Source organism: Bufo gargarizans, chromosome 2, assembly GCF_014858855.1.
Source record: "Bufo gargarizans isolate SCDJY-AF-19 chromosome 2, ASM1485885v1, whole genome shotgun sequence".
Taxonomy (NCBI): domain Eukaryota; kingdom Metazoa; phylum Chordata; class Amphibia; order Anura; family Bufonidae; genus Bufo; species Bufo gargarizans.
Window position 1 is genome coordinate 62,495,760 of NC_058081.1, and position 144,179 is coordinate 62,639,938.

At 44.6% G+C, this 144,179-nt stretch overlaps 1 protein-coding gene across 2 annotated transcripts; it reads right to left on the reverse strand.

Moving 5' to 3' along the window:
- Window positions 1-585: 585 nt before the first annotated feature.
- PLEKHA2 (pleckstrin homology domain containing A2) lies at window positions 586-92,820 on the reverse strand. Of its 2 annotated transcripts, none has more exons than XM_044279047.1 (12): window positions 92,453-92,820; window positions 82,972-83,132; window positions 73,666-73,722; window positions 62,770-62,818; window positions 61,258-61,355; window positions 33,834-33,965; window positions 33,227-33,379; window positions 25,699-25,767; window positions 25,238-25,308; window positions 10,001-10,064; window positions 4,845-4,922; window positions 586-1,330 (listed from the first exon to the last, which is right to left on the reverse strand). In XM_044279047.1, exons 2-12 carry the CDS (start codon window positions 83,107-83,109, stop codon window positions 1,025-1,027), a joined length of 1,215 nt encoding a protein of 404 aa, XP_044134982.1. In that variant the 5' UTR covers window positions 83,110-83,132; window positions 92,453-92,820; the 3' UTR covers window positions 586-1,024. The 2 variants fall into 2 exon arrangements, with proteins under 2 accessions (XP_044134982.1, XP_044134983.1); XM_044279048.1 differs by lacking the exon at window positions 92,453-92,820 and adding an exon at window positions 85,465-85,583.
- Between the last annotated feature and the right edge of the window lie 51,359 nt (window positions 92,821-144,179).

Genomic DNA, 144,179 nt, shown 5'->3' on the forward strand with positions numbered 1-144,179 from the left:
TATTCTCCATTCTCACACTGGACACTAGGGATTTGTCACCGCCAGATCTCTGAGAAGCTCTGACAGACGTTCGTTTCCCTCTCTCAGCTGTCATCTAGTTGCACTGATTGCATCCCTTTATATCCCCTCCCATACTGCATCACTTTTCGGTTTATACAACTTCCTGGATTGTGCTCACTGCTAGATGCTGCAACTGCTGGTTCCTCAGTAAGTCTGTTCCTTTATTTGTGTTTTCCTGTTGGCTTGATCCTAGGTGACCCTGACTCCCTCCGTATTAAGTGTAGGGAGCCGGTGGTCGTGTCCCCTCACTGTTATAGGGTTTGCAGGTGTCACACAGTCTAGGTACGAGGGCATGCGATTATCTATCATAAAGCTCTTTGCATGGGCTGAGCAGTCAGGGAGAGCTCTAGGGCTTTTATAGGGCTCATCCTTATGTTCCTTAGTCGGGGATCAAGTCTAGTCGGATCTAGTATTTAGTAGATTCCTCCTACAGGACCACGAATGATTATAACACTCCTCCCAACACTGGACCACCAGGTATCAGGCCCTAAGTATACAGGTGTATAATGAAAAATCACAAATATATATGAGCATTTCATATTTTTATTTGGATTCACATTTTTTGTGCTGCAACATTAACGTCAAGGCAGAAAAGCCCTACCTCCAGTCAGCCTGACACGACACACACATACTACACACACCAGTCTGCTTCACGTCAACCAGGAGTATAATACAAAGATGGCCTCTCTTGATATAAGCCATTCTGTGCATGGTTTGAACATGGGCTAGATTAAATGGCTGCTAGTTATGATATTGAGCTGAAACTAGAAGGTCAGAAAAGTTCACAGTCAAGTGCCAAGACCATGGCAGTAACAAAGCATCGAAGCATTTCAGGTAGAATCTCATCAATTAACAAAAAGACAATACTGTATGCTGGTTCATCCTGCAGGTAATATACATGAGTCTGTAAACGTGGCAGCCATCTTGTCTCTCTTGTAGGCTAGCCATGTAAGTGGAGATTTGGTTATACATCGGAAGTACGGATGTTATCTAGATTAGGTAGAAATGGATCATCTTTTAACCGCTGAGGTTCAGACATTTGCCTGGCTCGTACTCCAAATTCACCCTCCAGAGAACCAGCCAACGTAATTTCTCCAGCTGACTCTTTTTCACATTTGGGCACTGGAGTCCAGGGTTGCCATGATGATTTAATTGACACTGATTTTCCAAGGGGCCGTTTGACATCACTTGGTGGTAGAGAGTGGGTGGAGGTGGAGGAAGAGGCTGGAACAGAAGCACGGTTTAATGACATAGTACGTGCAAAAGACTCCTGTGGAGGGAAAAGAAGATGGACATCAAACATTGTGGTTCAGTGAAGAAGTTAACATAAGTAACTGCTAAAATGATCCCTTTCACTGAAATTTCTCGCACAGGAACTTGTGTCCATGTGGGCATCACACTTGGGTGTATGGACTATAATGTCTATTAAACAGGTCTATACAATGTGGAGGATGATAATAAGGGCAAAACTATAAATTGTACATTAATGAGATCAGTAAGACTTGGCTCTATCACATTTTCTATATTGTGGTCAACCTCTATAGAGACATACGTGCCTATAGTATCAAGTTGGGTCTCCACTGACTGTTGATTTCCAGTTTTGAAACCACAACTTGATGAAGGTGTTGCTTTCTCTATAGTCTCTTAGCATATCTCAGGCATTTGAGGAGATAGGTGGCCATATGTTTGGACTCTATAGCATATACATATGATCATACCAAAGCTGCTCGACAACATTAAATTAACGTTGGCCAACCCACTGATTTCAGGGGGTCCATCTTATGTGTATGGGGGTTTCCCAACTTGCCCCACATTGCAGAAGTTGGGGGAGAGAAGAATCGGGCTGTTAGATTTTACTGTGCCTGATCCTTTTGTTCTCCTTATGTACTTCTATTTAAGCCACTCCAGATGTCAAGCTGCTAAGCACAGTCGGACATAGTGTAACCAATAAAAAGGAAATGTGCTATTTCTTACAAGATTAAAAACTTTACAAGTATATAAATAAAAACATGTGGCATGCCAAGTTCCAGCTCAACCCCAGGTTTCATCCTCTTAGCTTCTCCTGGGCATACCCGAGTATGCGGCACAACAACTTCCACCCTTCACTGGGTTTGGCCCCCTTGGCTTCTTTCAGTTCAAACACAGGGTCAGGCTGGACTTTGCCACATACTCAGTGAAGGCCTACAAGAGGGATGCCCAACCTGCGGCTGTCTGTGCATGGTTGCAAAACTACAACTACCAGCATGCACAGACAGCCTACAGCTATCAGCCTACAGCAGGGCATGATGGAAGTTGTAGTTTTACTACAGCCAGAGGGCCGCAGGTTGAGCATCCGTGCCCTAGAAGAAGCCAAGAAGGTAAAACCCAGGGTTAAGCTGGAAATTGGTGTGCCACATAGTAGGGTATGCCCTGAAAGAAGTCAAGAGTATAAAGCCCAGGGTGAGGCTGGAACGTGCTGTGCACCAAAAGACATCAAAACCAGCAAAGACAGCAAAACCCTATGTATTAGTGGAGGAAGAGAGCAAATGAGACATTGTTGAACTGTACATTACATTCTCTGATACAACATTTTGTGTATAGATCAGAAGCCATTCATGTGACCAATAAACACTAAGAAGAAACACTGGTTACCACTTTAAATAATTCACTAACTATAGTGGAAAATATCTATATAATACTAAATGTAGACAATTTTAATATGAGCTAATTTCACATTTTAAAGGGATATGTTGAAAGTTTCCTCAGGCATCAAGGCTGTGCCACCCGTTAGAAGGGCAGATTTATTACCACTTCATATGATGACGCGATCGTAATTTGTTTTACATTCCAAAACATGAAATTGCAAAATGTTGTTTGCCTGCATGAAGAGGCCAAATATAATCTCTTATGAAATCTCAGTCTGAAGGAGTGTGAAGGAAGAATGTTCTATGACCTCAAATATCCATGCCAATAGAAGAAAAAGTTTTGAAGTCTATTGGAAATTAAAACTTAACGTTTTTGATGTGTTTGTGATATCAGAGCTGTAAATCTACAATGTTCTCATCCTATAGAACTGCAGGTGGTCCCAGTATTCTGGCCCTTTACAGGTGATACAATGCATCTGATGGTGGCTTAAATTTGTCAAAATGGTCAACCAGCTAATATGTTTGGTGGCAGCCTTACTGTCCTGTGATATCAGCCACCAGGGAACTCCTAGATAGAGTATCTTCTTGTAACCAGAGTAGGTAGAAATACACAGACAGTGAGCCATACCTGGAACCCCGCCCGCTTTACCTTAGGGCAGTGCAAGCCCTAAACAGCAAGTCTGCAACTAGTCGATGTTCCCTACTCTACTAAAGTGCAAGACATACACAGACAGAGACAGAAGAACACAGAGACTGAGTCGTACAGAAATGGGTCGGGGCCAAACGGACAACACAGTACCAAATCGCAAGACAGGGTATAGTCAAATAGCCAAGCCAAAGTCAGAACCAGACGAGAAAAACAGTACCAAAACACAAGACAGAGAGCGGTCAAAGGCAAGTCAAGGTCAATAATAGAAGCGATCCAAATGCACACAGGACCAGAACCAGGAGCACAGCTAGTAGTCAATGACTATCACTGGCACAGGTATAAGGCCTGGGAGGGCTTTAAACGGAGCACCAAGTCCCAGGATTAGAACCTGATAGGTCCATGACTCAGCGCTCCATCAGTCAGAACACAAGCACAGAGGAATAGAGCAGCTGAGCAATCAGTCCACTGCTAATCTCCAGCACACGCCCGCTGTGGGGAGAAAGAGCATTGCATCCTGTAGCTAAGGATGCGGTCACATCATCAGGGGGCATGGCTTAGCAGTGCATGGAGATCTCGCTGCTGGAGCACCCGGCAGGTAAGTTCATGACAGTTCTATTTCAACATGCATGATCCTTTGTTCCCCCAGGAGATAAGCGCTAGACAGTGGGGTCTGACAATACTTTATCTTTCTCTCCCTACTGAAATTAAAATACCAACTTGGCAGATTGAAGCATGTATGTTTAAGGAGAACTCACAGGAAAGACTGGCATATTGAAGAGCTGGTGGAGACAGTCTAGGTCAAGTCAACCTTACTTATCATATTGAACCCGTCTGGCCATTTTCTTTCCATAAAAAAAACAAAAACTGGTCCCAGCTGGGTGATTTTCCATTTTGCCCACTTCTCCTCCAGTGCTTTCTTACTTTCCAGTAACCACTCCAATGGAGTCTTGTGGTAGGGCTGGCAGGAATACTGGGCCACGCACACCAATCAAAGAAACCTGAACCTGACCCCCATTGCCACAGGGCTGTCATCTAGTTTCATTGTTTCTGGTTTAACACCCACTAGAGAAATGATCCAGGAAATCAATCATTGGAACAATTAGTTGCACCTAAGTCTTGGGTTTAGATGTGTACCCTGGCCCTAACCAACATAATAGGAAAGGGTGCTATAAGTAAATTGTGCCCACTTGATGATTCTTTACCGGATATTGCAGGACCAGATCATTAAAGCCGTTGTGTGTGAATATCCCAGGAGATTAGCAGTTATTGAGATGCTCAAACCCGATGTCTGGTTCCATCAATTACAGGATGTCACCAACTAAAGAATCTTTGTCATTTGTACTTGATAATTTTGAAAGGTAGGTGAAAGGTGACTTGTTAGGTAAGATATTAAAGACTAGACAGAGTTTGAAACACTTTATGCTTCTCATTACTCATTGTGGTGACAACTTGCCCCATCTTAGAACCAGTGTGATGGTGATACATACAGTATATGTTAGACCTTTACATACCCGACAACGGGTCCTTAAGGTTTGAATGGCAGCATTGATTGCCTTTATCCAACTGTGCATTTCCTGCGGGCTGTCAGTCTGTAAAGAAGAAGAACATGCGGTAGACATAAAATATCTTGAGTATGATCCAGAACTCAGTAATCACCACCATGATCTAGATTAACACCGTTATGTCATACAATGGAGTCATGGACCTGATTGGGCCCTTCATACAGCTAATTAGTGAGGTTGCCCCACCAGTCTGCAACCTCACTAATTAGCTTCCTGCTTTTTAATACCACGCTAAATTGTAGTTGATATTGATGACCTACCCTAAGGATGTTTAAGTCCTGGAAGGCCTGCTAAAGTCATGAAAGTATTCTTCACATTCTTCTAAGACCTGTTTATGTGCTCACTCTCGCCACAACCTCCTCCTTCACTCTCAGTCACTGTGTGGCTGGGGGTGCAATACAGACTACCATAACAACTGGCTGAACAGACTCCATGACATATAATGCCAGCTACCAACACCATCCCAAGCTAAGGTTTTTGTGGAACCTGGCACTTCACAGGAGTGAAGCAATGCACCCAACAAGCCTTACCAAGCTGAAAGTATGCCCCCTTTAATCATTTAGCCAAAGGACAACCAATGATAGCATACACCAGAACCATATTTCTAAAGTCAAGGCCAATATTATGTGCTTAAAGGCATGTCTTATGTCTACATAATGCTAACACTATATAGCACATTAACAACTGGTTCTTAGCTCTGGACCTGTAAGGGTACGACCACACGGTCACATTTCTTGCTGCAGTTTTGAAAGTCAAAATCAGGAGTGCATCTTAAAAGGAGAGAAAAAATAAAGGCTAGATATGATGTCTTCTCTTTTTAGAAAACAGCAAGTGTAGGGCAGCACTCACGGACCTCATGACCACACTGCAATGCAACAACCAAGCCATAACCGTAGAGCAGTCTAACAAATAGTGAACGAAAAGAGGCAACGGCAGAATCTTCAGTGCATTCTTTATTGGACGAGCTTCACGGAAAGTGTACCATAAAAACCAGACAGCAACGTTTCGGCTACATGGTAGCCTTTATCAAGCCTAGTCACTCCTGGTTTGAGCTTTGAAAACTGCATGCAAAAAGCTGATCGTGTGGCCGTGCCCTAGGACCAAAAAAACGCACCAAAACAATTTACACGAGCATATTACAGAGTAACAAATGACAGCTCTAGAACAGCCGCAGCAGTGTCCAGTATGCCAATTCTTACAGGATCAGACTACGCATAGGGTATGTTTGTAGTCTGTAACCATAGAGACAAATACATCTGTGTAGGAGATGCACATACAAAAATGGTTTGAGACAATTTGCAAAGTTGTTTCATTTATTTTATTTATTTATTTATTATTGTTTTTTTGGGGGGAAGGGGGTTGAATGCTCCTCATCAGTACGGAGTGGGCAAGCTCCCCAAAACAGCTACGGGTGAATATTTGGCTTGGCTATCTTCCCTTGTCATGTGCCAAGGTTTGTTGGATTTTGATGCATAGGGAGCCACTTTCAAGGGGTGGCGCTAGCGAGATCGTTTTCTTTCACTGGGAGATACCGCTTTGCATATTATTTTCCCATGAAGCATTGCCACTAAGTCTCCATGAACAGCTGGTCTCCTAAGGAGAGCCAGTATCCCGCCTAAGTAGCGGGATACTGGACATTGAGGTCAGGAGGAGCATAACTGGCTGACTTGATACTTAACGCCATGCATGATTAATTTTCACAAGCTAGTCATGCTTCTGTTTATAATCTATCATCCATGCCTGGCCTCCAGTCACAAATGGCATCTCCGCAGGCCTTCCAGTCATCCAACAAAGAAGGAGGAGGAAACCAGGACAAAGTTCATCATTCATAAAGCAGGTATTTGTGAGAGCAGTGAGCCAGGGCTGATGTCATCCTGATCTACAGAACGGTCTCCTTACAACTATCATATTCTGTCATCACAGTCTTCATGAAGTTTCCGAAAATAATTAAGCAATGTGTCAAAATGAAGCTAAATAATCCCTGTTTCCATTGAAGAGTTTCATTTTTGGGTATAGCATCTTGTCCAATAACATCTGAGGTGTCGCCAACATAAATGGTCAGTGTTGCTTGTGAAAACTCCCTTGCCTAGCTGGGTTTAATGTGGGAGTTATTTCTGGACGTCTTACTGCATTTTATAATTTCATGGACTCTGCCAGGTCAGATAGAAACCATCAACTCTATGTCTGGAGGAAAAAGAACACTGCACGCCAACACCAAACCCTCATCCCAACTGTGAAGGATGGTGGGACTATCATGGTTTGGGGCTGCTTTGCTGCCTCCGGGCCTAGACACCTAATGCGGAACGTACATGGCCCGTGTCCGTGTTGCGGACATGTGAATGGACCTTTATGGGAATAATACATTCTAAGGTGTATGAAAACATTTTATAAGACAATGTAAGGACAGAAGTCCATGACCTCAAGCTGAAGAGACATTGGGTGGTGCAATAGAACAATAGACCTAATCATACAAGTAAATCAACTGAAATGGTCCTGACCTTAACCCTATGTAGATGCTGTGACAAAACATGGAGGGCTCTACATGGAAGACATCTCAGAAATACTGATGAACTGAAATACATTTGCAGGGAGGAATGGTCTGATATTCCTCGTCAACACTGTGAAACTCTTATTGCAGCTGCAGGAAACATTTGGTGGAGGTGACTGATGCTAAACAGGGATCTATCAGTCATTAAATTGTTCCCTTTCTGTATTCCTTCACTTTCCATGTCTTCTCTGTGTGCTCGATAAAGACATGGATGGTACAAATGATTGCGTGGTATTAGTTTAGCTTGTGTTTGTGAACTAAATTGCATTAGTAATCAATGTAGATATCCAGGTAACTCCAAAGGCTTCACCTACATTTTCTTGGGTTGTATTCATGCCATATAGCAGGCATGCTCAACCTGCGGCCCTCCAGCTGTTGCAAAACTGCAACTCCCAGCATGCCCGAACAGCTTTCAGCTATCAGCCTACAGCAGGGCAGGGTGGGAGTTGTAGTTTTACAACAGCTGGAGGGCCGCAGGTTGAGCATCCCTGCCCCATAGGGTTAAACTTCTTGGCTCTAATCCTGCTTGATAACAATCTTGCACAATCCTGACTGTCAGCTGGGGATGAAGTATGAGGTATCCCAACAGGATGTCTGCTCTCAACAAATCAATAAAGATCTGATTTTTCGGTTTTGATGTTGGAGTAGGACCAGGGGCGGACTGACTATAGACCCTACAGGGAGATTTTTCATTGCTCCAATGCCCAGGTGGCCAACCGAGCCCTCCTCTCAGCCACCAGCTGGATACATAATGATCCCATGCTCTCAGTAGTAATTAATGCTAGGGGCTTCAGGTACTTAAAGGGGTTCTCCAGAAATTAATACAATAACAGGACTGAAATTACTTAAAGGGGTTCTGCAGTTTTTTTAAACTGATGATCTATCCTCTGGATAGATCATCTGATCGGCGGGGGTCTGACACCCGGGACCCCCGCCGATCAGCTGTTTGAGAAGGCAGCGGCACTGGCAGTAGTGCCGCGGCCTTCTCGCTGTTTACCGCAGGCCCAGTGACATCACGACTAGTATCAATGGCCTGGGTGGAGCTAAGCTCTGCCCCGCCCAGGCCATTGATACTAGTCGTGACGTCACCGGGCCTGCGGTAAACAGCGAGAAGGCCGCGGCACTACTGCCAGCGCCGCTGCCTTCTCAAACAGCTGATCGGCAGGGGTCCCGGGTGTCAGACCCCTGCCGATCAGATGCAGGTGATCTATCCAGAGGATAGATCATCATTTAAAAAAAACTGCAGAACCCCTTTAAATATTACTTTATTATAAATATATTCCCAAATACCTATTATTAGTTATAATGGCTCGTTTTGAACTCCATTACTACAGAGATTCAGCTAAAGTGCTATCACCTGTATTCAGGATCATAACCCCTGACAAGTAGAGCAGAGAGGAGGATGAGGCAGCACTATAGCTCAGTGTTGTGAAGTAACTTGTCCTCCTGTGTGATTAGGGCAGGTTTTGTGTGCACTAATAGGACGGCGGCAGTTTTAATTCTCCTAATGATTGCTCCGTGGACAAAATGAGCCGTTATACTTAATGAAAGGTATTTGGAAATATATTTATAATAAAGTAATATTTAAAAGTATTTTCATTTTTTTAAAATTCCCAGAGAACCCCCTCGTAATGCCCTCGTATCGCTGTCCTCAGGATGGTGATACAGTTGAATATTGCAGACAGAGTGGCAGTGTTTTCTGCTGCACTGTGGTATTTGGCTCTAATGAAGCAGTATTTTGTGCTGCACTGTGGTATTTGGTTCTGCTGGGGCGGTATTTTGTGCTGCACTGTGGTATTTGGCTCTGCTGGGGCGGTATTTTGTGCTGCACTGTGGTATTTGGTTCTGCTGGGGCGGTATTTTGTGCTGCACTATGGTATTTGGTTCTGCTGGGGCGGTATTTTGTGCTGCACTGTGGCATTTGGTTCTGCTGGGGCGGTATTTTGTGCTGCACTATAGTATTTGGTTCTGCTGGGGCGGTATTTTGTGCTGCACTGTGGCATTTGGTTCTGCTGGGGCGGTATTTTGTGCAGCACTACGGTACTGTTGCTCCTATCAACTTGTGTTGTCCTAGCCTTCTATCAATTTGGATCTGCCTACAGCATGGGGCGTCTTTTAGTTTTTTTCCGGGGCTACTTTAAGTTCTCTGTCCACCCGCGAGTAGCACCAGCACCCCATGTGTATTGTAAAGCTCCTGAAACACAACCTTCCTTTGTTGCATCAGGACCCAGGTATAGCTGCTGTTTGATACCCCCCTGGCCACCTGTCCAGGCTGTATACTGGTGTCCCACAATGATATCTGATGTTCTAGATCCAAATGTCATGTTATCTATAGTTTCCATTACTTCTCTTTGCGATCATACTGACTTTACTGTATATAGAGATATTTACCAAGCAAAATGCACCAAAAATGTATTTTTTGCACCTTCATTTACAGTTTTTAAAAGCGAATACAAAAAGTAATTAATGCCATGCAAATCATTTGAATAAGTCTTTATGGCATATAAAATTTTATGATAGATGCTGAATAAATGAAAAAAAAAAGAAAAACATTTACCTGGATGTAGAAAGTTCTGGGGGAAGTAATAACTTCAAACAAATTGTCCCTCATAAGCAAATCCCTGCAATAATACCGTTATAACATGTAAGTATTACAAATAGTAATAACACATAGCTCATTTATAATCTTACTTTACCATCAGGTCAGTACAGGTGGTTCTATATTCACGGGCCCAGCCAAATCACCAATATACGGTAAATAAATAGCAATATTCTGACTGCCAATAGTCACCACTAGGGGGAGCTTAGAAGCTTACTAAAGACAAATCTGTGATGGAGAGCTATGCGAGCTTTATACATTTGTATGCACTGAGCTCCTCCTAGTGGTGACTACAGGAAGCCAAAATTGTATGACAATGTGGTTTTCCAGTCCCATTATATTGAAAGCCTAAATGAGAGCAGTGCTGCAGTAACAGTTGAGCGACTTCCAGAGCTACTACAGAACAGGCGTTCTAGGTGTTGGACCCTTATTGATCAGATATTGATGGCCTATCCTGATGGAGTATGCAAAGGAAGGGGCAATGCAGGGTAAAATCTACTTCCCTTCTGCACACCGGTTATTGCTGATCTCAGATACAGCCTGCCACCAGAGGGATTTCCTCACATAGGTATTAACACAGCTGCCGTTGAATTCAATGCTAGCTCTAAAAATCTGTATGCAGTGAGCTCCCCCTAGTGGTGGCTTTTGGCAGCTAGAATTTTACACTGTAGCAACGCCTATGTGAACCCACTATAGACATGAATGAATTAATAGGCAGGGTTCAAACCGATTTAAGGGGAATCTGTCACCCCAATTTTCAAACACATACCTAATACTGCAGATAAGGAGTCCTGATCACTATATTTTTTATTTTTCTGCGGTTACCCCGCTGTCAGCGCTCAAAGCTGTGCTGAAATACACAGTCTGGAATGCTGTGCTGTTCTAACATAATGGAGAGGACTCATGTACGCATGTACAGAAGTTCTAACAATGTACTTCAATGCAGCTCTGAGCGGGGGAGTGGGGGGCAGCAGGAAAATAGAAAATAGAGATCCAGACTCCATATCTGCAGTACTACTCATGTATCACCATAAATAATGACAGAGGAGGGTAACAGATTCCCTTTAAATAAAAAACATCAGGACATTGACATTTTACCCCTTTACTACCATAGATTTCCAGAGGTAACCACTAAAAGGATCATGCGGTTTGGACACTCACTATCATGAAGTGTCACATTTCTGTAACTTCATTAGTGAAGGGAAACAAGTGTCAATTTCTCTGCAGCGCCACCACAGGGGAAATGAAGCATTACACGGCGTCCATTCACATCAATGGGTTCTGTGTAACCACTCCCTACTCTGCAGAAGAGATGAAGATCCCAAAAAGAGCCCCCCCCCCCCACTCCACCCCATTCCCTATTAGGGTACTTGACACTAAACTGGGCAGACCCTTTAACCCCTTTGCTGTCCTAAATCATGATAAGTAACATTACTACAGTCTGCTGCTACAATTTCTGAGGGGCACACTCAGTGGCGTAACTAAAATGACCGGGCCTCACAGCAAATTTTTTGAATGGGGCCCCCCTTCCCCAGTAAGTTCTTCACAACCCGCTCCTTTCATGGAACCCCCACTTCTGTGGCTAGTAAAAGATCGCTCTCTCAGACCAGGCCGGCAGCTGCTCCATCCGTTTCCTACACTTTATGTACTGTCACTGTATATAATGTCATTGTATAATACTGTTAAACCCCTTTAGTCCTCCTCCTGGGCGGGCCCCGTCTGAGTCCCCTGCTTCCCCTATAGCTACGCCCCTGGGCACACTATTATTGGAGGCACTCTGATGGTGATGGTAATAGGGTACTTTACTTACAGTTATATGGTAGTATTATTTATGTAGCTATATAACGGCGTCATTTATTTTTACCCTATGGAAGAATTATTTATGTGTCCTGTATAGTAACACAGTTTGCAAGGCTGAAAAAAAGACATACGTTCATCCAGTTCAGCTTATTATCCTGCCATGTTAACCCACAGGAAGGCAGAAAACCCTTGTGGCACAAAAGTAAAAAAAAATAAAAAAATAAGGAAAATCTAGTAACATTAGTAATCCAGTAACTATACCGTATGATAATCTAACACAATGATATGGTGGCATTAATTATGTGTATGGTATGGCGGTATGCTTCTTTGTTTGTGCACTGCACTCAGTATGTATACCCGAACCCGTGAATTTACCCATTGACCACATTCTGCATGGTGTACAATCCTAATAAACATGTGCCTATAGATACTATAGCCTCACTATACGGTACAACCTGCTTATAACCTATACACATAAATACATGACTGCTCTCCGCGCCAGCCTTCCTCTGTGCGCTCTGCTAGACGTGACCTCATTAAGATGGGAAGCAATTATGATGTTCCAGTAATTAGCTTTACCAGCTGATACATGATGGCTGTCCAAATGTTGGGTCGAGTTGAATAAGTCGGCAGGGCTGTACGTGCCATGCACACATTTCCACCGCCCACATCCACACCTTGTGTCAGACTGGTAGGGACTGGGCAGCTCTGCGCAGACACGGCTCTGCTGTCTTCTAACTGAAGTGACTTTCTATGCAGCAGATTTCATCACTACCCTGTAGAGATCTTAAGAAAGTCATATACAGAGGTGGCGTGGGCATCACATCACTGCACCTTATCCCCCCCCCTGACGCATTTCATGCTCCCTGGTTATATGGAGACCTGTATAAAGCATGCAGTTAGGTCTTCTGGTCAATGCCACCATACCCATGGTCCAGAAAACATAATCCTTGTATAAACCGGATCTTTCTACTACACTTTCCAGAACCTCACCACGGCCAGCGGGTGGAAACATCCAGAGACTGAGAATCTGGATGGACTGAGAGTTTACTACGTTATAGTGAATTCTCTATATATATCAGCAGCACAAATCTCTCTCCTGTTCAAATGGTTTGTTACAATGTATCAGTGCAGGTAACATGTATGTATCTTCCCAAATAACCCATTAGGGTGGTTTAATACATAGATTTTTCTTTTCTTTTTCTTCTTTGTGGTCTTTTTCACTGCACTTTTTTAGGTTTTTCTGCTGGTTACTTTACGGTCCACTGTCTCATGTTGGGCAGGGGTGCACCTAGCCTTTCTGCTGTCTGAGGCGAGAACTGAAATGGCGCACCTCCCTCCCCAATGCCAATTTCTTTACCTAACCCCTTCCCTTCAGCCCATGGCCCTTTGGCTGCCCCTCTCTTGCACCTACCTGGTGCTGCCTGAGGCGATCGCCTCACCTGGCCTCATTGGTGGTGCACCCCTGGATGCTGGGACTTTTTGAAGTCAGTTTTGCTTTGACTTTGAGCTAGGGTGGCCACTTTCTTCACCCCAAAAAGACCTGAAGGTGAGCTACATGGGGCCTGGAGTGCTTCTCTCACCCTCAGTCAGTCACAGTGACATGCCCGCTGTCTTTAGTGAGTGACTGGGGGTGAGAGAAGCCTCTGTCAGTCAATTTGTTGCTGCTGCTCCCAATGCTCTGAGCGGGATTGTCCAGGCCTTGCACCAGATGGAGGGCGGACTAAAGCCGGACGTATGGCCACCCTACTTTGAGCTGGCATTCTTTGCACTAAATTTATTAGAAGTCATGATGTTTGTTAAATCTGGCTCATCCTTAACCCCTTTAGGACACAGCCTTATTTCACCTTAAGGACTTGGCCATTTTTTGCAAATCTGACATGTGTCACTTTAAGTGGTGATAACTTTAAAACGCTTTGACTTATCCAGGCCATTCTGAGATTGGTTTTTTTCGCCACATATTGTACTTCATGACACTGGTAAAATGAAGTAAAATAAATAAATTTTTATTTATAAAAAAATACTAAATTTACCAAAATATGTAAACCAGTTCAGGTCTGAAGTCACTTTGCAAGGCTTACATAATAGAAACCACCCAAAAATGACCCCATTCTAGAAACTACACCCCTCAAGGTATTCAAAACTGATTTTACAAACTTTGTTAACCCTTTAGGTGTTCCACAAGAGTTAATGGAAAATAGAGATACAATTTCAAAATTTCACTTTTTTGGCAGATTTTCCATATTATTATTTTTTTTCCAGTTTCAAAGCAAGGGTTAACAACCAAACAAAACTCAATATTTATGGCTCTGATTCTGTAGTTTACAGAAACACCTCATATGTGGTTGTAAACCGATGTACGGGCACATGGCAGGGCGCAGAAGGAAAGGAATGCCATACGGTTTTTGGAAGGCAAATTTTGCTGGACTGTTTTTTTTTTACACCATGTCCTATTTGAAGCCCCCTGATGCAACCCTAGAGTAAAAACTCCATAAAAGTGACCCATCTAATAAACTACACCCCTCAAGGTATTCAAAACTGATTTTACAAACGTTGTTAACCCTTTAAGTGTTCCACAAGAGTTATTGGCAAATGGAGATGAAATTTCAGAATTTCAATTTTTTGTAAAATTTTCCATTTTAATCCATTTTTTCCAGTAACGAAGCAAGGGTTAACAGAAAAACAAAACTCAATATTTATGGCCCTGATTCTGTAGTTTACAGAGACACCCCATATGTAGTCGTAAACTGCTGTACGGGCACACGGCAGGGCGCAGAAGGAAAGGAATGCCATACGGTTTTTGGAAGGCAGGTTTTGCTGGACTGTTTTTTTTTACACCATGTCCCATTTAAAGCCCCCCTGATGCACCCCTAGAGTAGAAACTCCAAAAAAGTGACCCCATTTTAGAAACTATGGGATAGGGTGGAAGTTTTGTTGGTACTAGTTTAGGGTACATATGATTTTTGGTTGCTCTATATTACACTTTTTGTGAGGCAAGGTAACAAGTAATAGCTGTTTTGGCACCGTTTTTATTTTTTGTTATTTACAACATTCATCTGACAGGTTTGATCATGTATTATTTCTATAGATCAGGTTGTCCCGGACGCGGCGATACCTAATATGTACACTTTTTTTTATTTATGTAAGTTTTACACAATGATTTCTTTTTTGAAACAAAAAAAATCATCTTTTAGTGTTTCCATAGTCTGAGAGCCATAATTTTTTCAGTTTTTGGGCGATTACCTTGGGTAGGGTATGATTTTTGCAGGATGAGATGACGGTTTTATTGGCACTATTTTGGGGTGCGTGTGACTTTTTGATCGCTTGCTATTACACTTTTTGTGATGTAAGGTGACAAAAAATGGTTTATTTAGCACAGTTTTTATTTTTTTACGGTATTAACCAGAAGGGTTAGGTAATGTGATATTTTTATAGAACAAGTTTTTACGGATGCTGCGATACCTAATATGTATACTTTTTTTTATTTATGTAAGTTTTACACAATGATTTAATTTTTGAAAGCAAAAAAAATCATGTTTTAGTCTTTAGTCTGAGAGCCATAATTTTTTCAGTTTTTGGGCGATTATCTTAGGTAGGGTATGATTTTTGCGGGATGAGATAACGGTTTGATTGGAACTATTTTGGGGTGTGTGTGACTTTTTGATAGCTTGCTATTACACTTTTTGTGATGTAAGGTGACAAAAAATGGTTTATTTAGCACAGTTTTTATAAAAAAAAAATTATGGTTTTCATCTGAGGGGTTAGGTCATGTGATATTTTTATAGAGCCGGTCGATACGGACGCGGCGATACCTAATATTTTTTTCATTTATGTAAGTTTTACACAATAATATCATTTTTGAAACAAAAATAAATTCATGTTTTAGTGTCTCCATATTCTAAGAGCCATAGTTTTTTCAGTTTTTGGGCGATTATCTTAGACCAGGTCTCATTTTTTGCGGGATGAGATGACGGTTTGATTAGCACTATTTTGGAGTGCATATGACTTTTTGATTGCTTGCTATTACACTTTTTGTGATGTAAGGTGACAAAAAATGGTTTATTTAGCACAGTTTTTATTTTTTACGGTGTTCATCTGAGGGGTTAGGTCATGTGATATTTTTATAGAGCCAGTCAATACGGATGCAGCGATGCCTAATATGTATACTTTTTTGTTATTTGTGTAAGTTTTACACAATAACAGCTTTTTTAAAACAAAGAAAATTATGTTTTAGTGTCTCCATATTCTGAGCCATAGTATTTTTATTTTTTGGGCGATTGTCTCAGGTAGGGGCTCATTTTTTGCGGGATGAGGTGACAGTTAGATTGGTACTATTTTTGTGATGTAAGGTGACAAAAATTTTTTTATTTATCACTATTTTTATTTTTTACGGTGTTCATCTGAGGGGTTAGGTCATGTGATATGTTTATAGAGCTGGGCAATACCTAATATGTATACTTTTTTCCCCCTATTTTTTACCATTTTTTTTTACTTTATTTGGGGAAAATGACATTTTTGTTTATTTTTACTTGAAACTTTAAATTTTTGGGGGGGAAAACCTTATTTTTTATACTTTTTTTCACTTTATTTTTTGTCCCACTTTGGGACTTGAACTTTTGGGGGTCTAATCCCTTTACAATGCATTCCAATACTTCTGCATGGAATGCATTGGCTGTATGAGTAATACAGTGAGTATTACTCATACAGCTTCCGGCCTGTGAGATCCAGGGGGCTGGATCTCACAGGCTCGTCACCGGAAGGCAGCGCGATGCCTTCCTTAGGCATCGTGCTGCCTTCCATGCCATCGGATCCCCCTACAGCCACATGGGGACCCAATGGCACCTCCGCCAGCTGCCGCAACCGCAGGTAAAAGCCGCAAACCGCAGGTCTGAATTGACCTGCGGTTTGCGGCGATCGCCGACACGGGGGGGTTCACAGGACCCCCCTGCGTATTTAGCCAAGGTGCCTGATCAATGATTTGAGTAGGCACCGGGTTCCGATCACCGCCCGCCGGCGGTGATCGGAACTATACATGACGTACCGGTACGTCATGTGTCCTTAAGTACCAGGACAACATGCCGCACCGGTACGCCATGTGTCCTGAAGAGGTTAAATGGATTCTGTCACCAGTTTTAACCCTATTAAGCTAGCTGACATTAGCGATGTGCTAATGTCAGCTAAACCTACCTAGCCTATTCCTACGTTTATCTATGCCCCCGTTACGCCAGAAATCTAACTTGGATAATATGCTAATTAGCCTCTAGGAGCAGGAGGCTCAGTTCTCTCACCTTTGTCGCCTCCCTCCAAGTCCTGATTGACAGGGCCAGGCAGCGCTCGCATCTGTCTGCCAGCCCTGTGCTCTGGTGAAATCCAGGGCCGGTGCAAGGATTTTTGCCGCCCTAGGCAAAGATCCATTTTGCTGCCCCCTCATGTCACTCACTCACTGACAGAAACACACACACACTGACAGACAGACACGCACTCACTCACTGACAGACAGACACACACTCACTCACTGACAAACACTCACTGACAGACATACACCTACCCACTGAAACACACACACAGAAACTCACTGACAGACACTCACTCACTGGCAGACAAACACACACATATACTCACTGACAAACACACAGACACTTACTGACCGACATATATCCACACTCACTGACATACACTCACTCACTGACACACACACACAGACACTCAATGACAGACACATACACTCACCTAAAGAATTATTAGGAACACCTGTTCTATTTCTCATTAATGCGATTATCTAGTCAACCAATCACATGGCAGTTGCTTCAATGCATGAAGGGTTGTGGTCCTGGTCAAGACAATCTCCTGAACTCCAAACTGAATGTCAGAATGGGAAAGAAAGGTGGGCTACAACAGCAGAAGACCCCACCGGGTACCACTCATCTCTACTACAAATTTGAAAAAGAGGCTACAATTTGCACGAGCTCACCAAAATTGGACTGGTGAAGACTGGAAAAATGTTACCTGGTCTAATGAGTCTCGATTTCTGTTGAGACATTCAAATGGTAGAGTCCAAATTTGGCGTAAACAGAATGAGAACATGTATCCATCATGCCTTGTTACCACTGTGCGGGCTGGTGGTGGTGGTGTAATGGTGTGGGGGATGTTTTCTGGGCACACTTTAGGCCCCTTAGTGCCAATTGGCCATCGTTTAAATGCCACAGGCTACCTGAGCATTGTTTCTGACCATGTCCATCCCTTCATGACCACCATGTACCCATCCTCTGATGGCTACTTCCAGCAGGATAATGCACCATGTCACAAAGCTCGAATCATTTCAAATTGGTTTCTTGAACATGACAATGAGTTCACTGTACTAAAATGGCCCCCACAGTCACCAGATCTCAACCCAATAGAGCATCTTTGGGATGTGGTGGAACGGGAGCTTCGTGCCCTGGATGTGCATCCCTCAAATCTCCATCAACTGCAAGATGCTATCCTATCAATATGGGCCAACATTTCTAAAGAATGCTATCAGCACCTTGTTGAATCAATGCCACGTAGAATTAAGGCAGTTCTGAAGGCAAAAGGGGTCCAACACCGTATTAGTATGGTGTTCCTAATAATTCTTTAGGTGAGTGTACATTTACTGACAGAAGGACAGACATACATACACACACTCACTGACATAAATACACAGGCAGACACTCACTCAGTCAAACACTTAGGAAGCTGGCACCCTGCGAGTGTCTTTCCCTCACCGCGCCTGCGCCGAATACTGAATGGCGTGAGATTTCCCCAGAGCACAGGGCTGGCAGACAGATGCGAGCGCTGCCTGGCCCTGTCAATGAGGACTTGCAGGGAGGCGACAAAGGTGGGAGAACGGAGCCTCTAGGAGCAGGAACAAGCCCCCCCCCCCCCCTCCCCACTCCTAGAGGCTAATTAGCATATTATACAAGTTAGATTTCTGGCGTAACGGGGGGCATAGATAAAAGTAGGAATAGGCTAGTTAGGTTTAGCTGACATTAGCACATTTCTAATGTCAGCTAGCTTAATAGGGTTAAATCTGGTGACAGAATCCCTTTAAACCTTACATTTTAGTTTTTACTAATGTTGCAGTACCCCAGACGTGCAGATGTTTTATCATGTAATGTTATTTAATGTTATGTTCTGCCACGTACTCCAACAAGAGGAGGTATGGTTGGCAGAAACAGGGCTAACCACTCTGTTCCTTCCTTCTTGGTAGAAGTCGGCTGTTCCTGCTTCCTGCCAGGAGGGGGAGTTCCTGGTAAAGTGTGTGGAGGAAGGAAGCACATGTCAGAGCTCCTACCTCATGAGCCTGGCACTATTCTTCTGTAAGATTTTTACTTCAGGAAGATTGCCAGTCAAGATACGTCTTTTCAAAAAGTTGTAGCAGATAAAGTCAGCAGAGTGACCAGCTAGATTCAGCTTCACAGTCCCTGCTGCTGGTGAGGGAAACAGGACAGACACCCAGCACCTAGAATAACTACCATGCAATACGAACTTCAAGCCTGTATCACACAGGGGACACCTATACCTATATCTACAAGTGCCTGCTAGTGCCATTAAATTGCCACACAACCATACCTCCTCATCTGGTGCCAGAAACTGCACTTTGTACTTAAAGGGGTTGTCCCACAAAAAATATTCTACAGTTTCAAACCAGCACCTAAATCCTTTTGTAATTGCATGTACGGTAATTAAAAATTTGTTATTCAGTAAAATTGATTTTTATATTGCCACTTAATTTCTTGTTTCTTTGACCTGCTCACTGAGAAGGCCGCACATGCTCAGTTTCATCCTTCAACTGCCTCCTGAGCTGTGATAGGGAGAGCTGAGACACGCCCCCTGAGCTGCAGCAGATAAGACACTCCCCTTGAGCTAAATCTAGCAGAGCAATGAATGGGGAGATCTCTGGATCCATGTGAGGTACAGGGCTGGTTCTAGCTTTATTAGAAAGGCATTGTCATGTTCTATATGATGTCTGATTTTCATTTTTTACATTATTCTTGTGATATCCCTTTTAATACTGCTGGACATGCGACAAGTTATATTTTGCACTAAGTAAAGAGAGACTGTTATACATTTACTTGTGACCTGATTCTTCAAACTACTTTTCCTCTGCACCGATCCCATGGGAGCAACGACCTGAGGAAGTACACTGTGACACAACAACCCATCAGGGCCACTACCACTCCCATCCTCTGCACCAGCTCTGTAGCGGCTCACTGCAATTTTACTCCCCTTTTCCTATGTCCCTCCCTGCTGGAGTGATTTTGCGCCTTTTTGTAACTTTTTTACAAAATTGCGATGATACTAGTTTATTTACCATTTCTAACCACTCCCACTCTTAAACCACTTTTCATAAGTGGTGAGGGCAACAAAAAAACTGACAAAAGTCATAAATTTGGTGCAAAACGGCACTTGCACTAACATTTCCGACTTTTGGACACGTTCAAATTTGACACATTCGCCCCTTTTTTGTGTTACATTTGGGCATTTTTTACAGTTATTAGCATTTTATTTTAAACTTTTTTGAAACTCATGATCTAGGTTCAGTTTTTTCCAGTGTTTCTCCCATAGTCTTCTCAATAAGAGATGAAAAAGAACAAAATAAAGTTATGTTTTAAAGTGCTACAATTAAAAACACCAAAAATAAGCACTCTGGTTAACTGGTTAAAAAAAAACATGCATTCCATGCAAGAAAACTGTGTGCCTTAACATTCTTTATATAATTAGCGAAATACCTAATTTCCATATTTTTTCCCTTGGAGCATTGCCTGAAAAACAGCATCTATTTTCAGTTTGTTTTTACTACATATATATATATCTAAAAAAAATCTCCTGGAATCACCTGTAAAATATCCACAAGCTGCTTTCCAGGAAGAAGCAGTTTTTGTTTAGCAAAAAAGCACCCAAAAAGGAGGTAAAAACAGCAAAAAAGAATAAGAATAAATAAAAAAGTGTCAGATATTTGATTAGGCCGGATGTAATGTAAGATTTTACAGGCGCTGCCTATAAAGCATTTCTTGAAACTAACATATTGAGATCATTTTGCACATAGGGTCAAAAAAAAAAAAATTCTTGTCAAGGTTCAAGAAGAAATCACGGAAACGTTCCCATTCTCTGGAGATTAGTGAAAATTATTAATTGAAAATATCAGACTTGGGGGTTGGATCTCTATGTGTAATTTGTAAAATTTGCCACCAGGGGGAGCTCCTTATTAAGCAACTGTAAAATATCACACGCCAGATCTTATTTCTGTGAATAAATAGTAGAGAGGAAGTGAAATATGTTATTTATACAATGAGGGTAACCGTGCGGATCACCAGGATGGCACTGTGTGTGTATGTGTGTGCCTGTGTGTATATACTTATAAAAAATATATATATCTATATAATATATATATATATATATATATATATATATATATATTTTACTTGACAACTCTTGGGAACAGTGATTCGGGAGGGTAGCATGCGCCTTCAGAATTTTGTCATGTTGCAGTCACACCCCTTTACACATACCACACCCCTTTTTGCTGGAGACCCCACCCCTTCACTGGTGTCCATCTGCTAACCACACCCCTTTTCCATAAATTCTGTCCCTTTTACTTTTGCAGTCCCGCCCCCTCAGTTTGTGTTGGGGGTGCAAACCTGGAGACAGGGGTGGACTTGGAACTTAAAGTAGCCCTGGAAAAAAAACTAATTGTGACCCCATGTTGTAGGAGGGTCCAAGTTGACGGAAGGCAGGGCCAACACAAGTAGGCGGAGCCAGCAATACCATGTTGCAGCACAAAGTACCACCCCAGCAGAGCCAAATACCTCAGTGCAAAATAATAAACTGCCCTAGCAGCATCAAAAACCACAGTGCAGCACAAAATATGTCCCAGCAGAACAAAATACCTCCAAAGAATCTGCCCCTCTGTGGTGGCCAGTGTCAGCTGCCACATTCTGTCCTCCCACTCCAGTTGCATCAGAATGGCAATACAGTTGAATTCAGGAATCAGAAGGGCACCTGTGGTCACTAGCCAGGTACATAACTACTTGACGCACCCAGTGTTAACATTGGGAGCGACAGATCATTACTTAGCTGGCTGGCAGCCATGAGGAAGGCTCAGGTGGCCCACTGGGAGATTTCCAAGTAGAGTCTATGGCCTGGAGATTTTCTAACTCTTCCGTAAATCCAGGAGGTCTCCCCATTTTCTGGAAGAGTTGGCAGCGATGATATACTGTATAATTCACAGCATCCACTTTCCCACTAAATTCCATGGAGAGGTGGCCTGTTGTACTGGGTTCTCAACTGCTCCTCCCTGCTTCAGTCACGGAAATATGCCACCGTGAGTACACAAAAGGATTAACGAGAGTGAGACCTATACCTATCAGGCATTTATGGCATATTCACAGGATTAATGATGGGAATACCCCAGAGCTGTGATGTCCTGGACATTTAGAAAAGCCATATTTACTATAGAAATGAAGACATAGGACCCATCAACAGCAGAGAACCGATTCTCTACAATACAAACTGCAAAAAGTGAGAACAGCAAAAAATCTAGATATACTACAAAGATACTTGATATTATATTTGTTGACTGAAGAGCCAATGCTAAAGGCTGAGATGAAGATAAATTGACTGAAATATAAAAATATAAAGATGCTAGTATGTAGATGCTGTTGATGTACCCTGCTGTTCTAGAGACTTGGTGACTGATAATGGGGTCACGGTTTGGACATTAGGTGTGGCCAGGCGGTCTAGCACATTGCTGATGGTTTGGAGTGGTACAAAAAGGTGAGGAAACTCAGATAGAGACATCCTGTGTGCTGTGGTTTCCTCTGGTGTCACAGCTGTGCACAGCTCTGGCTGCAGGGGATCGTTACACTGTAATCTTAATGAATCTTTCAACTTTAGTTAATATCTACAATGTGCAACTGGAGATAAGCATGCCAAGCGCACACCAAGGGAGGTGGAGGTGTAACTTGAAAGACCTGGGCTCAAAGCAGTGGCGTACATAGAGAAGTGAGGGCCCCATAGCAAGGATCAAACCAGGACCCCCACACAGGACAGAAGGGTTTCCACCTAAACCCCTTTCAATGACCCTTGGGACATTTTTTTTCCACTGCCTAATTTGCTAAAAGTTGTTCCTTTAGAGGGTAGAGTCCTGACCAGGTTTTCACCCCCAGTAGAAGAGAAGATGATCCCAACTACGACTGGGCCCCCTCTTGCCCTGGGCCCCATAGCAGTTGCATGGTCTGCCACTATGGTAGTAAAATCTATAGCAGCCCTCCACCTACCATTTATATAGATGTTGATAAAATTGACTTGGGTTCCATGAGATACCAGGGTCCGGGTGCGAATACTGCCTCTACACTCCTGTACCAAATGTAAGGGACGGATGCAGGATCTGACTACACAAGGTTTGCTTGTAGTCTGTAAATATGCCCCAGATGCATGGTCACCTCTCCACTCACTGCTATAAGACCGCTGGAAATCTCCGAGCCAGCGCTCAGCTATTTTCGGAAGTCCCACAGTGGTGAATAGAGGGTATTGTCTCCTTCACTTCAGGGCCTTGTTCTGGAAGTAGCAGTGGGTTCCAAAGGTAGCACTTATCTGACATTGATGGTATCGATATGCTATCAATGCACCAGATGGGACAACAAACCTCTTTGACTGGTGACAAGTCCTCTCTAATCACAACGTGATCTGGCACAATTGAAAAATTTGTTTGGTACACTTGTCAAAATCACAGCAAACAACGTAATTTTTTCTGTTGAAAGGATGTCCTGGGGCATCTGATTTGTCTTCTTCTCCTTCTCCCCCTCCAGTGCTAGCCAGTTCTCTAACGCGGGGCAAAATAGGCAGCTGCCCCAGGCCCAGTTGCGCCAGGGGGGCCCAAGGCAACTGCCTCTTGAGCCCCGCTGGCCACTGCCCACAGCCACAATGACATCCTAAAATATCTGCTCTGCTCCACCGGCTCCGTGTCCCGAAAACTACGGTAGCAGGCAGGCCGGCCGGCCGCGTAACGTCACTCACTCTGTCACGCGCCTACTCCGCCTGCTTCATTGATAAAGTTGGAGGAGCAGGCGAGCGCAGCATGACTGAGTGAGTGACGTTACGCTGCTGGGCTACCTGCCTCCTACGGTAGTTTGAATGTTTGATAGTGAGTACTAGCTGTCTAGCTCTAGCCATGACTACACTTTACATACATATAAAGACTGCTGTGAGCGGGGCCCGGTGTAATAGAGTACAGTGACTGCACCGCCCGGGCCCCGCTGCGATTCCAACACCAATTGCCAGCCTCCACCCCCTGTATTGGGGTCAATATTTACACAGGGACACTGTTATCGAGGGAGGAAGGGATCTGTGAATGACACATCCACAGATTCCCCCGCACCCATAACAGTGTCATCCACAGATCCCCCCATAACAGTGTCATCCACAGATCCCCCATAACAGTGTCATCCACAGATCCCCCCATAAGTGTCATCCACAGATCCCCCATAACAGTGTCATAAACACAGATGCCCCTATAACAGTGCGTCATCCACAGATGCCCCATAACACTGTCATCCACAGATGCCCCCATAACAGTGTCATCCACAGATGCCCCCATAACAGTGCATCATCCACAGATCCCCATAACAGTGCCTCATCCGCAGTTCCCCTCCATAACAGTGCATCATCCACAGATCCCCCATAATAGTGTCATCCACAGACCACCATTAGTTCAAAACCCACCAAAAGCACACTTTTTGGTTAAAAAAGTTTTTTCTTGTTTACCTTCTCAAATACCTAAGTGCGTCTTATCAGCAGGTGCGTCTTATAAAGTGAAAAATACGGTACTTGCTTGCTCCTCCTCCCGTCCTCCCCTGCCCTTAGCATAGGCCGCTCGCGTGACGTCACGCTGAGGCACTGCAACGCTAGGATGAGCCCCGGTCTCCTTCCTGAACTGCAGAGCGGTGCCCACTTCCAGCCCTGAGCCCAGCTGCCCAGAGCACTGATCTTGAGCCTGCTTGAGTTTTCAGAACTGTAAGTATTTACAGTAATTCACTGTAAGCTATATTATATATATTACTTGTTTTATGTGAGTAAGGGTGCTGGGTGGTTGGAGAAGGGGGGGTGGAGAAGGGGGAGATAGGGGTGGATGGAGAGGTTAGTAGTACAGTACTATCTGCACATTGTGGTGGAGGGTGTGATTGCATGCTAGGGTGTGGGAAGGTGGGATCCAGGGGGCCCAAGTAAATTCTTGCCCAGGGTCCAATCAATATTAAAGACGGCCCTGGTTCTAGCGCATGTGAAACAGAAGGTTTGGGGAAAAGGCCAGGGCTCTGACCTGTCCTACCCCTGGTAGAAATCTGCTGATATTTAGATGATCAGATAGTCTTTACTTACCCAGATTTAACGAGACATTCATGCGTCTTCAAGATATCCCTAAGGTGTATACAGCGCAGAGGTTCCCGATCCTAAAGAAAACAAAGGAAGATTTTTTTTTAGAGATGGGCGTTGGAGTATAGGTATCTAATTAAAAAAAAACGGGAACTAAGATCACACCTCCCCCAGGACAGCAGCAGAATTGGGGCCGATTGACTAATATGGTGCACCCCTTTCTCATGAAGCTAGGCTCACTTCTCTACCAAGTCCCTTTACAGTGAGTCAAAAAATAAATAAATAAATTGGAGAAACCCTAGTTTTGCCAAACTGCACAATTAGCACCACTTTTTAGACAGACTCTAGGCGCAGACACATTAATAAATCTGGGCCATTGTATTCTAAGATCATGGGGAACATTTATTATCTCCTGTATGACTCTTCTGCCCAAAGTTTTTCTCAACCACAATGAAAAAAGGACGCACCGTTTCACATTTGTAGTAGCTAATATTAAACGCGCTCAAGACAAAGAATCTTCTTTTCCAGTTTTTCCTCTGTAAAACAAAAAGACGAAACAAAGTAGCTATGAAAGCTTTCCATTTTACATCTTCCATCCCAATCTCAAATTTTAGGCTACTTTCACACGAGTGTTCTTACTGGATCCGGCAGGGTTCAGCAAAAAACGCTTCTGTTACTGATAATACAACCAGTCTGCATCCATTATGAACGGATCTGGTTGTATTATCTGTAACATAGCCAAGACGGATCCGTCATGAACTCCATTGAAAGTCATGGGGGACGGATCCGTTTTCTATTGTGGCAGATTGTGGCAGAGAAAACTGATCCGTCCCCATTGACTTGCATTGGGGGTAATGCCGGATCTGTCTTGCTCTGCATGCCAGGACGGAAAGCAAACTACAACATGTTGCGGTTTGTTCTCCGACATAGGAACGCAACTAAACGGAACGGAATGCATTTTAGAGCGATCCGTTCTGTTCAGTTTAGTTTTGTCCCTATTGACAATGAATGGAGACAAAACTGAAGCGTTTTTTTTCCGGTATTGAGCCCCTATGACGGATATCAATACCGGAAAACTTAAACGCTAGTGTGAAAGTAGCCTTAAAGCAAATCTCCATTTAATTTTGCAGGTTAAATGTACAGTACATAAAATAGTAAGTGACTTCTCAAATGCTTTGTGCTATGCTGGTCATATCATTTTCTTCTTCTTTATTCATTTTCAAACCTAAATGTAGAATTCTGCTGTGCCGGTGAAGGGGTAGACTCCAAAGGCCTATTTGGCACTTAAAGGGGTATTCCCACGTGGGACATTTATGGCATATTGATAGGATATGCCATAAATGTCTGATAGGCGCAGGTCCAACCTTTTTTCCCTGCCGTGACCAGAGCAAACCGCGCATGTTCTCCATTCACTGCTTAATAGCCGAGTGAGAGCACTTGGTTATTATTGGTAATCCCGTAGCCATGTATGTACACTGAACAAAAATATAAACGCAACGCTCGGATTAATCTGGCGATGGGGGGGGGTTTGGCTGGCAGCCAATATCAGGTCGCGGTGGGGACAAGCCTCCCTAGCATGGCAGGTGACGCTAGGAGGCTTGTCCCTGTCGTGACCTGCTATTGGCTCCTCCCCTTGTCACCAGATGTTTTGATCCGTGCGATAGGGAGATGCAGCAGCGGCTGTGCGGGGATCAGAAGTGACGCAGGTACCGGGGAGCAGGTAAGTATAACCTATATGAGGGGCCCGGGCATTAGGGGGGTTATTATAGGGGTTGTATAACCCCTTTAAGAAGACACCGGTATTATAAATGGCACATGGTAGGTGGGTTCCTTGTTATGAACTGCATTGGGAGCTTTAAATTAGAGCCTAAAATCTTGCACCTTCCATGTGCCACTTATAGTTATCTTCAAGAGGCGTTACTGTGGCATACACTCTAAACTGAGATAGTTATTACTGAGGTGCCAACGTGCTGTCTGACGCAGGGACAACTCTCCCGTTACTTACGGCACAGTGACACCTCTCCATTTATTTTTGGCACAGTAACGTCTCTCACACCTCTGCCATTTACAGGGCAGGGGATCTCATCTCTTTCCTTTCACAGTACCGGCTTTGTATCGAATTCAGCCCATTAACCACAAAAACCCAAGACAGGAAAGGTGTGACATCAGACGCACCCCGTCAGAGACCACAACTGACACTCGTCCCTGACTCTGATGAGACATATATATCATATATCTACACCCCCACAGAATACAACACTGCCTGCTATATGGGGCTGCACTCCTCGCCTTTGTGTACAGTCGTGGCCAAAAGTTTTGAGAATGACACAAATATTAGTTATCACAAAGTTTGCTGCTAAACTGCTTTTAGATCTTTGTTTCAGTTGTTTCTGTGATGTAGTGAAATATAATTACACGCACTTCATACGTTTCAACGGCTTTTATCGACGATTACATGACATTTATGCAAAGAGTCAGTATTTGCAGTGTTGACCCTTCTTTTTCAGGACCTCTGCAATTCGACTGGGCATGCTCTCAATCAATTTCTGGGACAATTCCTGACTGATAGCGACCCATTCTTTCATAATCACTTCTTGGAGTTTGTCAGAATTAGTGGGTTTTTGTTTGTCCATCCGCCTCTTGAGGATTGACCACACGTTCTCAATGGGATTAAGATCTGGGGAGTTTCCAGGCCATGGACCCAAAATGTCAACGTTTTGGTCCCCGAGCCACTTCGGCACGGTGCTCCATCATGCTGGAAAATGCATTGTTCTTCACCAAACTGTTGTTGGATTGTTGGAAGAAGTTGCTGTTGGAGGGTGTTTTGGTACCATTCTTTATTCATGGCTGTGTTTTGGGGCAAAATTGTGAGTGAGCCCACTCCCTTGGATGAGAAGCAACCCTACACATGAATGGTCTCAGGATGCTTTACTGTTGGCATGACACAGGACTGATGGTAGCGCTCACCTTTTCTTCTCCGGACAAGCCTTTTTCCTGATGCCCCAAACAATCGGAAAGAGGCTTCATCGGAGAATATGACTTTGCCCCAGTCCTCAGCAGTCCATTCACCATATTTTCTGCAGAAGATCAATCTGTCCCTAATGTATTTTTTGGAGAGAAGTGGCTTCTTTGCTGCCCTTCTTGACACCAGGCCATCTTCCAAAAGTCTTCGCCTCACTGTGCGTGCAGATGCGCTCACACCTGCCTGCTGCCATTCCTGACCAAGCTCTGCAATGGTGGCACTCGGATCCCGCAGCTGAATCCTCTTTAGGAGATGATCCTGGCGCTTGCTGGACTTTCTTGGACGCCCTGAAGCCTTCTTAACAAGAATTGAACCTCTTTCCTTGAAGTTCTTGATGATCCTATAAATTGTTGATTGAGGTGCAATCTTAGTAGCCACAATATCCTTGCCTGTGAAGCCATTTTTATGCAATGCAATGATGGCTGCACGTGTTTCTTTGCAGGTCACCATGGTTAACAATGGAAGAACAATGATTTCAAACATCACCCTCCTTTTAACAGGTCAAGTCTGCCATTTTAACCCAATCAGCCTGACATAATGATCTCCAGCCTTGTGCTCGTCAACATTCTCACCTGAGTTAACAAGACAATTGCTGAAATGATCTCAGCAGGTCCTTTAATGACAGCAATGAAATGCAGTGGAAAGTTTTTTTGGGGATTAAGTTAATTTTCATGGCAAAGAAGGACTATGTAATTCATCTGATCACTCTTCATAACATTCTGGAGTATATGCAAATTGCTATTATAAAAACTTAATCAGCAACTTTTCCAATTTCCAATATTTATGTAATTCTCAAAACTTTTGGCCACGACTGTAGTTTCTTCCATTCGAGATGGTCAAGGAGGAGAGATGAAGGGTGAAGCTCAGGTCTCCTCTAGACATGGTGGTACAATGATGTTCTGGTGATCTTTAGTATTGCCGAGGGGATTGGGTTTCTGCCACCAGCTCCACACTAACCAGCTCTAATGACCGTCTTTGGTATTATTCAGACACTAAGATCTGTGATACTTGGGCATCAGTTTGTACTTTTTTGTGTCAGGTACTATGTGGCAGTATTATGTGAGAAGTACGAATTTGTGAAATTTAACACTATAGGGCCGTGATGGCTAACTTCCGGAACGCCAGCTGTGGTATAACTACAACTCCCAAGATGTACACTCACTTGGCTGTTCTGAGAACTCCATAGAAATGAATGGAGCATGCTGAGAGTTGTAGTTTCACCACAGCAGGAGTGCCGGAGGTTAGCCATCACTGCTATAGGGTAAGATTATTTAGACACGGTATGCCACTATAATTTTGCAAGACGGGTTACCCACACATTTCTCCCATAATCCTTGCTTTGGCCCTGAAGCACCCTTAGCTCCTGTAAGCAGGGGTGAATCCAGCCTTATAGGGGTCCTCAAAGAACGTGAACCTCTTTCAATATGGTCAGGTTGGAAGGAGGAATAAAAAAAAAAAAGTCATCTGTCACCAGCCCTCGTCATGCCAAGCTCCTTTTTCCTCTTTCCGGTCAAAGCTGGAATGGAAGTGTGACCTCCAACCACTGGGGCACCCATTAATCATGGGTATTGATATCATTCCGGTATTGATATCATGCTCCCCATTTGAACAATTCATTCAACTCTGTTGGAGATAGCCAAGTACAAGCGCTATCTCCGAAAGTCCCATATAGTTGAATGGAGTGGCAGGAAGAATATGTGAGCGCCACTCCGTTCAGACAGGCGGGCACGGGTCCCAGAGGTTTGACCCCTGACGATCAGACATTTATCTCCTCCCTACCCTGTGGATGGGGAATAAGTTGTAGTAATGGGACAACCCCTTTAAGCCCTCATCACTATGGCTGCTTTAACAGTTCCCATGCGTTGCACTGCCTGACTGCCACCCCCATCTGCAGGTAAGTGGCACCCATGAGCTTTGAAGAGCCACATTGATCCCATGACCGCACACTCACCTGAGCAGCAGGGCGGTGTCACTGAAAATACCTGGCTGCTCGCCCTCAGCACCAGAACTAATGAATGGAATATTTCAGCAGCTATAATCACCCACAGGGTGTCATTAACATTCCAATGTAAATAAGACCTCTTTAATTTTTAATTACAGTGCTCCTTTAATTAGGGCCCGGGTGACGCTGTACATCATGTACAGGTATATATAGTGGAAAAGCGAGGATCAGCGCTTTGCCATAGTCCTGGGAAGTACATGTGAACTGAGGGGGAAAATGGAGCAAGATTTTATACATATGTCGAGAGTGGATCAGACAAAAGTGTATCAATGTCATGAAACATTAAAGGGGATGGCCAAGGTTTGAATATTGATAGCCTATCCTCAGGGGCCGACTCCCGCCCCCCCTAACCGATCAGCTGTGGTCTCCTAACAGCTTACCAAGCACAGTGCCTTACATTGTATAGTAGTGGAGGGGTATGCTCAAGCACTATCAGTATGCCTGGAGATACCCCTGTGTATGTAACTTCAGTCTCTGCCAGGAACTGAACCAACAACCTTCTGCATTGAGGGCAAAGGCTCTAACCATTGAGCTATAGAGCTCAGTACTAGTAAATGGAAGATATTCTATGGCTAAAAACCTCTGGAGTATTTTCCCCATGTATTATGTACTAAGGTGTACAATGTAATGGAATCTACAGAGATCTCTCTCTCTATCTCTCTCTCTATATAAATACATATTCAGTATATATTGCAAAAAATGTATTGGCGCAAAAATAAATCTCATTAATCACAAAACAATCCATTATAGAAGGAGGGCAATTAAAATAATGGAAGTGCCAACGGAAATGACGATCACCTGATGGACCACACTGACTATAAGGCCTCATGCACATGACTGTATCTGTCTTGAAGTCCGCAAACTGGAGATCCGTAAAATATGGATACCGTCCGTGTTCTGTCTGCATCCGTATTTCTGTTCCACAAATTATAGAACATGTCCTATTTTGACCAGTAAAATGCGGTCTATGGGCTCAACAGGTCCGCAATAAAACAAGCATGGCGCACGGACGGTATCCATATCTTGCGGATCCCCGGTTTATGGACTGCAAAACGGATATGGTCGTATGCATGAGGCCTTATAGTCCATGCGGTCCATTTGATGGAGCCCACGCCCCCTTTTATCCGGTATTATTTGTTTGGAAGGGTGGCATACCTAGTAGCTTAGCCTGGCAGCAGGGGGGCTGTACGGCTGCTGAGTTAAAGTTCATCAAAATATAAACTCAGAATTCCATGTTCATTTCATAACATTTAGCATAGCAGCAGAAGATCAACATATAGTAACATAGTTTATAAGGATGATAAAAAGACATCGCCCATCCAGTTCAGCCTGTTATCCTGCAAGTTGATGGGGAGGATCATGAGGACATGCGCTGCAGGTCTTTCTCTCTATGATGTTGGTGTACTTGTGTATGCTGTCAAACACCATGTATTCTCTGCACGTATGTACAGTAATTATATATTCTCCATCTTAATGATAAGTTGCTAAAGGAATGCGGCCTTGGAAACTACAACCGCTATTTAACATTCATTAATTTATATTAACAACATTGCTGAGCTGATTAATCAAGCGGCACAGTACAGTCTTTCAAAACAATAATTGTACCCAGCTCGCTCACTTTCCCTTCCTACGAGCGTGCCGTCCACCGGAATTCGAGGTGTCTCTAGAGGAGAATGACACATCGGCTACAGATTACCGGCCCACACTATACTGCCTTACACTGCCAAATAATACCAATATACAGGACTAAATAGTAATATTATAGACTGGAGTATCCATATTATATTGTCATAGAGTGCGGAAATAATGCCGCCATACTATGCTAAATATAGTACTCGCAAAATAGCTGGCACACAGTACCAGAATACCGTATCATCACCATAAAGTCCAAAAATATTTTAAGTGGTCGCATCATACCGCAATAAAGTGGTAAAATAATACTGCAATATACATTAGTGCTAAATAACAGTACTTGTACATAGTACAAAAATAATAACCCATAGAGTGCTGAAATAATGCCACCATTAATTGCGAAAAATCAGCATCAAACAGTGCTCCCAAAAAAACTGCTCCTGCACAGCCAGCAGTGAGGGGCCACAAAGGTGGCATTACTACTGTGAAGGGGTCACAAGGAGGAGGACATAACTACTTAGACAGAACATAATGTGGGCAAAATTGCAGTGAAAGGGCTCCATTTGGGCATTTCTGCTGGGCACAGTGTGGGCATAACTACAGTGAAGAGGCAGAACATGGACATTAGTATTATGAGGGGCACAATGTGGATATTACTACTGCGAAGTAGACACAATGTGGGCAAAACTACCGTGAGGGGACAAAACATGGGCATTAGTACTGTGAGGGGGACAATGTGGATATTACTACTGTGAGGGTCACAATGTGGGCATTAGTATGGTGTGGTAGCACGAAGGTGAAAGCAATGCCCTACCTAGATTATCTAGTTATACATTGGGATGGCTCTGTCTTCCAGGGCAGCACAGCGCCCCCGGCTCGGGATTTAAAAGGCACATTCACCATCTCCTGTTTATGTGTTTTTTCTTTTTGGTCTGTCACCATAGGGACCTTGTTTCCGGATCCAGCGGACATCACTCCGACACGCCAGTGCAACCCTGGATGAGGTAGGACCAGTTGGTTCTTTCATTTATTGCAAGGTGCATTGGTACCGCAGTGTATCCTATGATACATTTTATTAGGTAAGTGGGACTGAGTGAGGTTACTTATGTATTAGGTTGGAGCTAGAGGAGTGGCTTAGTGTAAAACAAATTTGCCGCGCACGCCGCTTAATTTTGCCCTCTATGTAAATTTGAGTGGCAAGTGCGGGTGACGCCATGCTGAATCCTTGCCCCTGGTGTTGGAAAGCCTAACGACACCTCTGCATCTATAGAACCTAAACAGAGCAGAGTAGGGGGGTAGTCAGTGGCATATACTGTATGATGGCATGAGACGTCTTTACCATATTTCCTTGCTTGACGCAATATCCACTCTTCAAAGCACAAACAGATGATGAAGGTTTGTGAACAAATTGGGGCATGAGGCTATGGCTGCGGCGCAGCATGTTGTGAGGGGGCGCTTCATGCTGGATGACCTCTGGGTATTGGCTTCCATTCTGAGAACACAAGAATGATAAGGTAAATCAATGCTGATAACAGAAGAAATATGGCATCTGTATCATGTACTACAACACTATAAGCAGCCATTGTGATCGGTAGGAGTCCTTGGGAAGTCAGAGCCGGGAGGACCAGCCCCTACTGCGGTGGACTCAACACAACCATACATGACATGGTCACCTATTCATTGGAAAGGCCACCATGTAATACTACCTTTACCCTAAGAAAATTAGCTTTTATCAGCCAAACCAGAGATCCATCTGTAGACAGCACTGTTTCAGGGGATATAATTTGCACACATGGCTCCCATGAAGCATTGCCAAAGAATAGGTCTCCGTACACTGCTGAGTCTCTTCAATGAGCTCCAGAACTACATTTACCCTGCAATGAGTTTAGCGTAACTCTAAAAAGATCTCCTAGCCATTCGATTTTTTTTCTGTCAATAAAAGTCACCTGACTAATGGGAGTCTGGACAACTACTCCACCGATGATCTCCGTCTTGTACGCAGTTTGTGCCTTCTTCTCCTGGGATCCAGATCCAGTGGATCCTATTTCAGGCGTCTGAGCTGAACCTGGCCTGGGTACCTGAAGAACAACACAGTCCTTCTTAGATGAACCGGACAAAAAAAGGATCACTTGAACATTGCCACATTCTGACTACCAGATTTTTTTAGACCGATTTGTGTTAAGACTGGTTGTCACTTTCCTTCAAAATACTTTATTACATAAATAATAGGAAACCTAAATATTATAAAAACACTGGGTCTACAGGTTGGGCTGATTTCAGGGTCAATTGCCCAGGCCCCTAATTTTCTAGGGTTAACCCAAGTACAGAAACTCCAGCATTATTTAGCGGTATAGGGGGGTATTGCAGCGAGGTGTCCACTGTAGTACAGACTCAATGTTAGTCTGGCCTAGGGATGGTTTAGGTACGTGGTGGTGTCTGAGCTGTTGTCCCTCACCTTGCAGCAGTGTATGTAAAGCTGTATTTCACTGATCGCTCTGCTGTCTAGTCTCTCAAGAGTTTTCTTGAGGAAAGAGTGTTGTTCTCACAGGAGAATACTTATATCTGGTTCCTGAGTTTCCCTCAGGAGTGTTGGTCTCACAGGGAAATAAGATACAGTTCCTGGGAGTGGGAGCTCTGATATGTGCTTCCTCACTCCTTCACTTTCTGAACAGGAACTCACTCTCCTCTCTTCCTCACTAGGCTGGAACTCCCCCTTCTGACAGGAAGCTGGATCAGCCCACTCCTACCAAGAGGGAAGGAACAGGATGGTTATCCCTGTTCCTGTCAACCATTACCTCCCCTGCTGGAATAAATGGCATATCATCACATTATATTACCCATAAAACATTAAGCAATTGCAGATACCTCAGGTCTGGGGTACTACAGTATTATTAGAAAATTTCACCGTAGAAGTATATTGACTGTTTATTATTTGGTGGACTGCATATGGCAGTATTATTGTGGCACTATATGGCGGAATAATAATTTTATGTGGGCTGAATTACCAAAAAATAATAATAGCTTAAATGGCAAATAGGCAAACCCTACTTTGCTTGCTGTGTGGTTTACATTTCAGTATTATCTTGGTACTATTAGGCAGCATAGAATTATTTGGTGAGCAAAAATTACAAGAACAATTGTCTAAAATAGCAGCTAGGTTTACCCTACTTTGCTTGCTGCCCATTTTCTATAAGACCGCCACTGTCCAAGGGGCAGTCCTAATTTGAGTACAAGATAGGCCTTCATGTGGACAGATGGAGCAGACCACACATACCTCACTTACTTCCATAGAAGTCACGTGTAGCATTGTCTACAAAACAATTGGCAGGTGAAAAGTCCTTACACAAAGCAATGATCGCATTGTTGGAAACCTATGAGTGACTTTGCCTTTGGCACATTGGCATGCTTCATAAGCTCCATTTAGACAAAGAGGTGTTAATCATGCATGACCGGCTTCCTATTCCAGACAGCAGTTACAAAATCCTGGACCGTGGCCCATTTCTCACAGTATAATTAGCTCTATCATGTGTAGTGTGGAGAGGACCATATGCCCCGCAGCTTGTCTGCCTCCAACGTCCTCATATTAATTAATCTCTGTTTATTCAGATCAAAGCCCCCGTTTTATCTATTACTTTACTTTCTCTTGCATATGTCAGGTGTATGGTTATGGAAGTGGGTGTGGAACCACTGTGTCAACCAAGAGATTTGGCTTTGGGCTAAACCTAAAGGTGTTTTCCTGGTAGTCGCCTAGTATATATCCTTTAACCCAGCGATGCTCAACCTGTGGCCCTCCAGCTGTTGTAAAACTACAACTCCCACCATGCCCTGCTGTAGGCTGATAGCTGTTGGCTGTCTGGGCATGCTGGGAGTTGTAGTTTTGCAACAGCTGGAGGGCCGCTGGTTGGGCATCCCTGCTTTAACCCATATACAGGGATCTGGACTTCATTGCAGGGGAACCACCAGGCTACTACCTTTGAAGTAGTCTCTGTGTGATTGACAGCTGACCCACAGGGGTCAGAGACACCAATGTGGGGCAGGCAAAATCATAGTCAGGTACAAGCCAAGGTTAGAGCAGGCAGGAAAGGGTCAATACGGAGGTCAGGCACAGGTCAGGCAGCGGATGGTCTATAGCCAGAAAGTCGGTACATGGGCTGATAAGAGAATACAGCACACTTTTGCACAGAACTAGCAAGCTATAGAATCTATTGCTCGGGCACCCTCAACACAGGGGAAGGTCCATTAAGCACCCCAGGGTTTCCAGCCATTGGATGGTGAAGATTAGAATGTGCATCCTGAACCTTTAAGAACTGGAGGGAGCATTATGGGCAAAGAAGGCGAGTCCCTGAGGCAAACAGGCTGCGTGGAAGGATAGCAGACGCATAGGCTGGATCGGTTGGGAAAAAGACGTGAGTGGCGCGTCTGGACCACCTGGCAGAGTAAGCAAGACAACAGTGGCTGCTTTAACATTTAAAGGGAACCTGTCATGTGGCTATTTGATTATAATCTAACTAATTATATACAATCATTAACTACTAAAAAGTACCTTAATGAAGGATTATTGGGAACTCAATGAGGGTTCCGCTACCCCGTTAGTGGAGTGGGAAGCCTTTAAAGTCGTAGTGCGGGGCACTCTGATTCAAGCGATAGCTGCGTATAGGAAAGAGATGAGCGCTACTAGGACTAAGTTAGAGGGGGAGGTGGTAGAGAAGGAGCAGGCTTTTATTGCAAACCCAGATAGTGAGGGCCGGAGATTATGGGATGAGGCTCAGAGGAAGCTTAGTCTACACCTAACGGAATATACCCAGAAGAAGTTGTTATATCAACGGCGCTTGGTATTTGCTGATGGGGATAAGAACGGGAGTGCCTTGGCGTTCCTGGCTAGGACTGAGTCGCCACAAACGGTGGTCCCACATATCACCTGTGGGGACGGCTCGAGGGTACATCGGCCGGAGGACATATGTGAACAGTTTGTTCAATTCTATGCAGACCTGTATAGCTCCAAAATTAATTTGACCCCGGGTGAGATCCGATCCTTCCTTCAGACCATCCCCCTTACACCCTTGGCGGGAGCAGACAGTAAATCTTTAGGGGAAGTTATTGACGTGGAGGAGATTAAAGCTGCGATTGGAGATATGGCAGTGGGGAAATCACCTGGTCCGGATGGCTTCCCAGTGGAATGGTATAGATTGGATGTTGACCTACATTCTGCACGTCTACTGAAACTCCTTAACTATGCATATGACTCCGGTGGTTTGCCCGCATCCTTTGGAGAGGCTACCATTGTGGTGATTCATAAAACTGGGAAGTCTCCGGACCACTGTGCGTCGTATAGACCTATTTCCCTACTGAATACCGACGCCAAAATTTTAGCTAAGGTCTTGGCTAAGAGACTTAGTGGGGTAATCTTATCCATTATTGACCCTGACCAATCTGGCTTTATGCCTGGTAAGACAACTGATATTAACCTTAGGAGGCTGTTTACGAACTTGCAGGTCAGGCATGATAATGCGGTGTCAAGAGTCCTGGCTTCTCTCGATAATGAGAAGGCCTTTGACTCGGTAGAGTGGCATTTTATTTGGGAGACGATGTCCTGTCTTAATTTCCCTCCCTCTTTTATTAAATGGGTCCAACTATTGTATCAGGCGCCTACAGCGCGTATTAGAGTGAACGGCTTTCTTTCCCGACCCTTTAAGTTGTACAGAGGTACAAGGCAGGGTTGCCCCCTGTCTCCACTGCTGTTTGCCTTGATAATGGAGCCTCTTACTCAATTAATCAATAATAGCTCCTTGATAGAGGGATGGACGATAGCTGGGATACAAGAGAAGGTGTCGCTCTATGCGGACGACCTGTTGGTGTACCTGGCTGACTCTGGCCCCTCCTTGGAAACTCTGCTTGATGTGGTGAACGGATATGGTAGATTTTCAGGACTGCGAGTGAACTGGGCTAAATCCAGTCTCTGTATAGTGGATGTGGAGGAAGAGATTGATATCTCTCCGGTGTCTCCCCTGAAAGTGGTGGACAGTTTCCTTTATTTGGGGATTCAAATACATAGGGACCCTCGACAGTTTTGTCATCTGAATCTGAGGCCCACTATGGAATATGTCACACGTAAGTTGGAGGCCTGGGAGAATCTTCCCTTGACCTTAATAGGCAGGATCAACATTATTAAAATGGTATTGCTGCCTAAGTTATTGTATGTGTATAGGGCGGCTCCTGTGGGGATCCCCAAGTCCCATTTTGAAGTCTTAGATAAAACCGTGTCCCGATTCCTGTGGTGTCATCAGGCCCCAAGGATAGCAAGGAAAACGTTGAAAGCCTCTTATGTGCAGGGGGGTTTGCAGCTCCCAGACTTGTATATTTACTATATAGCGACACGCCTGATGTACGCTTCCTGGTGGATCAGAGCGGATTCCAATAACCCGGCAGTGGTGCTGGAGGCAGCATTGGTCGGGTCGTATGAAGCCCTAACGAACCTGGTTTATAGGGGAGGCGGGGTTCTGGCCGGGGGGAGATATACGGAGGCTATGGTGACGGTTATAGAGGCCTGGACGAGATTTGTGGATACACATGCGGTTACTCAAGCAGGAGACATCTGGTCTCCGTATGTCCCTCTATGGCGCAATAAACACCTTCCTGAGCTTCTACACTTGCCAGATTTTGAATTTTGGCCTAGGAAAGGGCTTAAAGAGGACCTTTCACTACTCTACAAACGAAAAACTAACTATACCTGTGGGCAGAGCGGCGCCCAGGGGTCCCCCTGCACTTACTAGTAAGTTTGGGCGCCGCTCCGTTCGCCCGGTATAGGCTCTGGTGTCTGCGCTCCCTCTGACTGATTTCTTGTAGGAGGCGTGTCCCTTGCTGCACTGCTGGCCAATCGCAGCGCACAGCTCATAGCCTGGCTATGAGCTGTGCGCTGCGATTGGCCAGCAGTGCAGCAAGGGACACGCCTCCTACAAGAAATCAGTCAGAGGGAGCGCAGACACCGGAGCCTATACCGGGCGAACGGAGCGGCGCCCAGACTTACTAGTAAGTGCAGGGGGACCCCTGGGCGCCGCTCTGCCCACAGGTATAGTTAGTTTTTCGTTTGTAGAGTAGTGAAAGGTCCTCTTTAAGTACTTGACACAGCTGTTCCAGGATGGGGTCTTTCGTTCTTTTGGGAGTCTACAGTCGGACTTCCTGTTACCCCAGACGAGTTTTTATCGTTTCCTCCAACTGAGACACGCTTGTGATAAGCAATTTCACTCTTTGACCCTGAGCTTGAAGTGCGGTCCTTTAGAATCGGTAGCTAGGAGGGAGCAACCGTATAAACCAATTTCCTCCTTTTATGGCGCAATCATAAAGTTGCAGGAGTCCCCTATCCGGCGATCATTTGTCAGGTGGTCGGCGGATATCCCAGAGTTGGAGGATTCTCATTTGGAGGAATGGCGTCTGGGGTGGAGGAAGTCTGTTATAAGCGCCCGCGATCAACTCATTCAGGCCAAATGGATACATAGGGTGTATCTGACCCCGATGCGGCTATACCAGATGAGGCAGATTCCGAGTCCTGGGTGCGACAGGTGTGGGGGGGATAGAGGATCCTTCTTCCACATGGTTTGGCAATGTCCGGCACTACAAATTTACTGGAAGGGAGTGTGCAATTTCATTAATGTTAAGTTGGGATTGCCAGGGATCTGTGACCCGATAGTGTGCGTTATGGGGCTGGTTTCTGATGTGACCCCATCCAAATATAGTAGAATACTGCTGCGACTTTTGATGTTTTATGGTAGGAAGATTATACTTCTAAACTGGAAACCTCCCAAGTGTCCCACGGTGGATCAGTGGGTGCAACTTATTAACAAAGATCTCCTGATGTACAAATTGACGTATGAAGCGAGGGGAGTCCCTGATCGTTTTGACAAAATATGGGGTGTGTGGGTGCAGGCGGAGGGCACGATTTGAGACCCATTACTGGTTGGGACTGCGCCGCCCAATTGTGTGGTTGTGTGTGTGGATGTGGAGTGAGTATGTACAGACCTCTTTTTTCCTTGTTTTTTTTGTATGGCAACAGCGATGCTCTGTAATTGGGATACAATTATGTCTTTTACTGCTGTACACTATATACCTGATGACATTGTCTGGTCGTGCTTACGTGTGTGACTATTATGTGGAGTTGTTTCCCCTTGGGAATGTTGTATAAATTGAAAAGTGTTAAATAAACGCTATTAAAAAAAAAAAAAAAAGTACCTTAGATGTATTCACTTACTGGTGTGACAGATGGTTACCTCATAATATACACACAAAGATGCCACATGCTAATGAGCTGATTTGAGTCCAGCGTGATGTCATTGAGTCCAGCGTTTATTTAATTCAGAGCTATAGCCACTCCCCTGCCCACCTGCTGCTGATTCATATGGAAAATAACTGTCAATCAGCAGCAGGTGGGCGGGGAGAGTCAGAAGCTCATAAATATTCATGACTCATCATTATCAGCTGGAGCTTTTCAAAACAAGATGTTGGCAGATTGACTGGGTCACTTAAAGAAAGTGATCAGTCACTTATTTATGTTGCCCTTAGTTAGGACATCATAAAACTGGTGATGATAAAAGGACACGGTACCTGAGAGCGCAGTATTTATACTGTTGACATTCCTTCTCTTATCTGAATTGGCAAGCCCAAGCCAGAGCCTAAATCCGGTTTGCTAAAATTATAATGCTACTAATATGTGAATAATTATATATTATCATTTAGACTCCATTTTGTATTCAGTATACATTTCATATTAGAATGACCCTTAGTGCACTCACTGCATTCAGTATGTATCATTTTTGTCTCTTGAACAAGGCCGGATTTATCCCCAGGACAGTGACGAGGGGACATCCTCTGCGTCTGGAGGAAAGAAGGTTTGTACACAAACATATAAGAGGATTCTTTACGGTAAGAGCAGTGAGACTATGGAACTCTCTGCCTGAGGAGGTGGTGATGGTGAGTACACTAAAAGAGTCCAAGAGGGGCCTGGATGTATTTCTGGAGCGTAATAATATTACAGATTACAGGCTATAGCTACTAGAGAGGGGTCGTTGGTCCAGGGAGTTATTCTGATGTCTGATTGGATTTGGGAATTTTTTTTTTTTTTGCCTTCCTCTGGATCAACTTGCAGGATAACAGGCCGAACTGGACGGACAGATGTCTTTTTTCAGCCTTATAAACTATGTTACTATGTTACTATGTAATTGTATAGCCAGCATTTTTGTATTCAGTATTCATATCTGACTAACATATAATGATATGTTCCGTAAGTTATATATATATTTTTTTTTTATAAAACATAACCTTGTGTGCTGTGAACAAGAACGGGTATTATCTGGGCGTATACCCATCTGTGTCTTGTGATAGTCTTGTGACTTCAACACATCTTGGGTCCGGGAGATGGCCACTCAAGGATGCGGAAGTGAACAAAATGAACAATACGTAATGATCTGCAGAATATATCTGTGCTAGTTGCAGAATTAGGTTGCTTAGCTCTTTGTTTAATATGGTATAAGAGCTGGGGCTTTTCAAGGTGTGGTCAGAGAAGAAGCTCACCTACAGAGGGACGCCTCATGTAGGATCAAATCGGTGTTCTCCCGACTGAGATGCTGGTCCACTCGGTAAAAAAGATTTCCCCAGCTGATGTGTCGCCAGATGATACCCACTCAATCAGTGATATACAATTGTTATATGTAATAACCTTATATTATTAATCTTCATTAAAGTGAATAATTAATTTTAACCCTTAATGGACTGCTTTTATTACCTTCTTTAAAGTGTAGAAATTGTTTTGTCCTTCACTGAGGTGCAGCTAACACCCTCCATAAAGTGAAGCTTTAACCATTAAATGAAGTGTTGCTATTACCCTAATTAAAGTAGCACTCCCACACAAATGTTTATTCTCTGACCTGTTAGAAAAGTTCCAGATGTAAACTGTAGTGAAGATAATCTTCTTACCAGTGACTGTATTTGTGAGCGATAACCTCCCTTCTAATCCTCAGCTGTGTCATGTGACCATGACTCTGACTTTTCAAATAACCCAGCATCTTATGTGTTGAGAGTAAGTCAGTTTCTCTATGTATTCCTATGGAAGCCTCAATGTCAGTCTCACAGGAGTGAATAGAGAAGTAAGTGACTTCCTGTCCTGGTCAGTTGGAGAGTCAGAGTGTTGGTCACATGACACAGCTAAGGATCAGGAGGGAGGCTATAACTCACAAATACAGTCACTGGTAAGATTACCTTCGCTACAGATTACATAATGTACCTTTCCATCAGGTAAGAGAATAAACATTTTTGTAGGAGTGTAGAAGTTGTTTTGTCCTTCATTGAGGTGTAGCTAACACCCTCATTGAAGTGATTATTTAACCCTTTTGTTATTACCTTCATTAAGATGTAGCTATCACCTTTAAAGAAGTGTGTGACCTAAGAATCTCTCTTTAAAGAGTGTCCAAACCTAAAATTGTGCATTTATCAGCCAAACATCTACCCACCAGCTGTTGTGCTATACATTTTCCCAAAAAAATGTTCCAAATACTTTCTTCCAAAAAGTAAGAAGGACTAGGGAGTAAGTATGGGTATGGAATGGATGTTCCTTGACTTGCTAATAGGGTCAGAGAACCAAAAAATGGAAAAGCTGTAATGGAGGCCTTCAATTTGGTCATAGATCAGTTTCTATACACTTCAAGAAGAGAGCTTCCCACAAGGCTCTACATAAAGCAACATATCCTCTGTGCAAGCCCCATTCTCTGGAACCCACTACCCCAACATAGACTCTCCCCCAACATCTAAACTTTCAAAAACAACCTGGAACATGCCATCCACTATTCCCCACCAACCCACTCCTTCTAAAAGTCAGCATGACTCCCCAATCATATCATGACTATACATAGAGCAGGAGGCCTGAAACGTGCAGCTCACCACTCTCAACCATTCCAGCTCTTTTAACCATTTCTCCACATAGCTCATCGGAAAAGGAGGACGGTAGATCGAGAAGCTTCACCACCTTTCATGTCCTTACATGAGAGTTGTGGTCTACATGTATTTTATGTGCACTCTTGCGCTCCATCTAGCATGACTGCGCTGTGCAATGGGCAGGATAGGTCCACAGTACTTTGTAGCAGGAGGTCCTGCGGCACTAGAGATAAGCCTTGAAGTTCCTGACGCCAGGCATAAAAGTTATAACTGGGGTCATCTCCTTACTGCTATATTGACTTCACATGATATATGGCAGTCTCCATGTACACTACCTAAACATGGCGCCATCCAGCACGATTAGCTGACAAATCATAAGCCCTTACTAGCTTCTCAAGGAGGAGCTCTTGTGGGACCAAAGTACACCACATCTCTACCCTTCCATATAGTAAGAAGTCCTGAGAGACCAGAGAAACTTGAATCTCTAGGTCCAGGTACAAAAGCTATGATCGAGTCCACCCCCTCATCATTGTAATGGATTCACAGGGTATTCACACTACATAATGAAATATTCATTTCAAAGTCATCTCCGTCCATTGTGATAACATCTCGCAACAGGCATGAAATATTCTCCACAGGCATTTTTTTTAATTAAAGGTAAAAACATTTCCATGGGTTATATCATGCCGTTGGCTATCACGTAAAAGATAAGATAATAATACTGCATTGTAATAGACTCTAGGGGTAGTAAACCGTAGGAAACAACAAGTTCGTTACTGGTGTCTGACCATTTATTTTTGGCATGTAGCGAAGCAGAGTATGAACAAGACAAAAACAGCAGCTGGTGCGGGCAGAGCAGACATGTTTATACCCTTATGGGGTTTGCTAGAGGAAATGGTGCTCAGTGGAGCTTTGTAGCTTCCATCGTCATCTGCAGAGCTGTTGGACTTGTCATTTTATTATGACTGCCAGATGGCTGAACAAGTTAAGATCTGTGGCATCAAATGTAAACTGAATCATCTCTTACAATGTCTACTGTAATGATTGCTATCACAGTAATGGTGTGAAAATGGTCCAACGGACAAAAAATGTAGATATTTTTAGCAATGGTTCCAGATAGTGGATCATTTTTTCAATATCTGCCATTCAGGCCAACATAAAGAGACTGTCCCATGAACGCAACTACTGTCTATTTACCCCATTAGGGCATTTTGACATAACAGAGGGGCAAACCTTGCTCTGGACCTCCACATCCTTCTTTGCGCTAAGACTGAGAGCATCTCTGATGAGACAACCCTTCTATATTGGAATTTCAGTAATTTACCAAAATACATTATTTAGCTGAGGAGGTCCAACACCACTGTTAAAGAAACCTCAGAAGTGAGGGATAATTGGCACATGGAGAAAACTGAATTCATCAGATTTCTCCTATCTCACTCAACTCCAACACCAGACCTATCAATCACAGTTATTGGCTCCACGCTTTCTCTGGAGCCTGCTGCCTCAGGGTAACTTCTGATCCCACCCAAGACCGACCACCTCCTGCCACCTCCAACTTTGAATGCACTCATTCCTTAACCTCAAAACTGCCCATAGCAAACATGTCCATCCATAGAAACATGGGAACATAGGCATAACTACCAGGATAGTACGCAAGATGGGGCCCAACAACAAAGGGGGCCCATCTTCACCTTGCTGTGAATGCTCTGTACATGCAGTGAAGCAAGGTGTACTGTGCCCTGGTAAGTTACATCTTCCTTGTAATATGCTCTGATGGTAAAACCATACTTCCCAACCATCCCAGATCTAGTGGTACAGTCCTAGATTTTGGTGGCGTCTTGGGGGGGGGTCAAGGTATGTCCTTAGCACGCAGAGACAGTTGATTACAATGGTAAAGCAGGGAGCGGACCATTCAACTGCTGGTGCTCCCCAGCAGGCACAATGCAGTCACACATCGCGCTGTTGGGCAGTGTAGGAGGATTGTGAAGACCTGGGAGCCTCTGTGCTCCTTCTACACAGCCATGCAGCACGATATGTGACTGCATGATACCTGCTGGGGTGCGCATAATGTGCTCTGATCATCGGGGAACATGTAGGTGAGTATTTAGTTTTTTTTTGTTTGTTTTTATTAATGGAGGTGGCCCTACTGAAAGGGGGTCATAACTACTGTGAAGGGGAACAATGTGGGTATATCTACAGTAAAAGGGGCACAATGTGGGCATAATTATTGTAAAGGGGCCCAATGTAGACATAACTACTGTAAGGGGGCACAATGTGAGCATAACTACTGTGAGGGGGCACAATGTGGGCATAACTACTGTGAGGGGGCACAATGTGGGCATAACTACTGTGAGGGGGCATAATGTGGACATTACTACTGTAAAGAGTGCAAAATGTGGGTATTACTACTGTGAGTGGGCACAATCTGAGCATAACTACTGTGAGGGGCCATAATGTGAGCATAACTACTGTAGAGGGGCACAATGTGGGCATAACTACTGTGAGGGGGCACAATGTGGGCATAACTTCTGTGAGGGGACACAATGTGAGCATAACTACTGTGAGGCGGCATAATGTGGACATTACTACTGTGAAGGAAGCACAATGTGGGCATAACTACTGTGAAGGGGGCACAATGTCAGTATAACTTCTGTGACGGGGCACAGTTGGAGGCGTGGCTTAGTATTGGCTGCTATTGTCCCTACTTGGGATTTTTAAAAGTTGGGATGTATGGATACACCAATGGCATCCAGTATTAAGATATGATATTCTTAAAGAGTAACAGTTTTTAATATGATGTCCCTAATGCCTTAATAAAACTATTTCTAATGTACTTTATTAATCAATTTTGTATTTTTCTTATACTTTTACTTCCCTAAAGCGCACTATTCCCTGTCCTCTTAAAACTCAGTTCTTTGTACACCACTTATAGCTCAGTGGTGTACGGAGTACGGACTGTGAAATTTATGAATGTGGCCGCCTAAACAGGGAGTACGGGCAGGAGCGCACATTGCTGCTCCTGCCTGTGCTCCTCGGAGGATTATCCTGTAACCATGTACTATGCCAGGATTAGCTGAGCGAAGCGGGCTCCTGCCTGTGCCTGCTCCGCTAAGCTAAGAGAACTGCATGTCAGCTCTTAGCTTAGCGGAGCAGGCAGAAGCAGGAGCCGCTCCGCTAATCCTGGCATAGTGTGCAAGGTACCCATGTGCTATGCCAGGAGGTAGTAATCCTCCGGGGGGCAGGGGCAGGAGCAGCAGTGTGTGCTCCCGCCCATACTCACAGCGCTGCTGCTGCCCCATTCATAAAATGTGCGCTCCGTACTCCGTACACCACTGAGCCGTCAGCGGTGTACGGAGTGAATGGTGCGCTTCAGGGAAGTAAACGTATAAGAAAAATACTAAATTAATTAATAAAGTATATTAGAAATAATTTTATTAAGGGGTTAGGGACAACATATAAAAAATCGTTATAAAGGTTTAGTTACTGTACTCTTTAAAGGGTTTGTCTCATTATGGACAATGGTCCATTGTCTTATAGGTGTGGGACCCAGACCTATATCGAGAACGGAGCCCCGCATGCGCAGCCGTCCCTCCATTCATTTTCTATGGGGCCGGCGAAAATAGCCGAGGGCTATTTCCGTCTGCTCCATAGAAATGAATGGGAGCGGGGGCCGTGCATGCGCGGTACACTCGCATTCACTTCAATGGGGAGCAGGCTTGGTGATGGCCAGACCGAAGTCCTCCCTACCACCACCTTGCGAGGCTCCGTTCTCGACCCGCACCTATAAGACGATGGGGGCAGATCCTAGCGATATGCCCCCCCCCATTGTCTATGATGAGACAACCCCTTTAATGATTCTTCATCATAAAACCCTGCTGAACCTTCACCCCTGTACACTTTTCTGCCCTTTATCCAAATACCCTTGCAGGAATGCTGCCCTGGCACCTGGGGTTTTGGGGGGCATTACTGATGTGAGGGCTTATTCCCTTCTAGTATGATACCGGTAGTATTTATGGTATGGATTGTAAGATGTACACACATTGTAAAGAGCGCTCAAGTACGTGCATGTCCTAGGCAGGACAATCCACCTTCTTGAGAAGATTAGGAAGCCAGCGCCGCTCCCAAACACCTTACACCAGAGCACAATGCCGGAGAGGATTTATTGATATCAGGATAATGGAGGCTCATTAGGGTACTAATAATCCGTATAAACTAGTATATAATAACACCACGCAGAGAGATCATCCATCTGTCAGTGCGAGGCCTCTTGTAATTGTATCTTCTGAATCTGCCCTGATGGTAGGCCCGATAATCCTCCTGCAGCAATGAACTTTACCTGCCCTGCCCAAATCTTATGTAATACTGGTAGACTGGATCCAGTAATGGGGGCGTCTCCCTCATGTGTTCGAGCTGTGGCGGCGGCTGCACTCTTGAAAGACAAGGCCACCGACATTGTGTTACAGTAGATCGTGCCCTAGGCACCATTGATTTACATAGTTTTTAGTGACGGATCCGTTTTTTTTCCGTTTCAATGACCGAACACAAAACCGCAGGTTGCAGCAGATTGCGGACCGCAAAAAACGGAACGGTCGTGTGCATGAGGCCTTATGCACATTGTCTGAGATCCGTTTTTTTTACTGAAAAAATTACTAGGCGGGACAGTTTTTTCTGTCTAAAAAAACGGATCTCAGATGGAAATCTCTCAAATAGGGTACTTTCACACTAGTGTTTTTGCTGGATCAGGCAGGGTTCGGTAATACAACCGTCTGCATCCGCTATGAGTGGATCCGGTTGTATTTTCTTTAACATAGCCATGACAGATCTGTCATGAACACGATTGAAAGTCAATGGGGGACGGATCAGTTTTCTATTGTGTCAGATTGTGTCAGAGAAAACGTATCCGTCCCCATTGACTTACATTGTGGGTCATGACGGATCCGTCTTGCTCCGCATCCCAGGACGGAAAGAAAACCGCAGCATGCTGCGGTTTGCTCTCCGGTATGAGAACGGAATGCATTTTGGAGCGCTCCGTTCTGTTCAGTTACGTGTTGTCCCCATTGACAATGAATAGGGACAAGAAGGAAGCGTTTTTTTCCGGTATTGAGCCCCTATGACAGATCTCAATTCCGGAAAATAGAATCCTGAAAAAAGAAATAGATTTCTTTTTTCAGGATCCAGTTTTTTTGTTTTTTTTATGTTCTTCTGACAGATCGGGATGTCAGGCTGAGTTCACACTTCAGTTATTTCCATCAGTAAGGGTCCAATCAAACGTCCGTAAGTGTTTTGCAGTCGGCAAATTGCAGATCCGCAAAACACGGGTACTGGCACATTTTGTGGAACGCACACGGCCAACCCTATGATAGAAATGCCTATTTTTTGTCCACGAGTGCAGACAAGAGGAGGACATGCTCTATCTTTTTTGCAGGGCCGCGGAACGGCCACCGCGTGCTGTCCGCATCTTTTGCGGCCCCATTGAATTGAATGAAGACACAGAACAGGTGAAAATCTTTCATTTAGAACTGATCTCTGTGGAGGCTTCACTCCTGGTTTTGGCTCACAATAACTAACGGAAATAACTGACCAAATAACTGTAGTGTGAACTCTCACACCGAACATACGTCCACCTCCAGACCGGTCTCCTCACTCCTAACCTCGCTGTAAGGGTAAATGCACACATTCAGGATTTATGTGCGGAGAATCTGCACTGAAATCTTCAGGCGTTCACAAAGAAATCTGTGCAGACAATCCGCATCGATTGGTGCGGATATACATGCGGATTTGGTGTGGATTTTCCTCATGCGGATTTTACTCTCCCCATTGAAGTGAATGGAGAAAATCCGGTCAGGAGAAATTAAATAAATTGACGTGCTGCGGATTTTAAAATCCGCTCCGCATGTCAAAATCCGTACGGAAAATAATCTGCATCGTGTCCATGAGAATTTCGAATTCTCATAGAATACAATGTGCATGACCTACAGTGTGGATTTTCCGCACGCAATCCTGATCGTGTGCATTTAGCCTAAAACGTGCACTGTGTTGAATCCCCAACAAAGGAGGAGGAGAGGTGGTATGAGCAGTGGGAACATATTTTTGGAAAAGAGTGTTTAAAAGATGACATAAAATAAAGAATGTTATCTGAATAATTGTATTATATTGGAACTTACACTGGCGATCAAAATTAGAGAACAATTTTTGTTTAATTTAGGATTTTTTGTAAGGGGAACACCATGCCATTAGAACAGTGTTTTCCAAAATAACCAAAGTATATCAACATAAAACCTTTATTTTTCAAAAAACCTGCTGATCAGAATTAGAGAACAGCAATTACTGTAGCACAGAGAAAGATTCTAAGGCTAAGGCTTTCACACTCCGTCGTCGTAACTGCCTGCCGGCAATCTGCATGCAAACGGACAGCATTTGTAGACTGATCCGGATGCAGATCCATCTCACAAATGCATTGCAAGAACGGATCCGTTTCTATTTTTTTTCCCACATTTTTACCGGTCTGCGGAAGGACAGATCCGGCATTGCGGTATTTTTACACTAATACATTTCAATGTAAATTAATGCCGGATCCGGCATTCCGGCAACTGATCCGGAGTTTTGGACAGAGATAATACCGCAGCAAGCTGCAGCATTTCCTCCATCCAAAACACCGTTCAGTTTCTCTCCATTCAGAAAGCCTGGGGAATTAAACTGATCAGTTCTTTTCCGGTATTGAACCCCAAGGACGAAACTCGGTGCCGGAAAAGAAAAACGCTAGTGTGAAAGCGCCCTAACTAAATTTTCTGAAGGTTACAACGGTCACCAATCAGTAGAAGTGTACAGGCCCTTGCTTTGAATGACTTCAGGACATCTGCGGCCACAGGACATCACTCGTCTCTCACACTGCTCTGGTGGGATTTTGGTCCACTCTTCTTCCAGTCTCCATTTCTGTGACTGTTGTGGGTTTCTTGACCATAACTTTGTCACCAAGGATTTTCCAGAGGTTTTCTATTGGGTTTAGATCAGGACTCTGGGCCGGCCATTTCATTGTTTCAATGTTTTCAGTTTCAAGGAACTTCTTTACCCGTTTTGTTGTGTGACAGGGGGCATTGTCCTGCATGGAAATTGCTGGTGATGAACGCAAGGAAGGAACCATGTGTGGTTGAAGAAGGTTCTGATACACACTTGCATTCACTCTGCCATGTAGCTGTATGAGAGGTCCAACTCCTGCTGCAGAAAACATTCCCCAAACCATGACACTTCCTTCTCCACCTTTCACTGACTTCTTTATACACTTTGGGTTCAGTCTTTCCTCAGTTTGTCCACGAACATAATGTTTCCCATCAGACCCAAATAAATTAAACTTGCTTTCATCACTAAAATGAACTCTGGAGCACTTCTCCTCTGTCCACACAACATGCTCCTCAGCAAAGGCGAGTCTAGCCTTTTGATTCTTTCTGCTAATGAGGTTTGGTCACTGCAGAGTGGGCTTTTAGTCCAAATGCTCCTAAACGTTGAGACCCTGTATGACGAGACAGATCCTTACCCTGTTCAGTGCTGAACTGGCGAGCAATTCCAACGATTACCCATGGAGGTTCTCCGCATTATCCTGTCCTCTCTTGCATTTGTCTTTCGAGTGCGACCAGCCTTCTTGGGGAACTTGAATGAGTTTGTGATGTTGTAAAGATGCAATATTCTAATAATCACAGACTTGGAACGACCAACTTCTCTTGCTATGGCTGATAGGGTCACCCCTTTGGCCTTCATCTGGACAAGCTGCTGTCGGAGGGTTTCAGTTACTTTGGAACAACACACCATTTTGGCAAAGTCTGTGAAAACTGGAAAGTTAGGCTGCCAGGTAAATAGGGTTTTTCAGATCATTAGGTAAATTAGCACCAGTTGCCAGATTAACACCAAAATCCTGCAGGTATCTGAACGTGTTCTCTAATTTTGATCAGTGTTCTTTTTTAATTATCCCATTTACATTTTTATTTTGTGCTTCAGAATAAATACAATTTATGAAATAAGCTTAAAATACTGCAATTTTACTCATGTTAGGATGTATTCACATAGGACTACACTATGACCTTAACATTTTGGAAATTGCGTGTTGTTCCCTAATTTTGTATATTCTCCTTTGACCACCTGATTATAATGGTATTCTGCTTGACACTGTAACAAATCAAACTGTAATGTACTTTCTTTAATCATTTGAAATAAAAAACTCAATAAAAAAACAATTGAAGCAGAAAGACGAGCGGTCCAGGAATACCAGGTTTGTGATAAAACGTATATGTGACATGCAGTGATCCTGTGTCCTAGTTACATGTCTCTTCAAGCTTGACTTTATAAGGAGAGTCCGCCTTAATATTTCGGAATATATTGGGTTGTGTAAGATTATATACAATATTCCACTTTCCTATGTTTCCTCATTACGTGATGGCAGAGTCCCTGTCACATGCAGGACTGCGCTCCCTAACATAATCACATGAGACGACCGGTCATCACCTCCCACACGATCAGCAGCAGTATTTCCTGAAATTCCCTGTGCTGCGGGGAACCCTGCATCCTTCCCCTATAGAAGTGAGTGTGCAACCCCTTTAAAGAAGACAGAAGACCCAACACCTCTTCTGACGGTCCTCCATGTCATAATAATTCTGGAGCCTCTATTCTTATGATTCCTATGTTATTCCTACTAGCAGTTGGCAGTGAAGGTCCAAGTGGGTGTTACCAGTTGGGTGGGTCCATGCAATGTCTAACCTTGGCAGCATGGATTTAATCGTGTAAGACAGGGTGCAGGGAAACACCCAACTGGTAACACTTAGGTGGATCTTTATTGCGGACTGTTGACAATTTATCAGGAATAATAGAGGAATAGCACATCATAGAATTGTTATTACATGGTGAATGCGAGGAGTTACTAAAACAAACATGTCAGGAGACGGCACAGGGGGTCTTTAATGTCTCCATTCCCCTACCTATATGACATTCTTCACATCCAGGACATAGTCACATGGGTGTGTAAGAGTGTGACTTTGTCATGTTAATACGGTAACTGTTCTGCGGTTATTTTGCTGCACTAGGTGTGAGTGTTGCTCTGCAGTAATACAGCTGACTATACCCCAATCCAGTGTAATGGTTGGAGCAGTGAGAGGGCAGGAAAATCCCAAGTGGTCCAGCAGCAGGAATTATGGTCCTGGCTGCCATTCTGAGAGAGGCTGGTCATATACAGCATCTTCTTCAGAACCTTGTAATGGTGTCAGGGACTGCAGAGGTGCATGGACGCTGCAATGTAGCATTCAACAGGTAGGGAGAATGCCCTAGTAAATATGGCAGCTAGGATGTTGGTTGGGCGAACGCTTGTATTCTGAGCAACACTCCCTCCAGAAAGAGTTTGGGTCCCTGGGTCAGACACTGAGAGAGAAACATGGACTGGACTCTTCGGTATGACCGACATAGGACTACCCAGAGTAAGCGCCCAAAAGGGGTAGGCAGAGTTAAAGGGAACCTGTCACCTCCAAAAACCGTCAGCAGTACTTGAGAGTACCCCTTCAGTGTGTTTCTAATGATCATTTTCTTTCAGCAGTCAGATGCGACAAAAGCTCTGAAAACGTTCTTTTATACCCTGCCCGCGCTATTTTCTAGTCACGCTTCAAGTCAAGGTAACCGCGCCTCCTTCCCTGCCCCTTCGCTGTGACTGACGGCGCTTATGCACGAGATTTCGGCTGGCTTTGCCGAACTTCCGGCTGTCAGTCACGGGCGAAGGGGCAGGGAAGGAGGAGCGGTTACCTTGACTTGAAGCGTGACTAGAAAATAGCGCGGGCAGGGTATAAAAGAACTTTTTCAGAGCTTTTGCCGCATCTGACTGCTGAAATAAAATGATTAGAAACACACTGCGGGCTACTCTCAGGTACTGCTGGCGGTTTGGGACGGTTTTTGGAGGTGACAGGTTCCTTTTAAGGTAGCACTCTCACAAAAAAAAATTATTCTCTAACTTGTTAGAAAGATACATGATATAATCTGTGGTGAAGGTAATTTTCTTACCAGTGACTGTATTTGTGAGTTATAACCTCCCTTCTGATCCTCAACTGTGTCATGTGACCAGCACTCTCGTTTCCAACTGACACAGAACAGGAAGTCAGTTACTTCTCTATTCATTCCTGTGAGACTGACATTAAGGCTCCCATAGGAATACACAGAGAAACGCGCCTCCTGTCCACACATAAGATGCTGTGTATTTTGGAGAGTCAGAGTGCTGGTCACATGACACAGCTGAGGATCAGAAGGGAGGTTATAACTCACAAATACAGTCACCTGTAAGAAAATTACCTTCTCTACAGATTACATTGTGTACCTTTCTAACAGGTCAGAGAATAAAAAAATTTGTGGGAGTGCTACTTTAAGGAAATGGTCAATCTGGCTGCGCGTCTGCTGTTTCCATACCAATGAATAGAGGTATGCACACTCCCGAGTTACCAGAAACAATATAGTGTGCTCTGCTATGCAGTTTGCATAGCTCTCATTCACTGCTGTGGAGCGCAGCAGGCTCAGATGTTTTCTTAACTCCGGCCACCCCCAGCTGGTGCTTACTCAGGTTAGGCTGCATTCACACGAACATGGTTTTTTTTAGATCCGCAAATTGTGGATCCACAAAACATGGATACCGGCCCATGTACGTTCCGCAATTTGCAGACCACACATGCCAGCGCTATCATATAAAAATGCTTATTCTTGTCCGCAAATGCGGAGGGGGAATCCAGTAGAGCTTTGCAAGATTGTAAGCTGTTGTGCTGCACCGCAGGCTAGCCCCTACCACACACCCATACAGTTATTCTTGTTTTTTTATGGTAATAACAGGTAAGGTGTGGCAGTTTAGTCATGCCTGCCAGTAGGTAAATTACCACGCTTTCCTCCTGCATCCATCGGAGTGCGCCGCGCTGTGCAGCACAAGGGTCTCAGCCTTTGGGCTGGGTGTATGTAAATTTATTGTATGTTTCCAGCATTTGTGGTTGTGTTAATTACCACGTTTAAGTAAAATTCTGTTATGACAAAAGTTGGTGGTGGAGTTGTTTTCCTTGTTTGTGACTGTATCCTGGGGAGCCCACCCCGGTACATGGCTTACAGCTTCAAGTGAGAGAGCCATTAATATTGCGCCTCTTCGGAGTAAGATATTTCCTCTGCAAAACATCTGGTGCTTGTGATGTTCCTTATTGAGGAAATCCCCACACTCCATATCAAAAGTGGACTGGTTAACACCTCCCACATGATCAACAAGGGCATTTCCGGAAATTCTCTGTGCTGCTGAGAACCTTGATCCTTTAATATATAAGTCATCAACTTCCTATTCTCCCTATTTCTTCTTCTTATATTGCATTTCTTCTGTCCTGTCACATGCAGGACTAGCTGCCCTGTGTATCATGACCAAGCATCTTTACAGGAGGGTTCATCCTAGGATTGGGCACATTGAAGGGATCGTAGTTGTGGTTCAAAACCTGGACAGCTACAGGTTGGAGAATGTGGGATAGACACTGAAACCGTACAATACGTTTGGAGATCCGGCAGGCTGTTTTGGCACAGAGCAGCCTGCCGGATCTCGCTAGATCTGGTTTTGCTGGATCCTCTACTTCACCGCCAGATCCTCATTGATTGCAATGAGGTCCAGCGGTGGTCCAGCCGATTTCCACCATAAATCCCAGGTTTCAGCCATGCAATGTTTTTTTGTCCAGCCGACAGTCGGCATTTGCGCCAGCACAGGCAGCCGGATCTCCGAAATGGAGATGGGAAGCAGCCTTAGAAATTTAAACTTTGATGAATTATACCCTTTGAGGTATAAAGTAGGAACAGTGCAGGGGCGGACATACCGCATGTGCAGCCGGTGCGGCTGCACAGGGGCCCAGAGCAGGAGGGGGCCCCTTCCTACCGGCAGCAGGGGGACATGAGCGCTTCCATTGTGGAAGCGCTCATCTCTATTCATCTGTATCGCTGTCCTTAGGACAGCGATACTGATGGATGCTGTGACGGGGCAGGGGAGAGGCATCTCCCTTCCCCTTTCTCTGATAGGTTGCAGGCCTAGTGCCTGCAGCCTATCAGAGGACGGAACAGGCGGCGTGATGACGTCATCACGCCGCCTGAGCCATACAGCGTGGGACACAGGCCAGAAGAGGCCTGCATCGCATCGCTGAAAGCGGCAAGGAGGTAAGTATGTGAGTTTATATTTTTATTTATTTACACTTTACTAGGGGCCCTATCTGGCACTCATGGGGGCATCTACTGGGGGCCCTATCTTATGGGCACTATGGAGGAGGAGGAGGAGCACTATGGGGGCCCTATTTTAAATACTAACACACATGGGGCACTGTGGAGGGGGGGAGTACGATTGGGGTCCTATTTTATATATTGGCACACATGGGGGGCACTATGGAGGGCTCTATTTTATATATTGGCACACATGGGGGGCACTATGGAGGGCCCTATTTTAAATACTGACACACATGGGGGCACTATAGAGGGGGGGGGAGTACTATTGGGGCCCTATTTTCTATACTGGCACACAAGGGAGCACTATGGAGGGGGGAGCACTATGGGTGGCCCTATTTTAAATACTGACACACATGCTGGCACTATGGAGGGGGGAGTACAATTGGGGCCCTATTTTATATACTGGCACACATGGGGGGCACTAAGGAGGGAGAGGAGCACTATGGGGGCCATATGTTAGTTACTGGCACACATGGGGGGTACTATGGAGGGGGAGAAGCACTATGGGGACCTTATGTTATATACTGGCACACATGGGGGGCACTATGGAGAAGGGGGGAGAGGAGCACTATGGGGGCATCTTCTGGGGCTCTATCTTATATATTGGCAGACATGGGGGGCACTAAGAAGGGGGGAGCAGTATGGGGGCATCTACTGGTGACCCTATTTGATATACTGGCGCACATTATGGGGGCATTTTTTACTGGCACATTGTCAGGCACCATGGGAACAAGGGGAGGCACACGATATAGGAGTATTTCATACTGGCACAAATTACAGGGCACTATGGGGACCTTGGCTTAACTGGGGGCACTAAGAGGGTTTTTTGGGCAAACAGTAAAGGGCATTGGCACACATTATGAGGGTACTATGGGGACATTGACTCTACAGAGGGCACTAAGAGGAGATATTTTTTTATACTGCCACACAACAGGGCACTTTTATGTACTGGCGCACATTATAAAGAGAATTATTACCACTGGGGACATTATGGTGGACTTTATTACAGTTCAGGGACCATGAGGAACTTGAATACTAGTATGAACACTATGGGAGCATTATTACTTCTGGGACACAGTGGGGTCATTATTACTGTAGGGGCACTATTACTACTACGTGTTGTCTGGTAGATAATTATTTCTTTTGGTGGGGTTTTAGGGAGCACTGTTACTTTGGTGGGCACCCTGGCACGGTATCAGCTTAGCACACTTATTTTTGGGGAACATTATATTTACACTATTAGTGTCAGGGACACTGTTTCCTGGGCGCAGTTATTTTTTAGGACACTGTGTGCCAGTAATTATTTAAGGGGAACTATCTGTGTGTAACTTGTATAGGGAGCACAGAGGGCACAGTATTAGTGGGAGGGTGATGGAAAACTAGGAAACTAAGATGTCTGTCTGTCAAACCCTGCAGAAAGAAGAGATGACAGAAAGAAATCATCATGGCGGTGTGGTCTGAAACAAGAAGATGAAGACAGAGAACATCTACATCAACAAAGACGTCCCTGGATGTACGAGGTATGTGGACCTGTATTAGGCTACCTTCCCATCTGAGTTAGTGATTCTGGCAGGCTCTTCTTGCAGAGAACAGCCTTCCGGAATGCTCCAGCACTGCTGGATGCAGACAGAATGTCCGCTGGCCACATTAACTATAATGGGGTCTGGCAGAGATCGGCCACAATCTGGCAAAAATACAGAGAATCAGCGGGACACAAACCGCTGCATGCCTGAGTTTGTGTCCGGCCAATTCCATGCATTCTCTGCCGGATCAGGTGGCCGGAGTGTAGTGCTGCAGGTGTGAAAGTAGCCTTAATCTGTATGTTTTGTATTGCTATAAGTAATGCTAGGACGGAATAGGTTATGTTGAGAATTTGGCTTGAGAGGAGGGGGGGGCCCAGGCACATTATTTGCACAGGGGCCCTCTGCTGTCTGTGTCTGCCCCTGGAACAGTGGATGATTATAGCAGACACAGAGACAGATCAGAAGTTGTGGTCAGTGGGGGTCAAGCAATGAGACCCCATCTATGTGAATTATGAAAGGATTGCAGGGCTTTTCTTTGCAGGTAGATATATGGTATATTACCTTAATTCAGCTCCTCAAAAGGATCCAAGCAAAAGAGCCAAAGGGGCACAACGCTCCACCCGTTCATAATTGCTATAGATGGAGTCTCATCATTTGACCCCACACTGATCTGTCTCTATGTCTACTATAATCATATGCGGCTTATTTTTTTTGCCTCCGCATTGGCTAATTGGTATTAGCCAAAGATGAGGTTGGATGAGCGAAGATCTGTGTGCCTAGTGTCTGCTTTTAAGACTCTATGGCCAACATAAATTAGTTTTAGTCCCATGAGGTCAACCCCAAAGCCCCCCGAGGTAATCAGATGATTAAGGGCTGTTTCACACGAGCGGATGCCGTGCGTGGCATCCGCTCCGTGAAAGAGTGCCAAGACCCGAAGCAGACTGCAGAGGCACGGAGCATTAACATGACTGATAATGCTCCGTGCCTCTCTGTGACCTCTTTACTACGAAATCACGGTGACAACTTTATCTCACTGTGATTTCGTAGTAAAGAGATCACAGAGAGGCACGGAGCATTATCAGTCATGTTACTGCTCCGTGCCTCTGCAGTCTGCATTGGGTCTTGGCTGTCATTCACGGAGCGAATGTCACGCCCGGCATCCGCTCGTGTGAAACAGCCCTAAAACTGGCTGTTAAAGTAGCTGCCAGACATGCGTTTTCCTTGGAGCAACACTTTAAATAAATGGAGATGCCTGCAGCAGGCCCATTTTTTCTAGTACAGGGGTTGTTCTATCAGTTTTTAGGATGGGATTGGTTTCGTAGGTGTAAAGATTATGCAAGAAAGTAAAATAATACAGATCATTTCCAAGTTCACATCTAATTTGGGGTGGGCTCCATATGTTATAAGAGGGTTTACTCCCTGTATGGTGGTGGCATACGGTACTGTTATTTTGAACTGATCTGAACTTTTAGAGCCTCCAAAATGAGCCGAGACGTTGCAGGTGGTGACTCAGTGAAAACATCTGGTCAGGGGCAGACTGGGAACTTAAAATGGCCCTGGAAAAATACTAAAAGGGGCCCGTTTTGTAGTCGGGTCCAAATTGATGGAAGGCAGGGCCAGCAATACCATATTGTGGCACATAATACCACCCCAAAAGAGCTAAATACGACAGTGCATCACAAAATACTGCCAGCGCACAAAATACATCCCCCAAAAACTTCCACTGTCCACCCATGAGGAGGGCCCAGGTGACATGGACATGATGTGGTTCTTCTGAAATGGACTGGATACCAAGTAACTCTAAGGTGTTCTAGGTTCGGTTTTGTAAACTGTACGGGCGTTGAATGTTGTGGCTATTGCCTTGATCTATGACCTATGGATTCTTGGTCTTCCATGTGTTTCCTGGTTTTGACTCCTGGCCTGAACGTTAGGATCTTTACACCTGTTTGTTCTTGTAAAACTGACCCAGTTAAGTAAAAACTTATTTTGCAGAGGTCCATGGTGGAGAACGGGAGGATCCTGTAGACTCCACACCTCACTTGCAGACAGATTCTCCCAATAATTATAGGGAAGTCTAAACAATGTGATTCTTTGAGATCAGCTTATTTTTGGGGAGACCCAACAGGGTATTCTCCAAAGCAAAAAAAAAAAGAAACTCTTTTGTTGTAGGTTTTTATGTAGCAAACTTATTACTGAATCCATGAAGTATAGAAAGGTCAAGTTTGTTGAGTAAATCTATAGTCATGTTCAGTTCGATTTCAGCAAGGACCATGTACTGTATACTAACCATCCCATAATAGATTATACAGACATATAAAGTAGTAAGCCAAGGTAAAGAATGGTAATGCACAAAGTATGAAAATTCTAAAATGTGTTTTGTCTTGAGGCATCTTGCTTTGATGCAATCTTGAGGAATGCAGTTTAAAGTTTTTTATATACATATCTCTGAGATACAACTATACCAAGGGAAAAAGAAAAAAGATCACCTAGAGGGAATTAAGATAAAAAGCCTGTTTTACAATATAGCAGTGCTGGCGGGTGTTACATGTAGTGACCAAAGTTCCAAGGTTCTTACTTTACATACAGATGCTCCACAGACGTTTTTTTGGTCTGGCATCACTGTTGTTTTTGTCTGACAGCACAGTTTTTCTTCTCTCTACTGTTGAATTGTTGGCTACACTTGATAGAAGAAGGTGTGAACCATTTGTGCAATGAATAAACATTCAAAAAGGGCCAAATAGTGGGACATCAAGAAGCTGAATGGTCCATCAGTCAAATCTCGTAAAGCGTTAGACTAGAGGCTTCTGTAGGGCACCGTTGGTGTTGACAGTGGTCACAGGAGTGAACTTATAAGCATAGAGAGGGCTCTGGATGATCAATCCCTGAAAGTCACGAAGGCAAAAATTGATTCTGCTATGACCTCACAGACTGTAAGAAACCATCTACTTGAAGCAGGACTGCATTCACGCACTCCACTAGCTTGTTCGCCACTGACCTCTCCAACAGCGCCTGCACCAGTGTCGCAAGAGATCCCATTGGAGGCAAAAAACTGTTTAGTGTTGAAGGCAGGTTCTACTAATGATGGCAGCATCAGAGTTCACAGCAGGGCTGGAGAGTGCCTACTGTCATCATGCATAGTGTGGAGACACACAGGACCAACACCAGGTGTCATTGTGTGGGGCACCATTAGCTACCATGGCTGGTACAGTCTGGAATTTGTGGAGGGAGCATTGACCAACCTTCTGTATGTCAAGAACATTTGACTCAGTAGACATGGTGTTCCACCAAGATAACACTCGCAATACAGTGTGCTCTTCAGGGTATCCAGAAGCTCCACTGGCCAGCTTGATTGCCAGATCTCCTTGGATGAGGCAATGGACAGCAGCAAACAACCACCTTGGATGAACTGCAGATCAAAGCTGAAAGAGCTCAGAATGACATATAACAGGAGGACATCCAGCATCTGTATGACCGCTACCATGCCAGAGTGGCAGCCTGTATCACAGCAAGGGGAGATGCCACCCAATATTAATGTGACCCTGCCTCAACATTTTCCCTGCTTCAGAAGCCAAAATAAAGGGGGCACCACCTTAGTTGTGTGATCACTGACCAAGCACTACCAGCAGGTTATCCTTAGTCAATCTCAATTCAATAGCAAAAAACTTTCCAGATCTTCTTTTCCGCTACTGTAATAAACCAATAATCAAGAATTCCATGTTATAAGAACCTAATCAAAGTAGCGTAAAACACAAGTAGACTATCTTTGCTTTTTCCTATAGTGTGCAAGCACGACCACCGCTGCTGGATTGCAAGGTGGTCGTTTCCATGGAAATGAGCAGTCTATCACAATAACACTAGGTATTTGTAAGTGCCTTGTATTAACTTTCTCTACATGATAAATGCCATTTGTTGAAGTGAGACAAGCCCTTTAAAGGGGTTGTTCCACGAACAATATTCTACATTTTTCAAACCAGCACCTTGATCTGAATACTTTTGTAATTGCATGTAATTAAAAATTTGGCATAATCACTGAGTTATTCAACATAATGTATCTGTATAGCGCCACCTGCTTTTTCTTTTTTTCTTATTTCTTTGACCTGCTCACTGAGATGGCCGCACATGCTCAGATTCATCCTTCAACTGCCCCCTGAGCTGTGATAGGGAGAGCTGAGACACGCCCCCTGAGCTGTGATAGGGAGAGCTGAGACACGCCCCCTGAGCTGTGATAGGGAGAGCTAAGACACGCCCCTGAGCTGCAGCAGATAAGACACTCCCCTTGAGCTAAATCTAGCAGAGCAATGAATGGGGAGATCTCTGGATCCATGTGAGGTACACGGCTGGTTCTGGCTTAGTTAGAAAGAGGTTGTCATGTACTGTATGATGTCTGATTTTCATTTTTTGCATTAGTCATGGGATAACCCCTTTTCATTCTTAAAATGGTGAAAATATATAAGAAGAACCATGTCTATAGGAAAAACTGTTTTTTTCTTTGAAGAGTTGAAATGAGGAAGGAAGTATCAACTATGAATGGAGGAAATCACTCTATTGAGAAGCCAGGAGCCCAGACTGAAGACTGGAGAAACACTATATGATAGCGATAATGGCGGCCAGAAGTGGGTGAAGGACCGGAGGCTATACACATGGAATACAAACATATGGCTTTTAAGAATCCAATACTGCTACTTACTGTGATTTTACTTGCTGCGTTTAAGGCATCAACCCATCCCTGAAGATCCTTTTGGTCACTGGCTTGAAGAAAATATCTTTGTGATAAAGCATTGATAACTGGTGGAAATAAAGAAAGATCCATGAAAAAAATTGTGCAAGAATAATGATAGATATATATGAGAGATAGATAGACATGAGATAGATAGATAGATAGATAAGCGAAACAAATTTATGCATGAGAAAGGTTCCAGCAAGTGGACCGAAACGTCGCTGCCTGGTAAATAAAAGGAAACTATTCTGATTTTACGCCCTGGATGTGCTGTGGAATTTTTTTTTGTTTATTGATTATTTGGAGGTGGATCGCCCCCACAGCTGCTGGCACTCCATATCTACACATTGAAACTGCGTAGATAGATAGATAGATAGAAGAGAGACAGACAGACAGATATTAGCTAGATAGATAGACAGACAGACATAGATATTAGATAGAGAGACAGACAGACATAGATGATAGATAGATACTAGATAGACATTGAATTATTGAATTGACAATAGATAGACAGATAGATAGATATGAGAGATAGATGGATAGATAGATAGATAGATAGATAGATAGATAGATAGATAGATAGATAGATAGATAGATATGAGAGATAGATAGATCCACAATTCCGATGTAAAATAGAAGAAAGACAGACAGACGATAGATGATAGATAGATAGACATGACATAGATAGATAGATAGATAGATAGATAGATATGAGAGAGAGAGACAGACAGACATAGATATTAGATAGATAGATAGATCCACAATTCCGATGAAAAATTCTGTCTCATAGTAAGCCAACCAATAGCCGGTACAGAGTCAGAGTAAAATGTCTATTCCTGCTCCACATGTATCATCCAGCCTGAGCCCCTGTGATAAATCTGCTGCAGGTCAAGACCATTACTCTAAAGGTTACGCCATCTACAGGATTAGTGATTCTGCCACACTGTGTACCAGACCTGGTATCTCAGGAGTAGACAAGTGCAATGTATATAGGATGATGATGAGGACATCTGGATGGCGGTACTTCTGTTCACCCTCGTTTTTACTGTATGTTTAATATATACATGAAAACTAACATGGAAAAAAAAACGTGCCCAAAACATATGCAATTTTGGGTTATCTTTACTTTCCTTTTAACGTATAATGCTTGACATTTCAATACGCTTGAGTCCCTTTTTTAAGAAAATAAAAAGGTTTACTTTTTTGTGAAACTTTGCTTTTTTTAAATAAAGATTTGAAGGCGTCATCTAAAAAAAACCAGACACGTTTATTGGGTGGAAATGTAACGCCTTACGTTTCCATCCACCTCTCATTGACTGCGATGTAAAAAATAAATATTTCATAACCTTTCACTATGTTTTTACTGTTCAAAAATGTATACGCTTAATGTACCGCAAAAACGAGATGTGAACAGCGCCTTAGAGAAGCAAAGTAACAGGCAGCGATGGGTTAATAATATATAGAAATGGAAGATTTCCTCACCAAAGCAATTTGTCAGCTTTGATTTCTGTTTCGCAGCAGCAATGCTGACCTGTCATAAAGAGATAACCAGAACGGGGTTACTTATGTATTCAATATGGATAATGTAATAAAGAAAATCGGATATGATTATGTGAGAGATACATTTAAAGGGGCATGGTAATCCCTCTGCTTCCCAACACACCGCCATAGTGTGACAACATGGCTGCGTCCCCATGACAACATGATATCCGTGAAAACATACACGTTCTCTACCAGGGGCCACAGACATCTCAAAGCCCATGCACTGCAACATACACAGTTCCTATGGTTCTACAGGGTGTCCACGAAAAAGTAGGCCGCATCCAATAACTCCAAATCATACTTCCTAATAGTAAATCAGTCTTAGTTGCCCATAGCAACCAGAGCTCAGCTTTCAGTTCCTACAGGGCTTTGATTTGGAGATATTGGAGGCGGGATACTTTTCCGTGGGTCACCCTGTATATTACATGTACCCACACATGGTGTCTCCGTTATCATAAGTCCTGGCATAGGGTGACCATATATGTCCCTCTTTAAGGTAGGGGGATGCCACTGGGCAACCACTTTAATCTGCTACATTACAAGAGCTGAAGGACCTGTGAGCATGTCGTCATGTGATCTGTGCAGGAGGGGCCGGAGCTCAGCAGTGGAGAGCAGAAGTGTTAAGGACCTGTGATGATGTCACTGTCATGTGATCTGTGCAGGAGGGGCCGGAGCTCAGCAGTGGAGAGGAGAAGTGTTAAGGACCTGTGATGATGTCACTGTCATGTGATCTGTGCAGGAGGGGCCGGAGCTCAGCAGTGGAGAGGAGAAGTGTTAAGGACCTGTGATGATGTCACTGTCATGTGATCTGTGCAGAAGGGCTGGAGCTCAGCAGTGGAGAGGAGAAGTGTTAAGGACCTGTGATGATGTCACTGTCATGTGATCAGTGCAGGAGGGGCCGGAGTTCAGCAGTGGAGAGGAGAAGTGCTAAAGATGGCGTTTCATTGGTTTGTAGTAAGTGAGATAAATATCTGTACCTGCGGGGTACCTCCCGCTGATGCTGCCACCCTGCCTGTTTTTTTTCTTTTAAATAGCGCTCTTGCGCCCCGTTATGGCCCCCCACTAATTTTGCGCTGAGTATGCTAACACTGAGCATTGGAGCAATGGGGAGGAGACACAGTCTTTCTCTGTGGGAGTCTCCTTCTCCCCTGGCTGTAGCGCTGTCCAAATGCAGCGCAGAGCGTCACAGCCAGGGAGGTCATTCATGACTGGAGAAGTGGGCGAGTCCTACCTCCTGTAGGAAGGGTGGGGCAGAAGTTTCCAGTTTCCAGTTAGAGTCAGTCTAGCTTATCCCCTGCTGGGGGACAGGTGTGCAGGGGACACGTCTCTGCTGGACGTGCCCAAGCCAGTCAGAGCACCCTCAGCTCTGCTGGCCATGGAGGCCATAGCTTGAAGCCTCAGGAGCCAGGAGGAAAGTTCCCTGGCCTAATGTAGAGACAAACTACAGAAGAGAAGTGCATCATACAGAAGAAGCAAAGTTATACAGCCAGCCTGTCAGTACAGCAGGGCCAGAGAGAAACAGATGTAGCAGAGTCGAGTTTGCTTGCCAGTTTTAATGCTAAAGCCTGCTGGGACCAAGACAAAGCTTGAAGATTGTTTCTGATGAACGTTTATTAAAGTAAAGCTGCTGTACTGGACTCAATCTTTCTTAAAAATCCCTCAATTATTCCCCCTATTTATTGCTTCGGAGTCAAAGTCTGGGGTCCAGCCGTATCCAGGTAGGAGCACCGTGACACACATAAAGAGACATTTTAGGCCGCACTATACCACTCGGCATTCCTATACCTGGGTCGCATTACATAGAGGGCTCTAGGGGGAGGCGCCCATTGCAATATCACATAATAACAGCCTGGACATGCTGGGAGTTATAGTCCTTTTCTCTTATACCCCTTCCCTGTAATGTGCTCTGTTATCACATTAAATCACATAAAATCGGACATGCTTGGAGTTGTAGTCCTGTCATACCTCCTTCCTTTAATATGCTCTGATATCCCATAATAATAACCTGGACATGCTGGGAGTTGTAGTCCTCTCCTTATACCTCCTCCCTGTAATGTCTTCAATCACATTATATCAGCTTGGATATGCTGGGAGTTGTAGTCTTCTCATCCTATAACTCCACCCTTAAATATCTTTTGATATTCCATAATAACAAGCTGGACATGCTGGGAGTTATAGTTATCGCCATCTTATACCTCCTCCCTGTAACGCCCTCTGACATGTATATAGATTATGGTTTCCATTCAGTGTGTTGTATCTTCACCCACTGTCCCGCGTCTGGTGTCCTCCTTTTGGGGGTTATGAAAGTGGTCACCCTAATTGAGCCTCTTGTGAATGTAAACACAAGTGCTTTTATTTTCTGACAGCAAGCAAAGATTTGGTAAATGAGAGGGAATTCTGAATAAAAAGAAAGGCCATCTTTGTCATCCATAGCAACCAATCACAGTGCAGGTTTCATTCTGTATTCTGCTTTTGATAGATGAAAGCTGCGCCGTGATTGGTTGCTATGGATGACAAAGACGGCCTTTGTTTTAGACAGCCTCCTAAGTCTTCCCCAGTACTGAGATTCCACAATTGTATAAACCCCTTATATATCATTGACCCCCGAGTCCCTGCATATTAGAAACGCTGTATGAAGGCCGGGATTACAGTGAAAACTCTGGGACTCTCTAAAATACACGGACTGAGTACGTAATGAGTCCCCTTTAAGGAAGCCGTTGGTTGTTAGCGACATCCTCTGCTCCAGCAGGGGACCCCCTTTGTGATTAGGGTGACACGCCCGTCGTCGTGGTGAGGCAGCCCCTTTAATACAGATATGGGCGCCCTACGATGTATAACTGACTGCAGTAAAATGTCATTCTCTCAGACCCAAGGTGATACAAGTACAGGCATGCCCCAGCCCCATTGCCCAATGCAGACGTGCTTGCTCATAAACTCTCACTTCCTCATGTCCGCTTCCCCTTTTTCTTCCAAGTGCAGATGATTTTGCTGATGTGGAAGGCTCAGACGCTGTATGTCACAGTCCAGCACATGGATGTGACTCGCTGCTGTTTCACCCTCAAGCAATTTTTTAGTCAGCTCTGAAGGACTTAATGAAACCTGTAATACGCAGCCGTCGGGGGAGGGGGGGGGCAAAGAAAACCCTCACTTTAGCCATTTTAGACATTTATTTCAATATATAAAAATAGCTATACGTATGCACTTTTTAAGCAAAATCTTATAACAAAACTGCCATACGATACCAAATGTCTGCACAATACCACCATGCAGTGCCCAAATGATACTGCCATGGAATATCGCCATGCAATAGCACCATATAGTATCCAAATAATATAGTGCATACATCACACAAATAGTATGCACTATTTTCGGCCTGGGACAGCCTAAATTTGCTGGGGCTGTCTCTGAAAATTAGAGACGGTCCCTGCAAATTCGGGACAGTTGGCAACCATGCATATATCACATAATCTTGCTGTTTACTACCGAAATAATACCAAAATACAATGCCTAAATAATATCTCAATACAGTATACAAATACTACTACCATATAGTGCCCATCGTATACCGCCATATATTTCCCACAGAATATTGCCAATCTATTACTGGCATCTAATGCCTAAATAGCGGTGTACCTCCGATTATTAATAACTTTCCACAGATTAGTAGTACAGCCAGTGTCGGACTGGGGTACCTAGTAAAATGTATTTTGGGGGCCCACGGTACGGATACATTCAAATATAATAAATAATCTAACAAGTTTTTTATATGAACATAAGCTGGTTGAGGGTCTGTACATTGAATATATGTATGTAGTGTACTAAATCTAATGTGTTATGTGCCACTTGTGCAGGGGGTGGGAGACTAGGGGCCCACCTTGCTCAGGGGCCCACCGGGGGATTCCCCTGTACCCCTGTGGGCCAGTCCGAGCCTGAGTACAACGGAAGGTAAGACATTTTGTTCTATATCTTAATTGAGAAAAATGCCTCTTTTTCCATTTATCAGGCTCCTTTCCTCCCATCTCCTCAGCCTCTGAACTGTTCAGCCACTCCTCATCAATCTCCAGAGAGGATACCACTTATATGGAGTGGTTAGGGTGCTCAAGAGGCAGCTGCAGAGAGAGAGAGAGAGAGAAGAGGCAGATAGACACACTGTTGAAGCTTGTAGTGAGTTTTCTATCTCGCCTCAGTGCTGGATTCACAGCTACACTGCTCAGTACTCTTGTATAATGTCTTCCATGGTGTGCTACAGACAGTTAGAGAAGCATATCGCCTCTTCTCTGTGTGCTGCTTATGGAGACACCATAGCGGCTAGTCTCCTCCCCATTCCATCTCCAAAGAACTCTATGATAAACAGTAACCTGATCTCTTAGTGACGTTCAAAAGCTTTCTTCCCTTTGGAGACAGAGTGACTGAGCAGATAAGGAGGTGGGGCAGGGGGGAGAAGCCTGATAAGTGGAGAAAGAGACATTTTCTTTAATAAGATCTATTGCAAAGTTTATGTTTGCTTGCACATTTATAGAAAACTGCTTATGATAATACATGGGGGGATTTATCATAAGGAGAATATTTGAAGTCTGTTTTGCTTCAGTCTGCTTTGGAGTACTTTATGGCACATTTATCAAATGTCTCATGTTAATTGATACATTTCTCTTATCCTTAGACCTAACACTTTTATCTACAGAAGCTACTCCAGTTTTCCCACTCCACCCTTCTCCTGGAGTGAGATTGCAACTTTTTTGAGACTTTTTTAAAAATTCATTAACATAGCTTTTCCAGCCACATTACAAAACTGGAATGAGTGGAAAGGTCCCACAATTTTTTGCGCAAGCCGGTGCAAAAAAGTCACAAAAGCCCTATTTTTGCGGCTTTATGATGCCAGAATTTTGGAGTAAAGGTATGCTAAATCAGGGCCTGTATGTTCTCTGCCAGTTGAGAAAATTCTGCAGGTTTACTGGCAGTCCTATGCAAAACCACAGAGAACACATTGCGATACCACCAAGTGACTAACTCAGGTCCGCCACATCTGTTTTATATGTGGAAATAGCTGAAAGATGACTTCAGAACGGAACCCTCTGATTAAGAAAGCCGTTTTTCATGTCGCGCGCTGAGAGGTTCATTGAAACCACATCACACGTTTTTACTCACTACATCAGTTCTGTCAGCTTTCCCATTAAATAGGAAACAAGTGGTTTCGGTGATGATCTGGAGGTACTGGGGTTGTATTTCTAAGGTGCTCTCGTCGACTGAAATCACTTACGGAGACTCGACGAGGGTTTATTCAACAGCCAGGCGCTGGAGTCGATTTTTGGCGCACATGCTAAGGGTCCATTCACACGTCTGTAAGTGTTTTGCGGATCCGCAAGTTGCACGGACACCTGCAATGTGCGATCCGCAATTTGCGGACCGCACATCAAAGACACTATAATAGAAAATGCCTTTTCTGGTCCGCAATTGAGGACAAGAATAGGACATGTTTTTTTCAGGAACAGAATTGCGAATCCCGAAAAAACGGATGCAGATCCCGAAAATGCGGATGTGGATCCCGGAAATGTGGATTCACATCCGTTCCAGCCCCATTGAAAGTGAACCCAAATTACGGACGTGTGAATGGACCCTAAATGAGGCTGGCTGCGGAGGTCCCAATCCTCAGACCGTCCTTCTTCGAACCACGCTCGGCCCACTTTTTGGAAAAGTGTCAGGAGTGTTGGACAAAGCATACGTGGCATCGTATCTGGTAGGCTGTTCCGGCAAATAACTACCTGATGATTTTTGCTGAATCCAGCATTGCCAGATTCCACAGTTCACTGTCAGATTCCCATTTTTACTTTAATGGGGTCCAGCTGTTATCCAGCCACTTTATGCAGGTTTTCAGCGGGACCAAAAAAAAATATTTTGTCCAGCAGACAGCCGCCACTTGTGCCGGATCAGGCACGTCGCGTATATGAACGTACCCTAAAATGTTGCAAATGTTGTCGCAAACTGGCACTTTCGACGAAATGTTTGACTTTTCTACGCCAATTTGGAGTTATAATAAATGAACAGAAGTTAAAGGGGTAGTCTCACGTCAGCAAATAACATTTATTACTGTATGCAGAGAAAGTTAATACAAGGCACTTACTAATGTATTGTGATTGTCCATATTGCTTCCTTTCCTGGCTGGATTCATTTTTCCATCACATTATACACTGCTCTTTTTTATAGTTGCGACCACCCTGCAATCCAGAAGCGATGGTCGTGCTTGGACACTATAGGAAAAAGTGTCGGCCTCTATGGTGGCCTAGACTGCGGGAGCTCACATAGGCTAGTGCTTTTTCCTATAGTGTGCAAGCATGACCACCGCTTCTTGATTGCAGGGTGGTCGTAACCATGGAAATAAGCAGTTTATAATGTGATGGAGAAATTAATCCAGCCAGCAAAGGAGACAATATGGACAATCACAATACATTAGTAAGTGCCTTGTATTAACTTCCTGTACATAGTAAATGCCATTTACTGAAGATAGACAACCCCTTTAAGCAACACTGTATTTGTGATGCACAAGTAATAATATTACGCTTTATAAAATAGTATATATATATTTAAGATGTAGGCGTTACAACGCTCAGGTATCATAGTGGTAGAGGGACAAAATAATGTCACATAACTGTGTAACACCCTAGAGTGGTGTTACCACTTCTACACCTTGCTACTGTCTTTATTGGTCTAACCTCATGTCATCTTATGCATTTATTCCAGGTCCTCCACACTGTGCATTTCTAATGTTATATAACTGTTCATATGTAATGTGCCTGGTTCACCAACAGGTGGCAGCAAACACGGCAGAGCTGTACTAAGAGAGAATGGAACTTTCCATTCCATTCTAACACCCCTCTGGAGAGAAGTGGGCAAGTCCTACTTCCTGCAGGAAGGGTGGGGACCAGTTAGAACTGGTTCTGGTGCTAGTGGTAGTGTGTGTGCTGGTAGGGACTCCATGTTGGAGCTCATCGGATTCTACCACATCCCTTGGCTGAACATAAGCTCGACCAAAGAGTGAAGCACAGCATCACGAAGAAAGCAAAGACACTAATTAAGCTTGTCAGGACAGCAGAGTCAGATATTGCAGAGTTGAGTTTGCCTGTCATTTTAATGCTAAAGCCTGCTGGAACCAAGATAAAGCCTGAAATCTGTTTTGCAAAAACGTTTACTCAAGTAAAGCTGCCATTGAACTTCATCTCAAGGTCTGGACTCAAGTTCTTCCTTAATTTCTCAATTATTCCCTTTATTTATTGCTTCGGAGCCAAAGCCTGGGGTCCAGCGGTATCCAGGTAGGAGCACCATGACACACATAAAGAGACATTTTAGGCCGCAACATACCACTCGGCATTTCCTACACCTGGGAAGCGTTATATAGAGGGCCCTAGGGGGAGGCGACCGTTGCAACTGTCATACAGTGCAGCAATAATACAGCCATATGGTATATAAAATACCCCAATAAAGAGCCTAAGTACAACTAATACAGTATAAAGTGCTCTAAAAGGTAGATAAACAGTCTCAAAATAATATTATTATTCGGGGACAAAAAATATAGCTATAAAGTGGCCACATAATTCTGCTATAGAGTCCCCTAAGTAAGACTACTGTACTACACTGTGCCTACATGATAATACCGCCATACAGTGCCCAAATAACACTACCATCAACAGCTCAAGCAACATAGGTAACTCAGCCCTTTCGTACCCAAGTTCTGTCAGTACTGATGCAGTTATGGGGTAGGTATCTTGGGGCATTCGCCTCTTTCAGCCCTTTTATTGCACCAGAAATGCAGCAGCCACTCTTAGGCACAGATCACCTCTTTCAACCTCTAACCCGAAGTGGGTGGAAAAATGCAAACTGGAATGTAGACGTTTTGGGTGAATAATCTACGGAAACCCTTGGGACTGAAATCCTATCCAGACCCGCATGTAAATAACATCTGACAGACACATGTGTCAACTGGCTCCATAAGAGCTAGCCTTAAATGACCTGTTGCCTTCACTGGGCTGTATACGTATAGCGGTGCGTGATATCATAAGGCGAGTTTTATTTTGGTCTGGGTTAAAATACACAGGAAAATGGAGGGGGGGGGGGATCTATCATGGCCTGAAAACCAGTTTTAAAAAGCTGCAAATATTTGTGCAAATATCATTAGTGCAAACATTTTGCAACTTTTGGGTTTTTATTGTGCTCACAGGAAGTATTTAAAAAAGGGAGGGGCATGACCACCTCAACCCAACAGATTTATAATATATGGTAGAAACTGGCAATAAAATGCAGTGTAAATCTTTGTCAGCTCATTTTATGGAAAATGGACAAACAAATGTTGTAAAGGGGTACAATACTGGGGGGTCCAACCCCTGCCACCCCTGCCGATTTAGCTGTATGGAGAGGCCGCGGAGCTTCCTAGGCCATTGATGCCACGCTCAATGGTCACATGGTCTGTGTGCAGCTCAGTCTCATTCAAGTGAATGGGCCTGGACTGCAATACCAAGTCCCACCACTACACTGTGCTTGGTATTCTGTGAGGAGGCCACAGGGCCACTGATCAGATATCGATGACCTCTCCTGAACTCCAGGAAAATCCCTTTAAAGACCAGAGCCTCTTAAAAATAAATAAAAAATTGCACCATTTTGGACTAGAACAGCAAATGAAACCCCCTACAATGTGTCGTTTCCTGACAATTATGAACCATCAGATTGACTTTAAAGGGGTTGTCTCACTTCAGCATGTGGCGTTTATCTTTTTGTGCCTCCTTTGCTGGCTGAATTTATTTTTCCATCACATTATACACTGCTCATTTCCATGGTTATGACCACCCAGCAATCCTGCAGCAGTGGTCGTGCTTGCACACTGGAGGCTGGGACCGTGGAAGCGCACATAGACCGGTGCTTTTTCTACATGATAAATGCCATTTGCTGACGTGACACAACCCCTTAAAGGCTGCATTTTGCAGCGTCCGTCAGAGCTCCAAATATTATAGGTGTACCTTCTTTTACTGGATGCACTATTCCATACAGCAGAAGAAAGGTAGCATTTACCAGCCCAGCAGAGGCCAAAAATACACCCTACTGGCCTTCTTCAGGTATATGCGGGTTTATAGATACACCTTAGGCTACTGTCAAACTTGTGCTAGCAGGGTCCGGCAGGCTATTTCGGCGGGGCAACAGCCTGCCGGCTCCATACTAACACTAGTCCATGTGTGCCGCCAGAAGTCCACTCTGGACCCATTCATTATAATGGGGAAGGGCCGGAAGTCCGGCCGCAGCACGGCAAACGTGCCAAGAGGTGGCTGGCCAAAAACTGCAGCATGCCAATTATAGTGAATGGGGCTGGAACGGACTTCTGGCGGCACACATGGGCTAGCGTTAGCACAGATCCGGCAGGCTGTTCCCCTGCCGGAACAGCCTGCCGAACACTACTAGTGCAAGTGTGAAAGTAGCCAAACACGTACATCCGGGCGCTTTCCCAGCGTATGGATGCTTCATAACATCGTGTGAAAACAACCTAACTATCTAAAAATGACCTGGAGGTCATCAACAAAACCACTTGTGACTCCAGCCAAAATTACTCTTCCCAAAACAGGTGGTACACACCATAGGGGTAGCTGAGAAGATGGCCCATGAAGGAGGCTCCTAGATCTGGTTGCTCCAACCTTCTTCTCCACGGGTTGTGTGAACCTGTACACAGCCCCCTCCTTATTAGGGAAGTGAAAAAGCTGCGCAAGCGCCAAACTCAGTTATGTTCTGCAAGAGATGGGCATGAAGATGACATGGTGACATGAACCAGCACCAGAAGGGCCCCCGACTCTACCCTTCTTATGTGGCCCATTCCCCGCTAGTTGTTGAGTGTTTAGATGTATTTTTGGATCCATCGCTTCATTGGAACTAATGGGAGTCATTTACTAAATCTCAGCAGTTCACTCCCCAATTTTAGTGAAAACCCCAGGAAGATAGGGCCGATTTATCACATTTCACTGTGACAAAACCAATAAATGTAATTTTCAAGAAAATGAGGTATTTAGTAGATTTTTCTTCCAGACATTGGTCACTGATGTCTGAACTGGTCATAACCTTTCACATTGTTCTGTTCTAGTCTGTGGTTAAAAAAAACTAAAAGACTAAAAACATGCAAAGTGCAAAAACCCTAAAAATATCCTGAGACAAAGACAGGAAATCAGGCAGCAGGGCTTAAGAAAAAGCAGAAAGTGATTGAAGGCTGCAGGGTCAGAGCCACCTCTCCACATCATGGGTGGCTCTCCTTTCTATACACAGCGCCACTCTCGTCCATAGGCTGTGTTTGGTATTGCAGTATGAATCGGACTGAGCTGCAATACCAAACACAGCCACTAGACAAGAGTGGAGCCGTTTCTGGAAGAAAGCATCCATGTTCTTGATCATGCCAGGCAAAATCTTTGAAGAGCATCTGTCACCAGACGTAATCTGTGGGGACACCAGCCCCGACTAAGCTGCCCCCCTATGGGTGGCTTATGGCGTATGAAAATTATGTCGTGTGAGCCTTTCAGTGGATGATGGGGTTCATGTAACTGCTCCTTCTGGGAAAGCTGGGTGACAACCAGTAATTATCATTTTTACAGCTCACAGAAGAGTTGTCACCCAGCTTTCCCTGGCATTTAAATAACAGGTGTTTGGAGGTGATGTAGGGGTGGAGGATATAATGTATACCTAAAGGCAGATGCCATTCCATGGGAATACTGGGGGTTATAGTACAACAGCTAAACAGACGAGGAAGACTCATAGCCTTCATTCGGATGACTTGCTCACAGGCACTCCGGGGGGATCCTTTTGGGGCCGAATACTTACTTTTGATATATATGTCAGTCTTAATGATCCCACCGCTCCTGTACCTCTGGGCAGGTTCTGAAAAGACAGACACAAAAATATGATCATAGATACCGATAAATACGAGATATTAAGTAAATACATGTAGATAGTAACAGATATGAGATAGATATGCACCGTAGATACATGTATAGATAGATATGGTGGTGTTACCACTTCTGCACCCTGCTACTGTCTTTATTAGTCTAAACGCATGTTATCTTATGCATTTATTCCAGGTCCTATACCCTGTGCATTTCTAATGTTATGTAACTGTTCATATGTAATGTGCCTGGTTCACCATCAGGTGGTAGCAAATATGGCAGAGCTACAGGTAGATAGAATGGAACCTTCCATTCCATTCTAACCCCCTCCTCTGGAGAGAGGTGGGCGAGTCCTACTTCCTGCAGGAAGGGTGGGGCAGAAGTTTTAGTCAATCTAGTTTACCCCCAAGCTAGGGGAAGGTGTGTAGGGGCACGTCTCTGCTCGATGTGCCCACGTCAGCCAGAGCACCCTAAGCTTTGCTGGCCATGGAGGCTAAAGCTTGAAGCCTCAGGAGCCAAGGGGAAAGTTCTCTGACATAACCTAGAGTCAGACTACAAAGTGAAGTGCAGCCTACAGAAGAAGCTGAGTTATACAGTCAGCCTGTCAGTACAGCAGATTCAGAGAGAAACAGATATAGCAGAGTGGAGTTTACCTGCCAGTTTCATGCTAAAGCCTGCTGGAACCAAGAAAAAGCCTATAAACCGTTTTGGAGAACGTTTATGCAAAGTAAAGCTGCCATTGAACTTCATCTCAAGGTCTGGACTCAAGTTATTCTTTTATCCCTCAATTATTCCCCCTATTTATTGCTTCAGAGCCGAAGCCTGTGGTCCAGCGGCATCCAGGTAGGAGCACCGTGACACACATAAAGAGACATTTTAGGCCGCAACATACCACTAGGCATTTCCTACACTCGGGATGTTTTATATATAGAGGGCCCTAGGGGGAGGCGCCCGTTGCAGATAGATAGATAATAGTAGATATATAAAGTAGATATATAGAGAGTAGATAGATATAGATAAAAAGGATGATAGATAGGTAGATTGATTGATAGATACATAGATAGGTAATGAGATAGAAAGATAGGTCTTTACATGGCTGTCTAGTATTAGGGAAAAAGGTCTGTTTTTCCCAGAAGCAGCGCTACACCTGTACACATAGGATGTATCTGGTATTGCAGCACAGGGCTGAGCCACAATTCCAGATACAACCTGTGGAGAGATGTGGCGCTCTTTCTGGGAAGAAAAAGCAGAGTAGACATGATTGTGACCAGTCTTTAAAGCAATCTGAGTACAGTGAAATTCTGGTAATCCAGAAGCGTCATAGCCAGGAAACACCTGTACAATATGTACTTACCCGCTGGGGGAGTGACTGCAAAGCTGCCTGCAAAACTACACACTTATCACATACCCCCAGCGCTCCTGGTTGCAGGTAGAGGGTCCCCATTCCGCAGTACTGGGCAGTGGATTATGTGGGTGCATTTATAAAAAGTAGCTTGATATGGGGCTGTAAATAGTGCAGTGATTGCACCAAATAAAAAAATAAAAAACTGCATTTATGAGAATGAGCTGCTAGGACAGAAGACCCTGCAGTACTCACAGCGGCATAATAACGGTATAGTAATACAGTAACACATGCAGCGTCTGCTACATCAGGGGTGGTCGTCCACATGACAACTCTTCCTGTACCAAGGTCTGACCGTATAGCCCTGGAACTCTGAAGTCAAGTCACCCCCTGCCACAGTGTCTACACTAGGATGGGCAGCCTGCGGCACTCCAGCTGTTGTGAAACTACAACTCCCAGCATGCATACTTGTCCTGCTCTTATCAGAACTCTCACAGATATAAATTAAACAATGGGAATTGTATGTAGTTTTACAACAGCTGGAGTGCCGCAGGTTGCCCACCCCTGCCACGTGATGGTTTGGATCCATGCAACTTCCTGATAGGGTGGCCAGACGTCCGGTTTTAGGCCGGACAGTCTGGTTTTTAGACTCCTGGTCAGCCAGGAGTCTTCCTTTTTAGTGTGGTACAGGGTCAGGGTCCATTTAAGTTTACCCATGGCAGGGGCAGGCAGGCAGCACGTCGTCCGCACAGTGTGCTGTATGACATGACGTCACAACGCCATCCAGCGCTGCCTGCGTTGTCAGAGAGAACTAATATCTACAGCAGGCAGGACGGAGCACGGGTACCACTGCCAGCATCCACGCCAGTCTAGTGCCGCTCTCTGCCTCTTCCAGTCTTCCATTCCTCTGCCTGGCCCTGACTCACTTATTGTGTCCACAAACAGCCCAGCTACTTAAACTGACAATGCCCCTGGCCTGCCCTAATTTATCAACATGGTTGGGGCATGTCGTGTATATAATTATATATTACTGTCAGCTGGCCTAGAATAAGTCATACATCTATGGAGTATGCTGGTATATCCTGGGTATATCTGTATATTATTATATATGTACAGCTGGTATAAGTTATACTGTACATATATAATTATATACAGGAGATACCCAGGTTATACCAGCATGGTCCATATCACTATATACAAGAAGATGTATAACTTATACCAGCTGTACATATATAATTCTATACAGGAGACACCCAGGTTATACCAGCATGCTCCATATCACTATATACAGGAAGATGTATAACTTATACCAGCTGTACATATATAATTCTATACAGGAGACACCCAGGTTATACCAGCATGATCCATATCACTATATACAAGAAGATGTATAACGTATACCAGCTGTACATATATCATTATATACAGGTGATACCCAGGTTATACCAGCAGGGTGCATCTTCTTGTATATAGTGATATGGACCATGCTGGTATAACCTGGGTATCTCCTGTATATAATGATATATGTACAGCTGGTATAAGTTATACAACTTCTTGTATATAGTGATATGGACCATGCTGGTATAACCTGGGCATGCAGTATGTTGTACCATTGTGTGCCACTGTCCCCGGTACGGTTGTCCTCCTTTTCGGGATGTGATGTCCTCCTTTTTGGGGCTCTGCAAGTGGCTCCCCTACTTCCTGAGGGTTAGCAAACTCTAAAACAGAAGAGGAAGTGGCATCACCATTGTGCGGCCCAGAATGAGACTTGGAGGCGCCACATCGGTGTTAACCACTTCATGACTGGGGGCCTGATCACTGTCCTTCATGAATAAGGGAAATCATCTGAAATGATGCTTCTTAAAGGGGTTGAGATATTGATGACCTATCCTCAGAATTGTGCACCATCCTCTCGGTAGTGGTGGCATGGTGTAATTACAACTGCTTGTCCAGTTCTCTCTACAAATACAGGTCATTTGGAACCTCTTCAGACACCTAATTGGCGGGGGTGCCAGGTCTCCGACCCCAGCCAATATGATATTGATGACCTATCCTGAAGACAGGTCATCAATACATATTGCCTGCACAATGCCATTTAAAGGAACGCTCTAGATATATCCATCCAGGGGACGGAGATTAAACTCTGTAATGCTTCGCCCGTAGATCCTGCACTAAGCCTAATGTATTGGAGAGATTTATCAAAACTGGTGTAAAGGAAAAAATGGCTTAGCTGCTCATAGCAACCAATCAGATTCCACCTTTCATTTATCAGAGCTCCTTTGGAAAATGAAAGGTGAAATCTGATTGGTTGCTATGTGCAACTAAGCCATCTTTCCATTACATAAATGCCCCCCATTGAGAGTGTCCCTTTAAAGGGGTTGTCCTACAAAGACAACCAATGTCCATAAGTCCTACTAGAACAAAAGCATCATAAAGCTAGGTCCTCTACCCAGCCAGGACCCCTTTAATAAGCTAAAACAGAGCACCGCCCTGTGGGAGCAGCATCCATTCTGGCTGACTCGAGCTGTTCATGGAGGGTCATCAACTGACCATTCTGCTCAATGACATCACCATAAGATTTCATTTCCCTCAAATTCTTGGGGTGGGCCATTACTGCAGAGGGTGGGGTCTGCTTGTGGACATGTCTCATTGCGTCTAATAGCAAATTGCAGAGTATGACAATAGGAGGGGGCACCGACCAATAGAGAGGAGACGTGAGGGATAAGAGCTCTGGAAACACTCAATGTCATCTCACAGGATTGTAGTCTGAGAAGGAGACAGTGAGAGAAAGCCTCCAGAGATATTGAGGGTTCTCCCTTTCTCTACTCTCCCTGGCAGTCAATGAAAGATACTTAAAGAGGTTGTACAACAGGATAGGGGATAACTAACTGGTGGGGGTCCACCCATCCTGAGGTCCTGATCCCCCACCCTGATGGAGTAGCAGGTTGAGTATGTGCCCGCACCGCTTCATTCATTCCATACGCGACTTGCCAGCATGACCTCCAATGCAAGTCAATGGGGATGGATTCGTTTTCTCTGCCACAATCTGGCACAATAGAAAACAGATCCGTCCTCCATTGACTTTCAATGGAGTTCATGATGGATTTGTCTTGGGTATGTTAAAGATAATACAACCGGATCTGTTCATAACGGATGCAGATGGTTGTATTATCAGTAACTGAAGCGTTTTTGCTGAACCCAGCCGGATCCAGCAAAAAACGCTGGTGTGAAAGTAGCCTTAAAAAGAACAAAAAAGATCAAAAGTCTTTTTGTTTTTTAATAACATACAAATTTTGTTATGACAGACGTATCAGAAAAACCAATAAGGTTTCTTTAAAGTGCAGCTTTAAATCACTTCCACAAACATTTTGCCCACAACCCCAGAGTCTATACAAACACAAACAAGGAAATCTGTCAATCACTGTGTGTTAGTGGGGGAAGCAGGACTCACAGGCTTCCTCTATGTGTAGGAGGAGGAAGCAGGACTCGCAGGATTCATCTATGTGTGGTCAGGGGAAGCAGCACTCACAGGCTTTCATTATGTGTGGACAGGGGAGGCAGGACTAACAGGCCTTTTCTGTATGTGGATGGAGGAAGCAGAACTTACAAGCATTTTCTATGTAAGGTCTGGGGAATCAGGACTAACAGGCTCTTTCTATGTATGGGCAGGGAAAGCAGGACTCACAGGCTTTCTCTATGGGTGGGTGCGGGATGCAGGACTCAGAGGCTTCCTCTATGTGTAGGAGGAGGAAGCAGGACTCACAGAATTAATCTATGTGTGGTCAGGGGAAGCAGGACTCACAGGCTTTCATTATGTGTGGTCCCGGGAAGCAGGACCCACAGGCTTTCTGTATATGTGGACAAGGGAGGCAGAACTATCAAGCCTTTTCAGTATGTGGATGGAGGAAGCAGAACTTACAAGCAGTTTCTATGTAAGGTCTGGGGAAGCAGGACTAACAGGCTCTTTCTATGTATGGGCAGGGATAGCAGGACTCACAGGCTTTCACTGTGTGTGGTTGGGGGGGAAGCAGGACTCACAGGCTTTATCTGTGTATGCAGGAGAAGCATGACTGACAGGCTTTCTGTATGTGTGGATGGAGGAAGCAGAACTTACAGGCTTTCTCTATATCTGTGTAAGGGAAGCAGGGCTCACAGGCTTTCTCTAAATGTAGGTGAGGGAAGCAGGACTCACAAGCTTTCTCTATATGTACAGTCATGTGAAAAAATTAGGACACCCTTTGAAAGCATGTGGTTTTTTGTAACATTTTTAATAAAAGGTTATTTCATCTCCGTTTCAACAATACAGAGAGATTAAAGTAATCCGACTAAACAAAGAAAACTGAAGAAAAGTCTTTTCAAGATCTTCTGTAAATGTCATTCTACAAAAATGCCTATTCTAACTGAGGAAAAAGATAGGACACCCTTGCCCCTAATAGCGAGTGTTACCTCCTTTGGCTGAAATAACTGCAGTGAGACGGTTCTTGTAGCCATCTACCAGTCTTCGACATCGGTCTGAGGAAATTTTACCCCACTCCTCAATGCAGAACTTTTTCAGCTGTGAGATGTTTGAGGGGTTTCTTGCACGTACAGCCCTTTTCAAGTCACCCCACAGCATCTCAATGGGATTCAAATCTGGACTTTGACTTGGCCATTCCAGGACTCTCCATTTCTTCTTTTTCAGCCAATCTTTGGTTGATTTACTAGTATGTTTTGGGTCATTGTCATGTTGCATGGTCCAGTTCCGCTTCAGCTTTAATTTTCTAACTGATGGTCTCACATGTTCTTCAAGCACCTTCTGATACACAGTAGAATTCATTGTGGATTCTATGATGGTGAGCTGACCAGGTCCTGCTGCAGCAAAGCAGCCCCAAACCATGACACTTCCACCTCCATGCTTCACAGTTGGTATGAGGTTCTTTTCTTGGAATGCTGTGTTTGGTTTACGCCTAACATGTCCTCTGCTGTTGTGTCCAAATAATTCAATTTTGGACTCATCTGTCCAAAGAACATTATTCCAGAAGTCCTGGTCTTTGTCAACTTTATCTCTGGCAAATGTCAGTCTGGCCTCGATGTTTCTCTTGGAAAGCAAAGGTTTCCTCCTTGCACACCTCCCATGCAAGTTAAACTTGTACAGTCTCTTTCTGATTGTAGAGGCATGTACTTCTACATCAACAGTAGCCAGAGCCTGCTGTAGTTCTCGAGATGACACTTTAGGGTTTTTGGAGACCGCTTTTAGCATCTTGCGGTCTGCTCTTGGGGTGAACTTGCTGGGGCGACCAGTCCTGGGCATGTTGGCAGTTGTTTTGAAAGCCCTCCACTTGTAGACTATCTTCCGGACAGTGGAATGGCTGATTTCAAAATCTTTTGAGATCTTTTTAAATCCCTTCCCAGACTCATAGGCTGCTACAATCTTTTTTCTGAAGTCCTCTGACAGCTCTTTTGCTCTCACCATGGTGCTCACTCTCACTTCAACAGTCAGGAGCACACCAAACTAAATGTCTGAGGTTTAAATAGGGCAAGCCTCATTCAACATGCAGAGTAACGATCTACTAATTATGTGCACCTGGTGTGATATACCTGTGTGAGATCTGAGCCAATTTAAGAGGGAATACATGTGAGGGTGTCCTATCTTTTTCCTCAGTTAGAATAGGCATTTTTGTAGAATGACATTTACAGAAGATCTTGAAAAGACTTTTCTTCAGTTTTCTTTGTTTAGTTGGATTACTTTAATCTCTCTGTATTGTTGAAACGGAGATGAAATAACCTTTTATTAAAAATGTGACAAAAAACCACATGCTTTCAAAGGGTGTCCTAATTTTTTCACATGACTGTATGTAAGGGAAGCAGGACTGACAGACTTTCTCTATGTGTGGATTGGGAAAGCAGGACTCATAGGCTTTCTGTATGTGTGCGTAGGGGAAGCAGGACTCACAGGCTTTCTCTATGTGTGGGTAGGGGAAGCAGGACTAACAGGTTTCTGTATGTGTGAGCTGCTGAGCAGGGGAAGCAGGACTCACAGGCTTTATCTGTTTATGCAGGAGAAGCATGACTGACAGGCTTTCTGTATGTGTGGATGGAGGCTTTCTCTTTATGTATGTAAGGGAAGCAGGACTCACAGACGTTCTCTATATGTGTGTAAGGGAAGCAGGGCTCACAGGCTTTCTCTATATGTATGTAAGGGAAGCAGGACTCACAGGCTTTCTGTGTGTGTGAGCAGGGAAAGCAGGACTCACAGACTTTCTCTATGTGTGGATGGGGGAAGCAGGACTCACAGGCTTTCACTATATGTGGATGAGGGAATCAGGACTCACAGGCTTTATCTATGTATAGGTGAGGGAAGCAGGACTCACAAGCTTTCTCTATATGTGGGTGAGGGAAGCAGGACTCACGGGCTTTCATTATATGTATGTGTGGGAAGCAGGACTCACAGACTTTCTCTATGTGTGGATGGGGGAAGCAGGACTCACAGACTTTCTCTATGTGTGGATGGGGGAAGCAGGACTCAAAGGCTTTCACTATATGTGGATGAGGGAATCAGGACTCACAGGCTTTATCTATGTATAGGTGAGGGAAGCAGGACTCACAAGCTTTCTCTATATGTGGGTGAGGGAAGCAGGACTCACAGGCTTTCATTATATGTATGTGTGGGAAGCAGGACTCACATACTTTCTCTAAGTGTGGATGGGGGAAGTTGGACTCACAGGCTTTCTCTATGTGTGGGTAGGGGAAGCAGGACTAACAGGTTCTGTATGTGTGAGCAGGGTAAGCAGGACTCACAGGCTTTCGATATGTGTGGACAGGGGAAGCAGGACTAACAGGCTTTCTCTGTGAGTGGTTGGAGGAATACAGACTCACAGGATTTCTAGTGTGGGCAGGAGAAAAGACTGGCTATTTGAGAATTGGCTGCAGTTAAACAGCTTTTTCAAGAAAATACTGAATCAAATTATATATAACAATATACGCCGCCCACAGATAGAGAACTGACAGATTCCCTTTAAGTTTCTTACAGAATTGTTCTACTGTGTTGTTTTGTGAATTGTGTAACGCCTCCGAGTGGCATTACTACTCCTACGCCCTGCTTCTATCTGTAAATGCTAATATAATGTTATCTTATGCATTTATTTCCAGGTCCCTAGACACTGTGCATTTATAATAATGTTATGTAATTGTTCATGTAATGTGCCTGGTTCACCAGCAGGTGGCAGCAACTATGGAAGAGCTACACTTAGAGAGAATGGAACTCACCATTCCATTCTCCCCTCCGTTCTTGGTCAGAAGTGGGCCAGTCCTGTTTGCTACCAGAAGGATGTAGGGAGTTCTGGTGTGTTCTGGTTGAGACTCCATGTTGGAGCTGCCAGGATTCTAACCTATTCTCTGGCATAATCCACAGTCAGACTACAGAGAGAAGTTGCAGTATCCTGCAGAAGCAGAGATTCCATTTAAGTCTGTTAGTACAGCGGAGCCAAAGAGAAACCGATGTAGCAGTGTTGAGATTGTTTGCCTGCCAGAGTTAATGCTAAAGCCTGCTGGAACCAAGCTAAAGTCTGTAAACCGTTTGGAGAAATGTTTATGCAAAGTAAAGCTGCTATTGAACTTCATCACAAGGTCTGGACTCAAATTTTTCTTAGAATCCCTCAATTGTTCACCCTATTTTTCTGCTTCAGAGCCAATGCCTTGGGTTCCAGCATATTCAGGTAGGATCACCGTGACACGTGCACAAAACATTAAGGGACATTATAGGCCACCCTATATTACTCGGCCATTCCTACACCTGGGTACCAACACAACTTCTTAAAGGGACTCCGTCCCGTTGTTGCTTCATTGCAGCTGGCATCACAAAACACTTATCTCATCTTAAAGGGACCCCTTGCGGGCCGCTGTTGTTGCATTTGCAAAGCTCACCTGGGGGTTATCCATGTGCCAGATCAGGTGATTGGCCTGGGTATCCAGGATAAAATATCTTCTGAGAAATCTCCCGCTCTCTGCATCTTCAATGTCCAGAAACCCACAGGTTCTGTTCTTCCGATCCACATAAGGCATTCCTAACGCATCCACACATCACCCTGCAACAAACAACGATACGTTCCATGAGTGAAGACGGAGGTATGCACACTCAGTAATACATTGCCAGTCTCATCATATTTCAGAAATACAGACGTGGACAAAATTGTTGGTACCCTTTGGTCAATGAAAGAAAAAGTCACAATGGTCACAGAAATAACTTTAATCTGACAAAAGTAATAATAAATTAAAATTCTATAAATGTTAACCAATGAAAGTCAGACATTGTTTTTCAACCATGCTTCAACAGAATTATGTAAAAAAATAAACTCATGAAACAGGCATGGACAAAAATGATGGTACCCCTAGAAAACACAGAACATAATGTGACCAAAGGGACATGTTAATTCAAGGTGTGTCCACTAATTAGCATCACAGGTGTCTACAACCTTGTAATCAGCCATTGGGCCTATATATATGGCTCCAGGTAATCACTGTGTTGTTTGGTGATATGGTGTGTACCACACTCGACATGGACCAGAGGAAGCAAAGGAAAGAGCTGTCTCAAGAGATCAGAAAGAAAATTATAGACAAGCATGTTAAAGGTAAAGGCTATAAGACCATCTCCAAGCAACTAGATGTTCCTGTGAGTACAGTTGCACATATTATTCATAAGTTTAAGATCCATGGGACTGTAGCCAACCTCCCTGGACGTGGCCGCAGGAGGAAAATTGATGACAAATCTAAGAGACGGATAATCCGAATGGTAACAAAAGAGCCTAGAAAGACTTCTAAAGAGATTCAAGGTGAACTTCATGCTCAAGGAACATCAGTGTCAGATCGCACCATCCGTCGTTGTTTGAGCCAAAGTGGACTACATGGGAGACGACCAAGGAGGACACCATTGTTGAAAACGAATCATAAAAAAGCAAGACTGGAATATGCCAAACTACATGTTGACAAGCCACAAAGCTTCTGGGAGAATGTCCTGTGGACAGATGAGACAAAAATCGAAGTTTTTGCCAAGGCACATCAGCTGTATGTTCACAGACGAAAAAATGAAGCATATCAAGAAAAGAACACTGTCCCTACTGTGAAACATGGAGGAGGCTCTGTTATGTTCTGGGGCTGCTTTGCTGCGTCTGGCACAGGGTGTCTTGAATCTGTGCAGGGTACAATGAAATCTCAAGACTATCAAGGAATTCTAGAGAGAAATGTACTAGCCAGTGTCAGAAAGCTTGGTCTCAGTCGCAGGTCATGGGTCTTGCAACAGGACAATGACCCAAAACACACCGCTAAAAACACCCAAGAATGGCTAAGAGGAAAAAATTGGACTATTCTAAAGTGGCCTTCTATGAGCCCTGACCTCAATCCTATTGAGCATCTTTGGAAGGAGCTGAAACATGCAGTCTGGAAAAGGCACCCTTCAAACCGGACACAACTGGAGCAGTTTGCTCATGAGGAGTGGGCCAAAATACCTGCTGAGAGGTGCAGATGTCTCATTGACAGTTACAGGAAGCGTTTGATTGCAGTGATTGCCTCAAAAGGTTGCGCAACAAAATATTAAGTTAGGGGTACCATCATTTTTGTCCATGCCTGTTTCATGAGTTTATTTTTTTACATAATTCTGTTGAAGCATGGTTGAAAAACAATGTCTGACTTTCATTGGTTAACATTTATAGAATTTTAATTTATTATTACTTTTGTCAGATTAAAGTTATTTCTGTGACCATTGTGACTTTTTCTTTCATTGACCAAAGGGTACCAACAATTTTGTCCACGTCTGTATCACTGGTAATACGGTCCCTGGTAATTAAGGCTGTTGCAATGGTTGGAGAAGAGCGGTCAAGTGCAACGCAAGTGCCAGCATAACTGCCTTCTATAGAGCTGATCATTGACTTGCCAGCAGAAACACTACAACCCCCAGCAAACCTCAACAGCCAGATTCACTGTGGAGAAGTATATTTAAAAAAACCTTGCTTACAGCGGTGGTGTGGACAACTGAAATGAATGGAGATGACCTGCAACACTAGATATGGCCCATGGTCGAGTGTGGTGGTGGTAGGGGGCGGGGGAAACAAACCCTTTTTTTTCCCATCTCCATCCCTTTAAATAAAGGTACAATATCAGCCTATCATGCAGAGCTAACCCTGTTAAAAGAAAGTTTAAAAATGAGATACAATGAGCTATCAATAACTGAGCTCAGTAACTTTAATATACATGGATGAATGTTGCCTGAGACATGGATTATTTCTCTTGATCAATATTTAATTTGTTAAATTTTTTTGTACTCTCCGCCCCATTAAATAATTGCACAATATCAACCGATCCTACAGAAACAACAAGAGGTTGGAGAATGAGAGATTATGAGCCAGCGATAACTGAGCTCAGTACCTTTAGTATACATGGGTGAATGGTGCCTGGCCATGGACTTTTTCTCTTTATGAGTAATCACAACTTTCAGCACAGGCCTCCTGCATTGCATATGGTAACTAGAGAATTTGTGAAAATTGATAGGTAAATATCCTAATACGGTGCCGGATTTCCATCCTATAAGACAGCAGAGGTTGAAATACTTTAATTGACGTCCCTTTTTCCCTATTTCAAGCTTAGGCAAATATGGCTTCATAATGGAAAATGTAACCTTCGCTCCAATTAAAGTGGTTTTCCAGGCAACATGAGACATATATCTATTCATGATTGTTCCTCAGAACATTTGCAGATCTGGTCCATTGGGCTCCTGTATGGCCATGCGGCATCCTTATTGAAAAAAAAAATATCACTTTTGGAAAAGTTTTTATTTTTTTAGCCAAATTCTACAGAGAGGAACCATATAATTATCCTTTGCTTTTTTCGTCCAATCCTGATTTTGTTCTACAGAAGAAAACTTAAAGGGGATGTCTCACATCAGCAAATAGCATTTATTATGTCGAGAAAGTTAATACAAGGCACTTACTGATGTATTGTGATTGTCCATATTGCTTCCTTTGCTGGCTTGGTTCATTTTTCCATCACATTATACACTGCTCGTTTCCATGGTTACGACCACCTTGCAGTCCACCAGTGGTGGTCGTGCTTGTACACTACAGGAAAAAGCACTAGCCTATATGCGCTCTCACGGTCCCGGCCACCAGAGAGGCCAGAGCTTTTTACTATAGTGCGCAAGCACGACCACCACTGGTGGATTGTAGGGTGGTCGTAACCATGGAAATGAGCAGTTTATAATGTGATCTTGGCCTTACAATATAGACAGGGCATCTATATCCCCTGAACATGCTGACAGGTAACCAGTGGTCGTTAGACGGGGTCAAGATTGTCCTACCAGAAATTCCTCCTCCACTTGGTGAAGGTGAGTGAGGCTTGGAGTGGGGTCCAGCCATAGAAATCCCTACCTGAGGACCATCATTGACTGTTGGGCAGTCTGGTTACTGATGGACATTGGATATTAACTCAACATTTTATGATTTTAGTTGATAATCTAGTCATGTGAGTAATAGATATTAGGAATAACTCCAATACTAGATGAGCTGTAATAATATACAGTCTGGTGACCACAAAGCCAGCACTGTCCAGATAATATACCGTCCTATACTCAATAGACAGTAGTAATAATACAAGCACTGTGCGATCCTGGATAATATACCGTCCTATACCCAATGGACAGTAGTTATAATACAAGCACTGGGCGATCCCGAATAATATACCGTCCTATACCCAATAGACAGTAGTTATAATACAAGCACTGGGCAATCCTGGATAATATACCGTCCTATACCCAATGGACAGTAGTTATAATACAAGCACTGGGCGATCCTGGATAATATACCGTCCTATACCCAATGGACAGTAGTTATAAGACAAGCACTGGGCAATGCTGAATAATAATATACCGTCCTATACCCAATGGACAGTAGTAATAATACAAGCACTGTGCGATCCTGGATAATATACCGTCCTATACCCTATGGACAGTAGTTATAATACAAGCACTGGGCAATCCTGGATAATATACCGTCCTATACCCAATGGACAGTAGTTATAATACAAGCACTGGGCAATCCTGGATAATATACCGTCCTATACCCAATGGACAAGAGTAATAATACAAGCACTGTGCGATCCTGGATAATATACCGTCCTATACCCAATGGACAAGAGTAATAATACAAGCACTGTGCGATCCTGGATAATATACCGTCCTATACCCAATGGACAGTAGTTATAATACAAGCACTGGGCAATCCTGGATAATATACCGTCCTATACCCAATAGACAGTAGTTATAATACAAGCACTGGGCAATCCTGGATAATATACCGTCCTATACCCAATGGACAGTAGTTATAATACAAGCACTGGGCGATCCTGGATAATATACCGTCCTATACCCAATGGACAGTAGTTATAAGACAAGCACTGGGCAATGCTGAATAATAATATACCGTCCTATACCCAATGGACAGTAGTAATAATACAAGCACTGTGCGATCCTGGATAATATACCGTCCTATACCCAATGGACAGTAGTTATAATACAAGCACTGGGCAATCCTGGATAATATACCGTCCTATACCCAATGGACAGTAGTTATAATACAAGCACTGGGCAATCCTGGATAATATACCGTCCTATACCCAATGGACAAGAGTAATAATACAAGCACTGTGCGATCCTGGATAATATACCGTCCTATACCCAATGGACAGTAGTTATAATACAAGCACTGTGCGATCCTGGATAATATACCGTCCTATACCCAATGGACAGTAGTTATAATACAAGCACTGTGCGATCCTGGATAATATACCGTCCTATACCCAATGGACAAGAGTAATAATACAAGCACTGTGCGATCCTGGATAATATACCGTCCTATACCCAATGGACAGTAGTTATAATACAAGCACTGGGCGATCCTGGATAATATACCGTCCTATACCCAATGGACAGTAGTTATAATACAAGCACTGGGCGATCCTGGATAATATACCGTCCTATACCCAATGGACAGTAGTAATAATACAAGCACTGGGCAATCCTGGATAATATACCGTCCTATACCCAATGGACAGTAGTTATAATACAAGCACTGGGCGATCCTGGATAATATACCGTCCTATACCCAATGGACAGTAGTTATAATACAAGCACTGGGCAATGCTGAATAATATACCGTCCTATACCCAATGGACAGTAGTTATAAGACAAGCATTGGGCAATCCTGAATAATATACCGTCCTATACCCAATAGACAATAGTTATAATACAAGCACTGGGCGATCCTGGATAATATACCGTCCTATACCCAATTGACAGTAGTTATAATACAAGCACTGTGCGATCCTGGATAATATACCGTCCTATACCCAATGGACAGTAGTTATAATACAAGCACTGGGCGATCCTGGATAATATACCGTCCTATACCCAATGGACAGTAGTTATAATACAAGCACTGGGCGATCCCGAATAATATACCGTCCTATACCCAATAGACAGTAGTTATAATACAAGCACTGGGCAATCCTGGATAATATACCGTCCTATACCCAATGGACAGTAGTTATAATACAAGCACTGGGCGATCCTGGATAATATACCGTCCTATACCCAATGGACAGTAGTTATAAGACAAGCACTGGGCAATGCTGAATAATAATATACCGTCCTATACCCAATGGACAGTAGTAATAATACAAGCACTGTGCGATCCTGGATAATATACCGTCCTATACCCTATGGACAGTAGTTATAATACAAGCACTGGGCAATCCTGGATAATATACCGTCCTATACCCAATGGACAGTAGTTATAATACAAGCACTGGGCAATCCTGGATAATATACCGTCCTATACCCAATGGACAAGAGTAATAATACAAGCACTGTGCGATCCTGGATAATATACCGTCCTATACCCAATGGACAAGAGTAATAATACAAGCACTGTGCGATCCTGGATAATATACCGTCCTATACCCAATGGACAGTAGTTATAATACAAGCACTGGGCAATCCTGGATAATATACCGTCCTATACCCAATGGACAGTAGTTATAATACAAGCACTGGGCGATCCTGGATAATATACCGTCCTATACCCAATGGACAGTAGTTATAAGACAAGCACTGGGCAATGCTGAATAATAATATACCGTCCTATACCCAATGGACAGTAGTAATAATACAAGCACTGTGCGATCCTGGATAATATACCGTCCTATACCCTATGGACAGTAGTTATAATACAAGCACTGGGCAATCCTGGATAATATACCGTCCTATACCCAATGGACAGTAGTTATAATACAAGCACTGGGCAATCCTGGATAATATACCGTCCTATACCCAATGGACAAGAGTAATAATACAAGCACTGTGCGATCCTGGATAATATACCGTCCTATACCCAATGGACAAGAGTAATAATACAAGCACTGTGCGATCCTGGATAATATACCGTCCTATACCCAATGGACAGTAGTTATAATACAAGCACTGGGCGATCCTGGATAATATACCGTCCTATACCCAATAGACAGTAGTTATAATACAAGCACTGGGCAATCCTGGATAATATACCGTCCTATACCCAATGGACAGTAGTTATAATACAAGCACTGGGCGATCCTGGATAATATACCGTCCTATACCCAATGGACAGTAGTTATAAGACAAGCACTGGGCAATGCTGAATAATAATATACCGTCCTATACCCAATGGACAGTAGTAATAATACAAGCACTGTGCGATCCTGGATAATATACCGTCCTATACCCAATGGACAGTAGTTATAATACAAGCACTGGGCAATCCTGGATAATATACCGTCCTATACCCAATGGACAGTAGTTATAATACAAGCACTGGGCAATCCTGGATAATATACCGTCCTATACCCAATGGACAAGAGTAATAATACAAGCACTGTGCGATCCTGGATAATATACCGTCCTATACCCAATGGACAGTAGTTATAATACAAGCACTGTGCGATCCTGGATAATATACCGTCCTATACCCAATGGACAGTAGTTATAATACAAGCACTGTGCGATCCTGGATAATATACCGTCCTATACCCAATGGACAAGAGTAATAATACAAGCACTGTGCGATCCTGGATAATATACCGTCCTATACCCAATGGACAGTAGTTATAATACAAGCACTGGGCGATCCTGGATAATATACCGTCCTATACCCAATGGACAGTAGTTATAATACAAGCACTGGGCGATCCTGGATAATATACCGTCCTATACCCAATGGACAGTAGTAATAATACAAGCACTGGGCAATCCTGGATAATATACCGTCCTATACCCAATGGACAGTAGTTATAATACAAGCACTGGGCGATCCTGGATAATATACCGTCCTATACCCAATGGACAGTAGTTATAATACAAGCACTGGGCAATGCTGAATAATATACCGTCCTATACCCAATGGACAGTAGTTATAAGACAAGCATTGGGCAATCCTGAATAATATACCGTCCTATACCCAATAGACAATAGTTATAATACAAGCACTGGGCGATCCTGGATAATATACCGTCCTATACCCAATTGACAGTAGTTATAATACAAGCACTGTGCGATCCTGGATAATATACCGTCCTATACCCAATGGACAGTAGTTATAATACAAGCACTGGGCGATCCTGGATAATATACCGTCCTATACCCAATGGACAGTAGTTATAATACAAGCACTGTGCGATCCTGGATAATATACCGTCCTATACCCAATGGACAGTAGTTATAATACAAGCACTGGGCGATCCTGGATAATATACCGTCCTATACCCAATTGACAGTAGTTATAATACAAGCACTGTGCGATCCTGGATAATATACCGTCCTATACAAAATAGACAGTAGTTATAATACAAGCACTGTGCGATCCTGGATAATATACCGTCCTATACAAAATAGACAGTAGTTATAATACAGGCACTGTGCGATCCTGGATAATATACCGTCCTATACCCAATTGACAGTAGTTATAATACAAGCACTGTGCGATCCTGGATAATATACCGTCCTATACCCAATGGACAGTAGTTATAATACAAGCACTGGGCGATCCTGGATAATATACCGTCCTATACCCAATTGACAGTAGTTATAATACAAGCACTGTGCGATCCTGGATAATATACCGTCCTATACAAAATAGACAGTAGTTATAATACAAGCACTGTGCGATCCTGGATAATATACCGTCCTATACAAAATAGACAGTAGTTATAATACAGGCACTGGGCAATCCGAACTTTCAACTGGTTGGGGTTCTTGGCAACTATGAGGCATCATTTCAGTTTTCTGGTCATTTCTCTATTATATTCCTGAATATTGCCATACAATGTCCATACTAGAGAATGCCATGCTTACAATGCCTGAGTAATACCGCCAAACAGTGTCCAATGACGCCCTATAGTGCCCACATAAGGCTCTGCATACATCACATTGGTAGACTATTTTCAGTGTATGCCTAAGGAAAGCTCCTGGCACATACACTGACCATTTTCATATGACCCCATTCACCCTGCATATCCCAAAGGTGTCTTTTCGGCACGTGCTGGTCCGGTATGTGTCGGCATACCTTTTTGTGCCTTCTCTGTAATGGGGGATGTATATGTATTATACACGACCGAAAGCCGTGATTCTGAAACTCTACAGTCTCATGATCATTGAATATCCACTTATTCTATTCACCCATCTTAACACTTGCTATTTAATATAAACTTTTCTGATCTCATATAATACCGCCACATGGTCAGTAGAAAGACCCCTAACACTACGTGACCCTAATCCTATAGCACTAGATCTCTAGACCTTACGTAGATCTCAAAAACTGTAACCTACAGACAAGTGATCACTGCGGTTAGCAATAGACCCTTATCATGTGCTCTCAGGTGGTCACACAGCATGCGACGCAACCCGCCATACTACCTCACCCTTTCCTTTTATATTTTACACCAGCGAAAGCCATGATTCTGCTTTCTACCATCTTGTGACTATTGAATGTCCTCTTATTCTATTCACCCATCTTAACACTTGCTATTTATTATAAACTTTTCTGATCTCATATAATACCGCCACATGGTCAGTAGAAAGAACCCTAACACTATGTGACCCTAATCCTATAGTATTAGATCTCTAGACCTTACGTAGATCTCAAAAACTGTAACCTACAGACAAGTGATCGCTGCGGTTAGCAATTGACCCTGATCATGTGCTCTCAGGTGGTCACACAGCATGCGAGGTAACCCGCCATACTGTCCTTATAGATTATACACCACCGAAAACCGCGATTCTGCTCTCTACCGTCTTGTGACCATTGAATGTCCTCTTGTTCTATTCACCTACCTTAACACTCGTCTTGGTTCTGCCTATATTTTTCCATCTTGCAGTCTGCGGCTCCCATCTGACAGCTTCTCCGCCGCACGTCTTAGAGCGTCTTAGAGCGTCTTATTATCAGACAGAATAACGTGAAGTCTGTTTATCTTAAGTCGTGAACCTTTCACGCAAATCCTTGTGCGCCTATAGGGCGGCTTGGAGAAGTTGTCCTGCTGTCAGTCTTCTTCAAGAGCAGGAGTCAAGTCCAGGTTCTTATAGTGTCCTGCTCTTCAGACTCATCTCTGGGCCACTTCCCCTCCTTGTGCGTTTGTTTGTCTGCTTCCTAATCACTGAGTCTTCCCCTGACAATCAGTGTGACAGGCACGCCTCACGCTGCACACCCCTGCACACACAAAAGACACACTCACAAGTGTGGGCCGGGTTAGGATGAAGTGCAGTGTAAAGCAGGAAGCAGACAGTACAATGCTCAGACCACATTAAGACTCTGTGGCTCATGCAGCTTGCTGTGGCCGGACAAGTTTCGGATACTTTTTGGATTTGCAAAAAGTTTCCCTTTAAACAGTCAGCGGCACGCCTGCTTATGGTAGGGCATTGGGGAACATGCAAACAACATCGCTGGAGTGTATTGTCAGTAGTGCCAGCCTGCACAGGAATAATTCTGTGAATCCCCATCATGCCGGCATATAAGGAGGAAAAAACTGGAGCTGCACAGTGTTTCCGGGGGGTGAACCACAAGTTTGATTCAGACCCAAAAAACATCTGCGTAGAGCATGTCGCTTCTTAGCGTACGTGTGTGTGTGGGGGGGGGGGGTCCTAAGTTAAAGGAGTTATCTGAGATTTTGATATTCCTGGTAATCAATATCAGATCGGTGGAGCTCCGACATCCAGCAACGATCAGCTGTTTGAAGAGACCACAGAGCTCCGGTGAGCGCTGCGACCTCTTCTTAGGCTGGTGACATCACGCTCCTTGGTCACATCATCGCCGTAAGCGCAGTTCATTCCCATTCAAGTGAATGGGGCTGAGCTGCAATACCAAGCCCAGCCACTATACAATGGACGGCGCTGTGCTTAGTGATCTGCGAGGAGTGTGATTGGTGTGTGTGTGTGTGTGTGGGGGGGGGGGGGGGGGTGTTGGGTGGCAGAAACACGCCCCCACCCATCAATATCAAACGCCCGAAAAACCACCCTTTAAAAATGTCTGGATTGCAGGCTGATACATTTTTTTTATTTCCATTTCACACTGATACATTGTAGCAAACAATCAGTACTCAAGTGAAATTTGCTCTGCAGTATTTAGCTCACAGAGGACTTGTATAGATTGGATATAGTTGTAACAAACCGTTATGTATGGACGCAAGGGTTTTTATTAATTTACAGGAATCAGAGATTTTGAAAGTGGTAAAGAATTTAAAAACAATTTGCAGCAATCTTCATTCTACGTGTGTGACTGTGAAAGTGTCATCTTCAGTCATTATAGAGACCAAAAAATAGGTCAAAGGAATTTTCCTACCTCACATATTGATGGTATAGCGGTAGGATATGCCGTCAACATCAGATAGGAAAAAGTCATCATGCCTGGCCCTGTTAAAGTGCATTTGCAGAGAGAGCAGAGCCTTTAGGTGTAATGGTAACGCCCCTGTTGCTCCTAGAGGCTCATTTGCATATCATAAAACATTATTTTTCTCAGCAATGCGGGCACATATGAACATGGGACCAACACAGATGCTTTCAGCTGCCAAGCGCACGTGTAACAGGTCAGCCAGATTCATAGGTACAAAACTGCTGACAGATGCCCTTTAACTACGGCATTCAACAGCTATTGAACCCTTCCCTCAACATCAGCCTGTGTACAGCCCTGGGCTTAAAGGGGTTGTCCAGGATTTGCATCCCAGCCTGGAATACCTGTGGAGAATTCCCTGCCTTTCTCCACGGGTAGTCTTCCACATGGATGGGGTCACATGTGCTACTGCAGCCAATGACTGCCCTTAGCAGTGACATGTTCCCAAACATGAAGAGAGGCAGGGAGCGGAAACGGAGCGGCAGGGGGCACATGAGTATGGATTTCTCCACAGATATTCCAAGCTGGAGTGAAAATTTAAAAAAAGCCCATTCACGTGTGCTGTGTGTTGTCGGCTGTACCCGCTGTTTTTGGTGGGACTGGCAGACGCTCTAATGTGTAGTCTCAACAATAGATGATTTCGGAGGAGAAAAGGATCGGGCATGTTGAATTTCCGAACCTGTTCCTTTTATTCTCCAGGGAGATAAACCACCAGAGGTGACCGGCAGCGGCTTTCTCCTCTCTCCCCGATGAAAATAGATGTCATTGGGGCTGCCAGCTATTGAAAGTGTATGGGCACCTTCAGAGAAAATTAAAAAATGTAAACCTAAGGGCTCATGGACATGACCATATGTATTTTGAAATCCTCAAAAAATACGGATGACGTCCATGTGCAGGAGCCCTTATTTTGGAACAGGCTGGGTTTCTGTGCTCACTGTAATCCATGTTTTGTTGCGATCCACTCTCCTAATTCCACTGTCTCCCACACATGGGTGTGCTGCTGGAGGAGGCTGCGGAGAATAAGGGCGTGCACACTGGGAAACACATGGGTCACACTGCTCTATTAGAATCAGATTCGTTATATGGAGTATAGAAATGTAAATGAGAGTAAAGATGCAAGCAGCCGCACGAAAACATCGAATCGAGTGATTAGCCAAGTGCCGCAGAAGACAAATAACTGCTTCTAAAATACAAACCCCCGGTCCCTACAGGACAAACCCCCAATCCCTATACAAACCCACAATCCCTATACAAACCCACAATCCCTATACAAACCCCCAGTCCCTATGGGACAAACCCCCAATCCCTATACAAACCCCCGGTCCCTACAGGACAAACCCCCAATCCCTATAGGACAAACCCCCAATCCTTATACAAACCCCCAGTCCCTGAAGGACAAACCTTCATTTCCTAAACAAACCCACAATCCCTATACAAACCCTCAGTCCCTATGGGACAAACCCCCAATACCCATAGGACAAATCCTCAATCCCTATAAGACAATCCCTATAGGACAAACCCCCAGTCCCTATTGGACAAACCCCAATCCCTATAGGACAAACCCTCAATCCCTATACTACAAACCCCCAAGTCCCTATAGTAAAAACCCCCAATCCCTATAGGACAAATCTCCAATCCCTATAGGACAAATCCCCAATCCCTATAGGACAAGCCCCCAGTCCCTATAGGAAAAACACCAAATCCCCATAGGACAAACCCTCAATCCCTTTAGGACAAACTGCCAATCCCTATAGAACAAACCCTTAATTCCTATAGGACAAACCCCCCAAACCCTATAGGACAAACCCACAGTCCCTATAAGAAAAACACCCAATCCCTATAGGACAAACCCTCAATACCTATAGGGGAAAAAAAATCCCTGTAGGACAAACCCCCAATCACTATAGGACAAACCCCCAATCACTATAGGACAAACCCCCGATCCCTATAGGATAAACCCTCAATCCCTATAGGACAAACCCCCAATCCCTATAGGACAAACCTCCAGTCCTTATAGGACAAACCTCCAGTCCCTATAAGACAAACCCCCAGTCCCTATAGGGAAAAAAAACTCTCTATAAAAAAAAATCTCTATAGGTCAAGCCAGAACTGAACTGGTGAGGTTCCCTGTGCAGAAAGTCCTCATGAACACTACATAAAAAACACATATGGCTACATGCACACGACTGTATGTGTTTTGCGGTACGCAAATTGCAGATCCGCCCAAAAAAGGATGACGATCCGTATGGCATCCGTTTTTTTTTTTTGCTGATCCTTTTTTTTTTTTTTTTTTGCGGATCCATTGTAATAATGTCTATCCTTGTCCACAAACTAGAAAAAAATAGGACATGCACAATTTTTTTTGCGGGGCAATGGAACGGACATACTGATGCGGACAGCACACGGAGTGCTGTCTGTGTTTTTTGTGGACCCATTGAAATGAATGGGTCCCCATCCTATCGGCAAAAAAATCAGAACGGACACGGAAACAAACAACGTTAATGTGCATGTAGCAGAAAACAGGTGCAAAAATAGGGGAAAAATTGTACTAGCATGAAAAATGGGCTCCAATGATTTAGTATGAAGACAAGCAATAGCAGCAGCGATCCCTCATCCTCACACTGTGAGGTAAGAGATGAGCGAAGTATTAAAAAATTCTATTTTGCTGCTTCGTATTTCTTTGTAAGTAGCGGATGCAATGACAGGGAGTGGCGATTGTGCTGTTCGCCGTCATTTGCCCCTCAGATGCCGCATTCATAGCTGACAGTAATAACAGTGTAAAATTTAAAAACCATATACATAAATTACATCATACTTACCTCAGCCATTTGCTTGCGACGGGCCGGCTGCCGCCATCTTGATTGAAGATCTGGCGCGAAATCTCACACGGCCCGTGATGACATCATCACGTTGACTGGCGTGGTGACCTCATACGTCACCATGCACGGGATTTCGTGTGACACCTTCAATCAAGATGGCAGTGGCCGGCCCGTCGCAAGCAAACGGATGAAGTACTGTAAGTATGATTTTTTGTTTGTTTTACCACCATTTAGGGAAAACCTATTCGCTACCACGAAGCACGAGGAAATTCAGCTTTGCAGTGAATTGAATTTTCCCTCAAATTTGGATCGAGGGCCACAAAGTGGACTTTGATTCGCTCAGCACTAGTGAAGGTTATGGCTACATATAAATACAGCGATTCACTTCACTGTAACGAGCAGCTGATTGTTCCTTCCTGACAATCGGCTGCACCTCGCAGAGTCTAAATGCAGCTTTAGGGAATCACTCTGCGTGTGTGAGCGTGATGCTCCATTCTGGACTTGCAGGGGCGCACGGCATGGTGTCATATGAGCAATTAAACTACAACAATTACTTTCCCAATACTTATCTAAAATAAATACAAACCAAATTGTGGTGAAAAACGGCTGTGGTCCTTTATTAACCACTTCAGCCCCGCTAGCTGAAACCCCCTTAATGACCAGACCACTTTTTACACTTCTGCACTACACTACTTTCACCGTTTATTGCTCGGTCATGCAACTTATCACCCAAATGGATTTTACCTCCTTTTCTTCTCACTAATAGAGCTTTCATTTGGTGGTATTTCATTGCTGCTGACATTTTTCCTTTTTTTGATATGAATCGAAATTGACCGAAATTTTTGCAAAAAAATTTAAATTTTTTACTTTCTGTTGAAATTTTTTTTCAAATAAAACTAAATTTCTATATAAATTTTTCTCAAAATGTATTGTTCTACATGTCTTTGATAACAAAATGCAATAAGTGTATATATGTAAGTTATAGCGTTTACAAACTATGGTGCAAAAATGTGAATTTACGCACTTTGACTTTCTGAGCACCTGTCATGTTTCCTGAGGTTCTACAATGCCCAGACAGTAAAAACACCCCACAAATGACCCCATTTCGGAAAGTAGACACCCTAAGGTATTCGCTGATGGGCATAGTGAGTTCATGGAAGTTTTTATTTTTTGTCACAAGTTAGCGGAAAATGATTATTTTTATTTTTTTTACAAAGTCTCATATTCCACTAACTTGTGACAAAAAATAAAATTTTACATGAACTCACCATACCCCTCACGGAGTACCTTGGGGTGTCTTCTTTCCAAAATGGGGTCACATGTGGGGTATTTATACTGCCCTGGCATTTTAGGGGCCCTAAAGCGTAAGAAGTAGTTTGGAATCCAAATTCGTAAAAATGCCCTGTGAAATCCTTAAAGTACTCATTGGAATTTGGGCCCCTTTGCGCATCTTGGCTGCAAAAAAGTGTCACACATGTGGTATCACCGTACTCAGAAGAAGTAGGGCAATGTGTTTTGGGGTGTCTTTTTACATATACCCATGCTGGGTGAGAGAAATATCTCTCTAAAAGACAACTTTTCCCATTTTTTTTTATACAAAGTTGTCATTTGACAGAGATATTTCTCACACAAAGTTTGGGTATATGTAAAAATACACCCCAAAACACATTGCCCTACTTCTCCTGAGTAGAGCGATACCACATGTGTGACACTTTTTTGCAGCCTAGGTGCACAAAGGGGCCCAAATTCCAATGAGTATCTTTTAGGAGGGCATTTTTAGGCATTTGGATTCTCACGCTTTAGGGCCCCTAAAATGCCAGGGCAGTATAAATACCCCACAAGTGACCCCATTTTGGAAAAAAGACACCACAAAGTATTCCGTGAGGGGCATGGCGAGTTCCTAGAATATTTTATTTTTTTGGCACAAGTTAGCGGAAAATGATTTTTTTTATTAATTTTTTTTCTTACAAAGTCTCATATTCCACTAACTTGTGACAAAAAATAAAATTTTACATGAACTCACCATACCCCTCACGGATCCGCAAAACACATACGGACGTCTGAATGGAGCCTTACAGGGGGGTGATCAATGACAGGGGGGTGATCAGGGAGTCTATATGGGGTGATCAGGGGTTAATAAGGGGTTAATAAGTGACAGGGGTGTGTGTAGTGTAGTGTGGTGATTGGTGCTACTTATTACAGAGCTGCCTGTGTCCTCTGGTGGTCGATCCAAGCAAAAGGGACCACCAGAGGACCAGGTAGCAGGTATATTAGACGCTGTTATCAAAACAGCGTCTAATATACCTTTTTGGGGTTAAAAAAATCACATCTACAGCCTGCCAGCGAATGATGGCAGGCTGTAGATGCACTCAATTACCTCCGGTTCCTGTGAACGCGCGCTCCTGTGTGCGCGCGTTCACAGGAAATCTCGCCTCTCGCGAGATGACGCGCCGGCGCGTCCAGGAGGAATAACAGGGCCGCCGCCAGAACGCAATCCTGCGTGTGGCGGTCCTGAGGTGATTAAGGGCTACATAATATAATAATAATAATAATAATAATAATAATAACCATGAATAATTAAATAACCAATAAATAAATACTCATTAAATATTCATTAAGTCCACAATTTTCCCCCCAGCAAAGCTGGGTGACTAACACCCCTCTAATTCCGGACCACGACTTCTTAACAGGGGAGGGCGGGCGGGACGTCGTCCTCTTCTTCCAGGTTCCGTGGCGGACAAGCCTCGGACCTGCTGGGACCATCTATAAATACTTGAATTTCCCGCCCCAGAACTTCATTCACCAATCAAATACTGGCAGAAAACAGGTGCCTCAGTAACAGGTAGGTAACCAGGGACCAATCAAATTCATTTGTTAAATTACCTCAGAATCACTGTAAATAAGCACACAAATTAATAGGAAAAAAGGGGGTAAAAGGGAGGGGAGGCAGAATAAACGTACTACCACTCCCATCATGCTCGATGCCACCATGGTGGGCCTTCAGAATACACTTCCATGCCCACTATCATTATACTGATTTATAATGTTGTGTGTCTCTGCTTGACCTTACTGCTACAGCAGGGGTGCACAACCCGCGGGCCGCATGCGCAAAGCCTGGACAGAAACACAGCTGATCGTAAAGTAGAACTGGTTAAGTTGTCCATAGCAACCAATCAGATTCCTCATTTCAAATCTCACAGCTCCTTTGGAAATTGAAAGGTGGAATCTGATTGGTTGCTATGGGCAACTAAGCCAGTTCTACTTTACACCAGTTTTGATAAATACTAAAAAATGCCCCCCTTCCCAAAAATGCTTGTAAAAAAAACACAAGAAATTTATGTATATGGTGGTTAGCACCCTCATGGTCCTTACATTCATGAATAGTGCCAGAATAATCTGTTGGGGTTTTTTAGGGGCCATCTGCAATTTTTGTGGCATTTTTGGGTGTCTCTCATGACTAACATTTTCTTCATGGTCTTTTTCCCCTTACAGAGAAAATGCTTGAAAAAAAATGCCAAGAGCTCAAGCATACTGCGTTTTTGAAAAGAAGCCAGAAAGACAAAAAACTCAACCTAATGAACAAAAATGTCAGAAGCAAAAAAAAAAAAACTAAACAAACACCTGGAGCTGGCACAAAAAAAAATGCAGAAAAGCATCAGCATAAATCTACATGTAAAAGCATCTTTAAAGGGGTCCTTCTATCACATTATATCCTACTTGTTTCCATGGTTACGACCACCCTGCAATCCATCAGGGGTGGTTGTGCTTGCACATTATAGAAAAAAAACGCTGGCCTATTGGCGCTCCTATGGTCCCTGCTACCAAAGAGGCTGGCACTTTTTCCGATAATGTGCAAGCACGACCACCACTGATAGATTGTAGGGTGGTCGTAACCATAGAAACGAGCAGTGTATAATGTGATGAAAAGATGAATCAAGCCAGCAATGGAAGCAAAATGGACAATCACAATACATTAGTAAGTGCCTTGTAATAACTTCTTCTACATAATAAATGCTATTTGCTGAAGTGAGACAACCCCTTTAAAAGGGATGTGCAGAATTAACATGGCTGCTTTCTTTAAAAAGCAGTGCGCTGCTCCTGCACAAAGGTTGGGTTAGTATAACGGCTTAGGTCTATCTATTTCAAAGGAGTTGAGTTGCAATACCAGACACAACCCATAGACGGGTGTGGCGCTGTTTCAGGAAAAAAAAAAAAATTGACGATCCGCAAAAGAAGGATCCCGGTCGTGTGCATGCCACAATTTTTTTCACAGTCCTCTAGAAATGTCCTATTTTTGTCCACAAAACAGACGAGAATAGGACGTGTTCTATATTTTTTGCAGGGCTGCGGAACGGACATACAGATACATAATTGATTGGGTCCGCGTCTGATCCGCAAAAAATGCAGATCAGATGAGGAGTGAAACTACGGACGTGTGCATGAGCCCTAATCCTGTATAATCCCTGTAGCATACAGCAGTATTTATGCTGTGTTTTTGGTACTGGCAACACCCACCACCATCCTATGTCTATACTAAGGCCTCTTTCTCACGAGTGTGACGGATTGGCTCAGGATGCGTTCAGTGAAACTCGCACCATTTTGCAAGCAAGTTCAGTCAGTTTTGTCTGCGATTGCGTTCAGTTGTTTCCACGCGAGTGCAATGCGTTTTGATGCGTTTTTCACGAGCGTGATAGAAAACTGAAGGTTTACAAACAACATCTCCTAGCAACCATCAGTGAAAAACTGCACGCCGGTCCAAGGGAGGCTCTGTTAACCGTAAGTAAATTAGCTACTACCCCCCCATCGGCCCACCGTGCCTCACGTGTTGCCCCTGGAGACCAGGTCGCTGCATAACCGTCCATCCTTTCAGCTACTCCTCTTTATATTTGGGAACATCTGGACTGCAGGTGGAAATACCCTTCAGGGCAGCATGGTGGTTCAGTGGCGAGTACCACTGCCTCGCAGCTATTGGGGTCCGAGGTTAACATCTGCATGGAGTTTGGATGTTGTGTGGGTTTCCTTCAGGTTCTCTAGTTTCCTGCCACACCCAACGACACACCGGAACCCACAGCGAGCGGTGACCATCTTTCTACAACTTTGAGGAATATGCTTGTGCCTCATGCACACGACTGTTGTTTGGGTCCACATTCGAGCCGCATTTTTTTGCGCCTTGGATGTGGACTTTCATGTCCTATTCTTGCCCAATTTGCGCACAAGAATAGGCATTTCTATCATCCCTACTACTAAATACGGAACGCACATGGCTGGTATCCGTGTTTTGCAGATCCGCAATTTGTGGAGCGCAAAACACGGTACGGTTGAGTGCATGAGGCCTAATGCTGTGGATTTTCAAGTTGGAAATTATACGGCAACACATGACCGTGGCCATACTGGTACGTGCCACGCTGAGGGGGTTTATTGGCTGATGAAATGGGCTGCAAATTTTCCAATGAGAAGTCAGAGATGAGTAATAGCGTATATCTGTGGTCTGTAGGCCTCGATTTCCCCAAAATGATGAATCACGGCGAGATAGCATCTCACATTACTTCAGCATTCTGAACAAATACTGTATATTGAAAATTAAACATAATATGTTTCTCCACGGGGATCCAGTTTTCCGTCTCTCAGTTCCGTCCTGGCGGCTCTATACCGGAAGAATCCTGATCAGTTTTATCCCCATGCATTCTGAATGGAGAGTAATCCATTCAGGACGCATCAGGATGTCTTCAGTTAAGTCCCTTTACGGCATTTGGCCGGAGAAAATACTGCAGCATGCTGTGGTATTTTCTTCGGCCAAAATTCCGGAACACTTGCCGGAATGCCGAGCCCGGCATTAATTTCTATTGAAATGTATTAGTGTATTCTATTGAAATGTATTATAGCCGCATTGACAGAGCCGGTCTTCCGGTCTGTGCATGCGCAGACCTTTAAAAATAATAAATACCGGATCCGTTTTTCTGGATGACACCGGAGAGACGGATCCGGTATTTCAATGCATTTGTCAAACGGATCCGCATCCGGAAACAAATGTTTTTAGTTTGAAAACGTTTTTCCGGATCCGTTGCCGAAACTGCCTGCCGGATTCCTCAAACGCAAGTGTGAAAGTACCCTTAGATTAAAGGGGTTTTCCAGGTGTTTAATACCGATAACCTATTATATCCATCTGATCAGAGCAAGTACATCTCCTGGCACCCCCTTCAATCAGATAGGAGCGGCACCCCAGTGAGCGCTGTGGCCTCCTGACAACATACCAAGCACAGCGCCGCGCACTGTATAGTGGCAGTGCTTGGTATTGCACCCCTTTCACTTGCATGGGACTGAGCTGCACCTAGGCCACATCACCAATGAAGCTGATGTGCTCACTGGAGCAGCAAAACTTCTTCAAACAGCTAACAGGCAAGGGGGCCGGTTGTCGGACCCCCACCAGATACTGATAACCCATTCTGAGGATAGGCCATCAATACTGAACTCCAGAAAACCCCTTAAAGGGGCAACGCAAAAATAAAATTTCCCTAAAATGTTGTTTCAGAATTCTGGCTCAGGTCCTCATCTGGAGTCCTTCAATTGGGATGAGAAGTAAGACCCCTGCATTGGCACACACTGCAGTAAAAGGAGCTATAGCTTTTAGGCCCCATTCACACAATCATATTTTTCGTCCGCATCCGATCTGCACGTTTTGTGGATCGGAGGTGGACCCATTAATTTCAATGGGGCCTCAGCAAAATCCTATAGTGTGAGATGTTACGTAGGTGGAGTGGCTCTTTATATGCTTCACATGCCGCGATGGAATGTAATAACCTTCATGTAAGGGTGCCTTCACACGACCGCTTGCATTTTGCTGTCCACAAAATGCTGATCCGCAAAATATTAATTGCTTTTTTTTTGCGGATCCATTGTAGCAATGACTATTCTTGTCTTTAAAACGGAATAGAATAGGACATGTTCTATCTTTCTGCGGAGCCGCAGAACGGACATACAGATGCAGGCAGCAAAAAATGTCCTCATTTTTTGCGGCCCCATTGAAATGAATGGGTCTACATCCGATCCACAAAAAACACCAATGCAAACGTAATGCTGTACATTGTAAAATTTACAGCATTGACAATCTATATACAGATCCAGTAAACCCCTAGAATGTTGAAAACAGCCTTGCCCCTCTTTTAAGAAATCGTATCCGTTACAGTTATATGTTGCTATGGGTTACCATCCTGTTGTGGTGGCAAAGCCACCAAGGTTGAGATGTTACTTAAAGAGGTTATCCCATCATTAATGTAAAAAATAAAAATCTGACATTAAATAGCACATGAAAGCAGGGCCGGCTCCAGGTTCATGTGGGCCCTTGGGCGATAAATCTCAGTGGGCCCCCTTGTGGTATTTGTCAAATGTCACCATGGCATCTGAGAGTGTTAAAAAACGGAAGCGCGTGTTTCTTGCTCAGACGCGCCTTCCCCCAGCGGAGATCAGGGAAAGCACCCTGTTTTAAAAATGAACCGCAGCCTGTACTAGGCTTCCAGGCTCATTGTTAGTATACCCCAGTTCAGGCCACTAGATGGCAGCACTAAACTGTGATCTAGTGGTTTCTATAGAGAATAATGGAGCAATTTCCATTATTCTGTCTAAATTGCAATCTGTTGAAAAGTAATTAAAAAAAGTTTCAAAAAAGTTTTGAAAATATCAAAAAAAAAATTAACGTAAAATCACCCCACTTTTCCCAAAAATGAACAAAAAAAAAGAATACATTTATGGGCATCGTCGCATGCGAAAACCCATACTATTAAAATAAAAAAAGTTAACCCATATGGTGAAGGATGTAACAGAAAAAATAAATAAATGCCGATTTGCTGTTTTTTCATCACTTTATCACCCAAGAAAATTGAATAAAAAGTAATCAAGTCATACACACCCCAAAATGGTATTGTAATAAAAGACAGATTTCCCTCAAAAGAGCCCCCACACATCTCTGTAGACATAACTATAAAAAAGTTATGGGGGTCACCGGGGAGCAGGGGTTAGAGTTGCCACCTTTTCCAACAAAAAGTAATAGTTACACAAACTATGATGGTTGGTGTGTTTATTTAGCCTCTATTTTTGGAGGGATTATGCTGAGATTCGAACTCACAGCCTTCTACAATAAAGTTAAGAACCTTAACCACTGGGCTATAGAGCTTCATGTTTACCTGCTGTACATATATCATGGCCAAAAACCTCAGTAGTAGTTTCCCACATAATATGCATTCATATATATCAGAAGTATGAATATATATATATATATATATATATATATATATATATACTGTGTATATATATATGTATTAAGGCTGATGTCAGCCTGTATTTATGGGCAGGGCGTAAGTTCCCTATATATACCCGCAACTCCTATCCACCGGTGGTGTGTCTCACTTACTTCCGTGGGAGGAGCCACATCTACCTGCCAGCACGTGCAAGCATCACGGTTGTTTCAAAGTTTCGGTTCGCTACACGGTATAGTGCAATACTTAAAGTGTGTTTCTGGTCCGTCACCAGGTAAGTACTTGTCCAATGGAGCGCGCTGCATACTTGCGGCCACGGGTCGGTCTCTTCTTCTCGCGGATGGCGTGCGGTTCACGGTGGAACGCACACGTGACCGCCGGGCCTCCTCAGGCGTCTGCGTCTGCACAGCGCTACGTTCCTGAGAGAGGTCTTCGTTCTCAAGTAAGTTCCTGGAGCACGGTGCTCCCGCATATTTACGGCCGGCAGCAGCGCTCCCCTCACGAATGTCCTGCGGTCCAAGGTGGAACGCACCCACTTCCGCCCGCCTCCCTCAGGCACTTCCAGCAGAGCACCGATTGTTTTCCCTCCCACACATGTCCGCCGTTCCCTCCGGAGCACGCACCCCTATCATTATCTTGCGCAGGTTGGCAAAGGCGTCACAGGGGGAAGCAGGGTGTGTGCCGGGTGCCAGCAGCGAGTCATGCGTCGCAGCCCAGAGCTCAGCCTGTGTTGTTGGCAAGAATTAAGGGATCATTCGGGTTGTTTTTGGGCTGGGGCTGCGCCGTGACATGGAGGCTGTGCCACGCTGGATCTGGTGGTTGTTAGGGGGGTCGCAGTGTCAACAGGTTCAGGGCTCCACTTGCACGTGACTTTAACATGAGTCAACAGGGAAGAGTGAAGGCAGTTAAATTGCCATATGCCATTTGTATTGTCACCTGGATTGCCCAGGCCGAGTTAAGTATCGTATGTCACCTGGATCGCCCAGGTTCAGCTCGCTCTTGTTGCTACACCATGTCACTGTCTTGTCACCTGGATCGCCCAGGCCGAATTAAATGTTGTGTGTTACCTGGTTCGTCCAGGACGAGTTAAATGTTGTAGGTCACCTGGATCGTCCAGGTCCAGCCATTTCAGTCACCATGCAAAATGTCATTTGTCTCGTTACCTGGATCGACCAAGTCGATTTGAATGTTGTACGTTACCTGGATCGCCTAGGACGAGTCAAATGTTATGTGTCACCTGGGTCGCCCAGGTTCAGCCGCTGCTCATTCTACGCTATATGTCATGGTTTGTTATCAGGTTTATCTAGGCTAAGTCTTTTCACATGTCCCTTCAGTTTATTCAGGCTCAGTCTTTAGTTAGGAGTCCCCTGGATCATCAGGAGATCTTGCGGTCCTCATCCTATCTCCACGGTTACAATATTGAGTCTACTTCAAAAAAACCAACAAAGAAAAACAGCAGAGGCGGCACAGGTAAGAAGCAGTGGGCACATCGGGTGCTGGCGGCAAGTCGGGCAGTGGCAGCCCGGCACCCAGCCTGTGTCGGGGGCAATATTGCAAAATATATACTAATTAACTTGACAAACACAACGGTTCAGTTAAGGTTTATTTGGAACATGCAGGCCGGGGTTGCTTCATAATATGGAGGCGGGGCCTCACAATGCCAGCAGGTTCCAGGGGTCCACGATTGCGCGTAATAGGCTCATCGCTTCCCAACACATGTCCTAGCCGGGAGGATTTGACAGTGACGAGTGAACAGTCTCAAACAGGCCCGTATGTTATCCGGTCCGTCCGAGTTCAGACGCTGCAAATACCGGCTCTGTCATTTGTTTTTCGCCTGGATTGTCCGGACCGAGTTCAATGTTGTATGTCACCTGGATCGTCCAGGCCAAGTTCAATGTTGTATGTCACCTGGATCGTCCAGGCCGAGTTCAATGTTGTATGTTACCTGGATCGCCCAGGCCATGTTGAATGTTGCATGTCACCTGGATCGCCCAGGTTCAGCCTCTGCCGTTACCAGCTATGTCTTTGTCTGTTACCTCGATCGTCCAGGCCGAGATTAAATGTCATATGTCACCTGGATCGTCCAGGCCGAGTTTAATGTTGTATGTCACCTGGATAGTCCAGGCCGAGTTTAATGTTGTAGGTGACCTGGATCGTCCAGGCCGAGTTTAATGTTGTATGTCACCTGGATCGTCCAGGCCGAGTTCAATGTTGTACGTCACCTGGATCGTCCAGGCCGAGTTCAATGTTGTATGTCACCTGGATCGTCCAGGCCGAGTTCAATGTTGTATGTTACCTGGATCGTCCAGGCCACGATAAAATGTCGTATGTCACCTGGATCGTCCAGGTTCAGCCGCTGCCGTTTCCAGCTATGTCTTTGTCTGTTGCCTAGATCGCAGAGGCCGGATTAAATGTCATATGTCACCTGGATCGTCCAGGCCGAGTTTAATGTTGTACGTCACCTGGATCGTCCAGGCCGAGTTTAATGTTGTATGTCACCTGGATCGTCCAGGCCATGTTAAATGTTGCATGTCACCTGGATCGCCCAGGTTCAGCCGCTGCCGTTACCAGCTATGTCTTTGTCTGTTACCTGGATCGTCCAGGCCGAGTTAAATGTTGTATGTCACCTGGATCGTCCAGGCCGAGTTAAATGTTGTATGTCACCTGGATCGTCCAGGCCGAATTTAATGTTGTATGTCACCTGGATCGTCCAGGCCGAGTTCAATGTTGTATGTTACCTGGATCGTCCAGGCCGTACTAAATGTGGTATGTCACCTGGATCGCCCAGGTTCAGCCGCTGCAGTTACCAGCTATGTCTTTCTCTGTTACCTGGATCGTCCAGGCCATGTTAAATGATGTATGTCACCGGGACCGCCCAGGTTCAGCTACTGCTGATATCATGCCATGCCATTAATCTTGTCTCTTGGATCACCCAGGACAAGCTAAATGTTTGGGTGACAACTGGACCATCAGGCCCAGCTGCTGCTGTTACCACTCTATATGTCATGTTAAAGCTGCCACACCCCACTTCAGTCTATCCAGGCTCGGCCTTTAGTTAGGGGGCTCCTGGACGGTCAAGGGGTCTCGTGGTCCTCATCCGATTTCCACGGCTACGTTATTCAGTCTCCTTAATGTTCCCCTCAGATTCCGAGAAGTGTCTTCCGGCCACTATCGTTCTCAAATTAGACAAAGCCTCCACAAGGTAAGAAATGCGCAACAAGGGTAAAGGCGGTTTCAGCAGCGAAACACCTCATAAGACAGTCGTTAGCTCCAAATATGACCAGGAATTACAGAGCTGGGTTGAAAGCGTTCGATAGTTTAGACTTCTCTATACTCAGGGCGGCTGGGATGAAATATCTTACATATTGGCATTCATAGCTTTCTGTCTCTCCCAACAGAAGCTTTCGTACAATGCCATCGGATTGTGCCTAGCAGGCCTCCAACACCACTTCATACTTAGTAACCCAGGTCGCTCTTCCAAAAATATATAAAAAAAATAATAAATAAAAATAAAATAAAATACAAAGCAGGCTTCCACCCGCAGACGGCCAGTGTCCAGCGAGTTGTTCAGGGAATTGTCTTCTGCACTGGACGGCAACCCTTTTGGGCCCTTTACCAGCGGTAATTCAAGCGGCCATGCTCCTATGGCTTCCTCCGGCTAGGAGAGTTCACTAGCAGCTCTCTGGGACACGGCTGTCTCCGCATAGAACAGCTGTCTTGGCATAATAACTACTACATACTCAGTATCCCATTGACCAAGACAAACCAGACGGGGCCGCCCACGGAAATTAAATATTTCCCCACCCAGAATAACTGGTGCCCAGTCCAGATCCTCAATAAATTAATGTCCCTGTTGCAAACAGCACCTCCTGACAGTCCTCTCCTGCCCTTCAAGAACAAGCCACTCTCTTCAACCAATTCACGTCCCATATCCGCTCCCTGACAGCAGGTCTTGGGTACGACTCAAGAGTCATTTTGGGCCATTCATTCCACATCGGGGCAGCATCGTCAGCTTCAAAACACCAGGTCCCCGCTCATGTTATCCGATCAATGGGGCGCTGGAGATCGTCTTGATTCGGCAGGTACGTTCCCAGTCCACACAGGGAGATCTCCCAGGATTTTCAGTTATTGGCGTTATAGGTCATGCGTGTTGGAAAAATACGAATAAATTGGTCTAGTCAACATAGTGTCCTTGACTTTTTGCCCTCTCCAGGCCTACCCACGCCCGTGGCTCCAGGCACAACTCAGCCATATAGTTCAGGTTTGGCATGCCTTACCCACGACCAATACGTGTTCAGCCCTGCCCATAAATATATATATATATTTAGTAATTACACATTTATTTTTTGCCATACATTTTTTTTACAATAAATAAAAAAATATATAAAATTATACTTCTGCTGTATAGGAATACCTAATACATGAGAAACTACTATGAGGTTTTTATAGCACAGTTGAGCTTCATAGCTCAGTGGTTAAAGGGATTCTGTCACCAGTTTTTGACCCCCACATTCAAAAATATGGTTATGTGCATGGAGCCCTTGTGATTCCTAATGTGGTCTTATAAGCTAAATCTGTAGGCTCATTTAGTGTAAAAAACGTTTTATCTAACCTGTCATTCATCAGATTAAGGTGCCCAGGAGGACGCTCATGTCTCCAAGATGCCGCCCGCCGCCGCCGTTCGTGCCCAGCTCCTCCTTTGCGTTCATCAGCGATGTGCCCAGCTCCTCCTTTGCTTTCATCAGCGATGTGCCCAGCTCCTCCTTTGCAGTCCTGCTCCAACGGTCTTCAATCTGCCCAAGGGGCGGCGTTTCACCTCTCTTGCGCCCAGCCAGCCTCCCCCAACTGCCGCTTTGAAGCGCCGCCCAGCTCATGAATATTCAGTTTGCTGGGCGGCTTCTGCGGTCCCCGCTCTGAAGCGCTGCGCTTAACAGTGCCCGGCGCATGCGCCGGATCTTGTGAAGTCCGGTACAGTAAGCGCTGCCCAGCTCATCAATATTCACTTCGCTGGGCGGCGCTTACTGTCCCCGACTTCACAAGATCCAGCGCATGCGCAGGGCACTGTTCAGCGCAGCGCTTCAGAGCGGGGACCGCAGAAGCCGCCCAGCAAACTGAATATTTATGAGCTGGGCGGCGCTTCAAAGCGGCAGTTGGGGAGGCTGGCTGGGCGCAAGAGAGGTGAAACGCCGCCCCTTGGGCAGATTGAAGACCGTTGGAGCAGGACTGCAAAGGAGGAGCTGGGCACATCGCTGATGAAAGCAAAGGAGGAGCTGGGCACATCGCTGATGAAAGCAAAGGAGGAGCTGGGCACATCGCTGATGAAAGCAAAGGAGGAGCTGGGCACGAACGGCGGCGGCGGCGGGCGGCTTCTTGGAGACACGAGCGTCCTCCTGGGCACCTTAATCTGATGAATGACAGGTTAGATAAAACGTTTTTTACACTAAATGAGCCTACAGATTTAGCTTATAAGACCACATTAGGAATCACAAGGGCACCATGCACAGAACCATATTTTTGAATGTGGGGGTCAAAAACTGGTGACAGAATCCCTTTAAGTTCCTTGCCTCTAATGTGCAGTAGAAGGTTGTGAGTTCAAATCCTGGCAGAAACATTTCAGAAATAAAGGCTAAATTAGACTTAACCCCTTGGATTTTCAATTTTTGCGTTTTCGTTTTTCACACCCCGCCTTCCAATAGTCCTAACTTTTTTATTTTTCTATTTAAATAGCCTTATGAGGGCTTATTTTTTGCGGGACAAGTTGTACTTTCTAATGGCACCATTTACAGTTGCATACCAAAAGCGGTACTGCGCCTGAGCGAGTTTTCTGGCCGCAGACAGGAAGGAGGACGGGGCATTTCTATAAGGTAGATTATGACGTGGGGAGGGGGCGGAACCGTTTGCCGGGCTGTGGGAGGTTATTTGAGGATCAGGAGGTGTTCTTGGGCACTGCAGGGGGGCGTCACGGGGCACCGGAGAGTGAAAAAAACGCCCCTCTGGGCACCTTGGACCCTAATTAGCATAACATAAAAATCGCTTTTATATCAAAACTACCAAACGAAAATAAGTACTGTTCAGTAACACTGGGAGATTCCTGGTACAACGATCTACATGTACGGCGCTGGTCCTTAAAGGGATTGTCCCACAACAATTTTTCTACAGTTTTCAAACCAGCTCTTGGATCTGAATACTTTTGTAATTGCCTGTAATTAAACATTTATTATAGCTACTGAGCTATACAGTATAATGTAGCTGTATAGCACCACCTGCTGTTTAGATTTTTTCTTGTTTCTTTGACCTGCTCACTGAGAAGGCTGCACATGCTCAGTTTCATCCCTCAACTGCCTCCTGAGTTCTGATAGGCAAAGCTAAGACACGCCCCCTTACCTGCAGCAGAAAAGACACACCCCTTGAGCTTTTAGCTTGATATAAATCTATCAGAGCAATGAATGAGATCTCTGGACCCATGTGAGGTACAGGGCTGGTTCTAGCTTTCTTACAGATTGTCATGTACTATATGATGTCTGATTTTTGATTTTTACATTAGTCCTTTAAGTGACGTCCACCAGCGCCGTACATGTACGGCGGGGGTCCTTAAGGGGTTAAAGAGCCCCTGGCACTCAGAGAGTTACAGCAGCTTCTGATGAGGGAAGGGAAGTTGCACGGGATGGATTTTCACTGTGATAATCATGCTAAGGCGTCTTAAGCTAATTTCACATGCTGCATTTTTGCTGGATCCGACAGGGGATCCGCAAAACGCATTCAGTCAATAATAAAACCGCCTGCACCCAAATCTGGTTGTATTATTTCCAAAATGAGCAAGACAGATCTGGCACAAAAACTATCGTAGGTCAATGGACGTTGGATCCCGTTTTTTTTTCGTGTCCGACATTGTGTCTACATTGTGTCCTACATGTATTTCATGCTGGATTGATCAGTTTCTCATGATGCACACAAAAACACTGTTTGCAGCTGTTTTGTGTCCGGTATGGGAATGCAACAAAATGAAACGGAATGGATTCTAGTGACTCCGTTCCATTTTGTTCAGTTTTGTCCCTATTGACAATGAATGGGTAAAAAACTGATTCGGTTTCCTCTGGCTTTAAGATCCTATGACGGACCTCAAAACGGGAAAGGAAAATGCAGATCTGAAAGTAGCCTTTAGGATGCTGCAGATTTTGTGGCAGGAGGATTCCAGAAGACATGCTGCATTGCCCTTTCCTCCGCAAGTACTGGTCGCGCTTCCGGTGGCGGCTGACGTCATCGCGCAGACTGGTCAGCCAGGGGCGTGGCCAGGAGGAAGCACAGCATGCTCTCGGAGTCAGTGTGGAGGCGGAGCCAGGGTAAGCGGGACGCTGAGTTTTAAAATGGCTCTGCGATCCTAGAAATTTGACGATTGCTGGAGAATAACCAGGATGTCCTCCGCTGATGCTAATGCCCCACGCAGATCTGCTGATCTCTACAAGGCCCTCAGCCCGGTGAGAGACCTCCTCCATTTAAGGTAAATGGGTTGTTAGATGGATTTTTTTCCTATCTAGATTCCCAAAAGCACCACCTGGATGCGAGTGACGGTACTCCGTTTTCTAATGTATGTACTGAGGAGCCAATGGGGCGAAGCCATCATCTGTGGGATTATGACTGAACGCCTCTAAGTCAGAATCCCCCCTAAACGTGACGATAGTTGTCGCAATAATATTCCTGCTCAGTTAGAGAGGAACCGCATGGTTCAGACATTTGGTGTATGTGCTTGTAAAAAGCCGCTATGTCCACGCTGCACTAAAAGGGTGGGAGCGGAAGAGTCGCCATCATTTATGGAAATCCTTAGAACCCTTATTGGGGATGAGGCAAATTCGGCAATAGACCAAAGTATGGCTCCCACCTCTCCCCATCCGTCTACTTCTAAATCGGTTGATCCGTCCCCGGACATAATTGATTTTGATGAAGGAGAACTTATTTCTGGGGACTCTGATTCCTCTGATGACGGCTCCACTCGTCCCTTATGATCCCCGGAGGATACAGATTTTCAGTTAAAAACTATACGGGCAACTATGAGTTAGATGTTTCAAGGATTGGGGGGGGTGGGAGAGAAAAATTTAGTGTTCCCTATTCATGATAATATAAGGGACATGATACAAAAAGAGTGGAAAGACCCTGAAAACAGACCCGTTATTTCACAAGCCAGAATTTCAAAAAGTCCTCCCCTTGAAGACATGGGGTTTCTGAAGGACCCATGGACAAAAAATGTGAAGGGCTCCTTAAAATATCTTGGGAGACGGGGTCGGCTATGTTTAGACCTGCTATTATGGAGAGCACCCGACAGGGTAAGGAGGGTGATGAGGGACTGTTGGTCCCCCTCTCCTTATGTTTCCCTTGGTAGGGGTGGAGAATAGGCCTGGGTAGTGGTTATGAGGGAGGATAGTAAGGGGTTAAAGAAGTGGTAGGTGGAGTGAGGAAGGAGGGGAAGAGACTGTGGGAAGAGGAGTAGGGGTAGGCATATATAGGGGAGGTCAGGGAGTAGGACTTCCTCTTGACAGGGTGAGCCGAGTTGCCCGCCCTCCCGCCCCTTAGGTTTCGGATTTATTTTATAGCAGGTTTATTTTTATACATTTATAAAAAAATAAAATAAAAATAAAAATAAAATGGTTGAGGAACGTTTTGGTTCATTATGTCTCTCTTTTGAGGTTCGGTGGAAAGTGGAAGTCACAGCTGGCGGCGGCATTTGAAAAGCAAGTCGTGGTGAAGAGTGATTGGCGTACGTACACCCTGGGGATCCAGGGTGGTATACCGCATCGGAGGAATGGTCCGTGGAGGAGGTGGAGTTTTGAAACCGTTTTGTTAAAGGAAAAAAATTGCTGTGGCCGATCATCACCCAGTAAAGGATTGGTTATAGAGCTAAGTTGTCTGAGTTTTATTTGGTTTAAGTGTAAGTGGGGCTGGTGAGGTCTCCCCCCCATTCCTCTCCCTGCCCCATCCCTATTTTAGTACCAGCAGTCCTGCCACCTGCACAGCTAGGTCCTTTTCCGTGTGGATTAACCAGATGGAAAACCATTTAGCAGCGGTACCCCCAGGAAGAAATGATATCCTCTCTCCCGGGGTTAAAGCAGGGATGCCTCAGCAGGTTTGGTGATGCTCTTGGCCAGGTCTACAGCTCTATAAAATGCTACCCGTAGAGCCATATGGTTAAGGTCCTGGTTGGGTGATGCTGTGCTATTCCCTGTGAGGGGTATAGCCTCTTTGGGCCCGCATTGGACGATATTTTAGAAAAACTATTGGAGAGGAAACATTTTCTTTCCCAAGCTAGGTTCTAGCAGACCCAAAACAAGAAGGAGTCTTCAGGTAGATGGCAATCCTCTAGAGGTCGGGGGAGGGGATTTTTTAATCAATCCCGATTCCTCTTCCAAGAAGTCCCAATGTCGCCAAAAGTCTGTCTACATAAAAGGAGAGCTCGGTCACTTCCAGTACCAGGCTTTACCCTTTGGCCTCTCCAGTGCGCCACATCTTTTCACAAAGATTATGGCAGAGGTAGTAGGTTACTTTCATATAAAAGGAATAATTCTGGTCCCCTATCTGGATGACCTTCTGATCGCAGCAGATTCCTATTCCTCTTGGCCTCACAGAATTGTGAAACAAACCCTTGCCTCTTTAGGATGGGTCATCAACTAAGAGAAGTCAAAACTAATTCCAAGTCAGCAGAAGTTATTGCTGGGGGTACTTCTGGACACGCACCATCTATCCTCCTTTTTGCCCGAAGAAAACAGATCAACCTAGTAACTCGGGTAAGAATCTTCTTTTGCAAAAAGGACAGCATCGATAAGAGACATCATGAGCTTTCTGGGAGTTTTATCGTCGACAATATCCTCTGTGAATTGGGCTCGGGCCTACACCAGGATCTTGCAATCTTTCCCTTTTTCATCTTGGGAAAAGACACAGAGTTCCTTAGGAAAGAAAATAAAAATCCCACACCAAAAAAATAAATAAATAAATCACTAAGTTGGTGGACGGTGGAGAAGCATCTACAATCAGAGCCCATGTTCTGCAAGAAATGGTACAGGGGACGTGGAATCTCTAGATGTCTTTAGCATCCTCAAACCTGAGGGAATTGACAGCAGTTTTAAGAGCCTTCCTAAGCCTGAAACCGACTATCCAACACCCCCATGTCAAAGTACTTTCGGACAATGCGACTACGGTGGCATATCTAAATCGTCAAGGGGGACGAGGAGCAAGTCCTTGGCGGCTGTCTAAAAGATGATATTCAAATGGGGAGAAGAGAACCTAAAGTCCATCTCATCGGTTCTTTTAAAAGGAGAAGAAAATATTTTAGCGGATTTTCTCAGCAGACAATCCCTCAGAGAAAGAGAATGGTCATTAAATCTAGAAGTATTCAAACAGATCTCAGAGAGGGGGCTTCTGATCTGGATCTGTTCACATCGAAACAGAACAGGAAGGTAGAAAATTCTATTCCACCTGCCCCAGGAGAATCGAAATCAAATAGATGCTCTCTCGTTCACATGCCCAGAGGTCTTCTCTATGCATTTCCACCATTCTTTCTGATTTTAAGGACTCTGATGAAGATACGGGAAGAAGAGGCACAGGTTATAATTATTGCCCCTTATTGGCCAAAGAGGTCCTGGTTCCCCCTGCTTTAAAACCTTTCGGCAGGGGAACCCTGGATTCTTCCTCAGATTCCAGGCCTCCTCCATCAGGGTCCTGCGCTTAATCCGAACATGCAGCATCTATATTTAATGGTACTTGTTAAAAAAGAAGGTGCTTTCTGAGGATGTCATATCTACCCTGCTACATACCGTGTTTCCCCGAAAATAAGACATCCCCCGAAAATAAGACCTACCTCTAGTTTTGCCTATCGCTGTAATATAAGGCATCCCCCCGAAATTAAGGCCTCCCCGATTATGAAGCTTCCCCTGAAAATAAGGCCTCCCCGATTATAAAGCAAGCCACCCCAGAATGTAAGGACCCCGCAGCTACGGTACCGTAAGGCGCCGCCACGCAGCTCACTGATTGGCCGCAGCGCAGGCGGTGCAAGGTCTCTTTAAATCAGAGAGCCCGCGCCGCTGCTAGGACAAGCTGCCGCCTTCTTCCGCCCGCTGCTCGCTCTGCCCTAATGGAGTCTCACAACTTGGCTGGCACGGACACACAGGGGATGTCTGGTGAAGATGGGGGGGGGGGGGGAGACTAAAACGGTAATTAAAATGACACAGGGTGATCAGAGGGGGGGAATCAAAATGACACAGGGTGATCAGGGTGGGGAGGGTGATCATTTAAATGACAAAGGGGGATCAGAGGGGGGATCAAAATGACAGGAGGATAAGAAAGGGGTACTAAATTGGTAATCCCCCCTCAGATTCTCCTGTGTCATTTTAATTCTCCCCTCTGATTCCTGTGTCATGGAAAAATAAGACATCCCTGAAAATAAGACCTAGCGCATCTTTGGGAGCAAAAATTAATATAAGACACTGTCTTATTTTCGGGGAAACAGGGTAGTAGAAAGCAGATCACTTCAAAGATTGATCTGTGGACCTGGAGTGCTTTTTTGTTATTTGCAGGTGGCTGTTGGGATCCTTTAGAATTCTTTAGATGTAGGCTTGATTTTAGAGTTCCTGCAGTCAGGATTCGATAAGGGGCTTAGAACCAGTACCTTAAAAGTTCAGGTCTCGGCTCTTAGTGCCTTTCTGGATATCAAAGTGGCAGAAATTCCCCTAGTCTGTCCATCTTTTTTTTGTGAATGTTCCCCCTTGGGATCTAAACTTGGTCCTCTGCTCTAATGTCTATGCCCTTTGAGCCTCTTTCAGAATTATCCCTAAAATTGTTGACTTTATAAACCAACTTTCTTATTTGCCATAACTACGGCCAGAAGGGTGGGGGAGATCCAGGCCTTTTCCTGTAAACAGGGCCGCCATCAGGGGGGTAAAGCCGATACCCCAGTAAGGGGCCCGAGCCATTATTTTTTTTTGTGTCAGAGTGTGTACTTTTTCGAGCGCCGCCCAGCTCATCAATATTCACTTCGCTGGGCGGCTTCTGCTGACGCTCCGAGATCCCGCGCATGCCCAATAGAAAGCTATGAGCATCGGCCCCACTTGCAGCTTCTGGGCATGTGCGGGATACCTTGCCCGGCACTCCCAGTGGCCACAAATTAACCACCTCCGGACCGCCTAACGCAGATTCGCGTTCCGGAGGTGCAGCGCTGCGTACAGTCACGCATATACGCGTCATCTCGCGAGACGCGAGATTTCCTGTGAACGCGCGCACACAGGCGCGTGCGTTCACAGGATCGGAAGGTAAGCGAGTGGATCTCCAGCCTGCCAGCGGCGATCGTTCGCTGGCAGGCTGGAGATGTGATTTTTTTAACCCCTAACAGGTATATTAGACGCTGTTTTGATAACAGCGTCTAATATACCTGCTACCTGGTCCTCTGGTGGTCCCTTTTGTTTCGATCGACCACCAGAGGACACAGGCAGCTCAGTAAAGTACCAGAAAACACCACTACACTACACCCCCCCCCCCGTCACTTATTAACCCCTTATGAACCCCTGATCACCCATGATCACCCCATATAGACTCCCTGATCACCCCTCTGTCATTGATCACCCCCCTGTAAGGCTCCATTCAGACGTCCATATGATTTTTACGGATCCACTGATACATGGATCGGATCCGCAGAACACATACAGACATCTGAATAGAGCCTTACAGGTGGGTGATCAATGACAAGGGGGTGATCACCCATATAGACTTCCTGATCACTTCCCTGTCATTGATCACCCCCCTGTAAGGCTCCATTCAGACGTCCGTATGATTTTTACGGATCCACTGATACATGGATCGGATCCGCAAAACACATACGGACGTCTGAATGGAGCCTTACAGGTGGGTGATCAATGACAGGGGGGTGATCACCCATATAGACTTCCTGATCACCCCCCTGTCATTGATCACCCCCCTGTAAGGCTCCATTCAGACGTCCGTATGATTTTTTACGGATCCACGGATACATAGATCGGATCCGCAAAACACATACGGACGTCTGAATGGAGCCTTACAGGGGGGTGATCAATGACAGGGGGGTGATCACCCATATAGACTCCCTGATCACCCCCCTGTCATTGATCACCCCCCTGTGAGGCTCCATTCAGACGTCCGTAAGCGTTTTGCGGATCCGATCCATGTATCCGTGGATCCGTAAAAATCACACAGACGTCTGAATGGAGCCTTACAGGGGGGTGATCAATGACAGGGGGGTGATCACCCCATATAGACTCCCTGATCACCCCCCTGTCATTGATCACCCCCTGTAAGGCTCCATTCAGACATTTTTTTCAGACTTCTTCTCACGCTTTAGGGCCCCTAAAATGCCAGGGCAGTATAAATACCCCACATGTGACCCCATTTCGGAAAGAAGACACCCCAGGGTATTCCGTGAGGGGCATATTGAGTCCATGAAAGATTGGAATTTTTGTCCCAAGTTAGCGGAAAGGGAGACTTTGTGAGAAAATACAAAAAAAAACAATTTCCGCTAACTTGTGCCAAAAAAAAAAATAATTCTAGGAACTCGCCATGCCCCTCACGGAATACCTTGGGGTGTCTTCTTTCCAAAATGGGGTCACATGTGGGGTATTTATACTGCCCTGGCTTTTTAGGGGCCCGAAAGCGTGAGAAGAAGTCTGGGATCCAAATGTCTAAAAATGCCCTCCTAAAAGGAATTTGGGCCGCTTTGCGCATCTAGGCTGCAAAAAAGTGTCACACATGTGGTATCGCCGTACTCAGGAGAAGTTGGGGAATGTGTTTTGGGGTGTCATTTTACATATACCCATGCTGGGTGAGATAAATATCTTGGTCAAATGCCAACTTTGTATAAAAAAATGGGAAAAGTTGTCTTTTGCCAAGATATTTCTCTCACCCAGCATGGGTATATGTAAAATGACACCCCAAAATACATTCCCCAACTTCTCCTGAGTACGGCGATACCACATGTGTGACACTTTTTTGCCGCCTAGGTGGGCAAAGGGGCACATATTCCAAAGAGCACCTTTAGGATTTCACAGGTCATTTTTTACACATTTTGATTTCAAACTACTTTGCACACATTAGGGCCCCTAGAATGCCAGGGCAGTATAACTACGCCACAAGTGACCTCATTTTGGAAAGAAGACACCCCAAGGTATTCCGTGAGGGGCATGGCGAGTTCCTAGAATTTTCTTTTTTTTTGTCACAAGTTAGCGGAAAATGATGATTTTATTTTTTTATTTTTTTTTCTAACAAAGTCTCATATTCCACTAACTTGGATCAGATATGTAAGGCAGTCACATGGTCTATCCCCATAACCTTCTTTAGGCACTATAAACTTGATGTTATGGCTAACCAGGATCTGGCATTTTGACGTAAAGTCCTTTCTGCTGTGGTCTCTCCCTAAAAATCTCTTCTCTGAAAATCTCCTATTAGTGCCGGTGTGGAGGCGTTAGGGAAGGATGACGGTTACTCTTACTGGTAATTTGATTTCCCGTAGCCTCCACAACGGCACTGGGGGTTTCCCCCCTACAAAACAAACAAAAAAAAACATATATTTGTTGGTGTGAAATCACAGATTGTATTTATATGATGTGCTTATGTTATAAATTATCTTCAGTTCTCTGTTATTAACTGGGTTAGGAAGGAGGAGGTGTCTTTTTATTTGAGCTTCCGCTTTTGTTTCCTGTCCCTGGGAGGAGGCAGGATCAAGCTCCTATCAGTGTCGTTGTGGAGGCTACGGGAAATCAAATTACCGGTAAGAGTAATTGTTATCTTTCATAATAAAAAAAATAAATTAAGTTTCAAGTATAAAATAAATGTAATTTCCCCAAAAAAAACACATAAAATTGTAAAAAAAAAAAGAAAAAAAAGAAAATCAGACAAATTGGGTATTGGCTTATCCGTAACAATCGGCTCTATGAAAATATCACATGATCCACCCCCTCACCTGAACGACTGAATGCCGTAGAATCACTATGGTGATGGATCATGTGACGGACCATGTGATGAACGTATTGACGTCATCAAAGGTCCTATTCTTCATAAAAGAAGACAGAAGAGATGCCGGCTGCGCGTACAAGAGGATTAAGGTGAGTTAAATTATTTTTTATTTTTTTTAACCCCTCCAGCCCTATTGTACTTGCATTCTGTATTCAGAATGCTATTATTTTCCCTTATAACCATGTTATAAGGGAAAATAGTAATGATCGGGTCCCCATCCCGATCATCACCTAGCAACCGTGCGTGAAAATCGCACCGCATCCGCACTTGCTTGCGGATGCTTGCAATTTTCACGCAACCCCATTGATTTCTATGGGGCCTGCGTTATGTGAAAAACGGACAAAGAGGAACATGCTGCGATTTTCACATAACGCACAAGTGATGCGAGAAAATCACCGCTCATGTGCACAGCCCCATAGAAATGAATGGGTCCGGATTCAGTGCGGGTGCAATGCGTTCACCTCACGCATTGCACCCGCGCGGAAATCTTGCCCGTGTGAAAGGGGCCTAAGGGGTGTAGTTTCTAAAATGGGGCCATTTATGGGTGGTTTCTATTATGTAAGCCTCACAAAGTGACTTCAGACCTGAACTGGTCCTTTAAAAGTGGGTTTTGGAAATGTTCTTAACAATTTTACGTTTTTGCTTCTAAACTTCTAAGCCTTCTAACGTCCCAAAATAAGAAAATCGAATTTACAAAATGATCCAAACATGATGTAGACATATGGGGAATGTAAAGTAATAACTACTTTAGGAGGTATTACTATCTGTTTTATAAGCAGAGAAATTAAAATGTAGAACATTTTTAATATTTCCAAATTTTGGGTAAATTTGGTATGTTTTTTATAAATAAAAATGAAATATTTTGACTTAAATTTACCTCTGTCATGAAATACATTATGTGGTGATAAAACAATCTCAGAATGGCTTGGATAAGTAAAAGCGTTTTAAAGTTATCACTACAAAAAGTGACACATGTCAGATTTGCAAGAAATGGCCTGGTGCTAGGGGTTGTCTCATCATGAACAATGGGGGCAAATCGCTAGGATATGCCCCTATTGTCTTATAAGTGCGGGTCCCACCGCTGGAACCTGCACCTATATCGAGAACGGAGCTCCGCAAGTGAAGGAGGGAGCACTGCGCATTTGCAGCCGCCCTCCATTCTGTTTCTATTGGGCCAGCGAAAATAGCCGAGCGCTGGCTTCGCTATTTCCGTCGGCCCCATAGAAATGAATGGGAGCGGGAGTCGCGCATGTGCGGCGGTACGCTCCCATTCACATCTATGGGGAGCCAGCTTGGTGGTAGCCGGACCGGAGTCCTCCAGCCACCACCTTGCGGGGCTCCGTTCTCGATATATGTGCGGGTCCCAGCGGTGGGACCCGCACCTATAAGACAATGGGGGCATATCCTAGCAATATGCCCACATTGTCCATGATGAGATAACCAGGGCTTTTTTTCTGGCGGAACGCGATGGAACGGCGTTCCGCCACCTTTTGACATCGCAGCCTGCCATGTATCAGCGGGGAGGGACTGGGAGAAGGAGCTGGGGGCCGGTGCGTTCACTGTGCTCCGGCCCTGCCACTCCAGTATAGTTATAAAATGTGTAATTCAATTAATAATGATTCATGCTGCCCCCTCTGTAGTATAACATTCAATATATCCTACTCACAGGGCTACTGTTATCGTAATGCAGGCCGGCCGGGCAGACAAGCGGCAGCCTGGCCTACTTTATGAATGAAGCAGGTGGCGCAGGCACATGACGTCAGTCAGTGACGCTGCCGCTCGTCTGCCCGGCCGGCCTGCATTACGATAACAGTAGCCCTGTGAGTAGGATATATTGAATGTTATACTACAGAGGGGGCAGCATGAATCATTATTAATTGAATTACACATTTTATAACTGTACTGGAGCGGCAATGGATGACACTGTGGATGACACTGTTAAGGGGTGGGGGGGGGGTCTGTGGATGGCACTGTTATGGGGTGGGGGGGCTCTGTGGATGGCACTGTTATGGGGTGGGGGGGTCTGTGGATGGCACTGTTAAGAGGGGGGGTCTGTGGATGGCACTGTTATGGGGTGGGGGGGGGGGTCTCTGGATGGCACTGTTATAGGATGGGGGATCTGTGGATGCCATCCACAGATCCCCCATAACAGTGCCATCCACAGATCCTCCACCCCATAACAGTGCCATCCCCAGATTCCCCATTAACAGTGCCATCCCCAGATCCCCATTAACAGTGTCATCCCCATCTGGGGGGTTTCTTTGCTGGGCTGGACTTTTATAGCCCCCCCCCAAATTTTACTTGCATTCCTGTTCTCTAAAGGGGCGGTTTTAGGGGGCGGTCCTAGGGGTGGGTAGGGGTGTGTCCAGGGGAGGGGGGGGGTGAGTTCCACCACCTTTTCTCTGAGAAAAAAAAGCCCTGGAGACAACCCCTTTAAGGTGAAAAATGGCAGGGTCCTGAAGGGGTTAATATTTACCCAGGCACATCATACAACCATAAATTAATAATAATAATAATCATAATAATAATAAATGAAAAATAAATTCTCAGAATCTCACTGAGACCAAGACCGCCACATACTGTAGCTTCAGGTTACAAGACTGGATTTCCCCGCTGACACAGCTTTCAGATGAGTCATTCTGCGGAGCATTAACTTCCTGTGAATTCCTAATTGCTAAAGTCTTAAAAATGTCAGAGCGGTTTTCTGGATTTGCTGGTCAAGATGTTAACTCCATGTGGAGAGGAAAATACAGCTGTGGGTGGAGGTATAGTAAAGCTCCGCTAAGTGATATATGATAGGAAATTATCCCAGTATCTGAGGTAAGTGTTTGAGGACAGAAGGAAATTGTTTTATTTATGACAACCTGCAGTTTCCAGACAGATAATATTAGAAAATTCTCTTCTCCTTGGAGGCAGTGACTGGAGACAGACCATTAGGGGGAACTCAGTGAAAAGAGATTGTTACTGTATAAATTCCTATGCACAGAGCTCCCCCTAGTGGTGGCTGCGGGCACCCAGTTTAGTAATAAATTATGAGAAGAGAATCCGGAGATTTAGAGCTGTGTGGAAATTTATCAGTGATTTTATGCTACTCTTCTGGTGTCAATACTAGTGTTGAGCGCGAATATTCGAATATCGAATTTTTTTGCGAATATCGGCACTTCGCTAATTCGCAAATATTTTGAATATAGTGCTATAAAATCGATATTTCGAATATTCTTTTTTTTTTATTGTTATATTTTTTTCTTTCCCACTTCCCTAAAGTAGTTCTTACCTGTCCTTAGGATTCGTGACTTCCTGGCTGCTCCAGTCAGTGCCCATTGCCGCTTCTGCCGACTTCCATGCTCATGGAGCGTCCCCATCACCATGGGAACGTCTCCATACTAGAATGTACTGTCGGATTTGAGAATTATGTTGAAATCGCAATTCGATTAATTCAAGTTATAATAATCGAATTGCGATTTCAACTTGGACCTGGTTTACTATGGTTGGCTTGGTAGAATTAGCAAATATGACGAATGTATTCGTCATATTCCTCAAATCGAAGATAAGGAAGTATTCTCCATCTTCGTTTTAGCTACCTATTCGTCAACTTCGCTAATTCTAGCAATAAAATAGGAAAGTTAATTATAGAGACAGCTAAGTTTAATTCGCTATGCGATTATATTTTTTTTTATAAATAGAATAATTATAATACCTGATAATTATTATAATTATTCAATTTAAAAAAAAAAAAGCTAAGTAATATAATCGCATAGCAAATTAAACTTAGCTGTCTCTATAGTCAACTTTCCTATTTGATTGCTAGAATTAGCGAAGTTGACGAATAGGTAGCTAAAACGAAGATGGAGAATACTTAGTTCTCTTCGCTTTGAGGAATATGACGAATACATTTGTCATATTCGTCATCTTCGCTAATTCTAGATATCAAACCAATAGGAAAGTAGCCTTAAGTTACAATCGCAATAAGCGATTATTTAAATCGCATATTAATCGCGATAACTAGAAAAATGACGAATATTCGATTTAGACAAATATGAAACGAATATTCTAGCGAATATTCGCAAATTTCGTTGAAATCGAGTATGGCACCTCCCGCTCATCACTAGTCAATACATTGAGAAATATGATGTTCAGAAGGAAGGTCATATTCATGAAGCACCTGTACCACTGTTTCCATCATAGAAGTCAGATAAAGTGGGTGAGGCCAAGGGCAATTTCATTTGATTACAATTATTTTTATTAAAATTTCTTCCTCTCAATAAAAAAGAAATGTAAATTCATCAGAAATCTGGGGCATTGCTCTTTGTGTTCTGCGTTGCCTGGGAGTGACTGACGTACGGGTACTGGCAAAGTGTGGGGCAGGGAGGCCCATATTAACTTTTGGTATTGGGCCCCAATGAGATTTGTGTATGCCCCTGCTTGCAGGTGATTATTGTGTGAAAAAATGCCCGGGACCAATGTTAATGTGTTAATGTCTACTTGGGGTGTAGCTATAGGGGTAGCAGGGGAAGCGGCTGCTTTGGGGCCTGGACTCAGAAGGAGCCCACTCAGGAGGAGGACTAAAAGATTTTATTGTCGGGGCCCCCTCAACAGTATTGTACAATGACATTATATACAGTGACAGTATATACAGAGCCTGGTCTGGTGGTAGCATGAAAGGAGGGGGTTGTGAAGAAGGTATGGGAGAAGGGGAGGGCCCATTCAAAAATGTGTTGTAGGGCCCAGTCATTTCTAGTTACACCAATGATGTGTACTGTGTCTATGCCTGCTGATGATGATATGCCTCTAATCCAACTAGAATGCAGCTAAGGACCTAGGAATTTTATTGCATTGCATATGCTGTTGTGTTATATGGGAGGAGGACCTGTGGTCACATGGCTGCAGCTGACAGGTCCTCAAGTGAAGTGTATTACTGATCGTAGGAGCTTTAGTAATATGCGCACCTGGTGTACTTTACTGGGAGTGGGTACAGGTCAGGTCCGAACCACGGTAGAAGATGATAACTGAGAGGAACAGCGAGAACCGCCCAAGACATACTCCAACTGAGTGCAGAGAGCTGCATTACTGGAAGTATACTGCTGAAGAATAAAGGAGTTTTATGAGAGCAGATAAATATCTACTTTGTATATTCATCCCTTAAAACAGCACCACATTTGTCCATTTGTATGTGTGGAATCGGGCCTGAGCTTCTTTCAGGGGTGGACTAGGAACTTAGAGTGGCCCCATTTTGTAGGCGAGTCCAAATTGACAGAAGACAGGGACAATAGAAGTAGGCAGGGCCTGCAACATACCACAGTGCAGCACAAAATACTGCTGCCCCTGCCGCATCATTCAACTGTATCACTGACGGTAATACAGTTGGGTTCAGGAGGGCACCATGCTCCTAGCATTAATTAATGCTGAGAGCTTTATATTGTATGTACCCGGCCAGCGGCCGTGAGGAGGGATTGGGTAGTCATGGGCCCATCAGGAAATTTCCATGGAGGGTCTATGACCAATCCACCTCTGGCCCCATTCACTTGCTGCACTGCAGTAGCCGATAACCCGTATCTGTCACACTTGGCAGATATGCTGCAAAAATTTCTGCAATTGACCCATTTTTCTAATCAGGACTTGCAGAAAACCATGTCCTTGCTAGAAAAACAACCCCATTCACATGTATGGGACAGTCACAGAAATGTCTGCTGCATCTCTACCGCATGTGAATTCTCCGGGGTAGGATCTGCTCACGTTTGCATTGTATATTGTCATATTTTTGGAAATTGCATGGTCTTTTTCCCATCAAAACAATGGACACCTCAGCAAAACCCAACGGACTTGATGGGGTCACTGACTGTTGTTAATATCGGACATGCGGATCCCAGCAATCGTCTTTTCACACCGCGCTAGCACTGTTTGTCTGAGGCTTTCATCAGGAGGATCTCCCAATGGAAACCTCGGCAACACGCATTTAACAGACACCACTGAGTAGTGTCTGTCGCCCATGTTAAAAAAAAACGTATACCGTGTGATACTAAATAGGTCTGTATAAAATAGCGGGGTGTGCTGCACTAATCCATGCAGTACAAAATATAAAAACCACGTCGAGTGCCACCGAATGGCGGTAAAACACCACTATTTTGGCCTTCGTCTGTATAATTAGGAGCGCTGAGCACTTTCACTGCGGTCACAATGTAAAAAAATACTTTTCCATAACTTTGGGTGCAATTGAGTTCAAATGTGTGATTTTAATTATTGTAGATGCTAGTTTGAGCTTTCCAGCTGTACTATGGTGGGAAGGGATTGAATATAACCCTTTAACGATGAATAACATATGCTATAGCGCAGGGATCAGCAACCTCCGGCACTCCAGCTGTTCTGAAACTACAATTCCCCAAATCCTCTATTCACTTCTATGGGAGTTACAAGGACAGCCGAGTAAGTGTGCATGCTGGGAATTGTAGTTATGTAGTAGCAGAAGTGCTGAAGTTTACTGATCCCTGCTATAGAGCTTTATGCTATATGGCGACTTTGGCTACAACTGATGTGGCCAAGCAGGGGCCCTGCTTAGCTTTGGGGCCCCATTTAGCACCTGCTATGCTTGCTACCGAGGTAGTTACACCACTGAATTTCATAGGGGCAAAGAAGATATGGTTTTGAGAACAGAGACATTCTATTGTATTACAGCAAGCAGTGCTGTAGCTGCCCACAGACTATTACACAGAATGGTGCAGGCTATTTTGTGTCAAATCAGCAGTGAGGATCCAGTGATCCGCTGGTTCACTGCTAAAGGGTTAATGCTATGGTTTACTATTAAAGGTGTTAAACCATTTACTGTGATGCTAGCTATGCACTAAATATTCCAAAAGGCCATGTACGGTATATAGGTGGGAAATAGTTAACTGGCAGTTCTAAGTGTTAGTTGCCTGGTAGTGGGTTGGCCTCACCCCCAGGTTAGTGAGTCTTCTGGTAAAAAAAAAGCCAGAGACAAAATCTGTTATGTGTGTACTGCTACCAAGTAGACCAAGACAGAAGCTTTTTCCAGGGAGACACCATCCCCGTGAGTGACAGCTGCCAAAAAAAGCAGATTTGCTATGAATCACTGAGGAAGGAACTTTCACAGAAGTTTGAGGATCATAAAGGCAAAGTGTTTGAGGAAACAGATGTATTTTAAGGGTATTTTACATAATAAAGTACTGATTGGGTCTGTTCTCTTTTAGGGTTATCTCTTGTAATGTAGTGAGTTAGGGATAGTTAGATAACATACACGACTACCTCCCCCCCAACCCCATTCCTTAGTGATTATTTCAGAGACATGTGTGCACACAGGACATTCTTAGGAGGAGGGGCAGGTATAAACCTTGGAGGAGGTATAAACCTTGTGAACAAAGACAGTTAATTGGAACTCCATCGAGAACATCATCCAGGTAGGATGTTGTAAGGGTACAGCCACCTTGGCAGATCCAGTTCTAATTACTATGGTCACCTTAAAGGGTTTTCTAGGACTAATATATTATCTGTGAAGGTTCAACCTACAGGACCTCTGCCAGTTAACACAATAAAGGGTGCATGGCACTCCTGCAAAACAGAGGACCCTTGACTGATCAGATAATAATGGCCTACTCTAAGATAGCACAGCAATATTCAAGTCTCAGAAAATCCCCTTAAAGAGGACCTCTCCTGAAGTGTCTGCTCTAGTAACTACTTGGATTCCCCATGTAATTACAATTCTGGAGCATCTGTTCTTACTGCTGTATGTTATGCCATTTCAGTATTATTCCTACTGGGTTATGAATGGATTTCCCTAAGTCTGTCCTGAAGGTCTAGATGGGTGTTACCAGTTGGGTGTATGTCCCTCCACAGTCTGACATTATCCAATCAGTGCAGTGCTTCCTGTGTCACACTGTCCAGGGACAACCCCCAATGGGTAACACCCATCTGGACCTTCATTGAAAACTGCTAGCAATTAATTCATAATTTCTAGCAGAAATATTAAAGAAATATCACAACATAGACTCATAAGAATAGAGGCTCCAGAATTCTTATTACATGGGGAATGAAAGTAGCCACTAAAACAAGCATGTCAGGAGAGGGGACATATCCTTTTTAAGTTTTTTTTGTGGATCAAAATACCAATCAATTTCAAATCAGTGGGGGTCCGACTCTCAGCATCTCAAACAGCTGTTTTATCTGATACTGATATCCTATCCTGAGGATAGTCCATCCATCTTCTGACCCAGAAAACCCCTTTTTAAGTTAATAGATTTACTTCCCCTTTTTTAAAATGCGGTCTCTTTTCTAAGAACTCTGTGTTGTGGAGTTCCTCTGTTATTCCCCCTGGCAGTGAATACATTGAAACTGGCGAATATCACAATATCATTCCAATCTCATTGCTTAAATACGTGGACAACCTTTTACTTTAGGCTAGTTTCACACTAGCGTTGTGAGATCCTCCCGGGTCTCTCTTGACCAGCGGAGATCCAGCAACCCGGCAAGTATGCAGAGAATCGGCCGCTGTGCACAGATTCATTGCTGCATGCTGTACACCTTTGTTACATGTTTTTTCTTCCAGGACGCAGTCTATGCTGGGGGGAAGGGGGGGGGGGGGGGGGGGGGGTTGAGGACCTGGTAAGGCTGTGGTTTGCTTAGCTTCTAATGTGAATAATGAGTCATTTTCTATTTGCGGCAGTACATCTTCTCTGAGAGGTCGCCAGGAACCAGGGCTGGTCAGGGTGAGGCCTAGTTTTATAGTTTTTTGTGGTCCGTTTTTCACGGATCCCTTGTTCCGTTTTTGAGTTCCGTTGTGTTTCTGTTTCCGTTCTGTTTTTCCGTTCCGTTTTTCCATATGGCATATACAGTAATTACATAGAAAAAATTGGGCTGGGCATAACATTTTCAATAGATGGTTCCGCAAAAACGGAGCGGATATGGAAGACATACAGATGCATTTCCGTATGTGTTCCGTTTTTTTTGCGGACCCATTAACTTAAATGGAGCCACGGAACGTGATTTGCAGGCAATAATAGGACATGTTCTATCTTTCAAATGAACGATCAAACGGAAATACGAAACAGAATGCTTACGGAACACATTCCGTTTTTAATGCGGAACCATTGAAATGAATAGTTCTGTATACGGACCGTATACGGAACACAAAAAAATGGCCCGTACAGTCGCAAAAAAAAACATTCGTGTGAACTAGGCCTCAGTAAATTATGTATTTCCCAGCAGTTTTCAACTATTATCAGTTTTGGGAAGACAAAGGAAAGTGAAAAAAAGCCAATATTATAGAAAACCCCTTATGCATAATCATCTGCAGAACTTGGATATCCCAACTTCTCTCTCCGTCTGAAGGAGAAATCCATTTTAAGGGAATCCCCTGGGGTGTGGACATTATGTAAACTCTAGATAAGTTTAAAGATATAATGCTCGTTCTATCTGTGTGTTACCCCCTAGTAGGCGCAGCCCTCCCCCATGCCCTTCTAAGTTACCGCCTAGAAGTGATGATAGTTTTATGTCAAGTTCTGCTCTAACCTTGTGACAGTAAGTGAACCCAGTGTGCAAGGTAGATCAAGACTGATGTAGGAACTTCCCCCCCATAAATGTATAGTATATCGATAAGCCCAGGGGCGTAGCTATGGGCTGATGGGCCCTGGTGCTAGAGTTCAGCTTGGGCCCTCCCTTCTCTCAGTGCTTTGTGGTCAGGGGCAGGGAAGCACATAGCCTTCGTGCTGTTTGAGGCAAAAACCTCACCCCCACCCCCGCCATGCCAAATTCTTGGCCTAACCCCTTCCCTCCAGCCAGAGGAGTAACTTGACCAGCATCCACTTTCTATAATACCGGTGTCTTTTTATGTGGCACAAGGGTCTCTGGGCCCCTTCAGGCTCCTGGGTCCGGTAACGACTGCTACCTCTACACCCCTATAGCTACGCCCTTGGATAAGCCTAACTGTATTGTTTGTCTATAGTTAACCTAAACACCAACCCTAGCATGGGAAACAGTGCCCCCCGTTTATATCCCTGTGAACTATATATAATCTGTACCTAGAGGGTGTGCAGGGGTAGCAGTTGCACCCAGGTCCTGGTTCTTGAGGGGGCCACAATCCCCACTGCCACAGGTTACACACTTACATTGGGGTGAAAGGGATACCTACCATGGAGGCAGACCATGCGACTGCTATGGGCCCCAGAGAGAGCAGGGTCCAACGCTGAGCTGCTTCTCCTGTTTCAGATACAGATTCACAGCATTTTTCCACTAGGAGAAACTCATACTGTTTGAAGGGAAGCAGTGTATTTTATATATATATACATATATATAAACTACTAGTAGTCCGGTGGAAATACATTAAGAAATGTGATGTTCAGCGTGAGCTCCATATTTGTGGAGCATCTGCTCTGCTGCTCCGCCCCCACATCCTGTTACACAGTACAGCCACGCCCCCACATAATGTTACACAGCACAAGCTCTGCTGCCCCGCCCCCACATCCTGTTACACAGTACAGCCACGCCCCCACATAATGTTACACAGCACAAGCTCTGCTGCCCCGCCCCCACATCCTGTTACACAGTACAGCCACGCCCCCACATAATGTTACACAGCACAAGCTCTGCTGCCCCGCCCCCACATCCTGTTACACAGTACAGCCACGCCCCCACATAATGTTACACAGCACAGGCTCTGCTGCCCCGCCCCCACATCCTGTTACACAGCACAGCTAGCAGCCACTTACATATAAAAATCACTGAGGTACGACTACCTAATTATTAGGTAGTCGTACCTCAGTGATTTCGATTGAATAATTCTACGACTACCCGCTTTATCTATAATTAGAGCTTTACCACTTACATATAGGCTGCTGGAACTACCAAGTAACTTGGTAGTAAGATTTAATTTTAATCCACAACATGGTGAGTCTTAGGCCTCCTGCACAGGAACGTTTTTTTTTTTTGTTTCCGTTCCGTTTTTTGCGTACCATATACGGAACCATTCATTTCAATGGATCCACACAAAAAACGGAATGCCTTCCGTTTCCGTATTTCAGTTTTTCCGTTCAAAGATAGAACATGTCCTATTATTGTCCGCATAACGGACAAGGATAGTACTGTTCTATCAGGGGCCAGCTGTTCCGTTCCGCAAAAAACAGAATGCACACGGACGCCATCCGTATTTTTTGCGGATACGTTTTTTGCGGACCACAAAATACATAAAAAGCCATACGGTCGTGTGCAAGAGGCCTTACAGTATGCTACAGCCTGTAATCGGCAGATCTATTTCTCACTTTCCATGGGATTATAAATCACACACTGGAAACCATAGAACATACTATCCCTTAAAATAACTAAATAAAACACATGGACACAAATACTTAAGTAGATAAATTAGGCCACGGACAACTTTTTTTTAAAGATTAGCTTAAATCCAGTTAAAAATGGATCAACATACCATTAGCTGATTAAAAAAATAATTAGACCAGCCATAGGCCTCTTTCACACGGGCGTCGCGTGTGAGGGCCGGATAGGATGCGGGTGCGTCGCAGGAAAATCGTGCGAGTAGGTACGAACGTCTGGCCACCCAAGTGTTGAGTGAACTTGTGTTTCAAGTTCGGCGTACAAGGCTCAGATTATCTAAGAATTACGTTATGGATTCCGCTACCACGGACCATAAGGGTCCATTTACACGTCCTCAAATTGCGGATCCACCAAACACAGAAACCGGACCATGTGCGTTATGCATTTTGCGGACCGCACATGGCCGGCACTATGATAAAAATGCTTATTCTTGTCCATGGCTGCAGACAAGAATAGGACATGCTCTATTTTTTTTTGCTGAGCTGCGGAACGGAAGCACCATGTTCTGTCCGCATCTTTTGCGGCCCCATTGAAAATGAATAAGTCCGTACTCCTTCTGCAAAATTTCTGAACTGATGCGGACCCATTATGCAGACTTGTGAATGGACCCTTAGTTATGGTCCGTGGTAGCAGAATCCATAACGAAATTCTTACATAACCCGAACCTGGACCTTGTACGCCAAACTTGAAACACAAGTTCACTCATCCCTAGTTGCGACCGCAAGGGGGAACAAAGTGTTGTTCTTTTCACTCATTTTTTGTGAGAGTGCTGCTATTTTTTTTTAATTCTTACATTTGTCCTGGATTTGTTGCCGGCTCCATCGGCCTGCACCTCCATATTTATATTTGGCCTGATGTGCTGCCATTGTTATATATTAGGGTTATTCCTGCAGTATAGACATCTTTTGCTAGAAAATATGTCATATTCTAGGTTCTTCAAAGTAGCCACCTTTTGCTTTGATTACTGCTTTGCACACTCTTGGCATTCTCTTGATGAGCTTCAAGAGGTAGTCACCTGAAATGGTCTTCCAACAGTCTTGAAGGAGTTCCCAGAGATGCTTAGCACTTGTTGGCCCTTTTGCCTTCACTCTGCGGTCCAGCTCACCCCAAACCATCTCGATTGGGTTCAGGTCCGGTGACTGTGGAGGCCAGGTCATCTGGCGCAGCACCCCATCACTCTCCTTCATGGTCAAATAGCCCTTACACAGCCTGGAGGTGTGTTTGGGGTCATTGTCCTGTTGAAAAATAAATTATGGTCCAACTAAACGCAAACCAGATGGAATAGCATGCCGCTGCAAGATGCTGTGGTAGCCATGGTGGTTCAGTATGCCTTCAATTTAGAATAAATCCCCAACAGTGTCACCAGCAAAGCCCCACCACACCATCACACCTCCTCCTCCATGCTTCACGGTGGGAACCAGGCACGTAGAGTCCATCCGTTCACCTTTTCTGCATTAGCCCAAACAAGTCTCTTCTGCTTGTTGCCTGTCCTTAGCAGTGGTTTCCTAGCAGATATTCTACCACGAAGGCCTGATTCACACAGTCTCCTCTTAGGGCTCTTTCACACTTGCGTTCTTTTCTTCCGGCATAGAGTTCCGTCGTCGGGGCTCTATGCCGGAAGAATCCTGATCAGTTTTATCCTAATGCATTCTGAATGGAGAGAAATCCGTTCAGGATGCATCAGAATGTCTTCAGTTCCGGACCGGAACGTTTTTTGGCCGGAGAAAATACCGCAGCATGCTGCGCTTTTTGCTCCGGCCAAAAATCCTGAACACTTGCTGCAAGGCCGGATCCGGAATTAATGCCCATTGAAAGGCATTGATTCCGATCCGGCCTTAAGCTAAACGTCGTTTCGGCGCATTGCCAGATCCGACGTTTAGCTTTTTCTGAATGGTTACCATCGCTGAAGCTAAAGTCCTTGCAGCCATGGTAAAGTGTAGTGGGGAGCAGTATACTTACAGTCCGTGTGGCTCCCGGGCCGCTCCAGAGTGACGTCAGGGCGCCCCACGCGCATGGATGACGTGATCGCATGGCACGTCATCCATGCGCATGGGGCGCTCTGACGTCAATCTGGAGCGCCCTGGGAGCCGCATGGACTGTAAGTATACCGCTCCCCCGCTCCCCACTACTACTATGGCAACCAGGACTTTAATAGCGTCCTGGCTGCCATAGCAACACTGAAAGCATTTTGAAGACGGATCCGTCTTCAAATGCTTTCAGTTCACTTGCGTTTTTCCGGATCCGGCATGTAATTCCGGCAAGTGGAGTACACGCCGGATCCGGACAACGCAAGTGTGAAAGAGGCCTTAACAGTTGTTCTAGAGATGTGTCTGCTGCTAGAACTCTGTGTGGCATTGACCTGGTCTCTAATCTGAGCTGCTGTTAACCTGCGATTTCTGAGGCTGGTGACTTGGATGAACTTATCCTCCGCAGCAGAGGTGACTCTTGGTCTTCCTTTCCTGGGGCGGTCCGCATGTGAGCCAGTTTCTTTGTAGTGCTTGATGGTTTTTGTGACTGCACTTGGGGACACTTTCAAAGTTTTCCCAATTTTTCGGACTGACTGACCTTAATTTCTTAAAGTAATGATTGCCACTCGTTTTTCTTTACTTAGCTGCTTTTTTCTTGCCATAATACAAATTCTAACAGTCTATTCAGTAGGACTATCAGCTGTGTATCCACCTGGCTTCTCCACAACGCAACTGATGGTCCCAACCCCATTTATAAGGCAAGAAATCCCACTTATTAAACCTGACAGGGCACACCTGTGAAGTGAAAACCATTTCAGGTGACTACCTCTTGAAGCTCATCAAGAGAATGCCAAGAGTGTGCAAAGCAGTAATCAAAGCAAAAGGTGGCTACTTTGAAGAACCTAGAATATGACATATTTTCAGTTGTTTCACACTTTTTTGTTATGTATATAATTCCACATGTGTTAATTCATAGTTTTGATGCCTTCAGTGTAAATCTACCATTTTCATAGTCATGAAAATAAAGAAAACTCTTTGAATGAGAAGGTGTGCCCAAACTTTTGGTCTGTACTGTATATATATCTGAGATAGTAATACCCCTTTAAATGTTAACTTGGCATTTGACGTGTTACATACCGTCATGCGGGGAACTTTACATCGGGGACTTTTAACACATCACATACCAATAAAAATGTCAAGTTACAGTTTGCTGCTTCGTGGCATGTAACATGCTAAATACGGTATTTTTCGCCCCATAAGACGCACTCCCCCCCCCCCCCAAATGGGGGGAAAATGCCCCTGCGTCTTATGGGGCGAATGCTGACATTTTTACATCGCTGGCTGCGATGTATGCGAGAGCGGGGAGGGACTGGGAGGAGGAGCTGGGGGCCGGCAATTGCGGCGGGGCGGTGCAGTCACTGTAGTCCAGCCCAGCCGCTCCAGTGCTGCACTATACAAATATAAAATGTCTCATTCAATTAAAAGTGATTACACATGCCCCCCCCCCCCCCCACTCCAAATATTACCGTACATCCTAACAGCTTCTGTAGAATGCAGGCAGGCTGGGCGGCCGGCAGCATAGCTCCCTGATGTCACGTGCCTGCGCCACCTACTTTATGAATGAAGCAGGCGGCGCAGGCAAGTGACGTCAGTGAGTGACGCGCCGGCCGCCCTGCCTGCGTTGTACAGAAGTGGTTAGTATGTGCGGTAATATTAGGATTGGGGGGGCATGTGTAATCACTTTTAATTGAATGAGACATTTTATATTTGTATACTGCAGTACTGGAGCGGCGGGGGGGGGGGGGGGATCTGTGGATGACAGTTTTATGGGGAACATCTGGGGATAGCACTGTTATGGGCTGGGGGGTCTGTGGATGGCACATATATAACAGTGCCACCCACAGATCCTCCCTGTAACAGTGCCATCCATAGATCCCCCCTGTAACAGTGCCATCCATAGATCCCCCCTGTAACAGTGCCAGCCACAGATCCCCCCTGTAACAGTGCCAGCCACAGATCCCCCCTGTAACAGTGCCAGCCACAGATCCCCCCTGTAACAGTGCCAGCCACAGATCCCCCTGTAACAGTGCCATCCACAGATCCCCCCTGTAACAGTGCCAGACACAGATCCCCCCTGTAACAGTGCCATTCACAGATCACCCCCTGTAACAGTGCCATCCACAGATCCTCCCTGTAACAGTGCCACCGACAGATCCCCCATAACAGTGCCACCCACAGATCCTCCCTGTAACAGTGCCATCCACAGATCCCCCTGTAACAGTGGCATCCACAGATCCCCCCTGTAACAGTGCCATCCACAGATCCCCCCTGTAACAGTGCCATCCACAGATCCCCCCTGTAACAGTGCCATCCACAGATCCCCCCCTGTAACAGTGCCATCCACAGATCCCCCCTGTAACAGTGCCATCCACAGATCCCCCCTGTAACAGTGCCATCCACAGATCCCCCCTGTAACAGTGCCATCTACAGATCCCCCTGTAACAGTGCCATCCACAGATCCCCCCTGTAACAGTGCCACCACAGATCCCCCTGTAACAGTGCCAGCCACAGATCCCCCTGTAACAGTGCCACCACAGATCCCCCTGTAACAGTGCCATCCACAGATCCCCCTGTAACAGTGCCACCACAGATCCCCCTGTAACAGTGCCACCACAGATCCCCCCTGTAACAGTGCCACACAGATCCCCCCTGTAACAGTGCCATCCACAGATCCCCCTTAACAGTGCCACCACAGATCCCCCATAACAGTGCCACCACAGATCCCCCTGTAACAGTGCCATCCACTCCCCCTGTAACAGTGCCATCCACAGATCCCCCTAACAGTGCCATCCACAGATCCCCCTGTAACAGTGCCATCCACAGATCCCCCTGTAACAGTGCCATCCACAGATCCCCCCCTGTAACAGTGCCAGCCACAGATCCCCCCTGTAACAGTGCCATCCACAGATCCCCCTGTAACAGTGCCATCCACGACCCACATTGATCCCCCTGTAACAGTGCCACCCACAGATCCTCCCTGTAACAGTGCCACCCACAGATCCCCCTGTAACAGTGCCACCCACAGATCCCCCATAACAGTGCCATCCACAGATCCTCCCTGTAACAGTGCCACGACAGATCCCCCATAACAGTGCCACCCACAGATCCCCCCTGTAACAGTGCCACCCACAGATCCCCCATAACAGTGTCATCCACAGATCCTCCTTGTAACAGTGCCAGCCACAGATCCCCCCCATAACAGTGTCCGTCACAGATCCCCCCATAACAGTGCGTCATCCACAGATCCCCCCATAACAGTGCGTCATCCACAGATCCCCCATAACAGTGTCCTTCACAGATCCCCCATAACAGTGTCCTTCACAGATCCCCCATAACAGTGCCATCCACAGATCCCCAGTAATAGTGCCATCCACAGACCACCATTAGTTCCAAACCTACCAAAAGCACACCTTTTGTTTAAAGGGAACCTGTCACCGGGATTTTGTGTATAGAGCTGAGGACATGGGTTGCTAGATGACATCTAGCACATCCGCAATACCCAGTCCCCATAGCTCTGTGTGCTTTTATTGTGTAAACAAACCGATTTGATACATATGCAAATTAACCTGAGATGAGTCCTGTACATGAGATGAGTCAGGGACAGGACTCATCTCAGGTTAATTTGCATATGTATTAAATCATTTTTTTTACACAATAAAAGCACACAGAGCTATGGGGACTGGGTATTGCAGATGTGCTAGGGGCGATCTAGCAGCCCATGTCCTCAGCTCTATACCCCAAATCCAGGTGACAGGTTCCCTTTAAAAATATTTTTTTCTTATTATCCTCCCCAAAAAACTAACAGTGCCACCGACAGATCCCCCATAACAGTGCCACCCACAGATCCTCCCTGTAACAGTGCCATCCACAGATCCCCCCTGTAACAGTGCCATCCACAGATCCCCAGTAATAGTGCCATCCACAGACCACCATTAGTTCCAAACCTACCAAAAGCACACCTTTTGTTTAAAAATATTTTTTTCTTATTATCCTCCCCAAAAAACTAACAGTGCCACCGACAGATCCCCCATAACAGTGCCACCCACAGATCCTCCCTGTAACAGTGCCATCCACAGATCCCCCCTGTAACAGTGCCATCCACAGATCCCCCCTGTAACAGTGCCATCCACAGATCCCCCCTGTAACAGTGCCATCCACAGATCCCCCCTGTAACAGTGCCATCCACAGATCCCCCCTGTAACAGTGCCATCCACAGATCCCCCCTGTAACAGTGCCATCCACAGATCCCCCCTGTAACAGTGCCATCCACAGATCCCCCCTGTAACAGTGCCATCCACAGATCCTCCCTGTAACAGTGCCACCGACAGATCCCCCATAACAGTGCCACCCACAGATCCCCCCCTGTAACAGTGCCACCCACAGATCCTCCCTGTAACAGTGCCACGACAGATCCCCCATAACAGTGCCACCCACAGATCCCCCCTGTAACAGTGCCACCCACAGATCCCCCATAACAGTGTCCTTCACAGATCCTCCCTGTAACAGTGCCAGCCACAGATCCCCCATAACAGTGTCCGTCACAGATCCCCCCCATAACAGTGCATCATCCACAGATCCCCCATAACAGTGTCCTTCACAGATCCCCCATAACAGTGTCCTTCACAGATCCCCCATAACAGTGCCATCCACAGATCCCCAGTAATAGTGCCATCCACAGACCACCATTAGTTCCAAACCTACCAAAAGCACACCTTTTGTTTAAAAATATTTTTTTCTTATTATCCTCCCCAAAAAACTAACAGTGCCACCGACAGATCCCCCATAACAGTGCCACCCACAGATCCTCCCTGTAACAGTGCCATCCACAGATCCCCCCTGTAACAGTGCCATCCACAGATCCCCAGTAATAGTGCCATCCACAGACCACCATTAGTTCCAAACCTACCAAAAGCACACCTTTTGTTTAAAAATATTTTTTTCTTATTATCCTCCCCAAAAAACTAACAGTGCCACCGACAGATCCCCCATAACAGTGCCACCCACAGATCCTCCCTGTAACAGTGCCATCCACAGATCCCCCCTGTAACAGTGCCATCCACAGATCCCCCCTGTAACAGTGCCATCCACAGATCCTCCCTGTAACAGTGCCACCGACAGATCCCCCATAACAGTGCCACCCACAGATCCCCCCTGTAACAGTGCCATCCACAGATCCCCCCTGTAACAGTGCCATCCACAGATCCTCCCTGTAACAGTGCCACCGACAGATCCCCCCCTGTAACAGTGCCACCCACAGATCCTCCCTGTAACAGTGCCACGACAGATCCCCCATAACAGTGCCACCCACAGATCCCCCCTGTAACAGTGCCACCCACAGATCCCCCATAACAGTGTCATCCACAGATCCTCCCTGTAACAGTGCCAGCCACAGATCCCCCATAACAGTGTCCGTCACAGATCCCCCCATAACAGTGCATCATCCACAGATCCCCCCATAACAGTGCGTCATCCACAGATCCCCCATAACAGTGTCCGTCACAGATCCCCCATAACAGTGCATCATCCACAGATCCCCCCATAACAGTGCGTCATCCACAGATCCCCCATAACAGTGTGTCATCCACAGATCCCCCATAACAGTGTCCTTCACAGATCCCCCATAACAGTGTCCTTCACAGATCCCCCATAACAGTGCCATCCACAGATCCCCAGTAACAGTGCCATCCACAGACCACCATTAGTTCCAAACCTACCAAAAGCACACCTTTTGTTTAAAAATATTTTTTTCTTATTATCCTCCCCAAAAAACTAGGTGCGTCTTATAGGGCGAAAAATACGGTAGCAAGTTATAGTGGACCTGTCGCCTCCCCTGACATGTCTGTATTAGTAACAACTTATATTCCCCATGTAATAACAATTCTGGAGCATCTATTCTTATGACTCTTATGTTGTGCCATCCCTCTATTATTCCTGCTAGAAGTTATGAATGAATTGCTAGCAGTTTGCAATGACGGTCCTGCTGGGTGTTACCAGTTGGGAGGGTGTCTGCACAGTCTGACACTATTAGCACTGACTGGATAATGTCAGACTGTGCAGGGACAGCTGGACCTTCATTGCTAACTTCTAGCAATTCATTCAGAACTTTTAGGATGAATAATAGAGGAATGGCACAACATAGTTATAAGAATAGATGCCCCAGACTTGTTCTTACATGGGGCATGCAAGTAGATACTAAAACAGACATGTCAGGGGAGGGGAGGGGTCCTCTACATCTATACACTGTTTTATGCAGAGGGGTGGAGCATGACACGAGGATTCAGGCCCTGCACAGGTCTAGCATATGGGCCCCACATGTGCTTACATATATGAATGCTGCAGGAAATGGGACCCTTACAGAACGGTATAAAATCTCTGATTAATGTCAGCAGGTTCCTCTTTATATAGAGAACAAGAAACCGAAACTGAAATTCTGGCCAAAATAAGATCTAATAATTAGAACAGACGTTCATTGTGGTGAAAGTTTCACATGCGAGTTCGTTGAGCTGATATTTTTGAGAAGTCTGAAACTAAAATGTAAATGTATTTTTGGGAATATTCCTGGCTGCACCAATTGTTTAAGCACGAGGGGCTTTTATTTTGTAGGTAACATGGCAAGACCACCGAACAGAAAAGTAATAAGTGTGTGATTACTGACCTGTAACGAGAAGATGCCGGACATCACTAATAATATTGTAATGTTTTGCATAGGGTCTGCATATCTATGGATCTAAAAATCTAACTGATATTCTTTTTGCAGGAAGAAATACGGTAGATACTTGCCCAATCCCAAAAAGTGTAAATAAAAACAGAATGATTAAAATGTTTTCATGAAATGGTAAAATGTCTCACTTTCAATATCTGATATATTCTATGATCTACTGTGAATAAAATGTGGGTCTGTGAGATTTGCAAATCATTGAATTCTGCTTTTATGTACATTTACATTGGAATTGGGGTTGTAGGATAGATATGAGATAGATAGATAGATAGATAGATAGATATGAGAGAGATAGATAGATAGATATGAGATGGGTAGATAGATAGATAGATAGATAGATATGAGATGGGTAGATAGATAGATATTAGATAGATAATAGAGAGATATGAGACAGAGATAGATGATAGATAATAGATAGATAGCAGATGGATAGATAGATAGATAGATAGATATGAGATGGGTAGATAGATAGATATTAGATAGATAATAGAGAGATATGAGACAGAGATAGATGATAGATAATAGATAGATAGCAGATGGATAGATAGATAGATAGATAGATAGATAGATGATAGATAGATAGATAGATAGCAGATGGATAGATAGATAGATAGATAGATAGATAATAGACAGATATGAGATCGGTAGATAGATAATAGATAGATAGATGGATGGATACATATGAGATCTGTAGATAGATAATAGAATAGATGAAAACACAACAGTTCACTTTCTACATTTCATCAATATAACAATGTTACACAAATCCCGATGCAAATGTGATCAGTTTATTCCTGCAGTCGCTCGCTCTGTACACAGTAGACATTTCCCGCCCAGGACTGCTATTTTCATATATTTGACTGACATTTGAATGGCGTCACTAATAGCTACAATAGAGCTTCATTGGTGCAAAAAAAACAATTGCCCAATTTTATATTATAAGGATATATTTTAGAAATCCAGTCCTCTACTATTTGCCCCATTCCACCCCTTTCTAATCAGAGAAGCATGTCTATTGATGAGACCTGGGTCTAACTTTGAGTTTTGTGTCCAAAGAATATCATTGAAAGTAGCTGGAGATCATGGATGAATACCAGTCTTTCTGATGGTTGGTACCTGGGTGAGTAATTGCTCTGCCTTGGAGTAATGTCATATGGCCGCCATCCTGGGAACATTCATTACTTTTTAAAGCTTTTCCATGTGAAAATAACATCTTCACCGAAGGTTCATTGGAGTTCCAGATTCTGGTGTCTAGTGGGTTTAGCAACAGTAATATACCTGGAGCCTAGTGGGTTAACAACAGTAATATACCTGGAGCCTAGTGGGTTAACAACAGTAATATACCTGGAGCCTAGTGGGTTAACAACAGTAATATACCTGGAGCTTAGTGGGTTAACAACAGTAATATACCTGGAGCCTAGTGGGTTAACAACAGTAATATCCCTGGAGCCTAGTGGGTGAGCAAAATATTCCTGGTCTCTAGTGGGTGACTAACATTATGTTCCTGGTGTCTAGTGGTTGAGCAACAGTAATGTCTCTAGTACCATTGAGCGAAGTGAAGCATTTGAAGTGGAATTCGGTTCAACGTTTGGCGCCTGCATGTGTTACAAAGTGAAAATAAGAAGCACGGGAACATGGGATCACCCATAATGCCGTGCAGCCAGCCAATCTGCAGATAGCCATCCCCTGTGATGTCACATCCCTATAAAACCCTCATCATGCAGTCTCCACCATTGTTCTGTGAGCTGAGCATAGGGAAAGACATGGCAAGTGATCATGCACTAGGGACAGTGTTGCTGAAAACGATTAATAGAAGAATATTGTAGAGAGAGACTGTAAGGAGAGTGCAGGGAGACTGTAGGGAGAGTGCAGGGAGACTGTAGGGGGACTGCAGGGAGACTTTAGGGAGAGTGCAGGGAGACTGTAGGGAGAGTGCAGGGAGACTGTAGGTAAAGTGCAGGGAGACTGTAGGGAATATTCAGGGAGACTGTAGGGGGGACTGCAGGGAGAATGTAGGGAGAGTGCAGGGAGACTGTAGGGAGAGTGCAGGGAGACTGTAGGGGTACTGTAGGGGGACTGCAGGGAGACTGTAGGGAAAGTTCAGGGAGACTGTAGGGGGACTGCAGGGAGACTGTAGGGAAAGTTCAGGGAGACTGTAGGGGGACTGCAGGGAGACTGTAGGGGGACTGCAGGGAGACTGTAGGGAAAGTTCAGGGAGACTGTAAGGAAAGTGCAGGGAGACTGTAGGGGCACTGCAGGGAGACTGTAGAGGGACTGCAGGGAGACTGTAGGGAGAGTGCAGGGAGACTGTAGGGGGACTGCAGGGTGACTGTAGGGAAAGTTCAGGGAGACTGTAGGGGACTGCATGGAGACTGTAGGGAGAGTGCAGGGAGACTGTAGGGAAAGTGCAGGGAGACTGTAGGGAAAGTGCAGGGAGACTTATTCTGCATCAGTTTTACTTACCTATTACTGCATCAGATATGTAATTCAATACCAATAAGATGGAAGCCTTTATTATTCCACTGCCAGCATGCCAACCATTACCCTCCAGTCTGCACCCCTTAGGGGGGGCCAGGTCTTAATGATGACCATCCTCATTATTTACTGGCTTTACTTCTTCTAAATAATACCTCTTGGTCTCCATGTCCTAGAAAAGTCAGCAAGATGCAGAGAGAGGGAGAGCTGGATGTTCCTGATGACAATTCTCATCGATATTAGATGATGTGGAAAAGGAGGAAAAGCAGATGGCAGAAGAAGGGCTTCCACCTGTAGGGCAGGAGAGCGCTGGGGTTGGAGAAGTGGGGATGCCAGAGATGATTCATATTCTGTGTTTACTGTCAAACAACCTGCAGGAGATCATAGGCCAGAAGAGAAATATATGCATATTGTGTCCCCACCGAACCAGCCAAACCCCATACCAGCAACAGCCCCTGTTTAAAGGTGATGCACGACCATTAACAATGAAAAAGGACTATACAGTGCGGTCTTCATTATTAAATGAAAGGAATCTGTGGACTAATTGGCTGCACGGTTCTTCAGCCAATACATTCTAATACTGTACGGAGCGCCCGCTTTGTATAGTATTAAAACAAAGTTTTATGCGAATCAACTTTGGATAAAGCATCCAAAGTCGATTCGCTCATCCCTAATCACGGGAATGGGTCTAGATCCGTCTGCAGAATCTGCACCGAAGTTGCATGTGAGGAGGAGATCAGTTTAGTTTTTTCAATGGGGCGTCCTCAGGGTACAAAGAATCCCAGCCGCAGTCCGCAGTGTGATACGTTTATTAGTTGGATGCACACTCAGCGTTATGGATGTAAAACATCAATTAAAAAAATGGCAGTCATTTACATATTTTATAAGTCAGTCTAGTTACATACTATACATACGTAGTACTATACATACACTACACCAGAACAGTAAGCTACAGGCTCTGCTGACTGCCACTTACAGGACAAGGGGGACACCCTGGGACACTGAACGGGCACCACCATCATCTCACTGGGAGCTGGTATATATACATATTGTATATCCATAATGAGAAAGGTTTGTAAGGGAGGGAATCGCTGGTTTGCATGCTGCAGTTTTTAGTGTTAAGATGTAGCAGTGCTGAGTTTGTCAGAATCTTTTGGGCCTGCCTTTGGCACAATGTGTTATCCTATCTCTGGTTTTATCGAGGAGTGCAAACAAACATTGTCTAATCATGATGCACTAGCAATGCGAACCTAAAGAGTTCAATGACAGATTCAGCTCTGCTACATCTGAATATTTCTCACAGTCGGGTGTATTCCTTGGATGATTCAGTACACAGATATGTGTGGTGTTTGTCAACTCATCTCCGGGTCCACAAAACCTGTTGTTTGTAGGGTGTAATTCTCTGTGAGCTTCACAGCACATCATATGTATGACCTGATGCCCAGTCACAGGGGTCTCATGATCAGCAGTGCTGAGAAAAAGAGGATGGGGGGCAACGCAGGGTAACTGGCAGAATTTTTCAGGCCCGCACTGTTGCCCTT

Excerpts from the sequence above, each read along its gene's own strand:
- PLEKHA2 (XM_044279047.1), bottom strand. The coding sequence starts at position 83,109 with ATGCCTTATGTGGATCGGAAGAACAGAACCTGTGGGTTTCTGGACATT. Across the intron at positions 33,380-33,833 it reads TCCAGACTCCCATTAGTCAG|AATGGAAGCCAATACCCAGA; the intron begins GTGACTTTTATT and ends TTGTGTTCTCAG. Across the intron at positions 4,923-10,000 it reads CCAGAACTTTCTACATCCAG|ACTGACAGCCCGCAGGAAAT; the intron begins GTAAATGTTTTT and ends TCTTCTTTACAG.